This window comes from Anolis sagrei, chromosome 7 (assembly GCF_037176765.1).
Source record: "Anolis sagrei isolate rAnoSag1 chromosome 7, rAnoSag1.mat, whole genome shotgun sequence".
In the NCBI taxonomy this organism is placed as follows: domain Eukaryota; kingdom Metazoa; phylum Chordata; class Lepidosauria; order Squamata; family Dactyloidae; genus Anolis; species Anolis sagrei.
In genome coordinates, this window is record NC_090027.1 from 6,129,194 (window position 1) to 6,273,372 (window position 144,179).

Below are 144,179 nucleotides of genomic sequence, written 5' to 3' on the forward strand. Positions count from 1 at the left end.
AAATGGAGATATTAAACAATTGATTGTCCATTTGCTTTAATTGTTTGCCCCTTTTTGGGTGAGGGAGGGCAGGAGCTTTATTGCATGCTTTATTATTATTATTATTATTATTATTATTATTATTATTATTATTTATACCCCGCCAACATCTCCCCAAGGGGACTCGGGGCGGCTTACATGAGGCCAAACTCAACAATACAACAATGCATATGTACAACATTTATATGCTAAAATATAAAATAAAATACAAGAAACAGTATAAATAAACACATCAGACAATATAAAATTACAATATTTGAACACAGAAAATTGATCATATTGGGCAAGGCCGGTTGCAAGGATTAAAGGTTTAAAAACATCACAGAGAAAAACTGGAATGCCAAGTGGGTGTATGTGTGTGTGTGTGTGTGTGTATCCATGTGTGGATTCATTTTAGTTAATTTCTATATATGTGTGTGTGTGTGTGTGTGTGTATATACATACATACACACATATATATATATATTAGGGCTGGGCAACCACGGAAAAATTTGTTTCTAAACTCGATTCGTTTTTAGGGGTTTTTTTGCGTTTCGTTATTTAAAAGAATTCTGAAATTTTTCTGTACAAAAATTCGATATTTACAAAATTTCGGAAATCGTAAAATAATTACGAAACAATTACGAATCGATTACGAATCGATTCGTTAATGGCGGCCGCGATCGCGCAATACGCTAAAAAAACTTCTGAAGCTTCCCTCTCCCTCTGTTGTTGACTGTTGGTGTGATAATTATTTTTTTTCACTGAGAAAACAAACAGCAACCCTAAAACTTGCACCAGACATGCGGAAATAATAACGAATCAATAACGAAACAATTACGAAACAATTACGAAACAAATTGGAAAAATTCGTTTCGTTTTTTAGATGCTCCAGAATGGTTCGTTATCGATTCGTTATAAAAGAAATAACGAATTTTTAACGAATTACGAAATTAACGAACGAAACCGCACAGCCCTAATATATATATATATATATATATATATATATATATATATATATACACAGAGCATATATATTTGTGTATATATTGTGTATATATTAGTAAAAGATAAAGGTTTTCCCCTGACATTAAGTCCAGTCGTGTCCGAGTCTGGGGGTTGAATTGCCAACCTTCAGATTGGTAAGATCTATTGCTGCTGGTGATTAACCAGCTGTGCAAAAGCCCAGCCCGTTTTGCTTATTTTTTTCCCTAGAGAGAAAATGTGTATGCATTTAAAAGGTTTGCTAAAATGAAATTAATTCAACCATGAAAATTAGACTTCATTAAAAAAGAAAGAAATATGACACATGAGGCTGTTTTCAAAGGAATCAGAAAACTTTTTATTGGCACATGAGGAACCACACAGAGATTAGTCAATATTTTCTTCCAATATCGGAAATACAAACAAGATACTTTCCAAACCTTCGGGAACACAGTTAAGAGCCACACCAAACTTTGTGGCTAAATTTCATATGGATTTATTTGCTAAGGCCCCATTTCTGTCTTCCTTCTTCCTTTTCTGCAGATCTAATACTTGTTTCCCGTTCTCTCCTTCAATCGGGTTTGCCTGTAATGCACAATAAATATTTACAAAGCTTCACATTATAATCATTTGGAGTGCTGAAACTACTGCTTTCTTTGCCATCCATGATAGTCAAGAGGATGTTTAAACATTAAACATCAAGAAAACCAAAGTGCTGTTCCAGCAGTCACTGGCCATCCCCTCCCCAATGCCGGAAATACAGCTTAATGGTGTAACATTAGAAAATGTGGACCATTTCCACTCCCTTGGCAGCCACCTCTCCATCAAAGTCAACATTGACACTGAAATTCAACACCACCTGAGCTCTGCGAGTGCAGCATTTTTCCAAATGAAGCAGAGAGTGTTTGAGGACCGGGACATCCGTAGGCAGACCAAGGGGCTTATTTATAAAGCTATTATCCTCCCAAACCTGCTATACGCCTGCGAAACGTGGTCTACGGGCGTCACATGCAACTCCTGGAATGATTCCATCAGTGCTGCCTCCAAAAAATCCTACAAATGTCTTGGGAAGACAAGCGGACAAACATCAGCATGCTGGAAGACGCAAAGACCACCAGCATTGAAGCGATGGTCCTCCGCCATCAACTCCGTTGTCCGTTGTCCGGATGCCCGACCACCATCTCCCAAAGCAGTTGCTCTACTCCAAACTCAAGAATGGAAAACGGAATGTTGGTGGGCAGGAAAAGAGATTTAAAGATGGGCTCAAAACCAACCTTAAAAACTCTGGCATAGACACTGAGAACTGGGAAGCCCTGCCCCTTGAGCGCTCCAGTTGGAGGTCAGCTGTGACCAGCAGTGCTGTAGAATTTGAAGAGGCACAAATGGAGGGTGAAAGAGAGAAACATGCCAAGAGGAAGGCACATCAAGCCAACCCCGACCAAGACCACCTTCCACCTGGAAACCGATGCCCTCACTGCAGGAGAAGATGCAGATCAAGGATAGGGCTCCACAGTCACCTACGAACCCACCGCCAGGACACTACACTTGGAGGACCATCATCCTCAGACTATGAGGGATCGCCTAAGTAGTCAAGAGGAATCTGGTAAGTGACTCACTGGCAGAAAAAATACATTACAAAAAATACACAAGTCCCCTGGGGAGAGAGGGTGGGTTAAACATAAAGTTGTTTGTTGTTGTTGTTGTTGTTGTTATTATTATTATTATTATTATTATTATTATTATTATTATTATTATTGCAACACTTTCTATTGGGAAAACCAGGAATCTTCTCAGGCTTTTTGGAAGCGTGACCCTTTTGGCGATTAATTGGCATCCACAATATATATATAAATAAAAATGTAATGTTCGTTTGTGGGATTAACAGAACTCAAAAACCACTGGGCAAATTGGCACCAAATTTGGACACAAGACACCTATCACACTAACGAGTGATAATCACTCATAAAAACACTGAAAAACACAGCGGAAGAGACTTAAAAAGCCAAAAAAAAAAACCCCAAAAATGCATTACAATGCATGTGCAAAACCATATATATATATACACTAACACACATATATACACACACATATAGAGAAATATATACACACATATATGCGCACAGAAAACATATGCACAGAAAGGGGGAAAGAAGGAAGAAAAGAAGGAGAGAAGGAGGGAAAGAAAGAGGGAAAGAAGGAGAAAAGGAAGGAAGGAAAGAAAGAAAGAAAGGTAGAGAAGGAAGGAAGGAGAGAAGGAAATAAAAAAGTGAAAGAAGGAAGGAAAGATAGAGGGAAGGAAGAAGAGAAGGAATGAATGAAAGACAGAAAGAGGGAGGGAAGGAAGGAAAGAGACAAGGAAGGATGGAACCAAAGAGCAAAGAAAGTGAGGAAAGAAGGGAAAGAAAAAGAGGGAAGGAAGGAAAGAGAGAGGGAAGGAAGGAGAGAGAAAGGGAGGGAGGGTTGGCCACAGCAGCACGTGGCGGGTACAGCTAGTCTATATAAATAAAATGTAATGTTCATTTGTGGGATTAACAGAACTCAAAAACCACTGGACGGATAGACACCAAATGTGGACACAAGACACCTAACAGGCCAACAAGTGACCATCACTCATAAAAACACTGAAAAACACAGCATATGAGACTTCAAAAGCCAAAAAAGCAAAAAGACACTACAGCGCATGCGCAAAAATGACTCCCCCTGGCAAACAAAACACACAAAAGCATATCCACACTCTCTTCTGGACTACAACTCCCAGCATCCCCTAGACCAGGCCTTTTAGGAGAGGAGGATGATCCAAATGCACTGCAAGCTTTTTTTCTCCTTGGATTTCTTTGAGAGCATCCCAATCCCTGCATATTTCCCATTTCCTATTCCTGGACTGCAACTCCCGGCCATCCTCCAGATAGATAGATTAGATAGCGATAGATAGATAGATAGATAGACAGACAGACAGACAGACAGACAGACAGACAGATCAGGAGGACTGCTGGGAGTTGCAGTCCAAGGACAGGTAGAGAAGGAAGAAAGGGGAGAAAGAGGAAGGGAAAGAAAAGTTTGGGGGGGAAGGAAGGGAAGAGGAAGAGAAGGAAGAAAGGAAGGAGAGAAAGAAAGAAGGAGAGAAAGAGGGAGGGAAGGTTGGCCACAGCAATGCGTGGTGGGTAACGCTAGTTGAGAATTCTCATAACCTTTTGAAAAGGTGTGACCTTGATAGAGATCGTAACCTTTTTTAAAGTACGAATTTCCTGAGAAGAGTTAAAAACTCTCTTGAATCAATCTTCTCCTTAGTGGTAAATAAGGCAATATAGTCTGCTCAGTTGTTAGACTGATATACCTGGTTCTCTCTTTGAACTGTTAGGGACAAAGATGTTCTAATGCATAAAATCTATAGCAGGTCTTCAGAAATGTTGTTTCAGTTACCAAAAACAACAACAACAACAACAACAATAAACTCTCCCATAAAATATATTGCTTTTAAATCATGCTCTCAAGACACCAAAGATAAGTATTCCTCATTAAAAGTTAACATAGTTGATTTACGTCCATACTTCATGTATTTAGCATACAGGTACATTGCTTATTGGTTTCATGTTAACTGGATATATACTTAAAACTGTACTATATTGTACTATACTTCTACTGACTACTATACATCTGCTGCACACAGACTCATATATTAACTAAACATCTCACTGCAGTATACCGACTACACTCCTGCTCTAACTGACATCAACCGACTTCATTGACTTCTAACTTCCAACTGACTCAAACCTCAACTAACTTCTATGTGCCTTAACTGACTTCTGATTCAAATCAATGGAGTCTCACTCTGAACATTCTAAGATCAGGGTCACATGGTCTATAGTCCCTCCCACAACCTCTAACAACCTAGAGTTAAGGGGAAAACTGCATACCAATACATACACACTAGGCATTGCTAGGTCCAGTCGGAATCTTCGTTATTCGGAATAAAGTTGGAAATGTTATCCTTTTGAAGCGACGTTGAACCTTTTTAGGAAACTGGAAGTCCCCTTGCCCTTCCGAAGCTAGTCTCGCCATTTTTTTCCCCGATTCAGGAAGTGAGTCTGATATGGTTCAGCTCCCCCCCCCCCCCCCCGCTTCTGGTTCCTGGCCTCAGCTCAAGCCAAAGAAGCCAGTTATAAACCAGAGAAGGGTGAATTAAATTTCCTCCCGTTTGCTTCCCCCCTGCTTCTGGCTCAAGCCAGAGAAGTAAGTTATAAACCAGAGAAAGGTGAATTTCCTTCCGTTTGCTTTTCCCGCTTCTGACTCAAGCCAGAGAAGCCAGTTATAAACCAGAGAAGGCTGAATTAAATTTCCTCCCATTTACTTCCCCCCTGCTTCTGGCTCAAACCAGAGAAGTGAGTTATAAACCAGAAAAGGATGCATTTCCTCCTGTTTGCTTTTCCCGCTTCTGGATCAAACCAGAGAAGCAGTTATAAACCAGAGAAGGGTGAATTAAATTTCCTCCCATTTGCTTTCCCCCTGCTTCTGGCTTAAGCCAGAGAAGTGAGTTATAAACCAGAGAAGGGTGAATTTCTTCCCGTTTGCTTTTCCTGCTTCTGGCTCAAGCCAGAGAAGTGAGTTATAAACCAGAGAAGAGTGAATTTCCTCCCGTTTGCTTTTCCCTCTTCTGGCTCAAGCCAGAGAAACCAGTAATAAACCAGAGAAGGGTGAATTAAATTTCCTCCCATTTGCTTTCCCCCTGCTTCTGGCTCAAGCCAGAGAAGTGAGTTATAAACCAGAGAAGGGTGAATTTCCTCCTGTTTGCTTTTCCCTCTTCTGGCTCAAGCCAGAGAAGCCAGTTATAAACCAGAGAAGGGTGAATTAATTTTCCTCCCATTTGCTTTCCCCCTGCTTCTGGCTCAAGCCAGAGAACTGAGTTATAAACCAGAAAAGGGTGAATTTCCTCCCGTTTGCTTTTCCCACTTCTGGATCAAGCCAGAGAAGTGAGTTATAAACCAGAGAAGAGTGAATTTCCTCCCGTTTGCTTTTTGCTCTTCCCGCTTCTGGCTCAAGCCAGAGAAGCCAGTTTTAAACCAGAGAAGGGTGAATTTCCTCCGCTTGCTTTTCCCCGCTCCTGGAGTAAAACAACTACTTTTAATGTAGAGACCACCCAATGAAACAGGAAATAACACTTCCAAACCATTAACGAAAGGATTCAGAAGGTTTCGGAAAATTTTGAACATTTTTTCTGTGACTTTAGAATCGAACCACCGGTGCCTCCTATATCCTAAATGAGTTTTGAACCATTTTTGGGAGGGATCAAACAAGCCTAATATACACAATACAACAAGCAATCACAATTATATACATAACAAATAAATAGTATCAGAGGCCTGTAGAAGTTGTTATTTCCAACACCTTCTAAACAGAATTGACTTACAAGGATGCCTTTGGATCCCCTAAGAAGGGCAGGTTGGCATGGTCCATTGCACCTGAAATACTGCAATGGTCCAAGTCTGTCTAACTCCTTGGCAATCTGTGGGGGAGAAAAAGACATTGGAAACATATGTCAGATGTTAGGGCACAGATTTGCCTTAACATTTTGTCCATATAAATGGAGTCTTGTATATGTAGAAGTGTAAGTTGAGAATTTTCAGAGACATGACAAAGTGAGTTGATCTCCACAAAGAACTTCCACCCAAGTCTTCCCCTTTGTGTCATATCTGATGGCGACAGGAAAACTCGGATTTCTTTAACATATGTTTATTGCCTTCACTCATGAACACAATAGAATGGCTTGGCTGGCAAACCCCCAACCCGGATCACGCTAAGCCTCAGGGACAATCTTGTCATAATCCACTCCAGAATGCATTGTCTCCCTTCATCCCGCCTCCCTCCCTTCTGATTCGCTGGAGCGTCAAGGCAGCAGGGGCCTCCTGATAGGCTCTGGCACCCCACAAAAGCCCTGAGATTGGCCCTGATGCATGGGAGATGGCCAAGCTTCCTCCCAACTTTTTGCACGTCAGCCAATCCCCTTCGAGCTGGGCGGGAGGGGGGAGTGGGAATTTTGAAACTCACAACTCTGTATTTTCTATAAAAATGGCCTTTACTTCTGTAACCACATGGTCTGCTTGGCGAATGATTGCCGCTCTGCATCCTTTTCAGCTGAATCACTAATAAACCTCGGTGGCACTTCCTTCAACTTGGTGAGATCTTTTATTGGGAAAAATCAGGGATTGGGTGCTTCTCTGTCTCACCAGAGAAAAAGAACTCTTTAATGAGTCTAATTGGTCTCTGCCTCCTGGCAAAGACCCCTAAATTCCTGCTCTAAAACAATCTAAAGTTGTCCCTCCACTTTCTTCTCTCTCTCTCTCATACACAACATTGCCTAACAGACTGTAGCCTTCATATGGGAACATGTGGTTTGAACACATTCTTACCTCTTCAAAGGATTCTACCGGATTCTCCACTTCCCTCTTTCCTCCGGGTTGGAGGCCATAAGACCAGTGCTGGGCAGAGCAGAAGGACGCAGATACAGCCAACAGCAAGACGCTCACAAATAGCACTTGCATCCTCTTCGTTCCCAAAAGATCTAAGATATCAAATGGATCTCCTTGGGCAAAGTCTCAGGTAAAAGGCGTAAAATAAAACAGAGCAAACATCCTATAATAATTCTGAGATAAGCTTGGGAAAATGGCCATACTCAATAGAAAGGAAGAAAAAAGGAAAAAAGGGGAACTCTTCCAAACCACATATTGTCTTGGTTCTGCATTCTCCTTGCTCCCACCATATCCCACTCTATCCATCCGTATTTGCCTTTGTCGGTTGGAAAGGCTGCCACGGGGATTGGGAGGAGGCATATTTCCACAAGCCTGCTACCAACCTGCTGTATTTATATAATAATAATAATAATAATAATAATAATAATTTATTATATTGGGAAGTGTCCAACGTGTGATCCAATTCAACAGCCAGCAAAGTGTCTGCTGTTGACTCATCTTGTTGTGTTTCAAATAATAATAATAATAATAATAATAATAATAATAATAACAACAACAACATTGCTGTTGGTCAAAAGATATTTAGCCACCTGTGCTCCTTCTATTTTTATCGGTTTTGTGCTAATTTATGCAATGCTTTCGATACGACATAAATAAACAAACAAATAACAACAACACTTTATATTCTGCCCTATCTCCCTAAGGGGACTCACGGCGGATCACACTACACATACACAACAAATATTCAATGCTGTTTTGGACAGACAGGACAGAGACAGACAGAACAGAAAGGAGGGAAGTTGTGTTGACATCCAGCTTTTTGGTGCCCTGGAGGTTGTGCTCGAATCCAGCCGCAAGGGGGTGCTGTTGCTCCATCCTCTATGACGATGGTCGCAAGGCATTTTCAGATCTTTTCTTTATGGTGTTGTAAAATACCTCCCCTGCTTGTTTAGTAGTACCTAATTTCTCTACTTACAGCTCAAGCTGTTTTCGAACTGCTTAGGTAAACTGAGCTGGGCTGACAGTTGGGAGCTCATGCCAACCCAGGGCTTCAAACTGGCAACCTTTTGGTTGGTAGATCTTATCATTGCTGGTGATTTACAAGCTGTGCTAAAGCCCAGCCACCTGTGAGAAGCATGAGGCTCTTCTGCTTCTCACAGGAGATAGTATCGGACCAAAAATCCACACAGCTTTAGCTAGCCTAATGATCGGCATATAGACTGTTGATTTCCATTTTGCTGCTGTAAGTGCATTACCTGAGTGATGACAGAAGATGGGAAGAATGCTTTTTCTTGTCTCCTTAAGCACCTCTCATTGCAATCTTTTGGCTTTTTATACTCCTTCTGCATGACTAAAGACGACTCCCATGCTGGGTATAATTGTAGCCTTATTTGCGTCACAATACCTGTGGAAGGAAGGAGGAATCGGAACTCCTTCCTCTGTAATGGATAAACACAGATGATCACCCCAGTAAGATTTCTTAGTGGAAAAAAGTTGTACAAAGAGAGAGGTGTCATTTCCTTACAATAGTGTGCATTTGACTTTTATTTCCTAAATCTGTGCTAACACGTATCGTTTACCAGAAGCACAATATAAGCTAACCTTTATCCTCTACTGTCAACCTTAAAAACTCTGGCATAGACACTGAAAGCTGGGAAGCCCTGGCCCTTGAGTGCTCCAGCTGGAGGTCAGCTGTGACCAGCAGTGCTGCAGAATTTGAGGAGGCACGAATGGAGGGCGAAAGGGAGAAGTGTGCCAAGAGCAAGGCGCGTCAAGCCAACCCTGACCGAGTCCGCCTTCCACCTGGAAACCAATGCCTTCACTGCGGAAGAAGATGCAGAGCAAGAATAGAGCTCCACAGCCACATACGGACCCACAAGAATATTGGAAGACAATCATCCTTGGAAGGCGAGGGATCGCCTAAGTAAGTAAGTGGTGCACAACTAGGGTTGCCATACTTCTGATTTGCCTAAGTTTCCCTGGATTCTAGGTACAAGGAGCTTTCATTAAAGATTTCCCCTGACCCACTTTCTGTGGACTGGGAGCAATGAAACTTGGCACAGTGATGAGTCCTTCTCTCCATGGGTGCCACCTTGGGACACACACTTCTCCCATCTTTTTAAGCAACTGTAAACACTGTTGCATCGTAGAGCAGGAACAGGACCCTCTAATAATTAATTACACCACATCTTGAATGAAGGAAGAGACCTTTTTATCTGAAGAATAGCTGGAGCCAATAAAAGAGAAGAATATAAAATAAGCAGAAGTCCAAAAGCAAAAAGCCAAATAAATCAGCAACATAAGCAGTGTCCAAACAAAGGAATAATAACAATGTCCCAAAGCTTGCAGAAATAATCCAAATGCAGTATGCCGTCGCACGCTGGGCCTGTGCATATGACTGTAGACAGGACATAACTTCTGTCTCCCCAATAGGACGCCAGGGCTGCCTCAGATTGAAGGCCCTTGGACCTCCCCAAAACAGAGTCTTTAGATTGCTTAAAGGTTCAACAAAGTTCTTTATTGATGAAAACAAACAGGTACTTTAAAGCTTTCTTAACAGTCTATTGGCTCTTGCAATCTTGTTCACTGGGAACAGGCACTATCTTCATAACTGTATATTAACATCAGACTGGCAACAAAGATCCGTTGCCTAGTCAAAGCCATGGTATTCCCTGTAGTAACCTACGGATGTGAGAGCTGGACCTAAGGGAAGGCTGAACGAAGGAAGAGAGGCGCTTTTGAGCTGTGGTGCTGGAGGAAAGTTCTGAGAGTGCCTTGGACTGTGAGAAGATCCAACCAGTCCATCCTCCAGGAAATAAAGCCCGGCTGCTCACTGGAGGGAAGGATACTAGAGACCAAGTTGAAGTCCTTTGGCCACATCATGAGGAGACAGCAAAGCCTAGAGAAGACAATGATGCTGGGGAAAGTGGAAGGCAAAAGGAAGAGGGGCCGACCAAGGGCAAGATGGACGGATGGCATCCTTGAAGTGACTGGACTGACCTTGAAGGAGCTGGGGGTGGTGATGGCCGACAGGGAGCTCTGGCGTGGGCTGGTCCATGAGGTCACGAAGAGTCGGAGATGACTGAACGAATGAACAACAATATTAACTAATGGGGAAATCCTTAACTTCTAATCTGGGCAGTCTCTGCTTGCCTCTGTTGGCGAGGAGCCCCTGCACCCGGTACCAACTGTGTCTGGCTTCTGCGAGCGACCCTTACCAAGCAGAGCTTTGTAGACTTCCAGGGGAAAAGAAGGAGTTCAGGTTTCAGTGAAAGGAGCTGTAAGGCTGCAAAATCCTCAGCCAAGCTGTGGGGCCTTTTCTCCCTGGCCAAGCTGTAGGGCTGTATGATCCTCGGCCAAGCTGTAGGCTGTATATCTCCCCGGCCAAGCCATAGAATACAAAGCTTTCTACAGGAGCTCTTGGTATTATGTCCTGCATGGAAAGCTGCTCTGTGTGGACTGAACCCAAAAAGGCTCCTATTCCCTCCAAAAACCCAAAAAGGGGGCGGGACCAGGGAACCTAACTATAATTGACAGGCGGCTTGCCCTATGACTGCAGCCAAAAGAAGCCACCTATCTGCAGAGTCCCTGAAACTTAGGACTATAACAAACATTCAGTGCAAAGCAAACAAAATTGGAGCTCCTGGTACAGCTGGACCTGCACATGCCGTGAATAACCAAAAGCCTTCAAAAGAAAACCATGAACAGACTAGCCACTGCTAATCCACTTGAAAAGTCATGAATCCTTAGAGACGAGGCCACATGAAACAAGAATATCCAGGAGACTTGAGCTTGATTCCAAATGATGCCTGGTCTAAAGAAAATTCTTTAAGAGCTCAATTTAAGTCCCAAAAACTGGTTTCTACTCCCCCAGGTTTTGGCCTTAACTGCTCAATTTTTTCTGACCTGTGTAAACATTAGGCCTCTCGACGGTTCTGGCTGATTTCCAGACGGTGACTGGTTTTTTCTATCTCCTTATTAACTGCAGCAAGTGTGAAACTATCTTGCAAACTCAAGCTTGGAGAAGGGAGTGAACTTTTTTCCCTGGCTGTGACAGGAACTTTCTCATGAGAACTTAGCCTTTCCCCTGACCCTTCTCGATCAGAGTCTGCAGGAACCTTATTGTCCAAAGTGTCTCCATTTTGCACTTCATCCTCATCGATCACATCAGGTTTGCTATCCAAGTCAGACCCAGAAACATTAGAACACAATCACAGATTCAGGCTCAAACACAGGCTGAGTCCCAACAAACACCTCGCTTGTAAAAGTCAACAGATTGCTCCAAAAGTCATGTCGTGACTTTAGAAATCAGAGTCTTATCATCTGAGAAATGCTTGCCCTTCATTGTAGGAAAGAGGTGGAAGTCCGATGATGCGAAGTCGGGTGGATAAGGGGGTTGCGGTAGGATTACAAAGCCGGAGGAGCATGCTTCTTCCATTTGGTCAACAGGTGAGTTGTGAACTAGTGCACTGTCTTGCAGAAGGAGAACAACTTTGATGAGCATGCCGCATCTCTTGGTTGTGATAATCTTCTGTAATTTCCGGACTATGCCCCAGTGATCATGGGACCCTTTGCTAGGAAATCCATCAATCCTACTCCGTGCTAGTCCCAAAATCCTGTGAGCATGACCTTGCCTGCCGAGAGTTGGGCACGTGCCTTCTTCTGAGGCAGTGAGTCAGGATGCTTCCATTGCATTGACTGGACTTTAGGATCAGAGTGATGGGCCCAGCTTTCATCCTGTGTGATCAGCCTGTTGAAAAGGTCCTCCTGGTTTCCATGGCACATCATTGTCGTTACAGCCTGAGAGCATCCGACTTGTTCCTGCTTCTGGAAAGTTGCGAGCAGCCGGGGGACCCAGCAAGTGGATACTTTATGCATGTGAAGATGGTCTTAGGTGATTTTTTCCATGGACTCTACACTAATTTTGACATTTTGGGCCAGGTGCTGAATGGTTACGTGGCAATTTTACAAAATGGCAAGCTCTGCTTGCTGGATGGTGTGTTCATCAAGAGCAGAGTGAAGTCATCCTGGAATTGGAGCTGTTTCCACTGAAGTCCGACCACATTTGATTTTTTTTTTAAATAGTCTTTATTGGTTTTCAAAATTTAGAAAGAATACAGATATCACGAATATGGACAAATATAGACAAAACACTGAGCTACATCTGGGACTACAAATCCTAGTTAAAATACCCCAATGAGAGGTACCCGCATGGCAGACATCTGAATCGATTTGTCTTAATCTATTGTGTTCTCTTCTCTCTTCTTTGATTTTTTTTATCGTGTCAAGCAACCAGACAATTGTATTACATTTCTAACAGATCAAAACAAACAAACAAACAAACAGACAAAACACAAAATCTGCAAGCTTGGTAGTTGATTAAATGTCAAGATACAGCTTGGTGCATGTGGCAGGGCTTAGGGTGCATTGCAGCAGGTGGTCATGGGTTTGCTCTTCTCCACACTCACATGTCGTGGATTCCACTTTGTGGTCCCATTTCTTGAGATTACCTCTGCGTCCTATGGGACCAGAGTGCAGTCTGTTCAGTGCCTTCCAAGTCATTAAGTTTTATTGAATACAGCGAAAGAGGGGGAATATAATCAAGAAGATAGTAAAGTAGGAAATTGGTAGTGATAGGAGACTAAATACAAGTGAACAATTAGAAAAATATGTGCAAGAGAGAGAAAAAAAGAAAAAATATATCCAAAAATACCGAAAAAAATTCCAAAAAGAGGGGGACTTCCTTCTGATTCTGTCCGTATATGTTCTATTTAGTGTCTAATATTATATATTTCTTCTTTCCAGTTTGTTGTTATCTCAGTTCCATTAAATAATTTTGTACCCAATTTTGTACCCAAGTCGCCCAGTTTTCTGTATGCCCAGGGGGGAGTCTCTCATTTGGTATCAGCCATTGATTGAGGTTCTGGGTTTGAGCCTGCCACTTTTGGACTCTCGCTTGCTGGGGTGTTCCAGCGAGTGTCTCTGTAGATCTAAGAAAACTATTTTTTTATTTAAGTCGTTGACGTGCTGGCTGATACCCAAACAAGGGTTGAGCTGGGGATGTTACTGCCTTGGTCCTTCCACTATTGGCTGCTCCTTCCCGGCGGATGCCAGGTGGTGCAATACCGGCTAAGCAGTGTAATTTCTCCAGTGGTGTAGGGCGCAGACACCCTGTGATAATGCGGCATGTCTCATTAAGAGCCACATCCACTGTTTTAGCGTGTTGAGATGTGTTCCACACTGGGCATGCATACTCAGCAGCAGAGTAGCATAGCGCAAGGGCAGATGTCTTCACTGTGTCTTGTTGTGATCCCCAGGTTATGCTAGTCCACTTTCGTATAGAATCATAGAATCAAAGAGTTGGAAGAGACCTCATGGGCCATCCAGTCCAACCCCCTTCTGCCAAGAAGCAGGAATATTGCATTCAAATCACCCCTGACAAATGGCCATCCAGCCTCTGCTTAAAAGCTTCCAAAGAAGGAGCCTCCACCACACTCCGGGGCAGAGAGTTCCACTGCTGAACGGCTCTCACAGTCAGGAAGTTCTTCCTCATGTTCAGATGGAATCTCCTCTCTTGTAGTTTGAAGCCATTGTTCCGCGTCCTAGTCTCCAAGGAAGCAGAAAACAAGCTTGCTCCCTCCTCCCTGTGGCTTCCTCTCACATATTTATACATGGCTATCATGTCTCCTCTCATCCTTCTCTTCTTCAGGCTAAACATGCCCAGCTCCTTAAGCCGCTCCTCATAGGGCTTGTTCTCCAGACCCTTCATCATTTTAGTCACCCTCCTCTGGACACATTCCAGCTTGTCAATATCTCTCTTGAATTGTGGTGCCCAGAATTGGATACAATATTCCAGATGTGGTCTAACCAAAGCAGAATAGAGGGGTGATATTGTTTCCAGAGCCCACCTTTTGCTTGATATTCAGGCAGTGCTTCTTGTAGGTCAGAACACGGTCCAAAGTGACTCCCAGGTATTTGGGTGCGCTGCAATGCTCCAGTGGGATTCCTTCCCAGGTAATAATCCTCAGAGCTCAGGATGCTTGTCTGTTCTTAAGGTGAAAGGCACATGTCTGTGTTTTAGATGGATTAGGGATCAGCTGGTTTTCCCTGTAGTAGGCGGTTAAGGGCACCTAGAGCTTCGGAGAGCTTCTGTTCTACCATCTCAAAGCTCCCTGCTTGAGCGGTAATGGCACAGTAAAGGTCCATTCTCAAACCTCACTCCACTTCAGCACCTGTACAATCAAGACCACTATCAGTTCTGAGCTGTAAATTGGCAAGTATCCTATAGAGACTGATATCATTACACATGTGCAGTTTCAGCATCCAGTGACAAATAGAAGTGGGTCAGGGGAAATCTTTAATGAATGCCCCTCGTATACCATCCATGTCATTATCTGGCCCAAAGCCCATGCTTTTTAAGGATCTAGTCATTGTAGGAGCCACATTATGGAGCAAAATGTCGAGGTACGCTTCTATGAGATCATTCTATGAAAACAAGTCCATCCTTGCCTTTCAAATGTTGAAAAAGAGAAAGGAAGCTGTGCAAGCAGGAAATATAAGGATCAAATGGTGAGAAACGCAACAGCAGAGGACAAAATGAGGGAAGTAGGTTGAGGAATTTCGGCTTCCAATCATCTTCGCTGCGGTTGTGAATCTGCATTGAGTTGTCAATCATGTCGGCTGACCGCCTTGCATCGTCTTCGTTAAGAACGTTGTGTTCTGTTTTCATTGTATATTTATCATCCATTTAAGCTTTTCTTGAATTATAAAGTTCTTTACTGGGGACCAATCTGTTTTCATTTTCTTCATCTTTTGATTCACGCTCTGGTTACATCCCGTATAGACTACTGCAATGCTCTCTTCGTGGGGTTGCCTTTGAAGACTGCTTGGAAGCTTCAAATGGTCCAACGCTCGGCAGCCAGGATTCTAACAGGAGCGGCACTCAGGGAGCACATGACTCCCTTGTTGCGCCAGCTCCATTGGCTACCAATCTGCTACCGGGCACAATTCAAAGTGCTGGCATTGGCCTATAAAACCCTAAACGGTTCTGGCCCAACTTACCTGTCCAAACGCATCTCCTCCTATGAACCAGTTAGGACATTAAGATCATCTGGCGAGGCCTTGCTCTCACAGGTACGTCTGCTGGGGACGAGAGACAGGACCTTCTCAGTGGTGGCCTCTCGGCTGTGGAACGCTTTTCCTACAGAAATTAGATTGGCCCCCTCCCTGTTGGCATTTCGGAGGAAAGTGAAGACCTGGTTGTTCGAGCAGGCATTTGAATAGGCAGTGTAATGAACACAGAAATACAGAACAACGGATGATGAGATTGGATCATGATTTTACTTGAGATGCTAATGAGATAATATATTGATGTTTAACTGTTTATTATGTTGTTGTTTAATTGTTTTTTTAACTGCTTTTACATGTCAAGCATTGAATTTTTGCTATTGTTAACCGCTTTGAGTCGCCCGAGGGCTGAGAAAAGCGGTATATAAATGAAGCAAATAAATAAATAAATAAATAAATAAATTCATGTTAATCAATTGTGTTAATTTTGGGATCGAGCATTAGAAAATATTAGCCATTTCTGCTTTGGCAGCCACCTCTCCACAGAAGTCAACATTTATTTATTTATTCATTTACCGTATTTATATACTGCCTTTCTGAGCCCGAAGGCGACTGAAGGTGGTTTACATTGACACTGAAATACAACACCGCCTGAGCTCTGCGAGTGCAGCATTTTTCCGAATGAAGCAGAGAGTGTTTGAAGACCAGGACATCCGTAGGGAGACCAAGGCGCTTGTTTATAGAGCTACTGTCCTCCCAACGCTGCTATATGCCTGCGAAACGTGGACTGCCTACAGACATCTGACTCAACCCCTGGAACGATTCCATTTCTGAAAAATCCTGCAAATTTATTGGGAAGACAAGTGGACAAATGTCAGTATGCTGGAAGACGCAAAGACCACCAGCACTGAAGTTATGTAACAACACTCAGGCCCGTAGCGAGGGGGGGGGGGTTAGGGGTTCAACCCCCCCCCCCCAAATGTTTCAGTTTTTTTTTCAAAACCTGGTTTACTCATGAATTTTAACTGGTTAACCAAATCCCCATGTTAAGTCTATGAGATGCAACAAATCAAGAGTCCCTCCAGAACTGCAAGCACTATCTCAAGCAAATATTGGCAATTTATTCACACTGTCCTTACTTGCAGCAATAGCCGATGTAGTTGTTCTGGTACAGCTGTACCAGGAGCTCCAACTTTGTTTGCTTTGTATTAAATGTTTGCTTGCAGTCCTAGGTTTCAGGGACTCTGCAGATAGGTGGCTTCTTTGGTTGCAGTCATAGGGCAAGTCACCTGTCCATCATTGTTAAGTTTTGGTCCCGCCCCTTGCTCAGGGCAATTGGGAAGGGAAGGGAACCATTTTTAGTTAGTCTCAGCAAGGTAAGCTTACGTATAGGATGTGTGCAAGCTTCCCCTGTACAAAAGCTTCAACCCTTAAGACCTTACGGGGGAGAAAGGTCTTAAGAGTCTCCAAAGAATTTCCAGGAAAACAGCCCTAAAGACCAAAGAACTCCAGCTGGAGAACATCTACTGCCTTGCTGGTAGGTCCACTTGGCGTTCAAGACGCAGTTTGACCCGGTAGCGGAGCCCACATCAGTAAGGATTAGATTACAGTCAGCCTGGGAGAAGTTAAAACGGGGATTTTCCTTTAAAGAAGAAGTTATTGAAGACGGTTGCCTGTCCTTCGTGGGTAAGATTAGGAATTCACCAGTTGCCTAAAAGTTTGGAATCATTTGCTTAACTTTACTGAAGACAAGAGAAGTTTCTGTTTGATTGTTCATTAATAAAATACTTTGTTGTACTTCTCAAGCCATCTAAAGACTGTTTGTGGTGGAAACCTCTGAGAACTTCTCTTTAGGCCCCCTGGCTTCCCGTGGGCAAAGGTTGCACATCCTGTTCTAAAGGCAATTATTTACAGGCCCAGCGCACGACAGAACAGTAGTGAAGCAACGAAGTTGGGGGGGGGGGGGGGGTTGGGATGTTGAATGCTCTCATTAAGGAGGCCAGACTTGGTGGAGGTGGTTGACAAGGGCGGAGCTGCAGGCTATTGAAGGCTGCTCTGCCCCCTGCTGTGCTCTTTGCTTCAGCGTGAGCTAGGAGGCAGGTTTCAACTCCCCCGCGAAAATTTCAACCCCCCCCCCCCCCCCGAAATTTCAACCCCTTCTGAAAATTTTTTCTGGCTACGGCCCTGCCAACGCTATCTACTCCGCTGGACTGGTCCTTGAGCGCTCTAACTGGAGGTCAGCTATGACCAGCAGTGCTGCAGAATTTGAAGAGGCAAGAATGGAGAGTGAAAGGGAGAAATGTGCCAAGAGGAAGGCGCGTCCAGGCAATCCTGATTGGGACTGCCTTCCACCTGGAAACCGATGTCCTTACTACAGAAGAACATGCAGATGAAGAATAGGTCTCCACAGCCAGCTACGAATTCACCACCAAGACACTACACATGGAGGCTATCAACCTAGGACTGCAAGGGATCGCCTAAGTAAGCAAGCAAGAGGCAAAGGAGGGACTTGTAAAAGGAGAGGTTGGCCCATGGTCACAAGGTAAACCTTACAACCAAGCAATGCTTGAACTTGAGTCTACTTGTTTCAAGTCTAGCACTTTAAATGTTAATCTGGACCAGGTCTCTCAGACCAGCTACAACCACAACAAAGTCATATGGAAGTGGAAACAAAGTGGAAAAAGTGCAACACTTCTGGCTTTCTACAAATATGCAATTTGAGGATTTGGATTTGAGGAAGTGGAATACGACAACTAAATACAGCAGGCATGATTCATCTTTCCTGTTCTGTTCCTTCTGAGTATTAGTGGATTAAAGTAATTTTCTAAAGTGAAAAACATTTAAGGAGGATTTGAGTATCTATGGAAAGATGTATTCTGTTCACCATTCCAGGAAGGACTGATGTGGGCCTTTTGCAGAGAAACCATGCTGTGAAAACATTCGATGCACAAGTTGAAACAGAAAGGTGGTGCTAATAAAGATACGTGGCTGTTCTAAAATAGCAGATTATAGACATACGTCAGTTAACAAAATAACAGACAAATCCCTTTTTATATATATATTTTTTTTACAAGACTCTGTAATATTCCTGGTGCTGCAGTGGGTTAAACGGCCGAGCTGCTGAACTTGCTGACCGAAAGGTTGGCATTTTTTAATCTGTAGGAGCAGGGTGAGCTCCCGCTGTTAGGCCCAGCTTCTGCCAATGTAGCAGTTTGAAAACATACAAATGTGAGTATTTTTTTTTATTTGTCGTGTCAGAGCAACCAGTCAAATTATTTTACATTTCTAACAGAACAAAGCAAACAAACAGACAAAATACAAAACTTGTGAGTTTGATAGTTGGTTAAATGTCCTTTGACCAGTATCTAGCCACTTGGAGTGCTTCCGGTGTTGCTGCAAGGAGGTCCTCCATTGTGCGTAGCAGGGCTCAGGTTGCATTGCAGCAGGTGGTCAGTGGTTTGCTCCTCTCCACACTCGCATGTCGAGGATTCGTGCCCGATGGGCAGCGTGAGCCTGCCAAGGGAGGAGCAGCACCTCGCGAGGTGCTCTACACACGAGTAGGCCACGCGGAGCAGCTGCCCTCGGCTGGCTCACACTGTCCATTCGGCCCGATGGGCAGCGTGAGCCTCCCAAGGGAGGAGCACCACCGTGCAGCCTACTCGCGCATAAAGCACCTCGCGAGGTGCTCTATGCGCGAGTAGGCTACGCGGAGCAGCTGCCCTTGGCTGGCTCACACTGCCCATTGGGCCTGATGGGCAGCGTGAGCCTGCCAAGGGGGGGCACTGTGGGGGGGGGGCGCTCCTCCTCTGCGGGCCGGATAAGTGCCCTTGGCGGGCTGGAAGTGGCCCGCGGGCCGTAGTTTGAGGACCCCTGGTATAAAGAGACAAAGGTGGCTGAAGAAAAACATGGAGGTGTGATGTCTCAACCTCCATTTCTGGTTGTCACCATCACACTGTAGAAGATTGGAGTATTTTGCAGGCATATTCTCCTCTCCTTTGCCAAACTCTAATTTCTTATACAATTGATCACACTTTGAAGCATGTCATGCTGCTTTTTCTCAATACATAGGCAAGACTTCCTTGTAAATATGCAATATTCTTTATTGGTGCAGTTGTACAGCAGTGAGTGTGCCACCCTCTCTGACAAAGCCCATTAAGTCTGCTTTGTAACATTGAATCCGGTCTCTTATGCACGAGGTGAGCTGGGCTTCACTCAAGACAGCCGACTTCTGTGAAATGCACGAGGTTATACATGGTGAGCTAAGAAAATAGACTTCTTTAACACAGCCCCTTACACCTGTCTGATACAAACAAGGTAAGACAAAGAGATACATTGACTCCTTCAGGCCTGAAAATCCACAATGCGTCCTGAGGAGAGAGGTGTGGGTGTCTTGAAAGAAGGCACACCTTTAAATAAGGGAAACCTCCCCGCTCCAAACTTGGGTGGAATCACCCCTAGAGAGCATCGTTTACTGTTCTAAGCCAAAAGAATGACACTAATGTGACTGAAAGAAGATTGCTCAATACGCTTGGAAAAAGAATGTTAGTTCTGCAAGGGTAAACATATTTGCACTCACAATGGCAGGTGAAAATTCTGCATAAGGTGGGTTGGAGCTAGCAGTTACGCACTATGACACAGTACAGCGGGGTTTCGAAAATGCAAAGTCTGCACACTTATTGAAGCCAACTGTGCAGATCAATCCAAGAGTGCAATTTCATAAAGCAGTTCATATAGTTGCATAGGTTGGGGCCTCCTTAACATTCCTCTAGGATATTACTTAACATTAGGTACCCCAGTTGCTTCTGCAGACCTTGATACACCTATTTGTTGTGCTGACCAAAAAAATCTTCCATAGGAAGGCACCTAACAGGGCAGGTGGGAAGAAGAGTTTGCACATTAGCAGAACAGAATTCAGGAGTGGCTGAAACATCCATGTATCGAAAAATCAAGGGTCTATTGGACTTCGCTACCCGGGAACATTAATTCTGGAGTGTTTGTTTTTTGGAGTGTTCATTCTTCCTTTAATGATGCTAGAACTACATGAAGGACAAAAGTAACTGAGCAAGCTGGAGGAACAACAATTCCAATTCTGACTGCAGACTATTGAGAATTAGCTATTGCTTAGATTTCCGTTATAGTGTTTTCTATGCTTTCCTAAAAGTAATTCTTTCTGCTGCCATGAATAGTTGGAAATGGGTATTTTAGGCTGTGGCGCAGTGGGTTAAACCCTTGTGCCAGTAGGACTGAAGACCGACAGGTCATAGGTTCGAATCCAGGGAGAGCATGGATGAGCTCCCTCTATCAGCCCCAGCTCCTCATGCTGTTTTTTTTAGCACAAGTTTTAGTGGGCTCTAATTAAATCGTATGGAGCTCCCGGTGGCGCAGTGGGTTAAACCCTTATGCTGGCAGGACTGAAGACCAACAGGTTGTAGATTCAAATCCAGGGAGAACCCTGAAAAACCCCCCACAAATATGGCAATGTCCTTGCAGACGGCCAATTCTCTCACACCAGAAGCGACTTGCAGTTTCTCAAGTCACTTCCGACATGAAAAAAAAAAACCCACAAATATGGCTAGTCATCTCTTACTAGATAATTTATTCCCCAGACTAAGCCAGGTTTGAATCCTGGGAGAGCGTGGATGAGCTCCCTCTACAAGCTCCAGCTCCTCATGCGGGGACATGAGAGAAGCCTCCCACAAGGATGGTAAAACATCCGGGCATCCCCTGGGCAACGTCCTTGCAGACGGCCAATTCTCTCACACCAGAAGCGACTTGCAGTTTCTCAAGTCACTTCCGACATGAAAAACCCCCCACAGATATTGCTAGTCATCTCTTACTAGAGAATTTATTCCCCAGACTAAGCCAGGCTTGAATCCGGGGAGAGCACGGATGAGTTCCCTCAATCAGCTCCAGCTCCTCATACGGGGACATGAGAGAAGCCTCCCTCAAAGATGGTAAAAACATCCAGGCGTCCCCTGGGCAACGTCCTTGCAGACGGCCAATTCTCTCACACCAGAAGTGACTTGCAGTTTCTCAAGTCACTTCCGACATTAAAAAACCCCCCACAGATATTGCTAGTCATCTCTTACTAGAGAATTTATTCCCCAGTCTAAGCCAGGCTTGAATCCTGGGAGAGCGTGGATGAGCTCCCTCTATCAGCTCCAGCTCCTCATGCGGGGACATGAGAGAAGCCTCCCACAAGGATGGTAAAAACATCCAGGCATCCCCTGGGCAACGTCCTTGCAGACGGCCAATTCTCTCACACCAGAAGCGACTTGCAGTTTCTCAAGTCACTTCCGACATGAAAAAAAAACCCCACAAATATGGCTAGTCATCTCTTACTAGAGAATTTATTCCCCAGACTAAGCCAGGCTTGAATCCTGGGAGAGCGTGGATGAGCTCCCTCTACAAGCTCCAGCTCCTCATACGGGGACATGAGAGAAGCCTCCCTCAAAGATGGTAAAAACATCCAGGCGTCCCCTGGGCAACGTCCTTGCAGACGGCCAATTCTCTCACACCAGAAGCGACTTGCAGTTTCTCAAGTCACTTCCGACATGAAAAACCCCCCACAGATATTGCTAGTCATCTCTTACTAGAGAATTTATTCCCCAGACTAAGCCAGGTTTGAATCCTGGGAGAGCGTGGATGAGCTCCCTCTACAAGCTCCAGCTCCTCATGTGGGGACATGAGAGAAGCCTCCCACAAGGATGGTAAAAAAATTCAAAACATCTGGGCGTCCCCTGGGCAACGTCCTTGCAGACGGCCAATTCTCTCACACTAGAAGTGACCTGCAGTTTCTCAAGTCACTTCTGACAAAAATAAAAACGAAAACCCCCCCCACAGATATGGCTAGTCATCTCTTACTAGAGAATTTATTCCCCATACTAAGCCAGGTTTGAATCCTGGGAGAGCGTGGATGAGCTCCCTCTATCAGCTCCAGCTCCTCATGCAGGGACATAAGAGAAGCCTCTCACAAGGATGGTAAAAAAAATCAAAACATCTGGGCATCCCCTGGGCAACGTCCTTGCAGACGGCCAATTCTCTCACACTAGAAGCGATTTGCAGTTTCTCAAGTCACTTCCGACAAAAACAAAAACGAAAAAAAACCCCACAGATATGGCTAGTCATCTCTTACTATTATAAATGGCAGTTCCTAATTGTTTCTGTCATAAAAATCATCAATAATGAAAGAATAATGAAATTTTGAAATTTTTGTCAGAGTTCTGAAATTTTCACCACCAGAACTTTAGCAACACTGTACCACACCAGCGCCCCCTAGTTTTCACTGTATGTACTTTAGAACCATTTCGAGCCATGGATTGCACATGCCTAATAGATAGATACATCCCATTTGCCTACTTTCCAAAAGACCTCACAACCTCTGAGGATGCCTGTCATAGATGCAGGCAAAACATCAGGAGAGAATGCTTCTGGAACATGGCCATACGGCCCGGAAAACACACAACTCAGTGATGACTTGTGGTGACTATTTTCCCTCTTTGGAAAGATCTGATAAGTACACTCCAACCTTCCTTTCAATTTAGTATGTCAAAATGAACAAAACAATGCAAACTTTTGCCAATAGGCACAGCAGGAACTTCCCACTTTAAAAAGACCTATGTTGCAACTAGACATTTAATAAATATAAATTGCATATATTGTGCTTTTATAAATAATAATAGTAATAATAATAATAATATCCAAAGCAGAAGATGCATTCTGGAGTGAGGTGGTGCGGAAGAGTTGATGTATCCATCAAGAATAGCGACAGTTCCGAGTCCAAAGCTCCACTAGCCTTCTAAATATGGTTCAGCAGCTATTCCTATTACTATAAGTGGGATTTCCCCAAGCCCGCACCATAGAGGTAGTTCCTTAGAAGCGCAAGTCCTGGCAAAAGAGTTGGGCCTACAATAAAGAGAAAGGAGGGCCGACAGCAGGGTTCCTATTCCTCTCTGCACCTATCTGACACTCTGAGACATGTGGAGTGGTGTCAGCATCTCTTCAAATATGGCCCCTTTCACGTTGGATCCTCTCAAGTTGGCTTCTTGCAGATCACAACCAGACAGGTCACAGTTCTGAAGAGAGGAGAGAAATTGTTAGCTGAAGCTTAACATCTTGGCCAAAATTCAATATGGGACATATCTATTAGGCTTGGGCGATCCAGTTCGTTAATTTCATAATTCGTTATTAATTCGTATTTAAATTAGCTTACGATTCAATATCAAGCCATGCAGGAATAGTGTGAGGAGTAATTAAGAATTGAAACAATTTTTCCAATTTTCGTAATTATATTCGTAATTTCGTAATTATATTTTATAATATACAATTATAATATAATATAATATATAATAATAATATAATATACATTATATATTATATTATATTACATTATATTATTATAATACTATATTATAGTTTTGTATATTATATTATTATATTATATTACTATATTATTATTATATTATATTATAATTCTATATTATAATATAATATATGTAATATATTATAATATAATGTAATATATATAATATATTATAATATAATGTAATATAATATACAATTATAATATAATAGAATATATTATATATATTATATATAATAATATAATATAATAATATTATAATAAAATATACAACAATATAATATAATAATATTATAATAATATTATAATAATATTATAATAATATAATATAATATAATATAATATAATATAATATAATATAGTTGTTTGTTTTATCACACCAACAGTCAACAACAGAGGGCGAGGGAAGCTTCAGAAGTTCCCTCTGCCCCATTCGGAGGTTTTTTTAGCATATTGCGCAATCGCGTCCGCCATTAACGAATCGATTCGTAATTTTACGAAATTTCGTATATTTCGAAATTTTTTAAAGTAAAATTTTGGAATTCTTAAAAAAAACGAAATGCAAGGGCCCCCTAAAAACGAAACGAGTTTAGAACCAAATTTTTCTGTGGTTACCCAAGCCTAATATCTATATATATATAAAAACGCTCTGTGCATAATGAGTATCTTAAAAACAAAAAAAACAATGAACGAAATCACACCAAATTTGGCAACAAAATGTCTCATAACACAAGGAGTGACCATCACTCAAAAATTATGATTTTGTCATTTGGGAGTTGTAGTTGCTGGGATTTATAGTTCACCTACAATCAAAGAGCATTCTGAAATCCATCAACGATGGAATTGAACCAAACTTGGCACAGAGAACTCCCATGACCAACAGAAAATACTGGAAGGGTTTGGTGGGCATTGACCTTGAGTTTGGGAGTTGTAGTTCACCCACATCCAGAGAGCACTGTGGACTCAAACAATGATGGATCTAGACCAAACTTGGCACGAATATTCCATATGCCCAAATAGAAACACAGATGGAGTTTGGGGGAAATAGACCTTGCCATTTGGGAGTTGTAGTTACTGGGACTTATAGTTCACCTACAATCAAAGAGTGTTCTGAACCCCACCAATGACAGAATTGGGCCAAACTTCCCACACAGAACCCACATGACCAACAGAAAATACTCAAGGCCATCCAGTCCAACTCCCTTCACCAGGGCAAGAAAACGTAATCAAAGCCCTCCTGACAAAGAGCCATCCAACCATATATAGAGATAGATATGATTCACACACAGAGAGAGATATAGTATCATAGATTTGAAAGAGACCCCTGAAGAAGGACAATTATATGTTGCATGTTCCAGAGTAGGCAAACCAGACGATCTCCACATCACTGACAAAAAACAACAAGAAATACTGTTTACCCACAAACATAAAGACATTAGATATATTAGAAACCAACACTTTCTCATTACTTTATTTTCCAGATCAACAGACTGGGCCACAGCAACGCGTGGCAGGGGACAGCTAGTATCTATCTATATATAAATGCTCTGTGCATAATGAGTACCTTAAAAACAAAAAATAACAACAAATGAACGAAATCACACCAAATTTGGCAACAAAATGTCTCACAACACAAGGAGTGACCATCCCTCAAAAAATTATGATTTTGTCATTTGGGAGTTGTAGTTGCTGGGATTTATAGTTCACCTACAATCAAAGAGCATTCTGAACTACATCAACGATGGAATTGAACCAAACTTGGCACAGAGAACTCCCATGACCAACAGAAAATACTGGAAGGGTTTGGTGGGCATTGACCTTGAGTTTTGGAGTTGTAGTTCACCTACATCCAGAGAGCACTGTGGACTCAAACAATGACAGATCTGGTGTTGTAGTACAGCGTGATAGTAACGTTACTATTACCGGTAGAAGGGAGAAGAGGGCTGTGCAGGTGTTGGAGGAGGAGCAGCAGCGAAAGTGGATTAGAGACATATTCATGGCTCTAACTGATTCTGAATTCTTTGAGGGTTTCTCAGACTGTGAAATGGGGGAAGGAGAGGAAAGCAGGGGAGTTAAGCAGGCTATTCGCGAACAAGAATCTGATGAGGAGCTCCAAAGGAAGTGTATCCATGATATACTTAGCGCTCCAACAGAAAATGAAGATTTTATGGGTTTTGAAAGGAGTGATGGGACTGGGAGTGACATTGAGGAGGAGGGTGATTTGGGGAGCAGTTCATCCTCTGATGGATATGAGTTGGTTTGGTTTCAATGGGTCTTTGCAGAAGGCAAAGTGTTTTTTCAGGTGTGTATCTTTGTTCCTGCCATTACTCTCAAGCTTGGGTCCTTGGACTACAGATCTTCGTGTTTCCGTGACTTCTGGCTGATACTTCGTAAGTGTTGACTACAACTCTCCCTGTTTGACTATGGACCGTGTTTTGACTACGACTATGCTTTTTGGACTGCTTCTTCTTACTTTGGACATGCCTGGACTATGGACTGCCTTTGGACTCTGATTTTGCTTGCTCCCACATTGTTTTTGGTGCCTTTTGGACATTTTGAATTACAAGCAGTTTGCTGTATATTTTTGTTATCCCATATTATACTCCGGGATAATCCGGATTATATTTGAGTTTTTTACATAGCGGTTGGAAAGACTTTTAGTTTGTGCTAGAGACACTGAAGCAAGTGTCTCTAAAGCCTTTTTGTGTTCAATAAACCTGTGTTTGGACCTTTTATATTGTGTTTGGCGTTCTTGAGGCTTCTGGGTCTTGACATCTGGACCAAACTTGTCACAAATATTCAGTATGGCCAAATGTGAACACTGGTGGAGTTTGGGGAAATAGACCTTGACATTTGGGAGTTGTAGTTGCTGGGTTATAATTCACCTACAATTAAAGAGCATTCTGAACCCCATCAACGATAGAATTGGGCCAAACTTCCCATACAGAACCCCCATGTCTTCAAGGGACTCACTTACATGAGCCTCTCTCCAGCCTCACATGCTCTCCCTTGCCTGCACATGTGCACTATGCTGCCATGCGTCGAACACACTTGCTCTCCCTTCCCTTGCTTGGAGTTTCAGAAACAGTCCTCCCCTTGGCTGAGAGACCGGCCAATCACAGTGAAAGAGGGCTTTTGGTAGGAAGATTTGCCACCTATTTCCAAAAAGGAAGAGAAGGACAGGCAGAGAGATCTTCAGCCTTCTCCTCCCAAGGAGTTCGTAGGACTATCAGAAATATATGTTTTCTGATGGTTTTTGGTGACCCCTCTGAAACCCCCTCACGCCCCACCACCCAGGGTCCCAACCCCCAGGTTGAGAAATGCTCTTTATAGAGGAATCTGCAAAATAACTGGTGAGCAATGGGACACAGGAAAGGAACGATGTGCATTAGGACCCTCTTGCATCTTTGATATTCACAAACATTTTAATTTTCAGGCTGCCGATCAGAACCTGAAAGTAACTCACCTCCAAGTCAGTTCCTGCAAGGGTTGCTCCTCTTAGGTTGCAGTTTTTTAACTTTGCGTTCTTCAGAGTTGCAACTCGCAAATTAATTCCAGTCATCTGACTCCCTTCCATATCAACACCTTTCAGGTTGGCACCTTAAGCAAAAAATGCCATTTTAAATCCCTTTGAAACATGCACCAGTTTGCTGTCTCACTAACAAAAAGAATCAAGCGGAATTCTAAGGCTTTTTTTTCAATATTGCAGCTGCTTTGAATATCATTTGGGGTGCTGAATTCAAAACATCAAACAAAAACATCATACTACACACAATGACATAAATTGTCCCACTAATTCAATAAACTGCTGGTCTTAACTTTAGTAACCCTCCAGGACATTTCAGAATTTGTTTATTATCAAGTATATGCAACATAGAAAGAAATTAGACTGTCAAGTTGGGGTTTCATTTACCTTCTAGGTTAGCCTTAAGGCCAGAAGGATCCTCAAAGTTGCAGCCTTTCAACGATGCTCCCTCTGCATTGGAGCAAAGCATCTTCACCCCTTGGAGGTTGGCAGACTAGCAAAGACAGAGTCGAGTTCAGAATGGGTGCCGTTAGACCAAAATAAATATATCTATATAAATAAAAATGTAATGTTCGTTTGTAGGATTATCATAACTCAAAAACCACTGGGTGAATTGACACCAAATTTGGACACAATACATGTATCAGGCCAACAAGTGACCATTTATATATATAAAAATGCTCTGTGCATAATGAGTACCTTAAAAACAAAAGAACCAATGAATGAAATCACACCAAATTTGGCAACAAAGTGTCTCACAACACAAGGAGTGACCATCACTCACAAAATTAGGATTTTGTCATTTGGGAGTTGTAGTTGCTGGGATTTATAGTTTACCTACAAACAAAGAGCATTCTGAACTCCACCAATGATGGAATTGGACCAAACTTGGCACACAGGACTCCCCTGACCAACAGAAAACACTAGAAGGGTTTGGTGGGCATTGACCTTGAGTTTTGGAGTTGTAGTTCACCTACATCCAGAGAGCACTGTGGACTCAAACAATGATGGATCTGGACCACACTTGGCACAAATACTCAAAATGCCCAAATATAAACACAGATGGAGTTTGGGGAAAATAGATCTTGACATTTGGGAGTTGTAGTTACTGGAATTTATAGTCTCCTACAATCGAGCATTCTGAACCCCACCAACGACAGAATTGGGGCAAACTTCCCACACAGAACCCTTATGACCAACAGAAAATACTGTGGTCTTTTCTGGTGGTCTTTGGCGACTCGTCTGACACCCCCCTGGTGACCTGCCACGGGTCTTGACTTCCCAGGTTGAGAAAATGCTGCCTTAAGGCGATCCAGTCCAACTCCCTTGACCAGGGCAAGAAACCATAATCATCGCCCTTCTGACAAAGGGCCATCCAGCCATTCACACACATATGTATATGACAGATGCAGTATCATAGATTTGAAAGGGACCCCTAAAGAAGGACAATGATATGTTGCATGTTCCAGAGTCGGCAAACCAGACACTCTCCACATCAACTCTGGCAAAGAAACAGCAAGAAATACTGTTTACCCACAAGCAGAAAGACATTACATATATTAGAAATCAACACTTTCTCATTACTTTATTTTCCAGATCAACAGACTGGGCCACAGCAACGCCTGGCAGGGGACGAGTAGTCTATATAAATAAAAATGTAATGTTTGTTTGTGGGATTAAAATAATTCTAAAACCACTGGACGAATTGACACCAATTTTGGACACAAGACACCTATCAGGCCAATGTGTGACTCGTAAAATACTGAAAAACACAACAGAAGTGACTTAAAAAGCCAAAAAACAAAAATTACATTACAATGCATGCGCAAACCCACACTCACGTATATATGCAACCATACATATATACATATACACAAATATATACACACACATATGTACACACAAAATACATATACACCGACTGGGCCACAGCAACGTGTGGCAGGGGACGGCTAGTCACTCATAAAAACACTGAAAAACACAGCAGAAGAGACTTAAAAAGCCAAAAATAAAAAATTCATTACAATGCATGTGCAAAACAACCTATTTATTTACACATGTACACAAATATATATACACACATATATACACACACAAAATACATATACACAGAATGGGCCACAGCAATGCATGGCAGGGAGGTGGCTAGTAGATAAATAAAATAATAAACCGGCTCTAGCAATGAATATATTTTGTCTGAGGTAACCTCAAAAAAAAGTCTCCAAGGATAGAAATTCTACAGTCCTCAAATGGCAGCCTCTGTCCTTGCTGAACTGCTGTTATAAAGTGTTTCCTCCAGGCAGCAATCAGCCAGTCTTTGAAACTGCAAGGCCATTAAACACTAATTAAAGTGACCAATTGCAACATTCACACTTGCTTCAAGCAGAAAAGCGTTCTTTCTCCCACTTCGACATTATTTTACAAACATATAAACTCCACTTCTCTAGTTTCCAACAGACCTCACATCCTCTGAGGATGCTTGCCATAGATGTGGGTGAAACGTCAGGAGAGAATGCTTCTGGAACATGGCCAGACAGCCCAGAAAACTCACAGCAACCCAGAATGAGGGTGCACTTTGTCCAATTGCTCCCGCAAATGACTAAACAATTAGCAGATTTTCCACCTTGAGCTGTGAAATAACTTTCCCAACAAACTACAGCAATAGTCCATGATTCGTAATCGTCATTCTAAAAACAAGCCAATTAGTTGATTCAATCTGCATAGTCTGGCATGTGACAGTAAGGAAAACCATGTGCTCAAAAGAGGGAAAAAACCCTTTGCTCTTTGGTCTCTTCAAAGTACTCACATCAAGGACTGATCCAGAAAGGTCTGCTCGTTCAAGGTTTGCGCAGCAGAGGTTGGCATGGGCCAGGTTGCACCGGCTTAAGTTTGCCATCTTGAAGTTGATGTATCTGAGATCTAGTCGAGAGAGATCTGCCCCACTGAAATTTAAACCCTGAAGAAAGGCATAATAAGATTCTGAAACAGAAATAATCACACCAAGGCCTGCTAACTCTGAGGCCTACCTCACACTGAGGTTTGCCTCACATTGAAGCCTGTCTCAGACTGCCACCTTTCTCCCACTAAGGCAAACTAACACTGAGGCCTTTCATGCTGAGGCCTACCTAACACACTGAGGCCCTTCTCCCACAGAGACCTCTCACAGACTGAGGAACCAGTTTTCTGAAGGAATTCTCCACCTCAAAAAGAGGATTTTATTTATTTATTTATTTATTATTCAAATTTTATTATTTATTATTATTCTTTCTTTATTAATTAATTAATTTATTATTTTGTAACTATAGAAGACAGCTTTCTCTTTTGTAGCATCTTAGCTTTGGAATGTCAATCTGAACAACAACAATGGTTCGAACCGGACCTGAAACAAACTCTGCATTTTTGTTGGAGACAAACTGTGAAATATTTTTGTTTACCATTAAGTATCCCCTGTAACAATTAGACATATCACAGTATTTTGATATTTAGTGTGTTGAGTATTGTAATACACTGAATTGAAGTGTTTGTACCTTATAGTATGAGAATGGAGGCTGCAGTGTTAGGATAGGGTTGGGTTACAGAACAATGTATAGAACATTGAAAAAAAAAACACACACATGCGTGCAATATTCTCTCTGAATACCTGACACCGAAGTTCAGACTTGGTTGAGGTTGCAAGTAGGAACCTGACAAATTCCTTTCGAGAAATAGGAGAATGGTCTTCAGCTGGTTGTGAATTCTAATGAGAAAGCAAAACAGGCAAAAGTGAATCAGTGCGGGTATTTCTATCTTTAGCAACCTGACTCTGGGGAAAAACTGAATTGATGGTTTTCCTGATATCCATAGAAAATTGTTATATTATCCTTGTATTAGTGGCACGGAGACTCAATAGCATGAGCTTCCTTATATAAATTGTATTTAAAGAAAAATTGGCACATTTTATTTTTAGATTACCGTATATACTCGAGTATATACTCGAGTATAAGCTGACCTGAATATAACACGAGGCACCTAATTTTACCACAAAAACTGGGAAAACATATTGACTTGAGTATAAGCCGAGGGTGGGAAATGCAGCAGTTACTGGTAAATTTCAAAATAAAAATAGATCTCAATAAAATTAATAACTGAAGCAGCAGTAGGTTAAATGTTTTTGAATATTTACATAAATCTGTAATTTAAGATAAGACTGTTCAGCTCTGATTAAATCATTATTCTAATCTTCAGTGCAAATGTACTTATGTATCCTTCCAATAATAATAAAGATAGTAAAATAATAATAATAATAATAATAATAATAATAATAATGAAATCCAGCATATGTACCTTGTTTGCTGTGTCATACTGTGTTTTTATGTCAGGATAATAATAATAATAATAATAACAACAACAACAACAATAATAGAGTAAAATAATGGAAATGTAATAACAGTGATAACAGAGTAAAATTATAAATGCAGTAACAATAAAATAAAGTAAAATAATAAATGTAATAATAATAAATAGTAAATAAATAATAATACTAATAGAGTAAAATAATAAATGTAATAAAATAATAAGAGAGTAAAGAAATGTAAACTTAATAATTAATATATTAAAATAATTCATATAATAAAATGATATTAGTAACAAAGTAAAATAATAAATAACCTTGACTCGAGTATAAGCCGAGGGGAACTTTTTCAGCCTAAAAAGGGGGCTGAAAAACTAGGCTTATACTCGAGTATATACAGTAATTTTATTAAGATTTAGCTTTTGAGATTTTAAAGATTTTATTATACAGAGTTGGAAAGTAGTTCACAATAAATGTAAAACTGCCCAGTTTGACTTGTGTTATCTTTATTATCTTGCCAATCACAAGTTATGGCATAGACAGACAAATAGATAGACAAAAATATAAACAGGATGAATTCACAGAAAAGTATAAAATGTTTGGGTTGATATCACTGAAGAAATCAGGTTGACACAAAAATTATAATTACCTTAATGGCTACTTCAACGTGTTCAATTAGAGAGTCAATCCCAAAGAATCTGGCTTCTTCTAGAACCCCTAAAATGCAACCAAAGATATTTGAAATATAGTAATAACACTGTTCAACGGAGAAAAAGTTGCGGGCCTGAAAATAGTTGTTCTTTTATGATTTTGGGGTGCTGAAAATGAAAATGACATTTAAAAATGTATATTGGCTCTAGTTTTTATGATATAAGCAATCACTTGATCACGTATGGTTGAAAAAATGCATGTTGCGACTTACACTATGGAAGATTCTAGAATGTTCTAGAAAGTTTGATGACGCAGTATTAGTGCCGTGTGCAAAAGCCAGAAAGCCCTATATAAGGCCAGACTTTTGAATGGTGAGGGTCAGTCAGCTGAAGACTGAGACAGTATAATTAAACATCGTTTTACATTGTTCTTTTTACTGTAGTTATGCCTCCTCGCACGTGTGTAAATAAAGCATTATGGAAAAAAAGATATCAAGGTAAATGGACTCCGTCAATGCTGTCAGACTCCTGCTGGAGCATTGGAAGAGGGAATCCTTTCCTTGAATACAAAAGAAAAGTCAAGAGAAGCAAACAGGATATAAACTAAAGTCACGATTAAAGCGACATTTAAACTTTCAGACTTTTCAACTGCATTAGGCCTACTCATATATGTTTCTTGCTGCACAAACATAAACAATAGACTAATTCAATAAATATTTCTCATGTATAAACTATTGGCAATATAATTTGACTAAAATTTAGCAAATATTCACGGTTTATATACATGCAGTAAAGTTAGGCGCATTATCATAATATTAACGAATTACCTATTGTGGAGAAAATTGAAATAGCTGTTGCATAAAAACCAGAGCCAATTAACACATTTAATTATTATATTTGAATTCAGCATGTTAAATTTATTAAGAAACGGCACATTTCATTTCCGCAACTGAGAAAAACTGAAAATTTGTAGAACAGTGTAATCTAAAATAATGATTAGAATCACTAGAAGTAGGACAAACCGTTAATCTTCACACATGCTCAGCAACCTGAATCCTTAACCATGGTTTTCAGAGACTATTCCAGAATCATGTTTTCTTTTCAGCACAGCATATTCATCATTGGGAAGTGAAGGAAAGGAAGAAGGAAGGAAGGAAGGAAGGAAGGAAGGAAGGAAGGAGAAAAAGAAAGAAAAAGAGAAGGGGGCGAAAACAAAAGAAGTATAGAAGGAAGAAAGGGGGAAAAGAAATGATGAAAGCAGGGGTGTGTGGAGGGCAGTACACTGACACCAAGGCAATTCTGAGTAGATACACTATTTAGAAATATTTATAGATAGAACAATGCAAAGTAGAAATAAGTTAAAAAATCACACTACTTAAAATCATCAATATATAACTGTGGATGAAATTAACCGGATCAGAGTGCAAGGGCTGGACGAGAGTGGGACCAACACAGAAATCCTTAAGCCTGATTAATTTTCACCAAAATTAAGATTAGAGTCTGCCCTCCACATTTGCTGGTTTGATTTTTGCGGATTTAATTGTTCACGGATTTGATTAACATTTTCTCTGTAGGAATCTCTAGAACTTTCAGTACAGTTCTATAGTTAACTTCTGCTCATCATGCTGAAGGGCCTAGAGGTGTTCTATAGGAATTGGGCAAGTGGTCTTATAAACAAAAGACCCTCCTCATAAATGTACAGCAGAGTAACTTATCAGCAGCAATCTGACTCAGCACTAGTAGCCAAAAATGATAAAAAGAACAAAACCACCAATGTAATATTCGCTTATGAACCATCTAGGACGTTAAGATCGTTTGGGAAGGCCCTGCTCTTGATCCCGCCTGTGTCACAAATACGTTTGACAGGGACGAGAGACAGGGCCTTCTCAGTGGTGGCCCCTCGGAACACCCTTCCTAGAGACATTAGATAGCCCCCCTCCCTTTTAACATTTCCGAAAAAAATCAAAACTTGGCTTTTTGAGCAAGCGTATGAAAATACAGGGTAACAGACACAGGAATATGGAACAACTGGAAAATGAGATTGGACAACGTTTTAACTCGGAGATGCAAATGATTTATGTCTTATTGATCTTGTTATGGTTTTATAATATATGTTAATGTTTTAAAATGTTTTAATGGTGTTGTTGGGCAATGAATTGTTGCCTCTGCAAACCGCCTTGAGTTGCCTGCGGGCTGAGAAATAATATGGTTGCACTATTTACAACAACAAGGTTTCCATAACACAAATAAGCAAATGCATAATAGCTTTACATACAGCAGCACTCACACTGGAGCTTTCTTACAAGAAGCTTCTCTCACACAGAGGTTTACCTCACTCTCCTCAGGACAACACTAGTTTTAGCCCACTGACTCTAACAGGCTTCGGCCTACTAACTCTTTTAGTGCTTGACTCACTGTTGTAGTTCAGCGTGATTGTAACGGTGCTACTACTGGTAGGAGGGAGAAGCAGGCTGCGCAGGTGTTGGAAGAGGAGCAGCAGCGAAAGCGGATTAGGGAGATAATCATGGCCCCGAGTGATTCTGAAACCTTTGAAGGTTTCTCCGATTGTGAGATGGGGGATGGAGAGGAATGCAGGGGAGTCAAGCGGGTTACTCGTGACTCAGAGTCTGATGAGGACGCCCAAAGGAAGAATATCTGTGATATACTTACCGCTCCTAGAGAGGACGAAGATTTCATGGGCTTTGAAAGGAATGATGGGTCTGGGAGTGACATGGGGGAAGAGGATGGGATCGATTGGACCCGTGTACAGGAGATTAGGATATCTGTAACCAACCCACCTCCAGCGATGACTTTGAGGGGTTTACAGAGGAATGGCAACTGGGGAGCACTTGGCAAGATCTAAGTCTTGACAGACACTGGCAGAGGTGGAGGGATGGGCACTCGGGTTCAGCTGCAGGGAATGGGGCAGCTGAGAGCGATGATGAAAGGGTGGGGAGCACCTCATCTTCTGATGAGGAACTTTAGGATAAAAGTGAGTACTGTTTGCATGACTTTTGGGGTGTGAATCTTTGTTACTGCCAATTCTTGAGCTTGGGTCCTTGGACTACAGATTCCTGTGTTCCTGTGCTTACTTCTTGTGACTCTGCAAACTACAACTTCTACTCTCCGGCTTGACTCCGGACCGCTTTGGGACAACGCGCTTTTTGCCTCTTTGTTTACCTGCTTGCATCGTGCTACGACTTCGGACCGTTTTGAGAACTGTGTTTTTGCTTGCTCCTAGTTTGCTTTTGTATTTTCTGTGAACTGTGTGAGTTTAAAGCGGATTGCTGAATGCCTTAGTTAAACCGGATTATACGCCAGGATAATCCGGGTTATATTTCAGTTGCTTTTTTCACTTTGTTTTTGATATCAACTCTTTCTTTGCACTTTTAGCACTGAAGTAAGTGCTCCAAAGACTATTTTGTGAATAATAAAACTGTGTTTGAACTCTGCATTGTGTGTTGGGCTCCTTTAAGGCTTCTGGGTCTTGACATTCACACTTTTGTAATCAAAAACACCCAGTTAATTTTAATATTTCTGACTTCTCCAGTGTAATTCAATGGCTAGCTTCCAGGGGAAATCCACCATAGGATCATGCTGGAGAACCTAGAAATTCTTAAGAGTCCTCTCAGATAAAAATATTAGCCAGTAATTCATGGTTTTTCACTGAATGGGGGACCTGTGCCCCTAACCCCAGCAGATCCGGAGGGCTGGCTTTATATTGTTACCTTTCTTCTAGTGGTAACATAATATTACTACATTTCTTTCAGTGAGTTCATGGTAGTTTAGATGGATACAAATCATCCCACTTCGTTCTCACATCAATTCAATTCTCCCAGCACTTTGACCACTACACCTCTCTAAATCATCCCGTATGTTCCGGCTTCCAAGCCTGGCACAGCAGCCACAGAAATTCAGTGTGTTTCCATTTTGCACCCCTCCATGTCACCTCTTGGGGAGCACAGATGGTTCTAACCATTTCTAAGAACTTTGCACGAACCACACAATCTCGTAAAGCTGTCGGACATTTGTGGTCTATATTGGATGTAATTGGGGACTGAGAAAAGAGATTTAGGTCTTGGCTGAGCAGTCCCACAGCTCTCCAATTTAGGGTTGGTGTATTTCCAGTGCAAGTGCTGTTATTTGTCACTGGGGACATGAAGAGCTGAACGAAATTTAGGAGGACGGGATGTAAAGGTCGCCAATTACAGTTGGCGGACTCTTACGGGCAATCCGTTTTGCCTTTGATAAATGGGACTGCAAAAGTCCTGGGCTCATTTCAGCCCAGGGAAGTAATTCTCTTCCATGTCATAATTTTCCTCCAGCCATATTACATATAATGTGGGATTTTCCTAACCAGGTTTAATGTCTTTTTTCAAATAACAAAAATCCTTAATTGAGCAGTTGAAAGAAAAATATGGAAAGAAGAAAATAAAATTATTTTTATACTGTGCTAGCAAACTGACCCATCATTCAAAATATTTATTTTGAATATATTTGTTGTGGTAAATAGTTGGAAGAGATCTCGAGGGCCTTCCAGTCCAACCCCCCACCAAGAAGCAGGAAAATTTAATTTAAATCGCCCCTGACAGATGGCCATCCAGCCTCTGCTTAAAAGCCTCCAAAGAAGGAGCCTCCACCACACTCCAGAGCAGAGAGTTCCACTGCTGAACAGCTCTCACAGTCAGGAAATTCTTCCTAACATTCAGGTGGAATCTCCTTTCCTGTAGTTTGAAGCTATTGTTCCATTGCGTCCTAGTCTTCAGGGAAGCAGAAAGGAAGCTTGCTCCCTCCTCCCTAGGATTTTATGACTATTCATGTATTTTGGTATGAAGAGTAAACTAATGATTTTTTAAAGTTTGTTTACAATGACTATAAGCATATAAATCTAAAGCAAGTTTTATTATCATTATTACAATCGTACATACCCAGCAAATTGATGCCTTCATTAACAATGAGCTGTCCATGTCGCAAATAGTTCAAAATTGGCTCAAAGTACTCAGGACTACGGTCAACCAGGAAGGCTCCTCTGTGATCCCGTTTGTTTCCCCAGGCATCTGTTTCCAAAAAGAAAGGTCACACAAAAAATAGATGCATAATGAGGTTTATGTACTGTGTAAGCCAACATTAAGCTGTTCTAAATTATTTAACCCATGCTGAGTGCAATAGGGAAATTTTAAGTCAAAGATAAATAAAAATAAAGCATTAAAGCAAACAAAAATAAACAACTGAAAGGGTACAGGTGACAATGCAGACTTTCCATAATGCTGAAAAAGCACTGAGTCTTATCCATTGCTTAAATAATTACACGTATGCCACAGCAAGTCTCAGATTTGCAAATCCGATCAAAGAAAATAAAACTAACCAGTTGCTCAGCAGATTGCTAATATGCGCTAAAGATTCAGAGATAGGAAGCAAATCTTAATAGAGCTGTTTTGAGAATTAAAAAAAATTGCGAAACTGAGAACAACTGCATTCCAATTTTATAATCTGACAATGGGGAGCACAAATATTTGGGCCGCTAAAAGACTTGGTGCCTCTGAAAATACAGACTATTGTGACAATTAAGTTTGGCTGATAAATATATGTTACAATTAGTGTTAATCAGTTTATCAAGTAATGGCAGTAATCAAATAATAATAATAATAATAATAATAATAATAATGCAAAGACTCTAGCACAGTGGTTCTCAACCTGTGGGTCCCCAGATGTTTCGGCCTTCAACTCCCAGAAAGCTTAACAGCTGGTGGACTGGCTGGGATTTCTGGGAGTTGTAGGCCAAAACACCTGGGGATCCACAGGTTGAGAACCACTACTCTAGCACATGCCAGTAAAGGTGGTTCCAGTGGTGGCCAGCACACTGGGTGCAGTGCCTAAACACCTTGGCCTGCATCTAAACACAATCAGTGCTGACAAAATTGCCATCTGTCACCTGCAAAAGGCCATCCTACTGGGATCTGCACACATTATTCGCTGATACATCACACAATCCTAGACACTTGGGAAGTGTCCGACGTGTGATCCAATACAACAGCCAGCGTAGAGATCTTGTTTGCTATGTACTCATCTTATTGTGTTTCAAATAATAATAATAATAATAATAATAATAATAATGATAATAATAATATTTCTAACCCGCACCTCTCTCCCCGAAGAGACTCAGGGCAGCTTCCAAAATAACACAAAAGCATGGCAAACATTCAATGCCATAAAATCAATCACATTCAAAACATTTTAAAAACATTTTCATATAAATTAAAAACAGAGAAACAACTCTGGCAACTGTCAGGCATCACTCGTAATACTAAACAATTAAAATCTATGCAGGATATAAAATTAGACTTAAATAAATTAGAGTTAAATAGAACTAACTAGACTTAAACGGTCATTGTCAAACTTGGTCCACTAGGATAGTACCAATATTATTCATCCTCCTTTCCATAAGAATTGTTCAATACGCCTGCCATTATAGTCTATTAACTCTGAGAGTTGCTTCCCTTTTAAAAAGCACATTGATACAGACACACTTAGAATAATTTCAGTACATACTGACCTTTATCTTTAAACATACGAGACAGCATGCTGTCCGGTTCCTTACTAACTAATGTGCTCCTAGGAAAGAAACACAGAAAGCAAGAGTAAAATGAAGACTTTGATTTTGTTCTAGAACATGTAATGGCAAGATAGGTACATTATCGTGTCTACTTTTGTTTGAAGACCAGATTTCCCTATTTCTCCTTTTTTTTTTTTTTTGCATGGTAAAGGTCTAGTGGCAAAATAATATAGAAGAATAATATTTTTAAAATATTATATCCCGCCTTGAGTCCTCTTTGGGGTAGAGGAAGATGGGATATAAATAGAGTAAATAAATAATGAGAATTTGCTGGAAAGGATGAGAATGAAAAGAGTACAGCCACGGTGGTCCACGCTCTTGTTACATCCCGATTAGATTACTGCAATGCACTCTACGTGGGGTTGCCTTTGAAGACTGTTCGGAAACTCCAACTAGTCCAGTGGGAGACAGCCAGAGTACTTACAGGAGCATCATACAGGGAGCATACCACCCCTCTGTTATGTCAGTTCCACTGGCTGCTGATCCAATTCCGAGCACAATTCAAAGTGCTGGTTTTGACCTACAAAACCCTATACGGTTCTGGCCCAGTGTATCTGTCCGAACGGATCTCCCTCTACGTCCCACCTCGGAGTCTAAGATCTTCTGGGGAGGCCCTGCTCTCGACCCCGCCTCTATCACAAGTGAGGTTGGCGGGGACGAGGAGCAGGGCCTCCTCGGTAGTGGCCCCCCACCTGTGGAATTCACTCCCCGGGGAAATTAGATCAGTGACATCCCTCCTTTCCTTTAGGAAAAAATTGAAAACATGGATTTGGGACCAGGCATTCGGACAATCTGGCAGATAAAGAAAGGACTTTGATGATGGACAGGAATTGACCAAGTGGAATGGAATTATGGAACTCTGAAAGACGAACGCTGAGCATGAGATTAGTTTTATTGATAGCGTTATATACCGACTGTTTTAACTGTGATAATTGTTTTAACTGTGTTTTGTACATTGTGTGTATTTTGTGCAGGCATCAAATTGTGCCTTTTTGTAAGCCGCCCTGAGTCCCCCCTCAGGGGTTGAGAAGGGCAGGGTAGAAGTACTCGAAATAAATAAATAAATAAATAAATAAATAATACAGCTCTGAATGGTCAGTCTGCATTTTATAGGGACAGTCTGGTTTTCTGGAATGTTATCAGAGATTCTGTATGCTATTTCAGTGCAAACAATCTTGAAGTGCTTTGAAAAAAACAAAATAATTCTGTTTCACTCAAGTGTAAACTTAAGAATAATTTGGCATGTTCTTACCGAGTAGTTGTGAAATACCGCCCCCCAACATTGAGTGTGATCCAGTCTGAATGAGAGCCTGTTAATGCTTCTGGGGTGTTTACATCAGTCTGGAGATCTGCAGACATGTATATGCATAAACAGTTTTAAAGCCATTGTAAATGTTTGGTTACGTATTTTACATGACAAAAAAGGAAATGTTACCGTTTAGTTGTATACAAATGTTTCACAGTAGGTAGGTAGTCCCCTGACATTAAGTCCAGTCACGTCTGACTCTGGGGTGTGGTGCTCATCTCCATTTCTAAGCCGAAGAGCCAGAGTTGTCCATAGACACTTCCAAGGTCATGTGGCCGGCATGACTGCATGGAGCGCCGTTACGTTCCCGCCGGAGCGGTACCTATTGATCTACTCACATTTGCATGTTTTCGAACTGCTAGGTTGGCAGAAGCTAGGACTGACAGCGGAAGCTCACGCCGCTCCCCGGAATCGAACCTGCGACCTTTCGATCAACAAGCTCAGCAGCTCAGTGCTTTAAACCACTGCGCCACCGGGGGCTCCAATGTTTCACGACTGAGTACAAAAACTAATACAACAAATAAATTATATTAGGATACTATAACCATTTTTGAAATGCTTGCATGCTGGTCGCATTTCAAACATGGTTATAGTATCCTAATATAATTTATTTGTTGTATTAGTTTTTGTACTCAGTAGTGAAACATTTGTATACAACTAAACGGTAACATCCATATTCAACATCTACACAAAGGACCAGCCACTGCCAGAAGAGACAGAGTTTCATCTATGCTGATTATCATGCCATTACTGCTCAAGCAGGGAGCTTTGAGATGGTAGAACAGAAGCTTTCCGAAGCTCTAGGTGCTCTTACTGCCTATTACAGGGAAAACCAGCTGATCCCCAACTCATCTAAAACACAGACATGCGCCTTTCATCTCAAGAACAGAGAAGCATCCCGAGCTTTGAAGATCACCTGGGAAGGAATCCGACTGGAGCATTGCAGCGCACCCAAATCCCTGGGAGTCACTCTGGACTGTGCTCTTACCTACAGGAAGTGCTGCCTGAACATCAAGCAAAAAGTGGGTGCTAGAAAAAATATCATACAAAAGCTGACTGGCACAACCTGGGGATCACAACCAGACACAGCGAAGACATCTGCCCTTGCGCTGTGCTACTCTGCTGCTGAGTATGCATGCCCAGCGTGGAACACATCTCACCACGCTCAAACAGTGGATGTGGCTCTTAATGAGGCATGCTGCATTATCACGGGGTGTCTGCGCCCTACACCACTGGAGAAATTACATTGCACCACCTGCCATCCGCCGGGAAGTAGCAGCCAATAGGGAAAGGACCAAGGCAGAGACATCTCCAGCTCATCCCCTGTTTGGGTATCAGCCAGCACGTCAACGACTTAAATCTAGAAATAGTTTTCTAAGATCTACAGAGACACTCGCTGGAACACCTCAGCAAGTGAGAGTCCAAAAGTGGCAGGCTCAAACCTCAACCAATGGCTGATACCAAATGAGAGACTCCCCCCCCCCCGGGCACACAGAAGACTGGGCGACTTGGAAGGCGCTGAACAGACTGCGCTCTGGCACCACAAGATGCAGAGCCAACCTTGAGAAATGGGGCCACACAGTGAAGTCCGCGACATGCGAGTGTGGAGAAGAGCAAACCACTGACCACCTGCTGTAATGCAACCTGAGCCCTGCTACATACACAAGGGAGGCCCTTCTTGCAGCAACACCAGAGGCACTCCAAGTGGCCAGATACTGGTCAAAGGACATTTAATCAGCTACCAAACTCACAAATTTTGTATTTTGTCTGTTTGTTTGGTTTGTGCTGATAGAAATGTAATATAATTTGACTGGTTGTCCTGACACGACAAATAAAATACCAAATTTGAAATGATATACTGTATCATTTTCTATGCATTTCAATTGTTTATAATCAATATTATGTACACATTATGATAAAATATTACTATGTTTCTATTGCAAGTTACATTTAATAAAACATGATTGTACTACATGGTGAACTTTATTCCAATGAATAGCCATAATAATAAAGTGGAAGTGTACCTTTTTTTCAACTTATGCATATGAAACAAATGTCTCTGGGGGCTTACCTATAAAGGGTTCCCCTTCACATACAAAAAGGACATCATCATCCCTGCATTGGAAAGAAATACAGAATCTGTTTCCTTGTACTGAGAATGACAGGTTAGATACTTTCTGTGGAAATTTATTCAAGGAGAAATCCTTGAATTGGTTTGTAATCCAGGTTAGGCAAGACTCATTAGTAAACATCAGGTTAGTGTTAGACCCAGGCTTTTCCTTAGTTCTGTCTGTAACTAACCAAAACAAGGGAAGAAAATACTGGAAAGGTTCAAGTTAGATCCAGCTTTTAAGATGCAAATGCAAGTCAGGAGGACCCGTTTGAGATATGTTTCCCTCAGATTCATTCAGCTTCAAAGGTGTGAACAGAATACTTCACAGAACCTCTACAAGAATCCAAATACAGACTAGACAACCAGCTCTCCAATCATTGGGTTGGAAACCAAAAATAGTTGTCATTTCACATGAAAACACATGAAGCCACTGTCCCTGCAAATATCAGTTAAAATATTTATTTATGACATTTGTATGCCACCCTTCTAACCCCAAAGGGGACTCAGAGCGGCTTACAAGGTATATATTACATACAATATATTATGCATCGCTGGACAATCAGTAATGTGCTTGATATGTCAGTGCTTCCTCTGTCAGAAATATTGTGCTTCAGTAGTTATATTTATATTTTTAATGTACCAAACATACCAAGTTTGTATGAAAATGTGACTCTATTTCCTGTGCTGGACAATAACCAAAATAAATGATTTGATTTGAATATTAAAAATTAACTAGGCATTTTTAATTACAAATATGTGAATCAAGCACTGAAAGGGTTAAATTGACATAATGACTCAGCAAAAGCTGCAGTTCAACATAAGCAGGTATGGAGCCCCCGGTGGCGCAGTGGGTTAAACCCCTGTGCCGGCAGGACTGAAGACCGACAGGTTACAGGTTCGAATCTGGGGAGAGGCGGATGAGCTCCCTCTATCAGCTCCAGCTCCTCATGCGGGGACATGAGAGAAGCCTCCCACAAGGATGATAAAACATCAAATCATCCGGGCGTCCCCTGGGCAAAGTCCTTGCAGACGGCCAATTCTCTCACACCAGAAGCGACTTGCAGTTTTTCAAGTCACTCCTGACACGACAAAAAAAAAAAAAAAACCAAACAAAAAAAACCCAAACATAAGCAGGTGTACCTGTAACTTAGTAGCCCTCAATCTGTGGGAGAAAGACCTCAGTGAGAGAGGTCTCAGTGTGTTGGTAGGTCTCAATATGAGAAGGCCTCAGTGGTAGTTCACCTCAGTGGGAGAAGGTCTCAGTCTTAGAGAGGCTTTAAAGAAATAAATGTGAATAGGCCTCAGTGAGAGAAAGACTTATGTGAGGTAGGCCTCAGTATGAGAAGTCCTGGTGTCAGAAGCTTTGTTGAGAGGAAGCCCCAGGTTGAAGACCATTGTGTGTGGAGGTTGCTGTGTGTAAAAAGCTACTGTGTGAAGCTCCTGTGTAACTTCGGTGTGAGAAGAGACTTTCTGAGAGCGAAACTATTTATCTGCATGAGACATAAGGCCAGTGGGGAAGCAACAAGGAAGTATAAAGAATTTTGTTCATGTTATGGAAATCTTGTTTTGGTAAATAGTGCAACCATATTATTTTGCTATAAAGAAAAGCCTCCTATGGAAAAGATAACATTGATCTATGTGTTTTTATTGTTTTTATTACTTTGGGCTACTGGTGCTGGGTCACACTTCTGCTAATAATTTATTCTGCTGTACATTTATGAGGAGGGTCTTTTGTTAATAAGCCCACTCGCCCAACATCCTCTTCATGTCAAGCAACAAGAATTAACATTAAATATGTATATGAGCAAACCATGATTGCTGCAGTTACTGCAGATGGAGAAGAAACTGAGATAAAAGAAGCCCACGCCAAAGCATGGTTTGGTATTTCTATCACTTGAAAGCAGCCTGTGGTCACTCACCACAAAGTAACAGTCTATTCTGGTACAAGTTCTTTATTGCCTAATCAGAATTTTCATAGTCCCTTTCTAAAGGGGTTTGTCGCTGTTCTTGGTCTGTGCACAATAGTTTTGGTTTGCCAACACTCAGTTTGGTTCAAACTTACCTAACAAGAGCAATGTCATCAATGAGTCCCCCTCTCCCATTGTAGACACTTGTTGCTTTTATTCCAAGCTTTGTACTAGCCACAGAAAGCAAGTCTGAAAGAGTCCCATAAACAGCCACAACCTATAAAGAGAAGGTTAGTCTTTTAGCTCATTATACATGATTATCTTTTTTCAGGACTTTATCTCAAGTAACCTCATTTCCATGGTTATGTTCTCTTCTTGCTCCCTGCCCATTCTGTCCTTACCCAAGAACATCATTTTAAGATGTCTATCAAGCTTCTCTCCGAGTTAGCACCATTATTTGGGCAGGTGGAGGGAAGATAACAGTAGTAGGGCTGGGCGGTTTCGTTTCGTTAATTCGTAATTCGTTAATAATTCGTTAATTTTGTTGATTACGAAGCGATAGCGAACCATTCTGGAGCAATTTTTTTAAAAAACGAATTTTTAAAGACGTTTTGTAAATGCTTCGTATTTCGTTATTGTATTCGTTTCGTTATTGTTCCGAGGTCGTTTCGTTATTATTTCCGCATGTCTGGGCCAGTTTTATGGTTTAATTAGTGAAAAAAAATTATAATATCACACCAACAGTCAACAACAGAGGGAGAGGGAAGCTTCAGAAGGTTTTGGAGGTTTTTTAGCGTATTTCGCGGTCGCGTCCGCCATTAACGAATCAATTCGTTATTGTTTCGGAAATCGATTCGTTATTTTTTTACCATTTACGAAATTTCGTAAATATCGAACTTTTTAAAAGGAAAATTTTGTAATTATTTTAAATATCGAAATGCAAAACCCCCCAAAAAACAAATCGATTTTAGAAACAAATTTTTCCGTTGTTACCCAGGCCTAAACAGTAGGGCTATTCCACTGCCTTGCTAAAAAAAACAGACCTTGGACTACAATTTCAACAGTGATTGTGACTCTTGGGAAATTCTCTGCAAAAAAACAGTATAAGGCCCACCACAGTGATCTAACTTCCCCAGTTATTCCTGCTGAACTGAAGTGTAACACTCTCAATCTCTATTTTTCTTTCCCATTCCCTTCTGCATCTCCAAATTATGAAGACTGCAACAGAGTATGATATCCCAATACATTTTAGTCAGCTTAATAGATAGATATTGATGATGCAAATACCACTGCCACACTCAGACACAATAATAGACAAGAAATTCTGAGATTGATTTGTCTTTCTTTATCTTTAGCCTTGGGGGATCCCCGGCATGGTTTAAATCTCTCTACGTGGGGTTGCCTTTGAAGACTGCTCGGAAGCTTCAACTGGTTCAACGTTCGGCAGCCATGATACTAACAGGAGCAGCACTCAGGGAGCATACAACTCCTCTGTTGCGCCAGCTCCACTGGCTGCCAGTTTGCTACCGGGCACAATTCAAAGTGCTGGCGTTGGCCTATAAAGCCCTAAACGGTTCTGGCCCAAGTTACCTATCCGAACGCATCTCCACCTACGAACCCACTAGGACTTTAAGATCTTCTGGGGAGGCCCTGCTCTTGATCCCGCCTGCAACTCAGGCACGGTTGGTGGGGATGAGGGACAGGGCCTTCTCAGTGGTGGCCCCTCAGCTGTGGAACGCCCTTCCCACAGACATTAGATCGGCTCCCTCATTAATGGCATTTCGGAAGAAAGTGAAAACCTGGTTATTTGAACAGGCATTTGAATAGGCAGTGCAATGATTTACAATGAATTATAGGAAATCGGAACAACAGATGACGAGCTTGGATTATGATTTTAGTTATGAGACGCTAGTGAGTTGTTTACTGATGTGTATTGATAGTTATTGGTGTTAATTGCTTAGTGTATTATTGTGCTAATTGTTTTTAAATGATTTGTATGATGTTTGCATTGAATTTTTGCCGCTGTTTGTTGTTAACCGCTCTGAGTCGCCTAAGGGCTGAGAAGAACGGTACACAAATAAAGTAAATAAATAAATAAATAAATAAATCAGTCAACTCTGAGAATAAGGCTATTTGGTGTGATCGACTTGGGAATATGAACCAAACATCTCCCCTGTTGTGTCCACCGCTTTGAACTATTACACCATTCCTGCTCTCAGTTTACTATGCATTCCAATGTGTGTTCTGTGTGTTCTGTTTCCAATCCATTAAAGCACAGACATAAACTGCAGACAGATTCATAAGTCATATAGGAACCTTTATATAAAAAATAGCCTCTAACCTGCAGGTGTATGCTGTTCCAATGCATCAAAATTTAAAAAATGCTACTCATCTCCCCTAACCTTTATTATTTATGACTTCCTAAACTTTATGGACCTGTTCCTAATCAGAGCCCTGACAGCTGTTGTTACTATAAGCAGAAACAGCAAAGAGAAGAGCATCTGTTCACCGAAGCTTCACTCTATAATTTTCTATCCAGTCTCATAGTGAAAATGAATGAAGATCTGCTAGAGTTTTCTGGAAAATGTTGCAATGGAAAGGTTTTTTTATCCCTGCTCTAACTACAAATATAATTGAAAATGGATTTGATTTTGCATTGCTCTCTTGCAACAGTGCCTATTTCCAATTTAGTTTTAGAAGGAACTCAAAATAAAGGCTTCTTGTTAAACCAAGCATGGGCAAACATTAGCCCCCCAGGTGTTTTGATCTTCGGCTGTTAGGAATTGTGGCAGTTGAAGTTCAAAACACCCGAAGGGAAGACTGAAGTTGGCCCATGCCTGCATTAAACCATTAATCACACAAACACAAAAGCTTTGCCTGAACCTGCGAGAGAGGACATATCTCTCCTTAAAATAGTGTCCGCAGAAGACATGTCTGGAGATGAGGATAAAGATCAGGGATCTTGGAAAACATACTTTTATGAATAACAAGAAACCTGGGATCTTTGGGAGCTGTAGTCCACATAAGGTTTCTCTTATACTTGGGTTTTAACCTGCAGCTACATGGAGGATGGAGTATTATTCATCTCCAGATTCCATGGGATGCATTCATAGCTATTAAAGGAAAATATAATACTATAATTACATAGTATGGAAAGGCTCTGGAGTTTCCTAATGTGCCTAACAGAAACTATCACACACTTTATGGCTCCTCCTTTGAGCAATTCCTATTCAAGTCACACCTAAAAGCCTTGTTTGAAATGGCCAGGGTATCCGACTGTATGTGTAGGGACAAAACTCCACACTTTTAGTCATGCTGAACACTTCAATCAATACAGATGATAAATGCAATGAATGTTTCCATTTTTGTGTGCATGTCTAATAGGAAAAGGCTCGTGGGGTTAAAGACTGTAATTTACTGGAGGGAAAACTTAAACCCACTTACTCTAGAAATTTTTCTCAAGTGTCAGCATATGCATGTCTGCTGAAAGCATCAATAGTAATAATAATAATAATAATAATAATACAAATAATAATAATAAACTTTATTTGTTACCCCGCCACCATTTTCCCCAATGGGGACTCGGAGCGGCTTTCATGAGGCCAAGCCCAAATGACAATTACAATAAAGAAAACCAAAAACACAAACCGAAAATGTGAACAATAAACAATAGCATCATAGTTAAACAAAACACATGAATACATAACAATATGAAAAATAAAGAATATGCACAGGCACAATAATAATAGGCAGGCAACATGTAGTAATTAAGAGGACAAACTGATTAAAACTAATTAAAAAGTTGGGCGAGATAAAAGAGGGAAGCAGATAATTTACGGAGAAGGGCTCATTCCAGCAGGAGTTGTAGAAGCAAGCTTTCCCATGAGGGGGGACGTATACTCTAATGACAGAACTTTGAGCAATCATGTGGGATTATACAAACAGAAACAAAATATATCTACATGCCCAATGATCATCTATTACCAAATACTCTGCTACTCTGATTAGGTTGTGATCCTAACAGGTCATGATCCATTATCCCCAATACGTTGGCCCTCCAGGTGTTTTGGACTATCAGCTGTTAGGAATTGTGGGAGTTGAAGTCCAAAATACCTAGAGGCCTGAACTTTGCGGGTGCCTGGTCTACTGTTTATGTTTTAATGTGATTTCCACAGACTTGTTTTAATAACTATATGTTTACTTCTCTTTTAAATGTGATGTTGTGTAGAATTTAAATTGTATTGCTTTTAGAGTGGTGAGCCATTTTGGCTCTTGATCCTTAGAAAAAATGAAATACAAATAAATAAATAGCACCCACAAACTATACGTCTGTGGTCATTGCACTACAACTGTCCAACTTACTTTTTGTCTGCCTTGTTCTTTTCTGCACTATTTTAGGTTATACGTTCCCTGACCGAGGCAGTATAGTTATATTTATTTACTTACAATATTTATATGCTACCCTCACTCAGAAGAGGACTCAAAGCGGCTTACAAGTTGTATGTACATACATTACATTATATTATTAGCATACCACAATATTAGTATTATATATTACTATATTGTACTATACGACTATATTGTAATATTATTAGTAATATTATATGTAATATGAAATATAACATTATCTTGTATTACTATTGGCATTATATTGTATTACACTATAACATTTATATGTGTATACAATATATTATATTATTAGCACAGCACAATATTAATGCTATATATTACTACTAGCTGTACCTGCCACGTGTTGCTGTGGCCAACCTTCCCTCCCACTTTCTCTTCTTTCTTTCTCTCCTTCCTTCCCTCCCTTTTTTGTTTCTGTCTCTTCTTCTTCACTTTCTTCTGCCCCGCCCACCTTTTTTTTCAATTCCTCTTTCTCTCCTTTCTTCCTTCTCAACCTATTCTTGGACTGCAACTCCCAGCACTCCTCCTGATTGATTGATCTATCTACCTACCTATCTAGCTCTATCTAATCTATCTATCTGGAGGATTGCTGGGAGTTGTAGTCCAGGAATAGGAAATTGGAAATATGCAGGGATTGGGATGCTCTCAAAGAAATCCAAGGAGAAGAAAGCTTGCAACCTGGAAGCAGTGCATTTGGATCATCCTCCTCTCCTAAAGGGCCTGGTCTAGGGGATGCTGGGAACTGTAGTCCAGAAGAGAATGTGGCTATTGTGCATTTTGTTTGCCAGGGGAGTCATTTTTGCGCATGTGGTATAGCATTTTTGCTTTTTAAGTCCCTTCTTCTGTGTTTTTCAGTGTTTTTATGATAGTCACTCGTTGGCCTGATAGGCGTATTGTATCCAAATTATGTTAATCCCACAAAGGAACATTACATTTTTATTTATATACTAGCTGTACCCGCCACATGTTTCTGTGGCCGACCTTCTCTCCCTCTTTCTCTCCTTTCTTCCTTCCCTCCCTCCCTCTCTCCTTTTCTTTCCCTTCTTCTTTCTTCCTTCTCTACCTGTTTCTTTTCTCACTTCCTTTGCTCTTTGGTTCCATCCTTGTCTCTTTCCTTCCTTCCTTTCCTTCCTCTTTCTCTCTTTTGTTCCTTCTCGCCTTCCTTCTCTTTTACTTTTTTATTTCCTTCTCTCCTTCCTTCCTTCTCTACCTTTCTTTCCTTCTCTCCTTCTTTCTCTCCCTCCTTCTCTCTCTACCATTCTTTCCTTCCTTCCTTCTCTTCTTCTCTCCCTCTATCCCTCCTTCTCTACCCTTCTTTCTTTCCTTCCTTCTCTCCTTCCTTCCCCCTTTCTGTGTATGTGCTTTGTGTGTATATGCATATATGCGTGTGTATATATATCTGTGTGCATATATAGTGTGTGGATCATAATAAATTGTGGCAAGTTCTTGGTGGGATGGGCATACCAAGCCACCTTGTGTCTCTCCTGAGGAATCTGTACAAGGAACGAGTCGCAACAGTAAGAACTGACCACAGAACGACAGACTGATTCTAGATTGGGAAAGGCATACGGCAAGGCTACATCCTCTCACCCAACCTTTTTAACTTGTATGCAGAACACATCATGCGAGGATGTGCGGGGCTTGAGGAATGCAAAGCTGGGGTGAAAATTGCTGGAAGAAACATTAACAACCTCAGATATGCAGATGACACCACTCTGATGGCCGAAAGCGAGGAGGAGCTGAGGAGCCTTCTAATCAAGGTGAAAGAAGAAAGCACAAAAGCCGAGTTGCAGCTAAACATCAAAAAAACCAAGATTATGGCAACAAGAATGATTGACAACTGGGAAATAGAGGGAGAAAACGTGGAGGCCGTGACAGACTTTGTATTTCTAGGTGCAAAGATGACTGCAGATGCAGACTGTGGCCAGGAAATCAGAAGACGCTTCCTTCTTGGGAGGAGAGCAATGTCCAGTCTCGACAAAATAGTAAAGAGTAGAGACATCACACTGGCAACAAAGATCCGCCTAGTCAAAGCCATGGTCTTCCCTGTAGTCACCTACGGATGTGAGAGCTGGACCGTAGGGAAGGCTGAGCCAAGGAAGAGAGATGCTTTTGAGCTGTGGTGTTGGAGGAAAGTCCTGAGAGTGTCTTGGACTGCGAGAAGATCCAACCAGTCCATCCTCCAGGAAAGAAAGCCCGACTGCTCATTGGAGGGAAGGAGACTAGAGACAAAGCTGAAGTCCTTTGGCTACATCATGAGGAGACAGCAAAGCTTAGAGAAGACAATGATGCTGGGGAAAGTGGAAGGCAAAAGGAAGAGGGGCCGACCAAGGGCAAGATGGATGAATGGCATCCTTGAAGTGACTGGACTGACCTTGAAGGAGCTGGGGGTGGTGACGGCCAACAGGGAGCTCTGGCGTGGACTGGTCCATGAGGTCACGAAGAGTCGGAGACGACTGAACAAATGAACAACAACAACAATGGTTGTTTAGAGGCATTTTCTCCTGACGTTTTGCCTGCATCTATGGCAAGCATCCTCAGAGGTAGTGAGGTGTGGTGTATCTATATCGTACTATACCACTATACTGTAATATTAGTAATATTACATGTAATGTAAATATACATGACTATATTGTATTATTATTATTAGTATTATTATATTGTATACTGGTGATACAGGAATGAAAGTTGAGAGAGGAAAAGGGTTGAGGTCTCCATTGGATGACCTTGCCATTCCTTGAGACCTGGGCCTTCCTCACAGGGCTGTTGTGAAGTGAGGGAGACTCGTGCCTGCCACCTTAGGAGGAGGAAAGTCAGGATTAACCATGCCATTAGCAGATAACATTCCTGAAAGCAGAGCCATCACCCGCAGTTCTTGTTGAGCTCACCTTCCCATTCCTGGGGCTGCCATTCACAAACAGGGTGACTCTCTTCATCTCTTCTCCTTCTTCCCTCAGAGTGACATGCTCTTCCCCGCCTGGGTTGCAAACCCGGAAGCCGAAGTTCTTTCCCTGACTCAGCCTATTCACCAATCCGCAGCAAGCCTCGTTCTCCTTCGCCCAATAGGAACTGCGATGCACATTGTAGGCGGGACTTTCGCCTTAGAACAGCTCCAGCGGGAGCCTATCAGAGCGCAATGTTTTTCCAGCTGAGGGAGGGGCTACTTTGCATAGGGAAGAGGAGCGCCGCTTCTGATTGGTTGTTGATCCTATGACGTTGAATTACCAACGGTCGTTTGTCGGTTAACGATGTCGACGCTTCCGCGTGGCCGGCTCTCCTTGAAAAGTAGTCCCTGGGATGTGGGCGGTGCCTCTTCTCATTGGAGGAAAGACGTGGGAGAGTTTTGGTCACGTGAGACACAAAACTGGCCAGAATTCAAGGGAAGTCGGGAATAAGAATAACAAAGAGTCTTATTGGAGAAAAGGCGGAGGGATACGTAATTGCATCGCGAGGGAAGAGGCTTGTTTGAATGGAAAGCGCGAGGAAAAGGCAGTCGCTCTGAGGCGAGTGAAGGGAGAAGGTGTTTGTGTTGAAGAAGCTTTAATGAGGCCTGTTGTTGTTGTTGGCGGCTAAAGGCCACAATGGCAAGTGTGTCTACACAGCAGACAGGCGCCTCCCCGAAGGGCCCCAACGCCGTGGAAAGGCCCACTTATTGGACCCCTCGCAAGAGTGGATTAGGACCAAAACCAGGCCTTGAAAGCCCCGCGACGCCGCTAGATTTCTCTACCTTGAAAGCAGCTGATTTTGGCATTACCCCGGAGTCGTTTACAAAACAAACGGAAGGTAATGTTCCAAGAAATCTGGGTTGTTGTAGGTTTTTTCCGGGCTATATGGCCATGGTCTAGAGGCATTCTCTCCTGACGTTTCACCTGCATCTATGGCAAGCATCCTCAGAGGTAGTGAGGTCTGTTGGAACTAGGAAAAAGGGTTTATATATCTGTGGAATGACCAGGGTGGGACAAAGGACTCTTGTCTGCTGGAGCTAGGTGTGAATGTACCAGGTTTTTTTTTTTTTGGTCGTGTCAGGAGTGACTCCTGTTGTGAGAAAATTGGCCGTCTGCAAGGATGTTGCCCAGGGGACGCCTGCATGATTTTTGATGTTTTTATCACCCTTTTGGGAGGCTTCTCTCATGTCCCCGCATTAGGAGTTGGAGCTGATAGAGGGAGCTCATCCGCCTCTCCCCGGATTCAAACCTGCGACATGTCGGTCTTCAGCCCTGCCGGCACAGGGGTTTAACCCACTGCGCCACCGGGGGCTCCATAATGTTTCAATTGACCACCTTGATTAGCATATAATGGCCAGACAGTGCCTGGAGCAATCTTTTGTTGAGAGGTGATTAGATGTCCTTGTTTGTTTCCTCTCTGCTGTTGTGCTGTTGTAATTTTTGAGTTTTTTTAATACTGGTAGCCAGATTTTGTTCATTTTGATGGTTTCCTCCTTTCTGTTGAAATTGTTGAAATTGCCCAGACACGAATCAAGGAACATGAAAGGCACTGCAGACTACTTCAACCAGAGAAGTCAGCCATAGCAGAGCACCTGATGAACCAGCCTGGACACAGCAGATTATTTGAGAACACAGAAGTGCTGGACCACTCTCACAACCACCATGTCAAGCTACACAGAGAAGACATTGAAATGCACAAGCATGTGGACAATTTTAACAGAAAGGAGGAAACCATGAAAATGAACAAAATCTGGGTACCAGTACTAAAAAACTAAAATTACAACAGCACAACAACAGAGGAAACAAACAAGGACATCTAATCACCTCTCAACAAAAGTTTGCTCTAGGCACTGTCAGACCATTATGTGCTAATCACGGTGGTCAGTTGAAACATTCACACCTAGCTCCAACAGACAAGAGTTCTTTGTCCCATCCTGGTCATTCCACAGATATATAAACCTGTTTTCCTAGTTCCAACAGACCTCACAACCTCTGAGGATGTTTGCCATAGATGCAGGCGAAGCATCAGGAGGGAATGCCTCTAGAACATGGCCATACAGCCCGAGAAAACCTACAACAACCCAGTGATTCCGGCCATGAAAGCCTTCGACAATACTTTAAAGAAATCATATGGCAGTCTGTGTCGTGTGTGTTTAAGGCAGTGTTTCCCAACCTGGGGGACCTGAAGGAGTTGTCAAAGATGATTAGAAAACATTATTTTCTGTTGGTCGTTCTGTGTGGGAAGTTTGGCCCAATTCTATCGTTGGTGAGGTTCAGAATGCTCTGATTGTAGGTGAACTATAAATCCCAGCAACTACAGCTCTCAAATGTCAAGATCTATTTTACCCAAACTCCACCAGTGTTCACATTTGGGCATATTGATTATTAGTACCAAATTTGGTCCAGATCCATTTTTGAGTCCTCAATGCTCTCTGGATGTAGATGAACTATAACTCCAAAACTCAAGGTCAATGCCCACCAAACCCATCCAGTATTTTCTGTTGGTCATGGGAGTTCTATATGCCAAGTTTGGTTCATTTCCATCATTGGTGGAGTTCAGAATGCTTTTTGATTGTAGGTGAATTATAAATCCCAGCAACTACAACTCCTAAATGTAAAGTCTATTTTCCCCAAACTCCGCCAGTGTTCACATTTGGACATATTGAGTATCCATGAAAGTTTGGTTCAGATCCATCATTGTTTGAGTCCACAGTGCTCTCTGGATGAATTTGCACAACTAAAACTTGTGCGCCAGCTGCGCCCGTATCTTGGGAAGGCTGACTTGGTCACGGTATTCCACGCTTTGGTTACATCCTGTTTAGACTACTGCAACGCTTTCTACGTGGGGTTGCCTCTGAAGACTACCCGGAAGCTGCAGCAAGTACAACGTGCGGCAGCCAGATTACTAACGGGTGCTGGGTATAGGGAGCACACCACTCCGCTGTTACACCAGCTCCACTAGCTGCCAATTAGTTTCTGAGCACAATTCAAAGTGCTGGTGTTAACCTATAAAGCCCTAAACGACTCCGGCCCGGTTTACCTCTCTGAATGTATTCTCCCCTACAAACCATCAAGATTACTAAGATCGTCTGGAGGGGCCCTGCTCTCGGTCCTGCCGACTTCACATGCGTGGCTGGTGGGGACGAGGGACAGGGCCTTCTCGGTAGTGGCCCGGCAACTCTGGAACTCTCTCCCGTCAGAGGTTAGAACTGCCCCAACAATCCTGACATTCAGGAAACAGGTGAAGTCGTGGTTATGGAGGCAGGCTTTCGAAGAATGAAACAATGATCTGCATGGAAGACGGTGTATATTCGATTTTAGTATGACGACTGACCACTGTAGTTTTAAATATATGTGCTTTTTAAATGTTTTATTGCAATGTGTATTTTGATATTTTACCGATTGTATGTGTTTTTATGGTTGGAAACCGGGCTGAGTCCGTCTTATGAGGTGAGAAGCTCGGTATATAAAACTTTTAAATAAATAAACAAATATTTATTTAAAACTCAAGGTCAATGCTCACCAAACCCTTCCAGTATTTTCTGTTGGTCATGGGAGTTCTTTGTGCCAAGAGTGGTTCAATTCCATCATTGGTAGAGCTCAGAATGCTCTTTGATTGTAGATGAATTATAAATCCTATCAACTACCAAATGACAAAAACACACACACACGCAAACACACCTCTAGATTTCTGTCAGCAAATGTGAAAGCAAGACAACAAAAAGAAAGGAAAAAACAGGACAGACAGGTGGTCTGTCAAATTTGGGTGTATCAGGTATTTCTGCAATTACAACTCCCAAATGACAAAATCAATCCCCACCAGTATTCAACTTTGGGCGTATCGGGTATTTATACCAAGTTTGGTCCAGTGAATGAAAATACATCCTGCATATCAGATATTTACATTACAGTTCATAACAGTAGCAAAATGACAGTTATGTCGTAGCAACAAAAATAATGTTATGGTTGGAGGTCAACACAACATAATGAACTGTATTAAAAAAAGGCTGTGGCATTAGGAAGGTTGAGAACCACGGTTTAAGGGGTAGCCATGAATGATTTTGGAGGCATGTGTGAGTAAGCCACATAATGTTGAGTTGTAAGTTTTCTGGGCTGTATGGCCATGTTCCAGAAGCATTCTCTCCTGATGTTTCATCCATATCTAGTGCAGGAATCCTCAGGTTGTGAGGCCTGATGGAAACTAGGCAAGTGAGGTTTATATATCTATGGAACAATTTCAAAGGTTGGAAAAAGAACTGTTATCTGTTGGAGGCAAGTGTGAATGTTGCAATTGATCACCTTGATTAGCATTAAATGGCCTTGCAGTTTCAAAGCCTGGTTCCTTCCTGCCTGGGGGGATCCTTTGTTGGAAGGTAAAGATAAAATTTCATACCACAAAAATTAAAAATGAAGGTTAAAATAGACCAGCTATTACACAATCCCAAGCTACTTCAGATATCTGCGTCACCCCTAGTTTACTCCAATCGCCTCCAGATACTGTTGGAAGGTGATTAGCTTGCCTTGATGGTTTCTTGTCTGGAATTCCCCTGTTTCTGAGTGTTGTTCTTTATTTACTGTCCTGATTTTAGAGATTTTTAATCCAATATAGCCAGTGGTGAAGGAAAATGGGATTTCAAGTATAGTATAACAATCTGGAGGGCCAAACAGTCTTCTTCTTTGGTTTGGGTTGTAAAATACCTTATTATTACATTGGCCACCTTTTATCTTAAGCTTCTGTTACATTAACATTCACTGCATCAACAGTGTTAACTGAAAATTTTGGGTCTAGAAATGCGTGTTCCCTTTAGATAACACTGAATGTTCAATATAGCATGCTTTTTTGTTTTAGGACAATCTAAGAATGTTTTAAACAAATTTAGACGTCGATCAACAATTGGAATTCGGGGTTCACCAGAAAATAATTCTCTAATCCGATATGTTGCTTACCGACGGCGAGCAAGGAAGCAAGATGCCTTGGCGCAGGTAGATATACCATAATGTGCTGGTGATTGTACACCAACCATTAGCAGGAATGATGCAGCACTCCATATGTTGTTGAACTGTAGCCTTAACTTGTGAGGACTGCTGGGAATTGCAGTCCAGCAATATTGGGAGTGCTGTATGATCTTTTACAGAGTATACATACTGAAAATGTGCAGGTAAATAGTGTTACTAAGACCAGAGAAAAAGGCTTTTTGGTCAAACATGAAATTAAGTTCTAATTTAGCAGTAGTCCACAATTTAAGTGTGGCCTTTGTGGTTAGTTAAAAACTTAGGCTCATGATTGTTCTTTCCTTTATTATTGAACATTAGAAATAAATTGTTCAGAAACTTTCTTGTGTTGTCTTTGGACAGGCTAGCCCTTTTACACATCGGAACACTTTTCTAAAAGATAAAATTGCTGCCTTCCAGTTGTCTTTTAACCCACCTGAGGAAACTGTGGAAAGACAAATCCATGTAGCTGAAACCTGTACGTAAACCTGGTGTTTTTCTGTTGAAATTTGTTGTTGAGTTCTAAAAGAGTGCAACTTAATTTTTGAAAATTTTGTTTGCATTAGTTTTGAATATGACATTGTCTAATATTTAAGGCAAGATCTCTAATTGTTTTGCCTTCATTTTGGTGGTAGGGCATAAAAAGTGATTTTACCTGAGAGGACATCTTTTAAATCTTGGTAAATTTATTTGGGAAATTCTGCACTTGAAATGTAAATAATAAATAAACAATAGAAATATTTTATAGTGAAATCCAGGATCCAGTTGAGTGTTTGCTGTATCATATTGTTTCCATTAGAATCAGCATTCATTTGGTTTGCCATGCGCATCCTGCACTGGAGAGCTAAGAATAGAAATGTAAAATTCTCCAGAAAATTTGAAGACTTAGAGGATTTTTTTCTAGATTTTTGAGAAAATAAAGTTGCTGTGTGAATGGGAAAAAATGCAATATTGGGTAGAAGTATGCTTTGGGAATGTGTTATAACTATTAGAATAGATTATATTACAAGGTATTCAGAATATAATTACATATTGAACTTGCTGGTTTAAGATTTGTCTTTCATTATAAGTGCAACTATAGGCAAACCTTAGTGAGCAAATTAGCTCCTTTTTTGCAAAATAATTTCATGACTTACCAAGTTCAGCTTTTACTTCTTTATTCTGTGTCAGAGCTTTCTAGACCTTCCTGTGTGCATCTGAGATCTTTTTGACAGCATGAAACACTATAGTTGTAGTGTTCATAAGAAAAACCTGGATTCTGCTAGTCTTAAATACTGAACTCTTTTATTTGTCAACATAATTGATGTTATAGTAAGGCATGTATTTCTGCGTTTATTGCATATAGCTAAAGAAATCAATGTAGGACCACATGAAGAATCAGAACAGGAGCAGAACTTGCCATCAGTGTTTGGAACACTTGCTTTTGAGGAAAATACAGCTATGAAATCTTTAAATGGAGGGAAATCTTCCCTTGATATACAGGAACACAATATTGTATCTCCATCATCAAAGCCTTTCCACACTGACACAGGTGAAACTGCAGAGGTATGATGTACATTGAGACTTGTAGAATTAAATTGCCTTACATGCTGTGCCATAATGCAAAACAAATGCCACGGGCTAGGGATATTGTGCTTGTAGTATTAACTGAAGCATAACCAATATCATATAAATGTATCAGAATTATTCTTTATGAAGGTTATAAATCTGTTTTAACAATTCTCTGGTTTTCAACGTATGCTTATGAGATTAGTTCTGGCTAAGCTCCTACATTGATCTTTCAGAGCATAAAGCTCTGCCAGGCATAACTGAGTCCTCCTTGCTTTCTGAGCTATTGCATTACCTCTCCTGGCCCTGGAGCACTCTCAGTTCCACGGCCATTTGGTGACAAGGGGATAATAAAAAAGGCCAAGGATGTGGGAGGATACACAGTAGCCGATGGTCAGGGACTGTCTATCCACCTTTGTTATCCTCTTGTCATCAAATAGGTATGGAAAGAGGTGAAGTTCAGAGTGTCATAAACACATGCTTGTATTAGATTGGTGTATACAATTTGTCACAGTCAGGATCTTTACCCCCACCTTTTAAACTATTTTCTAAATAGTTGTTAATGGGATTATTTCTCTGTCGGTGGAAGGGAGCTGTTGTATACAACTGATGCTACTGTTTTGCCATCCCCCCCCCCCCCCAAGAGAAAAGTGCTTTTGTGAAACAGCTGTGGGTATTATTTTCATATTTCTTTCACCTGCCCAAAACAAACAGAAGATGATGGAGATTTGGTTTTCATAGCGGTTCAGAAACAATACACTTCAGAGAGCCTTCTAGGCTTTGGTGCTGTATCATTGCAGGCTTCCATTTCTCTTATGGGAACTTACAAAAAAAGTGAAATCACTTATCTCTTGCATTTGTTTTTCGACTTAGACAACAGCACTCAGTTCAAATTGGCTGCCTCATTATCAGAAGATACTCAAGGAATGTCTTGGTTATTCTCCAGAGGAATGGCAAATGCATCTGAGCTTCCTATTTTCTTCAGTCAGGAGCTCTGCAAGGTGCTATAGCAGATTCTTTCTATGGTCTGATTGCCAAACCTCTTTAATCTCTGTCCTTTCCCAACCTGAACTTTTCTACTTTATGTGTTTCGCATGACTATAGTGCAAGGATTTGAACTGGTCAGTTTTCTGTCATGTAAACTAAACTGATGTGTCTTCTGAAAAATGATTTGAATATGCTTCATATATAATAATGGGTTTCTTTAGGCACTCCCTGGCTTGCTAGCAAGTAGTGCAAAATCTGGATACACGAGTTTGAAAACTACTCCTTGTAAGGGTGTATTGAGGACTCCATGTGGTAAGAAATAATTTCCTATGTATTGTCTTTATGTAAGCTGTATTTTAAGTATGATTTTTGAAAATAAAACAAGTCAAGAAATGCAGTGATTGTTTTTTTATGACCAGCCGATTTCATACTGTACTTGAAGACTTGAATATAAGGCTTAATAAAATGTATAGTTTTAGATAATCTTCAATTCTAAGATGTACCTTTTCCCCATATAAACATTTGTACAAATGGGTGTTTCTTAGAATTGCAGGTGTATCATGTGTTTTTTATCGTGCTGGTACTGAAATTAGGATGCATCTTACAATCGATGGCATCTCATGATTGAAGAAATATGGTAGTAAAACATTTAAGATAAAGTATATAAATCCTATTCAAGGGCAACCCTCTGTGTCTTCATGCCTTCTTAAGAAATGATAGCTATCAATAGGAAAGTTCTGTAAAGAAAACTCTGGGTAATCATTGAAAGCATGTAATAAGAATAAAGCGTATCCCATAGCTATTTCCTGGATCTTTCTCCAGGCCATAGCTATGAAGTGCTTTGTTCTACTTAAACAGTCCAGTGTCCCTTTCAAACATAAACTGTGATTATTTGTAACTATAACAAACATAGCTGCCAGCTTTAGTCATTCAGTCAGCATGACAAACAAAATTAAGGAAAATGGAAGGTTCTGAAGACCTTATAAAACTATTAAGGGAAGGTGGAGATGATGAGGAAGCCTATGATTTTGAAGCTTATTTACCTCATGTGAAACACTGGTTTAGTACATTAAATAGATTATTTGCAGGTTATAAATTGTAAACTATATAAAAAGTGGTAATTCAGCAATGACAGAGAACAAAATGCTTGCAGTAGTGAAGCAACACTTCTATCTTTAAAAAATCACAAAAGAAGTTCCTTTCTTTGTCCCCCATTTTGTTAACTTGCCATCTCCTTGTATCTCTGATATATGTACACATTGAAAAATTAGAATTGCCTTTTTGTTTTTGCTTTTTATTTTGAAGATAAGCAGTTCTCACATGCCAGTGAAGAAGTAAACTGGAGTGCTACAATTCAGAAGAGCTGTAAGAAAGTTAGATTTGCAGAACAACAAAGTTTGCAACTATTTGATGAAACCAAGCCTCCTGTCACACCTGTTCAAAGAGATTGTTTGTCTTCCTCTTCTGCTCGTCCTGTTTTGAAGAAAAGACAAGTAGAAACTGGAGATAAGAAAGTTGGCATTGAACACCATCTTGTAAGTTTGGGATTAATAGGAAAACATTTTTAAAAGTGGGGAAAGTTCATTTGAGAAGTTTCTGTGGTGGCACTGAGATTGTTGGAATATGGACAAAATCTCCTGTTTATATTAAGAGGGTAGATTCTGCATCAGATGTGTTCTGTAGTTTTCTTGTTACTGAGGAGCAGACTTGATTAGCAGAGACTAAATACTGTTATCCCAGTATACACAGAAAGGTCATTCTGTGATTTTTCGTAATGATGTTGCATATCATTTCTGATAGCCACTAATGGATACATTTGATGCCATTTGATGTGCATATTAAGCTTTACTGTACAAGTAATTGTTTTCCCGATGAAAGATTCAATATTCCGTAAGAAACGTAGTGAAAATTGTCAATCAAAAAACTCAGTGCATTCTTGTATTCCAGCCTGAAGTAAGCAAGTTGTTATAATCAAACCATGTAATCCATTAAGAACTAATTAAGACATTTGTTTTCATAGGAGCCCATTGATGATACAAAGGAGGAATTTTCAGCAGACTCTGGCAATACAACTAATGGTGAGGAATTATGGGAGTCATGATCCAAGAGAATCTGAAGGGCCAAGCCTTCTGTCATCATGGTTAAAGAGGTTGCCAAAGCCTTATTAATTGAGAAAATGGGGTGATAATTATTGAGAGGGGTGGGAAGAACATAATTTTCCTTGGAGTACCTAGTGAATCTTTTAGTTAATTTTATTTTGGTTATGGACTTGCCTTCCCATTACCAGTATGTTGGTCTTTGGGGTATCATAACTCATTTTCCTTTGGCTCTTTAATATTTTATATATTTGGGACTGCTGTCAGTTTTGCTTTTTATTGTCATTTGATTTAACTTTTTTTACATACATTGTTTTTTGTTTACCACTCATAAAATCTTATGGAATGCAGAAAGAACTACCAGATCAGTAGAAGAAGTAATTATAAAAAATGAAGATCTCGTCTCTGTTGATATTCCATTACATCTAAAAAGAGTTCTGCTCAGTTCATCAGTTTCAAGAGAAAGTTCTCCAAACATGATTCCTGACAAGAAATCATTTTCCCAATCAGACCTTGATCGCAATGATGTAAGTCAGATTCACATTTTGTGGGTTTCATATACTTGGGATTAATGTTCTGTTCAGATCCTGAACAAAATTCAGAAACTCCCCTTCCCAATATAGAAATTTTAGTTTACCAAAGGAACTCATTCATATTCTGGTCTTTATAAGTATGTATAGCTTAGTTGAAACTTGTACTCCTTAATATATCTTGATATCTCAAATTTGATGACTACATAACCTATTTCATAATGTCTTGTACAGTATATCAGTTTGCAATTCAATATCTATAGTCATGGTCGCATTCTGAACCTAATTTTTGTTAAATCTTTGGTTTCACTGTACTGTTGCAATAGTTTGTTCTTGAAACAACATGCTTGCATTGTTACTTTCTTGCTACAGGAACAAGAATCATCAAAAGGTGCTGAATGTGCTGCAAACTATAATCTGGAAGGTAAAGCTAGGTTTCTGTGTTTTTACAGTTTGCATTCCTTTTTGCATCAAGGTGCAAATACTTAGGTAATATATGCAATTTATTCAATCTTGTTCCCCTTTTAGAAACAAGCAAAAATTCTCTTCATGTCCAAGCTCCTGCACGTAGAATAACAAGATTGTCTATAATAAATCAGGTAAAAGTATGAATTTTTTGAGCACTGAATTTCAGTAAATGGATAAGTGCATTTCCAAATTGGATCTTCACAATCAATTAACATTATATAGTTTACTGGAGACAACACTCAACTATTTATCGTGTGATAGTGTTATAACTATTGATAAATGGAAAAGAATTGCAAAGAAAGCATTTTAAACCTGTGTGATGCAGTGTTCTTAGTCTATATTTTATGTGAGATAAATTTAGACTTCTGGCAAATAGTGTCTGTTTTTATACACTGACTTCATAATATGAATAATTCTTAACAGCATTGCAGCAAAGTAGAAGAAACAGATTCTACCCTTGCAAGCAAAGTGCCAATCAAGAATTCCAAAGACAAAGCGAATAAAATTCAAAAAACTAAACCTGAAGCAAAATCTGTTCAGAAAAAGAAACCAGTGAGTAATATTTTACATTGCAGATGATGTTTTGGTGGGTTGTCATTGTGTAGTTCTGCTTTTAATTGTAGATTACACAGTGCATCGTTGAGATGTCAATTGGTGAAAGAGGTTAATAGTTAATAGTTATCTTGGCTTAGCCATAAATCGACTTGCTTACAGAGCAACTAAGAGGTCTGTTATTCATAGGATTGTCATAAGTCAGGATTGATTTGCTGGCAGTTAACAGCAATAACAAAATTGAAAAATGAAAGTTTTAGGTACTGTTATTGGAGAGACTGTTGGAAATAGCAACCTTCCCAAGCCTCCGCTAGTTATTTGTTATGTATATAATTGCTTACTGTATTGTATATGTGTATATTGGTTTGCCGTTTTCTTTAACTTCTTTGTTGTAGGAGGGGCTGCAGCCCATGTGATCAGGTCTGGGCTTATTCAATTTTCGTTGTGGTGACTTGATACATCATATGACTGAATTGATTTGCCTACATTTAAAACATAGTTCTCTTTACTAAATACAATGTCTTTGAATGTAATGTATTATAAGAACTGTATTAAGGTATTCTATGAGGGAGTCGCTAACTCACAAGGCTTCTTGTATGGACTGGTACATGCTTGAACTTGCTTCCCAATCCAATAGACTAAATCTCAATCAGCAAGGAACAAATATTTAGCTTATATATACCAACTGCAAGTTATAAATGTAATTTTAACAGAGTACATAATGATATCCTCTATATATTTTATAGGCTGCTAAATGCAAAGTTTTTGGAAAGAGGAGAAAGAAAAAAAAGAATCAAAAAGCGTTGTATGGACAGCGAGAAATCGCATCAAAGACACCTCTCTTGAGTCCAATTCTTGAGGTGACAGAAGAAATCTCATTTGGGTCTTCTTATCAGCACACCCCAGAGTCACACGTTTCAAGCTTTGGTATGTAAACCTATGGTCTGCTTTTCTGATCCTCATAATACAGTGGCAAATTCCTTGTGTTGTTAATGGGGGTATCATTAACACAAACAGTATAACCTTTTTCTATTACGAAACTTTCAAACTATTATATCTATTTTCATCAGCAGTTTTGCTTGAGACTTGAGCTGGATCTGCACTACCATATCATTCCATTTTATAATGCAGTTTAACTACATTTAATTGGATTACATGAGTCTAATCTGCATTCTGAAATTGCATTTTATGGTAGTGTAGATCCAGTCCCAGACAGAGTTAATACACTGCGATGGCACTGCGGGTTAAACCGCTGAGCTGCTGAACTTGCTAACCGAAAGGTCACAGGTTCGAATCTGGGAGGTGGGGTGAGCTCCCGCTGTTCACCTCAGCTTCTGCCAACCTAGCACTGCGAAAACATGCAAATTTGAGTAGATTTGGTACTGCTCTGGTGTTAAGGTAACAGTGCTTCATGCAGTCATGCAGGCCACATTACCTTAGAGTGTCTACGGACAACGCTGGCTCTTCAGTTTAGAAATGGAGATGAGCACCAGCCCCCAGAGTCGGACATGACAGTTGAAAATCTTTACCTTTACCTATAACAAATTATTTATGGATTGAGAATTTAATCCTAAGGGCTCCCAACCCGTCTTCCTTTGGTGCTTAGTAGTCTTACTCAGGGTCTCTGCAGGAACTAGGAGTAAGTGTGGGGTAAGTAGAGGAGAGGTCTAAGGAGAGGGGGGCAGAAAACAAGGGGAGTGTTGTGGAATGCCAAAAATACAGTTTGTTAAAATGATCTGAAATGTTATTTTATTATAATGGGCATCTGTTTAGAGTTTGCTACGGGCTTCTTTTTAGAATTTGAATCTTTCACCTAACTAGCAAAATCTAGTTAGATATTCGATTCAAACACTGAACAGAAGTGTGGTGTGTCGCCTGGGCCTTTTCTAATTAAGATTCTTTCTTAGATTATTCCATTTTGAGTGACCTTTGTGGGGAATCTGAGAATGGAAGAAATGAAAACAGTTGCAGCCTGTGGGATAATAAGGAAGATGGTGACTGCCTGCATTCTAGTCTGGGTCTTTTCAAGAAATTGGACATGCCAGCCTCATTCTCACCGCTTGCAGATGATTCTGCAGATGTTTTGAAGGATATGCTTCCCTTAGAGTCTCCTAAACAAAATTCTCCCAAGAAATTGAATACTATCTTAAAGGAAAAGGTACAGGTATTGAATAGTGACTGTACCTCAGGAAAAGCCAAGAAACAGGAGAAACTTGAGATCCCACACTCACCAAGAGCTGAACGGACTGCACTTGTTAGTGTAGAATCTGCAGCCCAATTAGGGGGTGAAAGTGACAGCATGAACCTCAACAAGTTTCCAAGGAGAAAATCCAGAAGACAAACCTTTCATCTTCCAAATTGTTCTGAAACACCTGAAAACATTCACAGTATCCCTGAAGGCAATGTGGAAGAGCTTTCCCTTGCACCCGTGGATTCTGAACACTTACATAGCCTACAATGCAGTATAGAGGCCTCCTTCAGTAGTACTTCCAGAAGGGTGAGGCGCAGCATGAGAGGGCATAAAGATGCAGAAAAGGAGGGCCTGGCCTGGATTGAGATACCCGATTCTGCCTGCAGCATCAAGAGAAGACTGTCCTCCCGCATTCCTCAAGAATCGGAGCTGCTTCATCAAAAGGAAGCCAATGGCATCCAGTTGCCCTTCCTAATGAGCGAAGAGCAGGAGAATGCTCATGTTCCAACTGGCCCTTACAAGGTAAAGAAAAGGAAGAGCATTGCCGTGCTAAGTGCCAAAGAAAACAACAGCTTTCAGGCCCAGAGAATCAGAAGAGCGAGTCTTGGATACAAAAGTGATTACTGCTATAGAAAGGAAATGAGCACATTCATTAAAAATCATCCTACAATTTAATTTAAGACTATTCCTATTTGAAAGGGAAGGTTAGCCAGTTTGCTTGAGATATAATACCAGAATAATTTGGATTTTTGAAAAAGGTTAAGAAATTATTATCAATGCTACACAGAGGAAATGTTGACAAAAAGTACATGCACTAAGAATGAAAATACAGAAGAGAAATAAAAGAAATAATGGAAGTATAAAATATATTGTTTATTGCATATCTATCTATGTATATAATAAAAGTCAGTGTTTGTATGCGGAGGGAGGGAGGGGAGTGTATGTGGCAGCTTTCTGATTGGCTGCCACTTTCACAGGCCACTGTGACCTGCATGGGTGATGGACCTGGATCAAACTTGGCACACATAACCCCCATGACCCCCATGAAGTGGACCACGGATTATGGGATTGGTAGTACTTTCAAACACTTTGGTTCCCACTGACCATTGTGGCCCCCAACAAACTCCGATAAAGACCAAACTTGGCACACAGAGCTCCCATAACCCACTCTACATCCTACTGCAGATTAGAGGGAGACCGACCACACATAATGGGATTTGTAGTACTTCCCCTCCCTTCGGTTCCCATAGACCATGGTGGCCCCCAACAAAGACCAATAAGGACCAAACTTGGCAGACAGAGCCCCCATGACCCACTCTACATCCTACTGCAGTTTGGAGGAGGGTGGAACATGGATGATGGGACTTGAAGTAACTCCACTCACTTCCCGAGACCGCTGCGACCCTCATCTAATGAGCGATCAAGACCAAACTTGGCACACATAACCCCCATGACCCATTCTGCATCCTGGTGCAGTTTGGAGGAGGATGAACCACAGATGATGGGACTTTAAGTACCTTCACTCACTTCCCAAGACCGCTACAACCCTCATCCATTGAGTGATCAAGACCAAACTTGGCACACAGAGCCCCCATGACCCACTCTACATCCTGGTGCTGTTTGGAGGAGGATGGACCACAGATGATGGGACTCGCAGTACCTTCACTAACTTCCAGAGACCCCTGTGAGCCACAGAAATAACTGATAAAGACCAACCTTGGCACACAATGCCTTTCTCAAATAACCCGGGCACAACTGGGTCCCCAAGCTAGTAGCTAATAAAATTCAGGCTTAAGTTTTTGAACTGGTTTCTAATGTGTCCTTATTCAGGCGGTCAGAAGAATAGTGTCAGAGAACTGATATTGTCAGCTGGTAATAGCAAAGAAATGACAATGGGAAAGTTTAAGCTAACATAGGTTTCATATGACATGCACAAAATTCTGTGCACATTTAATTTTGGGGTAAATTGCTCTCTTTTAAAAGAGCTTGTTCAACCTAAGAAGCAAGCATTTAAATTAGGTTGGTGAATTTATCTCTCAAATATACACACCTCTGGAGAGTTGTTGGTTTTTTAAAAAATGTTCCAAATTAGTCTTTACTATTGGGAGAGTTAAAATATGTAGGTTTTGAAATTATTGTAAAAGTGGTTAAAACGCTTAATGAGATGACATTCTTCATACACCAACCCAACCTGCTACATTTTTTACAGTTTAAAGTTGCATGTTAACCTACTGATTAGGCCTGGGTAACAACGGAAAAATTTGTTTCTAAAATCGATTTGTATTTGGGGGTTTTTTTTGTTTCGATATTTAAAATAATTACAAAATTTTCCTTTTAAAAAGTTCGATATTTACGAAATTTCGTAAATGTGAAAAAAATTACAAAACATTAACGAATCGATTTCTGAAACAATAACGAATCAATTCGTTAATGGCGGACGCGACCGCGAAATACGCTAAAAAACCTCCAAAAACTTCTGAAGCTTCCCTCTCCCTCTGTTGTTGACTGTTGGTGTGATACTATAATTTTTTTTCACTAATTAAACAAAAAACTTGCCCCAGACATGCGGAAATAATAACGAAACGACCTCAGAACAATAACAAAACGAATACAATAACGAAATACGAAGCATTTACAAAACGTGTTTAAAAATTCGTTTTTTAAAAAAATTGCTCCAGAATGGTTCGTTATCGTTTTGTAATTGGAAAAATTAACGAATTACTAATTAACGAAACGAAACCGCCCAGCCCTACTACTGATGTGTATACCACAGTTGCCAGAAAATTGGTTTCCTGTTCCTATTATGGATCACTACAAAAGCTTACAAGGAAATTTTATTGTATACATAGTAGAGTTAAAATTTCATTTTCATTTCAAAAGTCTTGGCTTTTTTTAATGGCCCATTGAATACTGTATATACTCAAGTATAAGCCGACCCGAATATAGTTCGAGGCACCTAATTTTACCACAAAAAACTGAGAAATGGATTGACTCGAATATAAGCCAAAGGTGGGAAATGCAGCAGCTAGTGGTCAATTTCAACATAAAAATAGGATACAAATAAAATTGCATTAATTGAATCATAAGTTGGTTAAATATTTTTGAATATTTACATAAAACTAATTCAACATAAGACTGTCCAACTCTGATTCAACCATTATTCTAACCTTCTTCAATGTAAATATGCTTACGTATCCTTCCAATAATAATAAATAGAGTAAAATAATAAATGTAACAATAACAATAATATTATTATTTATTATTTCGAACATTTCTACCCCGCCCTTCTCAACCCCCGAAGGGGGACTCAGGGCGGCTTACAAAAGGCACAATTAAATGCCAACAATACACATAGTAAGATAAAATACATAGCAGCGACAGTTATAAATAGTTAAAACAGTCCAATTATACAATAACAACTAATAAAAGCCAATCCAGTGATCAACGTTCGCCAAGTTCAAAATCTGTAAGTTCATTCCGCATTGTCATAATCCTATCCAACTCTTGTCGTCATTGTTCTTTGTCTGTCTGCCAGATTACCCAAAGGCCTGGTCCTATATCCATGTTTTTAGTTGCCTTCTGAAACAGGAGGGATGTCGATGACCTAATTTCCCCGGGGAGAGAATTCCACAGGCGAGGGGCCACCACCGAGAAGGCCCTGCTCCTCGTCCCCACCAACCTCACTTGTGATAAAGGCGGGGCCGAGAGCAGGGCCTCCCCAGAGGATCTTAAACTCCGAGGTGGGACGTAGAGGAAGATGGGTTCGGACAGGTACACTGGGCCGGAGCCGTATAGGGTTTTGTAGGTCAAAACCAGCACTTTGAATTGTGCTCGGAACTGGATCGGCAGCCAGTGGAGCTGACATAGCAGAGGGGTGATATGTTCCCGGTATGATGCTCCGGTGAGTAATCTGGCTGCCATCCGTTGGGCTAACTGAAGTTTCCGAACAGTCTTCAAAGGCAACCCCACATAGAGTGAATTGCAGTGATCTATTCAGGATGTAACAAGAGCGTGGACCACTGGCCAGACGACACTTCCCAAGGTACGGGCGCAACTGGCGTACAAGTTAATAGAGTAAAATAATAAATGTAACACTAACAATAATAAATAAAATAAAATAATAAATGTAATAACAATAATAATAAAGTAAAACAACAATAACAACAACAGAGTAAAATAATAAATAACCTTGACTCGAGTATAAGCCGGGGGAAACTTTCAGCCTAAAAAAAGGACTGAAAAACTAGGTTTATACTTGAGTATATACAGTATATTTTCTTTGTTGTATTTGTTCAGTCTTACTATTTTATGGTCTATTTTTAACACAGGCAATCTATATCTTTCTAAACTTGGTTTAAAAGTCAGACAGTTTAGTTTCAAGTTACAGTTTTCTTTCTTTTCAAGGCTTGTATCCTCAGTGTATCAGAAGAGGGCAGTATGGCATGACTTTTTAAAAGGTGTGTGGGATTTTAAAAAATGTCTTCTGGTTTTTTTTAAGCACTACATATCTAAATCCTTTTAGTTGGAGTTAAAATAAAGTAACAACTGGATGTAAAAGCATTAGTTTGGAAATCAATCCATCAAATGTTAGTTTTTATTTTAACTCTATTGAAATAAATGAGACTTACCGTATATACTTGAGTATAAGCCGACCTGAATATAAGCCGAGGCACCTAATTTTACCACGAAAATCGGAAAAATGTATTGACTCGAGTATAAACCGAGAGTGGGAAATGCAGCAGCTACTAGTAAATTTCAAAATAAAAATAGATACCAATAAAATTATATTAATTTAGGCATTAGTAGGTTGAATGTTTTTGAATATTTACATAAAACGGTAATTCAAGATAAGACTGTCCAACTCTGATTAAACCATTAGTCTAACCTCCTTCAATGTAAATATGCTTACTGACAATTCTGTCATATTTTTATCTCAATGCTTAATCCTTCGTGGTAAACAGGACCAATTGGATTTGATGCGGATGGCTAGGACGGTTTTAAATTGTGTTATTTTAATATTTAGATAAATGTTTTTTAATATTTATATATTGTACCCAGGCATTGAATGTTGGCCATGTATATGTTGTGCTCCGCTCTGAGTCCCCTTCGGGGTGAGAAGGGCAGAATATAAGTGTTTTAAATAATAATAATAATAATAATAATAATAATAATAATAAACTCACTGTTATTACTGTGTTCTGTCGTGTATTTTGATATGTTTTAATATGTTTTGTACTCACTTAGGCATTGAATGTCTGCCTTCTTATGTGTAAATCGCCCTGAGTCCTCTCAGGGAGAGTGCGGTATAGAAATACATAATTACTATTATTATTTTACTGACACAAAAGCACAGTATGTCACAGCAAACGAGATATATATGCTGGATTTCGTATCACAAAACCACAAGTCGAACACTTCCCAAACATTTAGGACTGTGTGATGTATTTTCGAATGATGCGTGCAGATCCAAGTAAGGTGGCCTTTTGCAGTTGACAGATCGTGATTTTGTTGATGTTTATTGTTTTCAAATGCCGGCTGAGATCTTTCGACACGGCACCCAGTGTGCCGATGACCACTGGGACCACCCGTACTGGTTTATGCCAGAGCCTTTGCAGTTCGATTTTGAGGTCCTGATAGCGGCTGAGTTTTTCCTGTTGTTTTTCCACAATGCGACTGTTACCTGGTATGGCAACATCAATAATCTGAACTTTTTTCTATTATTATTATTATTATTATTATTATTATTATTAAAAAGTACCACCTGCCTTTCTTTGTGTGAATACTGCTGTTATTTCTAATTTATAATGTCTCTTTCAGAGGGTTTTCATGGCCAAGGAGGAATTTGAACCCTGCTCTCTAGTGTCATAGCCCAAAAATCATTAAGTCACTATACTGGCTAGGGAAATGACTCCAGATATTACATATTCACAAATCTTATTTGCAGTAACATACATATTTTTCCAATTATGTATTACATATAGAGTTAACTGCAATTTATGTGTGAATACAGACATATGAGGGACTAAAACGCCTAAAACATAAATGAAGTGTGTTCAGAATGTTGGAGAGATTAGGCCTGCAAGCAGCTTAAAAGTGCAATTGTTGAGCCAATCCCTGCCTTTCAAAATAAAAACCCAGTCTTTTAAAATCCACAATGTTCTTCTGGATAAAACGAGAGCCCCCTCGAGAGCAATGTGCTGGAAAATCAAATCAAAGGACAAGGCCAGTAACATCATTCCATGGTGATCCCATCAAGCATGCTGACACTGGAGACATCTCACCCATGACTAGCAAAAATGCTCCGTTGAAAAACCCTTCATGTTTCCATCACTTCTATTTCAGTCATGGATAGGCAACTTCAGCTTTGTTTTGCGTCGTCTGGAGTACAATTAAGTCAAATTAAGCCCTTTTAAATGACCAATAAGAATATACTTATACATTTTTATTTCCAACTAGTGGTCCCCTGCCACGTGTTGCTGTAGCCCAGTCTGCTGATCTAGAAGATAAAGTAACGAGAAAGTGTTGGTTTCTAATATATGTAATGTCTTGATGCTTATGGGTAAACAGTATTTCTTGCTGTTTCTGTCAGTGTTGATGTGGAGGTTATCTGGTTTTCCTACTCTGGAACATATAACATATCATTGTTCTTCTTTAGATGTCCCTTTCAAATCTTCGATACTGCATCTGTCATATACATATATGTGTGTGTGTGAATGGCTGGATGGCTCGCTGTCAGGAGGACTTTGATTACGTTTTCTTGCCCTGATGAAGGGAGTTGGACTGGATGGCCTTAAGTATTTTCTGTTGGTCATGGGGGTTCTGTGTGGGAAGTTTGCCCCAATTCTGTCGTTGGTGGGGTTCAAAATGCTCCTTGATTGTAGGTGAACTATAAATTCCAGCAACTACAACTCCCAAATGTCAAGGTCTATTTTCTCCAAACTCCACCAGTGTTCACATTTGGGCATATGGAGTATTCCTGCCAGGTTTGGTCCAGATCCATCATTGTTTGAGTCCACAGTGCTCTCTGGATGTAAGTGAACTGCAACCCCAAAATTCAGGGTCAATTCCCACCAAACCCTTCCAATATTATCTGTTGGCCATGGGAGTTCTGTGTGCCAAGTTTGGTTCAATTCCATCGTTGGTGGAGTTCAGAATGCTCTTTGATTGTAGGTGAACTATAAATCCCAGCAACTACAACTCCCAACTGACAAAATCATAATGTTTTGAGTGATGGTCACTCCTTGTGTTGTGAGACGTTTTGTTGCCAAATTTGGTGTGATTTCGTTCACTGGTTCTTTTGTATTTAAGGTACTCATTATGCACAGAGCATTTATATATATATATATATATATATATATATATATATATATATATATATCACTCAAGTTAATTAACAAACACCTAATTGAAACTGTTTAAGTAATAAAGCAAAAAAATTATCACAATCAAAAAATTTAAAGCCATCACAATAATCAATTTTTTTAAAAATAGCATGACCACAAGGAATCACATTTTTCAAAAATACAAGAAAAACACACAGATTAAATACAGGGGTCATTCCATGCCAAGTGGTCCAAAATTTTAAAAAGTTTCCACCATCATGTTTTCCAATTTTGCTCAAATGTTAGCTGTAGCACCAGTCAGGTGTTAAACTAAGTTTCCCAAAATTTGAGGTCTTGAACTGCAATAGTTGCTGATCAAGACACCCTTATCTGAAGGGTAGTCAGTCCGCGTGCACACCACATTTAACAAAATGCAGGTGGCGGTTGAGGAGTGTCCTGAGGGCACTCTTCCTACCTGCGTGACCGCATCTCCGTTTATGAACCCGCACGCTCCCTTCGTTCATCCGGAGAGGCCCTGCTCATGATCCCACCTGCGTCGCAAGCGCGGTTGGTGGGGACAAGGGACAGGGCCTTCTCTGTGGTAGCCCCCCAACTCTGGAACACCCTCCCCAAGGACAGCAGACAAGCCCCTATGTTGGCAGTCTTTAGGAAGAGCTTGAAGACCTGGCTATTCCGGTGTGCCTTTCCAGAATAGGAAACTCCAGCAACACATCCCAGTAGCACTTTATTAGAGATTAAGATTGTCCGCACATTGCACTTATCCAAAAATCCTTATATCTCACTCAGCATACTCAGCACTTTTTAATCTGTACCCATCACATTTGGCCCGGCCTAGCTTTTATTGTGTTATGGTGTACTGTTTTTATTGCTTACTGTTATTGCTTAATGTTTTGGAGTAGACCACGCTCGATCACCGTTATTGCTTAATGTTTTGATTTGCTTTTTGTTTATGTGTATTTGTTATATTGTTGTTTTATCGAGGCCTTGGCCTTTGTAAGCCGCATCGAGTCCTTCGGGAGATGTTAGCGGGGTACAAATAAAGATAATAATAATAATAATAATAATAATAATAATAATAATAATAACTAGCTGTGCCCTGCCACGTGTTGCTGTGGCCTATAGTAAAACTTATCAAAGTTGAGGTAGATATCTGGACTATTATGAAAGAGAGGTCCCTACCTATTCCTTCCCCTCTTTCCTCCCCCTTTCTCTCCTTCTTCCTTCCCTACCTCTTTATTTCTTTCACTACTTGGTTTCATCCTTCTCTCTTTCCTTCATTCCCTCCTCCTTTCTTCCTTTGCCTTTCTTCCCTCCCTGTTTGCTTCCTTCTTTCACTTTTTATTTCCTTTTATTTTACCACCATCATAACAATAACAATAATGCAATGCATTGCCTCCGGGACCTGACACCTCTCCCATTCCCCCTAAAAGGGTCTCAGAGGAACAATAGCATAATAATAATAATAATAATAGAAATAACAACCTTTACCCGCCACGTGTTGCTGTGGCCAATCTTCCCTCTTTCTCTCCTTCTTTCCCTCCTTCCTTCCTTCCTTCCTTCCCTCCCATCTTTCCTTCTCCTCTTCTTTCTCTATCTCTTTCGTTCCTTCCCCCTTTTTCTTTCTTTTCTGCTGTCTCTCTTTTCTTTCCTTCCATCTTTCCTTTTCTTCTTCCTTCTTTTTCTAACTTTCCTTCCTTCCCCCTTTTTCTTTACCTCCCTTTCTCTTTCTTCCTTCTTTCCTTCCTTCCTGTCTTTCCTAGATTTTGACAGGGCGGGAAGGGGCGGGGTGGGGTTTGGAGGTGGCGTGAAGTAAAAGGAGGTAAGATTGGGGCGGGGGAGTGATGGAGCGTGGGGTTGCGTGTGTGTGTGCGGCGGCGGGGGGAGTGATGGAGCCTGGTGTTGCGTGTGTGTGTGCGGCAGCGGGGGGAGTGGGGTTGCGTGTGTGTGCGGCGGTGGGGGGAGTGATGGAGCGTGGGGTTGCGTGTGTGTGTGCGGCGGCAGGAGGAGTGATGGAGCGTGGGGTTACGTGTGTGTGTGCGGCAGGGGGTGTGTGTGTGCGGGAAGCGGTGCGGCGGGGCTTGGAGTGGGCATGGTTTCCGCAGAGGGAACGTTGGCTGGAAGGCCATGTGCACGCGCGATGGAACTTGCGGCTGGGCGCCAATGCGCATGCTCAGTTGTTTTGCCGTTTTGTGAGTGTGTTGTGTTGTTTTTCATTTTGAGTAGATATGTTTGTACCTTGTGGGTTGTGTTATGGGCACAGGGATTTTGGTTAATTTTCGTTGGGGGATTTTTGAGTTTTGTTGTTTTGCCGTTTTGTGAGTGTGTTGTTGTGTTGTTTTTCATTTTGAGTAGATATGTTTGTACCTTGTGGGTTGTGTTATGGGCACAGGGATTTTGGTTAATTTTCGTTGGGGGATTTTTGAGTTTTGTTGTTTTGCCGTTTTGTGAGTGTGTTGTTGTGTTGTTTTTCATTTTGAGTAGATATGTTTGTACCTTGTGGGTTGTGTTATGGGCATGGGAATTTTGGTTAAGTTTCGTTGGGGGATTTTTGAGTTTTGTTGTTTTGCCGTTTTGTGAGTGTGTTGTGTTGTTTTTCATTTTGAGTAGATATGTTTGTACCTTGTGGGTTGTGTTATAGGCATGGGAATTTTGGTTAAGTTTCGTTGGGGGGTTTTTGAGTTTTGTTTCTCCGTTGGATGCCCCTAACAAATTTATATGTATATATTTGTACAGCAAAAATGAAAGACAAAGAAAATGCTCCTGGATCAACATGCATTCTGGGAGAAAATATAGTTAAAGACTGTTCCAGTGCTAATAATTATGTTCATGCAACAAAAAAACTTCCTGTACCTAAAATTGAAATTTAGCAGGGCCCGCTTCTCAGGCTTATAGGGACGGTGTCAACTTCAAAATCATTTAACAAAAGGGAAACACTTCCGGCAACATCTTCACAAATGAAAAGGACTCAGCTGGCTGAGTGGCATATGTTGAAAGGTATCAAGAAACCATCTGCTCCAATATCTGCAGATACTCAGCCTAAAACAGAAACAGCTGAGCAAATTGTAAAAGAACCAACTAAGTCCTTTTGGGCTGCCATAGCCGAAGAAGAGGAGCACAGACTCGTCACTGACAAAGCCAACAAGACACTTACAGAATGTTTGTTCTTAATGGAGATGGGTTCTCCTGAAACAGAGGATCGCACTCTGGAAATGCTCAAAATTGTCGCGATGAGTTGCAACACATTTTGATGCACACTTTGAGTCAACTTGTTTGACTGGATTTTGCATCCATAATGTTAAAATTAATTTCACTGGGTTCAGCAGAAAAAAAGGGTACAAGATTTCAATTTGCTAGACGTTCTTATACATTTAGTTTCAGTTGTATTGTTGTTGTTGTTCATTCGTTCAGTCGTCTCCGACTCTTCGTGACCTCATGGACCAGCCCACGCCAGAGCTCCCTGTCGGCCGTTACCACCCCCAGCTCCCTCAAGGTCAGTCCAGTCACTTCAAGGATGCCATCCATCCATCTTGCCCTTGGTCGGCCCCTCTTCCTTTTGCCTTCCACTTTCCCCAGCATCATTGTCTTCTCTAGGCTTTCCTGTCTCCTCATGATGTGGCCAAAGGACTTCAACTTTGTCTCTAGTATCTTTCCCTCCAGTGAGCAGTCGGGCTTTATTTCCTGGAGGATGGACTGGTTGGATCTTCTCACAGTCCAAGGCACTCTCAGAACTTTCCTCCAACACCACAGCTCAAAAGCATCTCTCTTCCTTCGCTCAGCCTTCCCTAAGGTCCAGCTCTCACATCCGTAGGTTACTACAGGGAAGACCATGGCTTTGACTAGGCGGATCTTTGTTGCCAGTCTGATGTCTCTACTCTTCACTATTTTATCGAGACTGGACATTGCTCTCAGTTGTATTACACCCGCCAAAATAGCATATTATGTGGAAGGGCCCTTATTTATTATTATTATTATTATTTTATTTACTACTTTTATATTCCACCCTTCTCACCCCGCAGGGGACTCAGGGCGGATTACAGTGTACACATATATGGCAAACATTCAATGCCAATTTTAACATACAACATATACAGACATACACAGAATCTATTTAAATTTTTCTGGCCGCCAGGGAAGCTGTCGCTTTAATCGTCCATCTGCGACGCTGATGAAGCACTTCCGCATTCCCACATGCTTCCCCACTGGAATGCTTTGTTGGAGTCTTTTTTATGGCCTCATAAATCAGTTAATTTAGCCTACTTGACAGATGCAACTATCTTTTCCAACTTATTTTCCTACTTGACAGATGCAACTATCTTTCGGGTTGCAAAGGTCGACAACAGGCTACACACAATTGGTTGGAAACCCACTCCAACACGGGCTGGCTTCGAACTCATGACCTTTTGGTTAGAGTGATCTTAATGCAGCTGACACTCAGCCAGCTTCGCCACAATCCCGGTGCACAACCCCTTACTTTAACACCTGACTGGCACTACAGCTAAAATTTGAACAAAATTGGAGACATGATGGTGAGAAAGTTTAGATCACTAGGCATGGAATGACCCACAGGTTTTCTTTCATCAAGGATAGAATATTGCTAAACAAATCTCCTGCCACAAAATAAGATGTGGATAGTTTGAAAACAAGTAAGACACACAAAAAAGTGTATTTTGTCATGATCAGAGTACTGATAATAGTTTGTACCATCATAGTTCTCAATGAGAGGTAAGATCGATAAAGTTTCTGCCTCTGGAACTAAAAGAGATGGGTGGAGTTTAGCATTTGCTGAAAATTCAGTTGAAATTATTATTACTGTATATACTCGAGTATAAGCCTAGTTTTTCAGTCCTTTTTTTAGGCTGAAAGTCTCCCCCGGCTTCTACTCGAGTCAATGTTATTTATTATTTTACTTTGTTGTTATTATTATTATTACATTTATTATTTTATTATTGTTGTTATTACATTTATTATTTTACTCTATTATTGTTATTGTTACATTTATTACTTTATTATTGTTGTTCATTCGTTCAGTCGTCTCCGACTCTTCGTGACCTAATGGACCAGCCCACGCCAGAGCTCCCTGTCGGCCGTCACCATCCCCAGCTCCTTCAAGGTCAGTCCAGTCACTTCAAGGATGCCATCCATCCATCTTGCCCTTGGTCGGCCCCTCTTCCTTTTGCCTTCCACTTTATTCTATTATTATTATTATCATTATTTATTCTATTATTATTATTATTATTATTATTTATTCTATTGGTTATTATTATTATTATTATTATTAATTCTATTATTATTATTTATTCTATTATTATTATTATTTCACTCTATTATTATTGGAGGACATGTAAGACATAATTAACTAAAACATAAATAAACATTACAACAAATAACCTCAAAACAGTTTAAAATACAGTTAAATTAGAAATGGCTGATGACGATGTTCCTTTAAGATGTATTGTGGCAGCCATATAGGGCAAGTGGAGCATTCCAAATTGGTAACATGTTTTTAGTCCTCCTCTCTGTATGCTAATGTGCATAAGTGCGTTTTTAGAAGTGTCTTAAAGGAGTGGAGGGTAGGGGTCGTTTTTGCTTCTTTAGAAAGAGAGTTCCAGAGATGGGGAGCAATCATGGAGAAGGCCCCCTCTCTTGTTCCAACCCACAGAGCTTGTGACGGGGGTTGGACCGAGAGGTGGGCCTCCTCCCTTGACCACAGTGCCCAGGATGGTCTGTATGGGGAGATGTGATTAGATAGATAGTAGGCTTGGGCGATCCATGGTTCTAAATGGTTCTAAAGTACTTACAAAACTAAAGTTCTGATGGTGAAAATTTCAGAACTCTAACAAAACTCTCAAAATTTCATAATAAATGGCAGTTCCTAATTGGTTCTGTCGTTAAAATCATCACCAATAATGAAATAATAATTAAATTTTGAAAGTTTTGTTAGAGTTCTGAAATTTTCACCACCAGAACTTTAGTTTTGTAAGTACTTTAGAACCATGGATTGCCCAAGCCTAATAAATAGTTTGCATCATCAGGTTTGCAGACGACACCAAATTGGGAGGGATAGCCAATAGTCCAGAGGACAGGAGCAGAATTCAAAACGATCTTGACAGATTAGAGAGATGGGCCAAAACTAACAAAATGAAGTTCAACAGTGACAAATGCAAGATATTCCACTTTGGCAGAAAACATGAAATGCAAAGATACAGAATGGGGGACAATGCCTGGCTCGAGAGCAGGACGTGTGAAAAAGATCTTGGAGTCCTCGTGGACAACAAGTTAAACATGAGCCAGGAATGTGATGTGGCGGCAAAAAAAGCCAATGGGATTTTGGCCTGCATCAATAGGAGCATAGTGTCTAGTAGGGCTGGGCGGTTTCATTTCGATAATTCGTAATTCATTAATAATTCGTTAATTTTTTCAATTACAAAACGATAACAAACCATTCTGGAGCAATTTTTTTAAAAAACGAATTTTTAAACACGTTTTGTAAATGCTTCGTATTTCGTTATTGTATTTGTTTCGTTATTGTTCTGAGGTCGTTTCGTTATTATTTCCGCATGTCTGGGGCAAGTTTTTTGTTTAATTAGTGAAAAAAAATTATAATATCACACCAACAGTCAAGAACAGAGGGAGAGGGAAGCTTCAGAAGTTTTTGGAGGTTTTTTAGCGTATTTCGCGGTCGCGTCCGCCATTAACGAATCGATTCGTTATTGTTTCGAAAATCGATTCGTTAATGTTTTGTAATTTTTTTCACATTTACGAAATTTCGTAAATATCGAACTTTTTAAAAGGAAAATTTTGTAATTATTTTAAATATCGAAACACAAAACCCCCCCAAATACAAATCGATTTTAGAAACAAATTTTTGCGTTGTTACCCAGGCCTAGTGTCTAGATCTAAGGAAGTAATGCTACCCCTCTATTCTGCTTTGGTTAGACCACATCTGGAATAGTGTGTCCAATTCTGGGCACCACAATTCAAGAGAGATATTGACAAGCTGGAATGTGTCCAGAGGAGAGCGACTAAAATGATCAAGGGTCTAGAGAACAAGCCCTATGAGGAGTGGCTTAGGGAACTGGGCATGTTTAGCCTGAAGAAGAGAAGGCTGAGAGGAGACATGATAGCCATGTATAAATATGTGAGAGGAAGCCACAGGGAGGAGGGAGCAAGCTTGTTTTCTGCTTCCTTGGAGACTAGGACGCGGAACAATGGCTTCAAACTACAAGAGAGGAGATTCCATCTGAACATGAGGAAGAACTTCCTGACTGTGAGAGCTGTTCAGCAGTGGAACTCTCTGCCCCGGAGTGTGGTGGAGGCTCCTTCTTTGGAAGCTTTTAAGCAGAGGCTGGATGGCCATCTGTCAGGGGTGATTTGAATGCAATATTCCTGCTTCTTGGCAGAATGGGGTTGGACTGGATGGCCCATGAGGTCTCTTCCAACTCTTTGATTCTATGATTCTATGAAATAGCCTGGAAACCAAACTGTTTAGGGTTTCATAGGTCTCAACCTTTTTCATGAATTAAACTCACCCCCGTGGGTCCTGTTTGTCTCTCCAACCATTGAGAAGTACAACATAAATGTCACAGTTCTATAGGGTTTAGCATATACTTGATTCTGGAAAAAATAATATGGAGAATTAGTATAATATCCTACATATTTTAAAATACCATACAAAATACTCCCCCCCCCCCCCAAGCCAGAGATTTTTTTCTGTGGTCTTTTTTTCCTCCAGTAGAGAATAATTTGGAGCAAATCTCTTTTGGGGTGAAGAGGTCACTATAATTTCTATGTGTTTTAGTTGTATGAAAAGGTGCCTTTGTTTTATAGTCTTGATGTGTTTGTATGCTATCTACAGCATTTTATTGGTACTTTGGGTTAGATGTAAATACCTTACATTTTTCGTAATGGGTTTGCATTCCTGTCTTTACGATCTGAAGCTCATAATACTTTCCGCTCTGTGTATCTGTGTTTTTTGGACCTGCCTTTTTAGACTGCTTTCCTATTTGAAAGCAATGAAATGGAAACCGGGGATAAGAAGGCAAATGTTCTCTGTATGATGGATTGGGGTTCAAATGTTGATCAGAATCGAGTCGCTTGGTACAAAAAGGTTTCATTTGCTGTCACATGTTCATTTGTTACGATTTGGTATCTTACATACTTACTTACTTACTTAGGCGATCCCTCGTTGGACGAGTAAGATGGTCTTCCATTATGCGTTTCCTTGTGAGTTCGTAGGTGGCTGTGGAGCCCTATTCTTGACCCGCATCTTCTCCAACAGTGAAGGCATTGGTTTCCAGGTGGAAGGCGGTCCCGGTCGGGGTTGGCTTGACATGCCTTCCTCCTGGCACGTTTCTCTCTTTCACCCTCCACTCGTGCCTCCTCTAATTCTGCAGCACTGCTGGTCACAGCTGACCTCCAGCTGGAGCGCTCAAGGGCCAGGGCTTCCCAGTTCTCAGTGTCTATTCCAGAGTTTTTAAGGTTGGCTTTGAGCCCATCTTTCAATCTCTTTTCCTGTCCACCAACATTCCGTTTTCCGTTCTTAAGTTCAGAGTAGAGCAACTGCTTTGGGAGACTGTGGTCAGGCATCCGGACAACGTGGCCGGCCCAGCGGAGTTGATGTTGGAGGACCATCGCTTCAATGCTGGTGGTCTTTGCTTCTTCCAGCACACTGACGTTTGTCCGCTTGTCTTCCCAGGAGATTTGCAGGATTTTCCGGAGGCAGCGCTGATGGAATCGTTCCAGGAGTTGCATGTGACGTCTGTAGACAGTCCACGTCTCACAGGCATATAGCAGGGTTGGGAGGACAATAGCTTTATAAACAAGCACCTTGGTATCCCTATGGATGTCCCAGTCCTCAAACACTCTCTGCTTCATTCGGGAAAATGCTGCACTCGCAGAGCTCAGGCGGTGTTGTATTTCGGCGTCAATGTTGACTTTGGTGAAGAGTGGCTGCCAAGGTAGCCACTTGTATCTCTGGCATTGGGGAGGGGATTGCTGGTGACTGCTGGAACAGCACTTTGGTTTTCTCGATGTTCAGTGACCGGCCAAGCTTCGTGTATGCTTCTGCGAAGGTGTTTAGAGTGGCTTGTAGATCTTCTTCTGTATGCGCACAGACGACATTGTCATCAGCATACTGGAGTTCTATAAGATTTGGTATCTAGTCTCCATCCAGCTCTGGTCATAATCCCAAAGTAGAAGCTGCAACTTGAACAAGTTTCAATCTGGACTGAAGGCTTGAAGAGTAAATAGTGAGTGAATTGAGACTCCTGGAGCACTTATGGCGAAATGTGGAATTTGGGACTATTGTACATGAGAGGGAAGAGGAATTGGCAAGGGGCTCCTCACTTTGAAACTGTGTAAAGTCAAATACTTCATCCAGTGACAATACATCTCTGTGAAACTTCTCCTTTGAGGAATGAAGAAATGCTTGCTTTGTGCCTTCTGCATAGGTCTGAACTCTAAAGGTTATTGTATAGCTGGTTTGGGTTAAGAACCAGGACTCTGGAAACATCTGGACAGTTGCCAATGCAGAACAATGGAGTTTATAGGTTGGCTTTTCTATAGACTGCTTCACTTGTGACACATCCCTAGATGAGAGCAATGTAGCATGATGGGAGAGGTGTGCGCCATTGTTTATAAAGCACAGCATGTTTTCTCTTTGCCACAAATTTATGTATTTATTTTTTTTGTGTATTTCTACCCCGCCCTTCTCAACCCCCGAGGGGGACTCAGGGTGGCTTACAAAGGCACAATTCGATGCCAGGCGCGTTTGGTGGGGACGCGAGACAGGGCCTTTTCTGTGGTGGCCCCCGACTTTGGAACATCCTCCCCAAAGATCTTAGGCCCCTACGTTGGCAGTCTTTAGAAAGAACTTGAAGACCTGGCTGTTCCAATGTGCCTTTCCAGAATTCAGTTTTATTGTGTCCTGGTGTATTATTTTATTGCGAGTTGTTTAATATTGCTTTAACTGTTTTTAATTTGCTTTAGGTTGTGTATTGTTATGTTGTGTGTTGAGGCCTTGGCCTTTGTAAGCCGCATCGAGTCCTTCGGGAGATGCTAGCGGGGTACAAATAAAGATAATAATAATAATAATAATAATAATAATAATAATAATAATAATAACAACAACAACAACAATGGATAAAACATGTAAACAGCAATTATAACAATTAAGACAGTTAGTATATACATCAAAATCAATAAAAACAATCTAATGCTCAGCATTCGCCATCTCGGAGTCCGTAAATTCATTCCACATTGTCAAGTACTATCGATTCTGGTCGTCATTGTCCTTATCTAACCGCCGGATTGCCTGAAAGCCTGGTCCCACATCAATGCTTTTAATTTCCTTCTGAAAGAGAGGAGGGATGTCGATGACCTAATTTCCCCGGGGAGTGAATTCCACAGGTGAGGGGCCACCACCGAGATGGCCCTGCTCCTCGTCCCCACCAATCTCACTTTTGATAGAGGTGGGATCGAGAGCAGGGCCTCCCCAGAAGATCTCAAATCCCGAGGTGGGACGTAGAGGGAGATGCGTTCGAACAGGTACGCTGGGCCGGAACCGTATAGGGTTTGGTGTTCCAGTCTGTCTCTTTTTTTCTAACATACATTTCGTTCCTTATAGAATGCGTGAAGTAATATGTGAACTAGTTCTACTGAAGCGATTCTGAAAAGAGGTATAATCTTGCAGTTACTTAACTGTAATCTAGAGAGGCTCAATGTATATGGCTATTGCATACATAGAAGATTCTATTGACTTAGTTGATCTTTTAAATTTGGAGATGACAAAGGTAGTATCTTAGACAGTCTCCTTATAAAGCATGATGATGTTTTAACTGTTGGCTCCTTCCATTTGTAACAGTTTTTTTTTCAAATGTCCTGCCTAGCCAGTAGGACATGTTCTCCCATGGATCAAACATCTATCAAATAGGGAAAAGGGGGGTGGGGAGCAAATGAAGAATGGAAAAGCAAGAACATGAACATGCAGATTTCAAAAGACAACATGCCTGTTAAATGTTCAGGGGTAGTAGCTGTGTTGGCCGAGACAGCCTTGGTCGCCTTGGTAGATGATCTACGCAGGGAGCTAGACAGGGGGAGTGTGTCCCTGTTAGTTCTGCTGGACCTCTCAGCGGCCTTCGATACCGTCGATCACGGTATCCTTCTGGGCCGCCTCATGGATATGGGGCTCGGAGGCACTGCTCTGCGGTGGCTTCGATCCTTCCTTGAGGGACGGACCCAGAAGGTGTTACTGGGTGACACCTGTTCGGCCCCACAACCGTTGTTGTGTGGAGTCCCACAGGGTTCTATCTTGTCCCCGATGTTATTTAACATCTACATGAAGCCGCTGGGAGAGATCATTCGGAGTTTCGGACTAAGATGCTCTCTCTACGCAGATGACGTCCAAATCTGTCACTCCTTCTCACCTGTCACCAAGGAGGCTGTCCAGACCTTGAACCGGTGTTTAGCCGCTGTATCGGACTGGATGAGAGCTAACAAATTGAAATTGAATCCAGACAAGACAGAGGTCCTACTGGTCAGTCGGAAGGCCGAACAGGGTATAGGGTTACAGCCTGTGTTAGACGGGCTTACACTCCCCCTGAAGACGCAGGTTCGCAGCTTGGGAGTGATCCTGGACTCATCACTGAGCCTGGAACCCCAGGTCTCAGCGGTGGCCCGGAGAGCTTTCGCACAGTTAAAACTTGTGCGCCAGCTGCGCTCGTACCTTGGGAAGTCTGATCTGGCCACGGTGGTCCACGCTCTTGTCACATCCCGGTTGGATTACTGCAACGCACTCTACGTGGGGTTGCCTTTGAAGACTGCTCGGAAACTTCAACTAGTCCAGCGAGAAGCAGCCAGATTGCTCACCGGAGTGGCGTACAGGGAGCACACCACCCCCCTGTTGCGTCAGCTCCACTGGCTGCCGATCCAATTCCGAGCACAATTCAAAGTGCTGGTTTTGACCTACAAAACCCTATACGGTTCCGGCCCAGTGTATCTGTCCGAACGGATCTCCCTCTACATCCCACCTCGAAGTTTAAGATCTTCGGGGGAGGCCCTGCTCTCGACCCCGCCAGTGGCACAAGTGAGACTGGCGGGGACGAGGAGCAGGGCCTTCTCAGTCGTGACCCCCCACCTGTGGAACTCACTCCCCGGGGAGATCAGATCGACGACTTCCCTTCTAGCGTTTAGGAAAAAACTAAAGACCTGGATGTGGGACCAAGCTTTTGGCCATGCTGACAACTGATTAAAGGACCTATCGATAGACAAGGACAATGGAATGGAATGGATATATGGTCTCTGATATATGGACTCTGACATGAGATAGTTTTTATGATTTTAATAGGTATTGATGTTTCATTTTAATTGTTGAACTGTTATATTTTGTATTGTTTGTTGTGTGATTTGGGCATCTAATTGTGCCTCCTTTGTAAGCCGCCCTGAATCCCCCCCGGGGAGAGAAGGGCGGGGTATAAGTAGATGAAATAAATAAATAAATAAAATACAGCAAAATACAACAATACCTCCCCTCCCCTCAAGTGATACCTTTCTTGGGCCAGCTAAAATTGCACAAAATACACCCCTTAGGTAGAGAATGTGGAGTTTCTCAGCATGCCTCTGTATTGTTACATCTGGAAAAACCTTTAAATTCTGTATAGATAAAACCTGCCAAATCCAGTCCCAATGAATAAAAATTACCTTTGTTGGAGGTAGAAACCGCCAACATTTTTTGTTGGCCCAATAAATGCTGAATTAGTGATCATAAAGAAAGGATTACTTGAACAGATACAAAATTCAGCAAGGAAAGGGGTCTCTGTTAAAAGGTGTTTCAGCAGTTAGACACCTACTTCGGTCCATTCCAAGAAAATTTGGGCATGAATTAGAAGCTAAACAGATACTTTTCACTTGATGGAAACAGAGAAACTTGATAATTTAGCTGTATCCTGCCCATACCGTCCCAATTTATTATTATTTATTTATTTGGGGTGCTTCTACCCCGCCCTTCTCAACCCCCTAGGGGGGACTCAGGGCGGCTTACAAAAGGCACAATTCAATGCCTAACAAACTTGTGCGCCAGTTGCGCCCGTACCTTGGGAAGTCTGACTTGGCCACGGTACTCCATGCTCTGGTTACATCCCGGATTGATTACTGCAACGCGCTCTACGTGGGGTTGCCCTTGAAGACTGCCTGGAAGCTTCAGATGGTCCAGCGCTCAGTGGCCAGGTTGCTAACGGGAGCGGCACTCAGGGAGCATACCACTCCTCTGCTGAACCAGCTCCACTGGCTGCCAATCCGCTACCGGGCACAATTCAAGGTGCTGGCCTTAGCCTATAAAGCCCTAAACGGTTCTGGCCCTGCTTACCTCTCCGAACGCATCTCCACCTATGAACCGACCAGAACATTAAGATCGTCTGGGGAGGCCCTGTTCTCGATCCCGCCTGCGTCACAGGCGCGCTTGGCGGGGACGAGAGACAGGGCCTTCTCAGTGGTGGCCCCTCGGCTATGGAATGCTTTGCCGGCAGACATCAGACAGGCACCTTCGTTGCTGACGTTTCGGAGAATGGTTAAGACCTGGCTTTATGAACAAGCGTTTGGTTAAGCAGTGCAACCAATCATAGGAAGACGGTAAATGGAACATAGGAATGGCACAAGGATTATGAGAACGGATCTGATTTCAACTGAGGCGTTATGTTATGTCTGTTTTGTTGATCTGTCTTGTTGATTGTTAACTGTTGTGGATTGATGCTGTTGATCCTGTTTGTTGCATTGTTATGTTTTAATTGCACTGACACTGATAATTGTACCATGTAAACCGCATTGAGTCGCCTGTTAAGGGCTGAAAAATGCGGTATAGAAATAAAGCAAATAAAATAAAATAATAATAAATAAACAATTACAACACACAATGCAATATATAATACACAAAATTTACCACATAATATCACAGTTATAACTAATTAAAACAATCAGGCAGTATGCTAGCAGCAATAAAAACATCTTGTGGTCAGTGTTCACCAAATCCAAGTCTGTAAACCATTTAGCATTGTCATTGTCCTTTCCTACTCTGGTCATTATTGGTTGTTTTTGTCCATCTGCCAGCTTAGCCGAATGCCTGGTCCCACATCCAGGTTTTTAGCTTCTTCCTGAAGGAGAGGAGGGATGTTGATGTCCTAATTTCCCCGGGAAGTGCATTCCACAGGCGAGGGGCCAACACCGAGAAGGCCCTGTCCCTCGTCTCCACCAGTCTCGCTTGTGATAAAGGTGGAGCGGAGAGCAGGGCCCCCTCAGCAGATCTTAAACTCCGAGGTGGGACGTAGAAGGAGATACGTTCGGACAGGTACGCTGGGCCGGAACCGTATAGGGTTTTGTAGGTCAAAACCAGCACTTTGAATTGTGCTCGGAACTGGATCGGCAGCCAGTGGAGCTGACATAGCAGGGGGGTGGTATGCTCCCTGTATGACGCTCCGGTGATTAATCTAGCCGCCGCCCGTTGGACTAATTGAAGTTTCTGAACAGTCTTCAAAGGCAACCCCACGTAGAGCGCGTTGCAGTAATCTATTCGGGATGTAACAAGAGCGTGGACCACTGTGGCCAGATCAGACTTCCCAAGGTACGGGCGCAGGATATTGATAATGCAAAAGATACTAATGATTCATTTGGAGAAAGCAATGGTAGTGCTAATTAGGATATTGGTCATTTCTTAGTGCAAATGTCAATCAAAAGACACGTGTCTGCTAAATAGACCATGTCTGGGCCATCAAGACCAGTTCTTCGCCACAATCTGAGTTGCTTAAGACTAACTGCATGAAAAGCAATACCTGACTTAAAGGTATTCTGACTTGATGAACACCATGCTAGCATCAACAAAAACCTGTGCAAAAAGGATTTACTGCATGTTATAGCAAGTTTTAGCTGTTGCCAGTCTCATGAAGTATATGAAACTTTAATCCTGTGCTGAACAGATTGACAAGTCCACCATTTGAGTATCTAATTAAAGCTTTATTGAGACTGCTAACTTTCAAAATGTTTTTTCTTGCATCAATGACATCTGCTAGAAAAGTGTTGGAATTAGTAGCAATTTATACCCAAGTTTACATATGTACATGGGATCAGAAGCTAACTTTGACTCTTGATCCATCTGTGCATTTCTTAAACTTTAGCCCTAATTCATCTCATCCACTTGAAAGGCCGTGACATGTTGAATGAGACATCAGCACTGAGGAAAGCCATTAGAAGAACCAGACAAGGCACACAGAAGTGTTGCTTGTCTCATTCAACTCAAAAGACTTTGGGAAGCAAGGCATCATAAATCTTGATTGCCTGTTGGTTAAAAGTGCATATATCGATGTTACAACTTGGCAAAGGTACCAAAATGACTAAATGTATGGCCACCTTCTGTACGTACTGCCTATGTTGTTTCAACGTCCAGAGGATGTTTGTAATGTGACGATAGAAGTAACCAAACACATTTATATATTATAAAACAGATAAAAAAATAAACCAGAATAGGCACACTTCAGGTTTACAGTTCTGCAGTCATGAGTATAGTGATAGGCAACCACAACATCCCTCATACAGCAAGATTGGGAATGTCCCAATACATGGTTTCCCCCAAGAATGAGGAGTTGGTGCTTATTGCAAAGGTTCACTCTTAAATGGCCTAGGGGACCATTCTTATCACCTCAGACTCTGGCTGCGTAATAGAATGAGATAAAGTAATATATAAATTACAACAAAAATGGCATATCTACCTGTTGTTTAAAGCGTGGTTTATATTGTTACTGTCAATAACTTTGGACCCCTGCATCATGAGAAACACATTGGATTACCCAACAGAGAGCCAGCATGATGTAGTGCAGTGGTTTTCAACCTGTGGCTCCCCAGATGTTTTGGCCTTCCACTCCCAGATATCCTAACAGCTGGAAAACCAGGTGGGATTTCTGGAAGTTGTAGGCCAAATCACCTGGGGACCCACAGGTTCAGAACCACTGATGTAGTGGATGAAGTCTTGGACTACGGGTCTGGAAACCCACTGGATGACCTTATGTTAGTCTCCCGGCCTCAATGGAAGGCAAAGGTAAACTTCCTTCTTAATTTATTTTATTTATTTCGTATACTTCTACCCCGCCCTTCTCAACCCCCAAGGGGGGACTCAGGGCGGCTTACAAAAAGGCACATCTTGGTGCCTACACAAATACAATAACATATAAAACCAGCAATTAAATGGTCAACAATTAAAACAAAACAACAATATATCACACAAATCAATAGCCAATCTCAGACACAGCGTTCGCCAACTCAGAGTCCATATTTCGTTCCACCTTGTCCAATTCCTATCCATCATCACAGTCCTTTTTTCATCTGCCAGATTGCCCAAATGCCTGGTCCCACATCCATGTTTTTCGTTTCTTTCTGAAGGAAAGGAGGGATGTTGCTGATCTAATTTCCCCGGGGAGTGAATTCCATAGGTGAGGGGCCACCACTGAGAAGGCCCTGCTCCTCGTCCCCGCCAATCTCACTTGTGACAGAGGGCCGAGAGCAGGGCCTCCCCAGAGGATCTCAGACTCCGAGATGGGACGTAAAGGGAGATGCGTTCGGACAGATATGCTGGGCCGGAACCATATAGGATTTTGTAGGTCAAAACCAGCACTTTGAATTGTGCTCGGAACTGGATTGGCAGCCAGTGGAGCTGGCATAACAGGGGGGGTGGTATGCTGTAGGACGCTCCAGTGAGCAATCTGGCTGCTCCCGCTGGACTAATTGAAGTTTCCGAACAGTCTTCAAAGGCAACCCCATGTAGAGTGCATTGCAGTAATCTATCCGGGATGTAACAAGAGCATGTTAATGCATCTTGCAAGAAAAAAAAATATTTATTTATTTATTGCAGTTACTTATACCCCGCCCTTCTCACCCCCGAGGGGGGACTCAGGGCGGCTTACAAACAAAGGCACAAATTCGATGCCTGTCATATATAAAACAGTATATATAAAACAGTATAAACATTTAGCAGCATTAAAACATATCACTACATAATATAATAAAACAATTTCATGCACAGTGAAATTCAGAGTTCCGAAATGTCCATTCATTCCAACAATTCCTGCTCATCAATGGGTCCTTATTTTAGCTGCCAGAATGTCCAAAAGCTTGGTCCCAGATCCAGGTCTTCAGTTTTTTTCTGAACGACAGAAGGGAGGTCGCTGATCTGATCTCCCCGGGGAGTGAGTTCCATAGGTGAGGGGCCACCACCGAGAAGGCCCTGCTCCTCGTCCCCGCCAGCCTCGCTTGAGATAGAGGCGGGGTCGAGAGCAGGGCCTCCCCAGATGATCTTAAACTCCGAGGTGGGACATAGAGGGAGATCCGTTCGGACAAATACACTGGGCCGGAACCGTATAGGGTTTGTAGGTTAAAACCAGCACTTTGAATTGTGCTCGGAATTGGATCGGCAGCCAGTGGAGCTGGAATAACAGGGGGGTGGTATGCTCCCTGTATGACGCCCCAGTGAGCAATCTGGCTGCTTCTCGCTGGACTAATTGTAGTTTCCGAGCAGTCTTCAAAGGCAACCCCACGTAGAGTGCGTTGCAGTAATCCAACCGGGATGTGACAAGAGCGTGGACCACCGTGGCCAGATCTGACTTCCCAAGGTACGGCGCAGCTGGCGCACAAGTTTTAATTGTGCGAAAGCTCTCCCGGCCACCGCTGAGACCTGGGGTTCCAGGCTCAGCGATGAGTCCAGGATCACTCCCAAGCTGCGAACCTGCGTCTTCAGGGGGAGTGTCACCCCGTCTAACACAGGCTGTAACCCTATGCCCTGTTCGGCCTTACGACTGACCAGTAGGACCTCTGTCTTGTCTGGATTCAATTTCAATTTGTTAGCTCTCATCCAGTCCGATACAGCGGCCAAACACCGGTTCAAGGTCTGGACAGCCTCCTTGGTGACAGGTGAGAAGGAGTGACAGATTTGGACATCATCTGCGTAGAGATAACATCTCATTCCGAAACTCTGAATGATCTCTCCCAACGGCTTCATGTAGATGTTAAATAACATCGGGGACAGAATTGAACCCTGTGGGACTCCACACAACAATGGTTGTGGGGTCGAACAGGTGTCACCCAGTAACACCTTCTGGGTCCGTCCCTCAAGGAAGGATCGGAGCCACTGCAAAGCAGTGCCCCCGAGCCCCATGTCCATGAGGCGACCCAGAAGGATACCGTGATCGACGGTATCGAAAGCCGCTGAGAGGTCCAGCAGAACTAACAGGGACACACTCCCCCTGTCCAGTTCCCTGCGAAGATCATCTGCCAAGGCGACCAAGGCCTTGGTAGATGATCTTCCCATGGTAGCTCCTCCTTAGGATTTCAATAGGTTTGAAATGACTTCAAGATACATGTAACAATGTCAATGGTTCCTCTTGGCCATCCAAGAATGAATCTATATGGTATGTACCAACCTTTCATTCTTTTACATAGCTGTAGCCCCATTAAAAACTGCACAAGAGTCTTCTGAGAGTTGAATAACTGATCTCTCTTGTAAATGGGAACTTCCAAGCAGCTGCAGAATTCTATGTGATCAGATAATTAGGAGACAGAATCCCAGTTTGTCAAGGAAGGGTTTGGCAAAGGTCAGTTTGGCCATAAGTTCCTTCTCTTCACAGGAACTAAGACGAATCCAAAGAACTGGACTCCATCCTGATGTTTTTATAGCTGTCCTTCAACAAGTCTTATTCTGCCAAAATTCTTTGAGGGATATTAAAATTAGATCAGAAGTTTTGCTTTGCTTTTTTAAAAACTGAAAAGTGATGTTTGTACAACTGTTTCATTGTCCTGATAAAGTCAATGTCATAGCAACACAGTCCTTAGCTGTGTTGTATATGTTTGGAGGGCAAAAAGTGCTTTCTTTCTAACCTGCAACTGGGTGGGACTTCCCTTTCTCAGAAGATAGCATCTAAATCAGCATTTCTCAACCTGGGGGTCGGGACCCCTAGGGGGGTCGTGAGGGGGTGTCAGAGGGGTCACCACAGACCATCAGAAAACACAGTATTTTGTAAGTGAACTATAAATCCCAGCAACTACAACTCCCAAATATCAAAGTCTGTTTTCTCCAAAATCCACCAGTGTTCACATTTGGGCGTATTGGGTATTCAATGCAAGTTTGATCCAGATCTATCATTGTTGGAATCCACAGTGCTCTCTGGATATAGGTGAACTACAACTCCAAAACTCAAGGTCAGTGCCCACCAAGCCAAACATGGGAGTTCTGTGTGCCAAGTTTGGTTCAATTCCATTGTTGGTGTAGTTCAGAATGCTCTTTGATTGTAGCTGAACTATTAATCCCAGCAACTACAACTCCCAAATGACAAAATCAATCCAACCCTACCAGTAATCAAATTTGGGCTTATTGGGTATTTCTGCCAAATTTGGTCCAGTGAATGAAGGAAGATACATCCCGCTTATCAGATATTTACTTTATTTATTTATTTATTTGCGACATTTGTATGCCACCCTTCTCACCCCGAAGGGGACTCAGAATGGCTTACAAGATATATATACATACAATATGTTATATTATTAACATAGTACAATATCAGTATTAAATATTACTATACTGTAATATTATTAGTAATATTACATGTAATATAAAATATATAATTATAATATCAGTAGCAAAATCACAGTTCTGAAGTAGCAACAAAAATAAGTTTATGGTTGGAGGGTCAACACAACATGAGGAACTGTATTAAGGGGTTGCAGTATCAGGAAGGTTGAGAATCTGTGCTGTCACACGCTGGGCCTGTGCATAAGACTGTAGACAGGACATAAATTCTGTGTGCCCAACAGGATGCCAGGGCTGCTTCAGATTAAAGGCCCTTGGATTTCCTTAAAACAGAGTCTTTAGATTGCTTAAAGGTTCAACAAAGTTCTTTATTATGGAAACAAACAGGTACTTTAAGGCTTTCTTAACAGTCTATTGGCTCTCTCTCAATCTTGTCCACAGGGAACAGGCACTATCTTCATAACTGTATACTAACTAATGGGGAAATCCTTAACTTCTAATCTGGGCAGTCTGTCTTTGCCTCTGTTGGCGTGGAGCCCCTGCACCCAGTACCAACTGCTTCAGGCTTCCGCAAGTGACCCTTACCAAGCAGAGCTTTGTAGACTTCCAGGGGAAAAGGAGTTCAGGTTTCAGTGATGGCTGACTGAAGTCCTTCAGCAAAGGAGCTGTAGGGCTGTATAACCCCCCGGCCAAGCCGTAGAAGATGAAGCTTTCTACAGGAGCTCTTGGTATTATGTCCTGCATGGAAAGCTTCTCTGTGTGGACTGAACCCAAACTGGCTCCTATTCCCTCCAAAACCCAAAAAGGGGGCGGGACCAGGGAACCTAACTATAATTGACAGGTGGCTTGCCCTATGATCAGAGGTGGCCCTACGTAATTTTCAACAGTAAGCAAACAGTATTTTGGCACCCCCCCCCCCAACCAATCATTGATATTTTCTGTTTGTCGTGGGAGTTCTGTGTGCCATATTTGGTTCAATTCCATCATTGGTGGAGTTCAGAATGCTCTTTGATTGTAGGTGAACTATACATCCCAGTAACTACACTTCCCGCATTTGCTCCCTTGCCTGGCCCGCTTTGAGTCCGGAGGCGTGCCTGAAGACCCCGGCATGTGCACCAAAAGTCACCTCTTCTCCTGACTTTCTCCTCAGCCATGGGGACCAAGAGAGAGAGAGAGAGAGAGAGAGAGAGAGAGAGAGAGAGGTGGAGATGCCTACCTTTCCTGAAGGTAGACGCAAAAACAAAGGAGGGAGCGGAGATGGGAGATACCTCTAGCCGGAGGGGCTCTCTCTGTCTCTCTCTTGGTCCCAATGGCTGAAGAGAAAGTCAGGAGAAGAGGAGACTTTTTGTGCGCACGCTGGGTTCTTCAGACACGCCTCCAGACCCGAAGCGGGCCAGGCGCGGCGGCTCCGCCCCCTTGGCCCACCCGCAGATTGGGGAGAGGAGAAGAGGCGGGTAGAACGCCGGTGGATTGGGAAAGGGAGCCGGTTATGGGGAAGGGATCGAACGCGGAGAACGATTGAGCACCGGCTCTGCTCACGCACCCGGTGGCCGGGTGGAGCAGGAACGAGAGGGGCTGGGCGAGGCTGGGCGAGTCCCCTTTGGGAAGAGGATCGCCCGGCAGCGAGGCAAGAAAGCCGAGGCTCCCCCCGGACCGCTAGGGCTGTTGTGAACTGAAGGGGCGCTCCTCAAGTGGCGGTCGAGGGGCATTTACAGAGGCGCTTCTGCGCCCCTGGCAAAAAAAAGGGGTTCTGCGACCGCTTACTTCGCGTAATGGACGAGCCACCCCTGCCTATGATTGCAGCCAAATAAGCCACCTATCTGCAGAGTCCCTGAAACTTAGGACTACAACAAACATTCAATGCAAAGCAAACAAAATTGGAGCTCCTGGTACAGCTGTACCTGCACAGAATCACTGATGTAAATCACACTGCAACGTGTGTCTCTGCCCTCTGAAGAAGTTGTTGAGATAGTGTTAAGTTATCTCTACCTGCTACAGAAAAAATGGAACGTTGGGGTAAGTCGAATTCCAATGTTGCTTGAAAGCACAAAGAAAGACGTAATTGTGCCCGAGATCTGATGTGTGGTGGAGGGGCATAACTTTGACGTTGACACTTAGACAAGAAGTCTAATGTATTAGTTTTGTAATTAAGCCTTGTAAATCGTGCATAACAGAGCAATTAACTACTTGAACCGGTCTTTGGAGAATGAAGAGCTGTAACCCAGTGTGCAATGGAAATGAAGGCATGGAACATATTCCCTAACTGTAAGCTGAAAAACTTGGTGTTAGTCTTGGGTTATTTCCAGTGACCTCTTGACTCTCCACTTCCTGCCCCCTGCGCAGAGTTGGAATTGGTCAGTCCTAGTTTTGTTTTGTTTCTGGAAGGCCAAGGAGACAGTTATAATGAATGGCTTTTATTGTGCAATATTTCAAAACCATTTGACTGTGTTCGGATGGAATGGAAACTGTTCTGCCCGGTATCCGTTGCCAAAACAAACACAACATATTCCCAGAACCTGGATGTGTGCTTCACTCAAACTGGCAGGAGTTACAACTATGCGTTCAAACTAGAGTTTAGGCTGACAATTTTCAGCCCCAAGTAGTTGGTATATTATAGCCATGGAAAACAAGGAGAAAATATTAATATTTATATTATTCAGGTGAAAACTTTTTTTAAAGAAAAACTAGCGGTCCCCTGCCACGCGTTGCTGTGGCCCAGTCTAGTGATTTGGAAAATAAAATAATGCGAAAGTGTTGGTTTCTAATATATATAATTTCTTTATGCTTGTGAGTAAACAATTTTCTTGTTGTTTCTTTGTCATTGTTGATGTGGAGATTGTCTGGTTTGCCTACTCTGGGATATGCAACATATCATTGTCCTTCTTTAGGGGTCCCTTTTAAATCTATGATACTATATCTGTGTGTGTGTAAATCATATCTCTTATCTATCTATATCTATGGCTGGATGGCTCTTTGTCAGGAGGGCTTTGATGATGTTTTCTTGCCCTGGTGAAGGGAGTTGGACTGGGTGGCCTTAAGTATTTTCTGTTGGTCATGGGGGTTCTGTGTGGGAAGTTTGCCCCAATTCTGTCGTTGGTGGGGTTTAGAATGCTCCTTGATTGTAGGTGAACTATAAATCCCAGTAACTACAGCTCCCAAATATCAAAGTCTATTTCCCCAAAATTCCACCAGTTTTCACATTTGGGCATATGTAGTATTCCTGCCAGGTTTGGTCCAGAAGAAAAATGGGTTCCCCTTAGGATCCACCCCACCAGAAGACTCAGCCCAAAAGTTTAGCCCAATTCTATCACTGGTGAGATTCAAAATACTCTTTGATTGAGGGTGAACTGTAAATCCCAGTAGCTACAACTCCCAAATGTCAAGGTCTATTTTCCTCAAACTCCATCTGTGTTCATATTTGGGTGTATTGAGTATTTGTGCCACGTTTGGTCCAGTTCCATCACTGTTTGAGTCCATGGTGCTCTCTGGATGTAGGTGAACTACAACTCCCAAACTCAAGGTCAATGCCCACCAAACCCTTCCAGTATTTTCTCTTGGTCATGGGAGTTCTGTGTGCCAAGTTTGGTTCAATTCCATCGTTGATGGAGTTCAGAATACCGATAGGTCGCACGTTCGAATCCGGGTGGGAGGCTTCTCTCATGTCCCCACATGAGAGGCGGATGAGCTCCTTCTATCAGCTCCAGCTCCTCATGTGGGGACATGAGAGAAGCCTCCCACAAGGATGATAAAAACATCAAAATCATCCAGGCGTCCTCTGGGCAACATCTTTGCAGACGGCCAATTCTCTCACACCAGAAACGACTTGCAGTTTCTCAAGTCGCTCCTGACACGACCAAAAAAAAAAAAAAAGAATACTCTTTGGTTGTAGGTGAACTATAAATCCCAGCAACCACAACTCCCAAATGACAAAAACACAGTCAAATGGTCACTCCTTGTGTTGTGAGACGTTTTGTTGCCAAATTTGGTGTGATTTCGTTCATTGGTTCTTTTGTTTTTAAGGAACTCATTATGCACAGAGCATTTTTTATATAAATAGATAATGAGGCCTTACCCCACATTTTAGAATATTTCCAAATTAATAATAATTTTCTTTCGCCTTCTCTAAATAGCTACCTCTTCTCTAATGCATTTTCTACATAAATGCTTGTTTAGGGCTATTCCCCCATGGGTAATAAAACACCGAGCAGAGAAGAGAGGATTTAAAGTTGAGAGGCTACCATGCTGGTTAAAATCCTACAAGGGTTCAACTTGGGCGGACTTTGTAGCCAGCATCTCCTAGACAGGACATTTCCCTTGACCATTTTCCAATCCCACTAAGGCTTGTTTTTAAATACCCTCTTTGTGATCATCTTAACTGCTGTTTTCTGCCACTATAAATCAATTCAATGAAGGGCCGGTAGTGTTCAGTTTAAAAAGCATAACAATTCTATTCATAATTGCTTATAATCCATTGACCCAAAGCCTCAGAGGGAAGATGTGAGCCCATGAATAGTTGAGAGTGGGGGGATCCTGTGCCTGACCTCCCATGTTCCCATTAAGATTCTGAACAAATAAAATGTGAAACATCAAAATTGGGTGGTCAAAAACACTGTTCTACAAATTTTCAGTTTTTCTCAGTTACAGAAACGAAATGTGCCGTTTCTTAATAAATTTAACATGCTGAATTCAAATATAATAATTAAATGTGTTAATTGGCTCTGGTTTTTATGCAACAGCTATTTCAATTTTCTCCACAATAGGTCATTCGTTAATATTACGATAATGCGCCTAACCTTACTGCATGTATATAAACCGTGAATATTTACTAAATTTTAGTCAAATTATATTGCCAATAGTTTATACATGAGAAATATTTATTTAATTAGCCTATTGTTTATGTTTGTGAGGCAAGAAACTATATTAGTAGGCCTAATGCAGTTGAAAAGTCTGAAAGTTTAAATGTCGCTTTAATCGTGACTTTAGTTTCTATCCTGTTTGCTTCTCTTGACTTTTCTTTTGTATTCAAGGAAAGGATTCCCTCTTGCAATGCTCCAGCAGGAGTCTGACAGCATTGACGGAGTCCATTTACCTTGATATCTTTTTTCCAGAGTGCTTTATTTACACACGTGCGAGGCATAACGACAGTAAAAAGAACAATGTAAAACGATGTTTAACGATACTGTCTCAGTCTTCAACTGACTGACCCTCACCGTTCAAAAGTCTGGCCTTATATAGGGCTTTCTGGCTTTTGCACACAGCACTAATACTGCGTCATCAAACTTTCTAGAGTATTCTAGAATCTTCCATAATGTAAGTCGCAACATGCATTTTCACGGGCGGCTCATCCATTACGCAAAGTAAGCGGTCGCAGAACACTTTTTTTTTGCCAGGGGCGTAGAGGCACCTCTGTAAATGCCTCTCGACTGCCACTTGAGGAGCGCCCCCTCAAAAAAAAGAAATCCGAGGCTCCCCCTGGACTGCTAGGTGACTTTTGGTGCACACGCCGGCCTCCGGACCCAAAGCGGGCCAGGCAAGGGAGCAAATGCGGCAAGTGTAGTTACTGGGATGTATAGTTCACCTACAATCAAAGAGCATTCTGAACTCCACCAATGATGAAATTGAACCAAATATGGCACACAGAACTCCCACGACAAACAGAAAATATATATCAATGATTGGTGGGGGGGGGGGATACTGTTTGCTTACTGTTGAAAATTACCTAGGGCCGCCTCTGTGCATTTTTTCAACCATACGTGATCACCTGATTGCTTATATCATAAAAACTAGAGCCAATATACATTTTTAAATGTCATTTTCGTTTTCAGCACCCCAAAATCATAGAAGAACAACTATTTTCAGGCCCGAAACTTTTTCTCCATTGAACAGTGTAATTATTATGTGCAACTGCTAATGTAGGTCAACTAGTAAGTTTGGACCACACCCGGTGGGGTATAACTGTATGGTTTTTAAAATACAGTTCAGCTTTTGCTGTGAGGAGCCTTTGCTCAGGCATTTTGGTCAGCCATTTCTACTGCTCTCTCATTTGGATGAAGAAGACTTATTCTGTATTGCTTACAAAGACTATGTAAGTTTGTTGCACTGTTTAACTCTGCTGATAAGAGTAAAGTTTTTCGGTTCTTTTCCCTCTTGCCTGGGTGCAATGTTATTGTGTTTTTTGCATTGGACTTAACTGAGATATGCTTAGTGCAACACATGTGGGTTAGAATTCAGTAGTTCTACATGTTACAGTAAGTCATAAAAGGATCAAGTATGTGTGTGTGTTAAAGAAAACCTTATGCTGTTAATTATTATGTGCAGCTGCTAATGTAGGTCAACTAGTAAGTTTGGACCACACCCGGTGGGGTATAACTATGGTTTTTAAAATACAGTTCAGCTTTTGCTCTGAGGAGCCTTTGCTCAGGCACTTTCCTCAACCATTTCTACTGCTCTCTCATTTGGATGAAGAAGACTTATTCTGTATTGCTTACAATGACCATGTAAGTTTGTTGCACTCAGGCCTGTAGCGAGGGGGGGGGGGCGTTTAGGGGTTCAACCCCCCCCCCCCGAAATGTTTCAGATTTTTTTTTTAAACCCAGTTTACTCATGAATTTTAACTGGTTAACCAAATCCCCATGCTAAGTCTATGAGATGCAAAAAATTAAGAGTCCCTCCAGAGCTACAAGCACTATCTCAAACAAATATTTATTTATTTATTTATTATTTGAACTTATATGCTGCCACTCCCTTGGGGCTTGGAGCGGCTTACAAGAACAGGCTAAAATCGAACACAATTTAAAAACAATTTAAAACAATTTAAAAACAGCAATATCAGAGATCCAAGGCCCGTCGAAACAGATATGTCTTACATGCCCTGCGGAAAGCTGATAAGTCCCGCAAGGCATGGACTTCAGGTGGCAGAGTATTCCAGAGTGATGGTGCCACTGCTGTGAAGGCTCTGCGTCTGGTTGCTGTTAGACGCAAGGTCTTGACACTGGGAATTTCCAACAAATCTTGGTCGTCAGAATGGAGGGATCTCTGGGGTTGGGAGGGGGTGAGGCGGTCCCTCAGGTACATCGGCCCCAGACCATGCAAGGCCTTAAATATTGACAATTTATTCACACTGTCATTACTTGCAGCAATAGCCAATGTAGTGAAGCAACCAAGTTGGGTTTGTGTGTGTTGAATGCTCTCATAAAGGAGGCCAGACTTGGTGGAGGTGGTTGACAGGGGCGGAGCTACAGGCTATTGAAGGATGCTCTTCTCCCTGCTGTGCTCTTTGCTTCAGCGTGAGCTAGAAGGCAGTTTTCAACCTCCCCCCCCCCAAAATGTTCAACCCCCCCCCCCCCGAAAATTTCAACCCCTCCCGAAATTTTTTTCTGGCTACGGCCCTGGTTGCACTGTTTAACTCTGCTGATAAGAGTAAAGTTTTTCTGTTCTTTTCCCTCTTGCCTGGGTGCAATGTTATTGTGTCTTTTGCATTGGACTTGACTGAAATACGCTTAGCGCAACACATGTGGGTTGGAATTCAGTAGCAATTCACCCTGACTTAATGGCAGGAGTTCTCCTCTCTCCTTACCACCCTTTAATAAGTCTGACAGAGACATATGCCTTGATATTTCCTGCATTTTTACTCCCTTTCTTCTTTGAGTATCTAAATTAGCGAGCCAGCGAACACCCAGGTCCCTTTAAACAATATTAAGATGTTTCCCCCAGCCGTCTCCCGAGGAAGACACACTTTGGAGAGGGCTGTTTCCCCCCGAGCATTACATCATGAACTGGTTCAGTTCTCAGAGTACGAAATTGGACCAAATGGTGGGGAAGATCTCCTGGGGAAACATACTTCGGCTGTTAAGTATTCCCACCAGAAAACTTAGGAACCGCTTACAGATTACTATTCTGTCCACATTTAGCCTTCCACATTACCGCAGCTGAAGATGTAATTCCTTTTTCTCTTTGAAGGAAATTTGAGATCTTCTCGTTGTCATCGCTGCTTTCTCCCCTTCTCGCATCTTGGTGAAGGAAACCTAAATGAAAATAAAACTTTCACACTTACCACAAAGTGTGTGCATTCGGAGAGTCGGATGGCTAATGAAATCACAACTGTGAAACGTTCATGCCTTATGAATACGGAATTGACTCAAACATGTATGTGTGTGTGTTCATTCGTTCGTTCTCCAAAAGCCTTAAATTAGAGTGAACTGGACCTCAGAGGAGCTATGGTTGGGGTGAAATATGGTCAGCCAACATATACAAAATGTACTGAAAGTTACTCAATCTCCATTTTCTAAACAGTTCCACAGGATTTCCCCCCCCCCCCCCCCAAAAAAAAATATCTCATCAGATGAAAGACTGCACTCACATAAAATACAGTATTGGGAGCATGATGGAAATACTCTCACTATAGGCATGATCAAGAGTAAGTTGGATATAGCTTGAGAGCTACCCACAGAATTGTCGAACAATTTCTCAGGCATGTACTCAGTTCGCAGATCTTGCAGGTATTGATCTATAATGCTGGATCTCAATACCTGCTAGATCTCGCAGATGTTCAGATCTAGCAGTATAGCAGAGCCTAAGAGTTCCCAAGGAGCCCCCAGTGGCGCAGTGGGTTAAAGCACTGAGCTGCTGAGCTTGTTGATCAAAAGGTTCGATTCCGGGGAGCGGCGCGAGCTTCCGCTGTCAGCCCTAGCTTCTGCCAACCTAGCAGTTCGAAAACATGCAAATGTGAGTAGATCAATAGGCGGGAAGGTAACGGCGCTCCATGCAGTTATGCCGGCCACATGACCTTGGAGGTGTCTATGGACAACGCTGGCTCTTTGGCTTAGAAATGGAGATGAGCACCACACCCCAGAGTCAGACATGACTGGACTTAATGTCAGGGGACTATCTTTATCTAAGAGATCTCAGGGACAATGCTATGACACCTTAGCTCAGCATTTCTCAACCTGCAGGTCGGGACCCCCGCGGGGGTTGTGAGGAGGGTCTCAAAGGGGTCTCTAAAGACCATCAGAAAACACATATTTCTGACGGTCTTAGGAACCCCTTTGGCAGAGAAGGCTGAATATCTCTCTGCTTGTCCTTCTCTTCCTTTTTGGAAACAGAAGGTGAATGCTCCCACCAAAAGCCTTTCTCCTACTGTTATTGGCTGACCTCTCAGCCAAGGGGAGGGTTGTTTCTGAGAGTCCAAGTAGGGAAGGGAGCGCAGGTGTGCTCTCCCCAAAATTCCTCCCAAGTTCCTCCAGTATTTCTGTTGGTCATGGGGGTTCTGTGTGGGAAGTTTGGCTCCATTCTATATCATTGGAGATGTTCAGAATGCTCTTTGACTGTAGGTGAACTATAAATCCCAACAACTACAACTCCCAACTATCAAGGTCTATTTTCCCCAGACTCCACCAGTGTTCATATTCGGGCATATTGAGTATTCGTGCCAAGTTTGGTCCAGATCCATCATTGTTTGAGTCCACAGTGCTCTCTGGATGCAGGTGAACTACAACTCCAAAACTCAAATGCCCACCAAACCCTTCCAGTATTTTCTGTTGTTCGTGGGAGTTCTGTGTACCTAGACTGGTTCAATTCCATCATTGGTGGAGTTTAGAATGCTCTTTGATTGCAGGTGAACTATAAATCCCAGCAAATACAACCCCCAAATGCCACCAGTGTTCACATTTGGGCATATTGAGTATCAGTGCCAATTTTGGTCCAGATCCACCATTGTTTGAGTCCACAGTGCTCTCTGGATGCAGGTGAACTACAACTCCAAAACTCAAATGCCCACCAAACCCTTCCAGTATTTTCTGTTGGCCATAGGAATTCTGTGTCTGAAGATCAAGTTGGTCTTTTGTCCTTGGGAAACTACAGCTCTCGAGAGAGGCAGAGACCCCAAGGTCTAGCCGTTCCCGAAGTCTCGTGGGGTCCTCTTTGTTAGTGTCTTGGCAAATAGACCAAGACTTAATCCCTATTGTGCAGTCTGGTACCCTTGTCCTTTGCAGAACTCTAAGTTACCATCCCTTGTTGGGGGTGGGTGGGGGCGAAACATGCTCGACTTCAACCCAATGGATGGGATGCTAGGCCACCCAAAAAGGAGGGCATTGTTTTCTTCTCCTGCCCCTTATATGCCCACAGATGTTTAGGATGCACGTGACATGTTCAAGCCCTGCAGGTCCTTCAGGTGAAGCCTATTGTGGCTTTGATGGATTTTTTCCCCCGACCGGTGTCCAATTGGCAGCAGGATCTGAAATATAACATAAGCACTTCCTGAGATGTCAGGGCTCCGCCACGAGTGGCCCGAAGAATGACGTAATTCATATCTGCAGGTGCTTGTTCTGGTATCAAACGCTGCAATCACATCATGCTTGTGGAATTTGGAGCTCCCTTGTGTCCCATTTGTATCCTGATATGCCCACATCTTTCCTATGTGTGTTTTTCTTTCTTAAGGAGCTCTCATTTCCTTCAATAGGATATGTTTTATTTCATCCTTTTTCCTGCATTTACTCATATTAATGTCACCACGTTCATTGGTAATGGCTAGGCTCGGAAATCGCCCGTATATCCACAAAAACACTAGAGCTGAAACTTAATCCTGGGGGGTGGTTTAGGAAAAGAGAGTGGGGTTGCTGAAGGGAGAGAGGCAGTCACTTCTTCTTGGGCCTCTGAGAAGACACAGCCATAAAAACCAGATTGCGTAGGTCTTTCTTTACAGCTCCACATACAGTCCCCTCGAGCAGCGGTTTCCAAACTGTGTTCCATGGAACCCTAGGAAACCCTTGAGGAACCCTTATAATGCAAAAAGGTTTAAAGTCTGTGCCAGAATAGAAATTTAGTGGGCTTATGCTTCATAAAGAAAATTTGAATTTGTGCCACTGAATGAATATTGGGTGGGACTGATACCCATTCTTGCAACTGATAACTTTATTTATTTATTTATGTATTTATTTACAAGCTGTACCTGCCACACATTGCTATGGCCAACCTTCCCTTCCTCTTTCTCTCCTTCCTTCCTTTCTTTTTTTCTTTCATTCTCTCCTTCCTTCCTTCCTTCTCTTCCTCTTCCCTTCCCCCCCCCCCTTTTATTTCCCTCTTTCGCACCACAAACGAACATTCTTCCTTCTCTACCTATTCTTGGATTGCAACTCCCAACAGTCCTCCTGAGCTATCTATCTGTCTGTCCGTCTGTCTATCTATCTATCTATCTATCTATCTATCTATCTACCTACCTATCTCTATCCATCTATCTATCTGGAGGATTGCTGGGAGTTGCAGTCCAGGAATAGGAAATTGGAAATATGCAGGGATTGGCATGCTCTCAAAGAAATCCAAGGAGAAAAAAGCTTGCATCTTGGAAGCAGTGCATTTGGATCGTCCTCCTCTCCTAAAGGGCCTGGTGTAAGGGATGCTGGGAGCTGTAGTCTGGATATGAGTGTGGATATCCTATTGTGTGTTTTGTTTGCCAGGGGAGTCATTTTTGTGCATGTGCTGTAGCGTCTTTTTGCTTTTTGGGGGGATTTTTAAGTCCCTTCCACTGTGTTTGCAATGTTTTTTTATGAGTGACTCATCGCCCACTGCCACGTGTTGCTGTGGCCCAGTCTATGTGATTTGTGTGTGTATATATTTGTGTATATGTGTATATATGTGTGTTTGTGTATATGTGATTTTGCACATGCATTGTAATGTATTTTTTTGTTTTTTGGCTTTGTAAGTCTCTTCCGCTGTGTTTTTCAGTGTTTTTATGAGTGATGGTCACTCGTTGGCCTGATAGGTGTCTTGTGTCCAAATTTGGTGTCAACCGTCCAGTGGTTTTTGAGTAATGTCAATCCCACAAACGAACATTGCATTTTTATTTATAGAGATGGTCACTTGTTGGCCTGATACGTGTCTTGTGTCCAAATTTGGTGTCAATTTGTCCAGTGGTTTTGGAGTTATGTTAATCCCACAAACGAACATTGCATTTTTATTTATATAGATGGTCGCTCATTGCCCTGATAGGTGTATTGTGACCAAATTTGGTGTCAATTCGTCCAGTGGTTTTTGAGTTATGTTAATCCCACAAACGAACATTGCATTTTTATTTATATAGATAGTCACTCGTTGGCCTGATAGGTGTATTGTGACCAAATTTGGTGTCAATTCGTCCAGTGGTTTTTGAGTTATGTCAATCCCACAAACAAACATTACCTTTTTATTTATAGAGATTGTCACTCATTGCCCTGATAGGTGTATTGTGTCCAAATTTGGTGTCAATTCAGCAGTGGTTTTTGAGTTATGTCAATCCCACAAACGAACATTACATTTTTATTTATATAGATGGTCACTCGTTCGCCTGATAGGTGTCTTGTGTCCAAATTTGGTGTCAATTCGTCCAGTGGTTTTTGAGTTATGTCAATCCCACAAACGAATATTGCATTTTTATTTATATAGATTGTCACTCATTGCTGTATTTTTCAGTGTTTTTATGAGTGAAGGTCACTTGTTGGACTGTTAGGTATATTGTGTCCCATTTTGGTGTCAATTCATCCAGTAGTTTTGGAGTTATGTCAATCCCACAAACGAACATTACATTTTTATTTATAGAGATGATCACTCATTGGTCTGATAGGTCTATTGTGTCCAAATTTGGTGTCAAGTAGTCCAGTGGTTTTTGAGTTACGTCAATCCCACAAATGAACATTACATTTTTATTTCTAGAGATGTTTTCCCTTTATTTCCAAGCCTACTACATTATTGAAAACACGCAGGGAATGGGAGTAGATGAAAGAGGGAAGAACTTTGTGGATTCATGATGCTTTGGGTTCCATGGCTGAAAGGTTTGGAAACCACTGCTGTAGATATACCACAATTTTTGATTTTTTACCCCTTCATTTTTTTCTCAGATTTCAGCACAATCGTAGACTTTTCTCTCCTCTCTCCCTTCCATGTGTTTTAAAATAACCCAGACTCTGTGTGTATGTATGACAGCAGAATGAACCGAACTGCTTGCTACTGTAAAGCAGACAGAAGAAATGCATGACCTCACCAGCCCTTCTGTAATAAGGACCTCTTTCCAAGAGAAGAATCTAATTCATTTCCTCCCTTTAGCAGGTGATCTTTAATCAGATCCAGCATCCATCTCCCCACTTCTTCTCTGTTCCTTCTTTGGCCGTCTTCTGTTTGTATTCTTCCTTTTGGACCTTGCCAGGAACGTTGTCATTTTAGCCAGTGAAATATATGGGCGTATGCAAACACTTTCAAGATCCTGATGCAATCCTCAAATCACATCATGAGAAACCCCATCTGTTCCAGGGAGAGAAGGATGACACAGAGTTATTATTATTATTATTATTATTATTATTATTATTACTTTATTTGTACCCCGCTAGCATCTCCCGAAGGACTCAATGCAGCTTACAAAGGCCAAGGCCTCAACACACAACATAACAATACAACACCTAAAGCAAATTAAAAACAGTTAAAGCAATATTAAACAACAAACAATAAACAATACATCAAGACACTATAAAAACTGGGCTGGGCCAGGGTAATGGGTACAAGATTAAAAGTGCTGATGTGACAGGTGATACGTAAGGATTATGGGGTAAGTGCAGTGTGCAGTGTGCAGCAATCTTAATTTCTAATAAAGTGCTTCTGGGACTTGTTATTGGAGATTCCTATTCTGGAAAGGCACATCGGAACAGCCAGGTCTTCAAGTTCTTTCTGAAGACTGCCAATGTAGGGTCCTGTCTAAGATCTTTGGGGAGGGTGTTCCAGAGTCGGGGGACCACCACAGAAAAGGACCTGTCTCGCGTCCCCACCAAGTGCGTCTGCGACACAGGCGGAATCACGAGCAGGGCCTCTCCAGATGAACGAAGTGAACGTGTGGGTTCATAAACGGAGATGCGGTCACGCAGATAGGATGGTCCCAAACCGTTCAGGGCTTTGTAGGTAAGCACCTGCACCTTAAATTGGGCTCGGAAGATAAACAGCAGCCAGTGGAGCTCCTTGAACAGGAGGGTTGACCTCTCTCTGTAAGGAGCCCCAGTTAACATCCTGGCTGCTGCCCGTTGGACCAGTTGGAATTTCCGAGCCGTTTTCAAGGGCAGCCCCACGTAGAGCGCATTACAGTAGTCCAATCTAGAGGTGACCAAGGCATGGACCACCCTGGCCAGGTCAGCCTTTGCGAGGTACGGTCACAGTTGGCGCACGAGTCTCAATTGTGCAAAAGCCCTCCCGGACACCGCAGACGCCTGAGCCTCAAGCGTAAGTGATGAATCCAAGAGGACACCCAAACTGCGGACCTGTGGCTTCAGGGGGAGTGTAACCCCGTCCAACACAGGTTGCCACCCTATACCCCGATCCGGTTTGCGATCGACCAGGATTTTACAGCCTTACAGCTCCTTTGCTGAGGGAATCTGGTCCCACAGCACTTCAGCCAGCCATCACGGAAACCTGAACACCTTCTTTTCCCCTGGAAGTCTACAAAGTAAGACAACATCTCCAACACTGATTTGAGTATTTTTTATCAATCTGATTTAATCTAGTGGGAGTTAGATACCACCTCCATATCGTTTTATAGTAATTTTTCTTGATTCTTATAGACATATTTTTAGTAATCTCATACTCCATATCTTTACCCATTCCTGATTATTCACTTTTCCCCCCAAGTCTGTTTCCCATACTTCCTTCAAATAATCTTGTTCCTGTTCGTTCTTTAATAATAGTTGATATTACTTACAGTACCGTTTAATGTTATATTATCTTCTTTAGTCTCCCTTTGAGTTATCATCTTTTCTATTTTTGTATATTCCCTACTCCCATTATACTTTTTCCTTATATCACTTGACCATTTACCCAATTGTAGATACTTGTACCAATCTAAGTCTCTTAATTCCTCTTTTATCCTTTCCATATTTACCATCTTCAAGTCCCAGTCTTTTACTTTCATTAGACCTCTTCCATTAAATTCTGCTTCAAGGTAAAAGGAAATGGTATAAAAATTTAAACAACCCCTTTTAAAAAAATATTTTGGAGATTTGGGGAAAGTATAAAAAAATCCTAATGTCAGGTATTTCTCCAATCATGCCAGTTCTAATGACAGAAAACTTTCCAGCAAATTTGGCGTGTTGCGTTCCAAAACTTTGTCAGTCTGGATTTGAAAGTCCCACAGTATATTTGCATGTTCATTTTCCATGACCTTTGCGGGTTTATGATCCCACCAATTCTTTACTGCTGGCAGGTGGTCCTTGTGACATAAGTTCCAGTGAATCATCTGGGCTACAGAGTTGTGACTTTGTTTGTAGTCCATCTGTGCGATTTTCTTGCAACAGCTGAGGATATGGTCCATGGTTTCATCAGCTTCCTTGCACAGTCTGCATTTTGGGTCATCCACTGATTTTTCAATCCTGGCCTTTAATGGCATTGGTTCTGATGGCTTGCTCCTCGGCTGCAAGAACCAAGCCGTCTGTCTACTTCTTCAAGGCTCCATTCGTGAGCCATCACCATTTCTTCTCCTTGTTAACTTTTCCTTCAGTCTTCTCAAGGAACTGCCCATGTAAGGCTTTTTTGGGCCAGCTGTCACCCCCCGATGCCACCTTGTCATGGTGAGGGGCTTAACTGCTCCAAGGATGCTTGGAGTTGTGCTGGCAGTAGTGTAACTACCAGCAGGTCCAACCAAGCCAGAGAGGTCTCAGCTGAGGAGTGGAACCAAGAGCACCTAACCCATTAGTCAATGTGTGGAGTACATGGATCAAGTCTCAGATAGATCCCCTCTCCTATGTGGGGTCCCCCAAGGTGCAATTCTCTCTCCTCTCCTCTTCAATATCTACGTTAGACCCCTTGCTAGTTTGGCTCAGAGTTTCAGCCTGGACTGCTACCAATATGCAGACGATACCCAACTCCTTCTGCGCCTGGAGCCTGGAGCAACGTCAATTCCAGACAATTTCACCCTATGTCTGGAAGCTCTGTCGAACTGGCTACGTGCTAGCAGACTGAAGGTGAACCCGGCGAAGACTGAGATTCTCTGGCATGGCCGCCCGGCAGGTCTGACTCATCAGTTACCCACCTTAGATGGTGCCGCCCTATCTCCATCGACCACTTTTAAGAGCTTAGGTGTCGTCCTGGATTCGCAGCTCACAATGGAGGCTCAGGTCGCTGCTGTCAGCAAACAGGCCTTTTCCCACCTACGACAAGCGAGGCAACTGGCACGCTACCTATCTGATGAGGCTCTGGCAACTGTCATCCATGCCACGGTCACGTCTAGGCTGGACTCTTGCAACGCCCTGGATGTTGGCCTTCCGATGTCTACGACCCAAAAGCCCTGTATTGTTCAGAATGCGGCAGCCAGGTTACTCACAAGAACGCCCATGAAATGCCATAGAACACCAATGCTGCAACATTTACATTGGCTTCCAACTGAATACCGTGGCCTGTATAAGATGCTAGTTCTGACCTTTAAAGTTCTTTACGGCCAGGGTCCATCGTACCTTAGGGACTGCCTCTCCTTCTCCCATCATCGGAGGTCACAACGACCATCCCAACATGACTTACTCTCTATACCAGGTCCTAGAGAAGTGCACTTGGAAAGCACCAGGCGCAGGTGGGCTTTTTCTATTTCTGCCCCTGCCTTGTGGGATTCCTTGCCGCCCTACATGAGAGCCATGAGTGACTTGGGGCCTTTTACTCTAGCACTTAAGACCTGGCTTTTTACTAGAGCAGTGGTTCTCAACCTTCCTAATGCCACGACCCCTTAATACAGTTCCTCATGTTGTGGTGACCCACAACCATAACCCTAACATTATGAATCGCCATGTAAATAATGATCTGCAGGATATATTTTCATTCACGGGAACAAATTTGGCACAAATATCCGGTATGCCCAAATTTGAATACTGGTGCGGTTGGCAGGGGGATTGATTTTGTCATTTGGGAGTTGTAGTTGCTGGGATTTATAGTTAACATGTAAACAAAGAGGATTCTGAACCCCACCAACAATGGAATTGAACCAAAGTTGGCACAGAAAACTCCCATGATCAACAGAAAATACTGGAAGGGCTTGGTGGGCATTGACCTTGAGTATGGGAGTTGTAGTTCACCTACATCCAGAGAGCACTATGGGCTCAAACAATGATGGATCTGGACCAAACTTGGCACGGATACTCAATATGCCCAAATGTGAACACTGATGGGGTTTGGGGAAAATAGACTTTAACATTTGGGAGTTGTAGATACTGGAATTTATAGTTCACCTACAATCAAGGAGCCTTCTGAATCCCACCAATGATAGAATTGGGCCAGACTTCCCACACAGAACCCCCATGACCAACAGAAAATACTATGTTTTCTGATGGTCTTTGGCAACCCTTCTGACACCCCTTCGTGACCCCCTCAGGGGTCCCAACCCCCAGGTTGAGAAACACTGTACTAGAGCATGCGATCTCTGTTAATTTTTAATTTCTGTATGTATGTAATTTATCTTTTACAATTTAGCTGTAAATCAAAAAGAGCATTCTTGGATGGAGGGCGATTAATAAGTAATTAAATATGATGATGATGATGATGATTACTGATTAGCACTATGGAGAAGCAAACCAAAACGAAGTCTATACTGGCTCGGTTGACACCCAGGATAAAAAGGACGCGGTGGATGATGCTGATTCTGGACATCCATCGACCAGTGGGATACAGAATCAAAATACAAATGAACCATCACAGAAGCGGCAGAAATATACAATGCCAGAAAACCGCACAATAGTAATAATAATAATAATAATAATAATAATAATAATAAGATGGCAAACCCCATCTTGTTAATTTTGCTACTGCCTACAACTGGGCTCTGAACCCTGCCATGATCTCTGTGTTGGACCACTAATTGTAGATGAAAGCCATTAACTGTTCAAGATCAGTCCGAATCATGTTCTATCCCCAGACCAGTAAGTCTGCAATCCCAAATTAGGGAATTTACTAGGGAAGTACATTCCAGGGAACACGGTGGGACTTGCTTCATAGTAAACCAGCAATGCACCGGGGAGTCCGGAAAAGGTGGCACAAATCCAAGCGCCACTCTCTCTCTCTCTCTCTTCGAAAGCCCCTCGTTCCTTGTGCTAGATTTATTTGGCCTGCAATTGGGAGCAAATATTAATGAAAGAGGGAGGGAGGGAGCATGCCGTTTACTTTATAGCTCTTTCAGTTCCTTAATATCTCGCTAGAGGTCTCTGGAGTAAAAACTAATTATGAAAGTTCTTGAATTAATTTGGGTTGGAAAATTGGATGAAGGCTTTTTTCCCCTTCTCTCCCGTTACCTCTTTTCCCTCGCTTCCTCCATTATATGCATTATGTTTTGTGATGTCTCCGATTGACGTTTCCTTGCCTTTCGATACAAAGAGAGCCTACATCAGATCCAGGCAAAGAAAGAAGCTGGTATGTTGGCATATGCCAAAGCAAAGATCCATTCCGGCAAGCTAGAACCCATTTTTTCAGGCAGGCATTAAAAGAAAAATGTTTTAAAGACTGATGGCCATCTGTCAGGGGTGATTTGAATGCGGTGTTCCTGCTTCTTGGCAGGGGGTTGGACTGGATGGCCCATGAGGTCTCTTCCAACTCTTTGATTCTATGATTCTATGATTCTATGAGCCGGGAGTGCCATATGTTAGTTTAATTGGATTTTTTGTGGTAATAATAATAATAATAATAATAATAATAAGGTACCCCCGGTGGCTCAGTGGGTTAAAGCGCTGAGCTGCTGAGCTTGTTGGCCAAAAGGTCACAGGTTCGATTCTGGGGAGCAGCATGAGCTTCCGCTGTCAGCCCTAGCTTCTGCCAGCAGTTCGAAAACATGCAAATGTGAGTAGATCAATAGGTACCGCTCCGGTGGGAAGGTAATGGCGCTCCATGCAGTCATGCCGGCCACATGACCTTGGAGGTGTCTAAAGACAACTCCGGCTCTTCGGCTTAGAAATGGAGATGAGCACCACACCCCAGAGTCGGACACAATTGGACTTAATGTCAGGGGACAACCTTAACCTTTACCTAATAATAATAACACTTTATTTATATTCTGTCCTTCTCTCCAAGGGGACTCAGAGCAGATTACAGTGTATAAGAGACATAGGCAAACACTAAATGCCTTATTACAATGACATACAATGAGACACAAACACACAGGCAAAGGCAAAGGCTTCTCCTTTCATTTCTGGCTCTGGAGGCGGTGCTCTTTCTCCTTTTCCAAGCTGAGGAGCCTTTGTCCGTAGACACCTTCTAGTTGTGTGGCAGGCATGACTACTTGCAGTGGTTCTCAACCTGGGGTCCCCAGATGTTTTTGGCCTACAACTCCCAGAAATCCCAGCTGTTAGGATTTCTGGGAGTTGAAGGCCAAAAAATCTGGGGAACCTAGGTTGAGAACCACTAGCTTAGACCATCCTTTTGCCTTTTTCTGCTGAAATGGTACCTATTGATCTACTCATATTTGCATATATTTGAACTGCTGGGTTGGCAGGAGCTAGGGCTAATAGCAGGAGCTCACCCCATCCCACGGTTTTGAACTGCCAAGACTTAGGTCAGCAGTTCAGCAGCACAAGGTTTTAACCTAGCGTTTCTCAACCTGGGGGTAGGGGCCCCTGGGGGGGGGGGGGGTTGCCAAAGATCATTAGAAAACACAGTATTTTCTGTTAGTCGTGGGGGTTCTGTGTGGGAAGTTTGGCCCAATTCTATCATTGCTGGGGTTCAGAATGCTCTTTGATTGTAGGTGAACTATAAATCCCAGCGGCTACAACTCTCAAATGCCAAGGTCTATTTTCCCCAAACTCCACCAGTGTTCCCATTTGGGCATATTGAGTATTCATGCCAAGTTTGGTCCAGATCTGTCATTGTTTGACTCCACAGTGCTCTCTGGATGTAGGCGAACTACAACACCAAAATTTAGGGTCAATGCCCACCAAACCCTTCCAGTATTTTCTGTTGGTCATGGAAGTTCTGTTTGCCAAATTTGGTTCAGTTCCATCCTTGGTGGAGTTCAGAATGCCCTTTGATTGTAGATGAACTATAAATCCCAGCAACTACAGCTTCCAAATGTCAAAGTCTATTTCCCCCAAACTCCACCAGTGTTCACATTTGGGCATATTGAGTATTCATGCCACGTTTGATCCAGATCCAAATGCTAACCAAGGTGGCTAATAGCAACATTCTCACTTGCCTCCAACAGACAAGAGTTATTTCTCCCACCTTGCACATCATTCCACAGATATATAAACCCCATTTTCTAGTTTCCAACAGACCTCACAACCTCTGAGGATGCCTGCCATTAATGTGGGTGAAATGTCAGGAGAGAATGCTTCTGGAACATGGCCAGACAGCCCGGAAAACTCACAGCAAGAATTGAGTTGGCCTCCTGCTTCCGCTACTTCTGAAAGCGGGATGAGTTATAGCCACAACTTCCCAAGAATCGTAAAACTTTTAGAACTAAGTCGGAGCTGTAAATCATCTGCACCCTTGACATTGGGAGGGATTTGGATACCTGGTTTTTGTTCTGGAGCTTTCAATCTGTCCCAGGTTAGAGCAGAAAACTGAATTCCAAACTTTGCAAAAGTCACAATTTAATCTTGGATTTTGTTTAAGACCCATCTCTGATTGCTAAAAAGTCCTGGAGTTGTAATTGGTTTGACCAGAGCTTGGGGAAGGGAGGGTGGGGGAGACGACCCTATATATATATACTAGCCGTCCCCTGCCACGCGTTGCTGTGGCCCAGTCTAGTGATCTTTCTGCTTGTGGGTAAACAGTATGTCTTGTTGTTTCTTTGTCAGTGTTGATGTGGAGAGTGTCTGGTTTGCCCACCCTGGAAAATTGCTACATATCATTGTCCTTATTTACAGGTCCCTTTCAAATCTATGATACTATACCTGTGTGTGTGTAAATCATATCTATCTACCTATATCTATGGCTGGATGGCTCTTTGTCAGGAGGGCTTTGATTAGATTTTCTTGCCTTGTTGAAGAGAGTTAGACTGGATGGGCTTAAGTATTTTCTGTTGGTCATGGGGGTTCTGTATGGAAAATTTGCCGCAATTCTGTTGTTTGTGGGGTTCAGAATGCTCTTTGATTGTAGGTGAACTATAAATACAGGTAACTACAACTCCCAAATGTCAAGGTCTATTTCCCCCAAAGTCCATCTGTGTTCATATTTGGGCATATGGAATATTTGTGCCAAGTTTGGTCCAGATCCATCATTGTTTGAGTCCACAGTGGTCTCTGGATGTAGGTGAACTACAACTCCCAAACTCAAGGTCAACGCCCACCAAACCCTTCTAATGTTTTCTGTTGGTCATGGGAGTTTGTGTGCCACATTTAGTTCAATTCCATCAATGGTGTTCAGAATACTCTTTAATTGTAGGTGAACTATAAGTCCCAGCAACGACAACTCCCAAATGTCAAGATTCTATTCTCCCCAAACTCCACCAGTGTACACATTTGGGCATATTGAGTATTTGTGCCAAGTTTGATCTAGATCTATCATTGTTTGAGTCCACAGTGCTCTCTGGATGTAGGTGAACTACAACTCCTAAAGGTCAATGCCCACCAAACCCAGCATTTTTTGTTGGTCATGGGTGTTCTGTGTGCCAAGTTTGCTTCAATTCCATCATTGGTGGAGTTCAGAATGCTCTTTGATTGTAGGTGAACTATAAATCCCAGCAACTAAAACTCCCAATTGTCAAGGTCTGTTTTCCCCAAACTCCACCAGCGTTCACATTTGGGCATATTGAGTATTCATGCCAAGATTCCCCTCAAACTCTACCAGTGCTTAGGCATATTGAGTATTTGTGCCAAGTTTGGTCCAGATCCATCATTGTTTGAGTCCACAGTGGTCTCTGGATGTAGGTGAACTACAACTGCAAAACTCAAAGTCAATGCCCAACAAAGCCTTCCAGTATTTTCTGTTGATCATGGGTGTTCTGTGTGCCAAGTTTGGCTCAATTCTATCATTGGTGGAGTTCAGAATGCTATTTGATTATAGGTGAACTATAAATCCAAGCAACTACAACTCCCAAATGACAAAATCATAGTTTTTTGAGTGATGGTCACTCCTTGTGTTGTGAGATGTTTTGTTGCCAAATTTGGTGTGATTTCATTCATGGGTTCTTTGGTTTTTAAGGAACTCATTATGCACAGAGCATTTATATATAGAGAGATATATGGGTTCATTGGTGGAGTTCATTGGTATATATGGGTTCATTGGTATTGGTGGGTTCATTGGTATATATGGGTTCATTGGTGGAGTTCAGAGTGCTATTTGATAATAGGTGAACTATAAATCCCAGCAACTACAACTCCCAAATGACAAAATCATAGTTTTTTGAGTGATGGTCACTCCTTGTGTTGTGAGATGTTTTGTTGCCAAATTTGGTGCGATTTCGTTCATGGGTTCTTTGATTTTTAAGGAACTCATTATGTACAGATGTATATATATAGAGATATATGGGTTCATTGGTAGAGTTCATTGGTATATATGGGTTTATTGGTATATATGGGTTCATTGGTATTGGTGGGTTCATTGGTATATATGGGTTCATTGGTGGAGTTCAGAGTGCTATTTGATAATAGGTGAACTATAAATCCCAGCAACTACAACTCCCAAATGACAAAATCATAGTTTTTTGAGTGATGGTCACTCCTTGTGTTGTGAGATGTTTTGTTGCCAAATTTGGTGCGATTTCGTTCATGGGTTCTTTGGTTTTTAAGGAACTCATTATGTACAGATGTATATATATAGAGATATATGGGTTCATTGGTGGAGTTCAGAGTGCTATTTCATAATAGGCGAACTATAAATCCAAGCAACTACAACTCCCAAATGACAAAATCATAGTTTTTTGAGTGATGGTCACTCCTTGTGTTGTGAGATGTTTTGTTGTCAAATGTGGTGTGATTTCGTTCATGTGTTCTTTGGTTTTTAAGGAACTCATTATGCACAGAGCATTTATATATAGAGAGATATTTGGGTTCATTGGTGGAGTTCATTGGTATATATGGGTTCATTGGTGGAGTTCAGAATGCTATTTCATAATAGGCGAACTATAAATCCAAGCAACTACAACTCCCAAATGACAAAATCATAGTTTTTTGAGTGATGGTCACCCCTTGTGTTGTGAGAAGTTTTGTTGTCAAATTTGGTGTGATTTTGTTCATGGGTTCTTTGGTTTTTAAGGAACTCATTATGTACAGATGTATATATATCGAGATATATGGGTTCATTGGTAGAGTTCATTGGTATATATGGGTTCATTGGTATTGGTGGGTTCATTGGTATATATGGGTTCATTGGTGGAGTTCAGAGTGCTATTTGATAATAGGCGAACTATAAATCCAAGCAACTACAACTCCCAAATGACAAAATCATAGTTTTTTGAGTGATGGTCACTCCTTGTGTTGTGAGATGTTTTGTTGCCAAATTTGGTGTGATTTCGTTCATGGGTTCTTTGGTTTTTAAGGAACTTATTATGCACAGAGCATTTATATATATATATATAGAGAGAGAGAGAGAGAGCTTTCAGTTCCACCGAAGATGTCAGCATTATTAAAGGAGACACTCTTGACCTCAGCGAAAAAGTCTCTTCTTAATTTCCATCTTTACTGCGAGTCAGAAAGATATATATTCTCCAAATAATAGCGGTTTCCTTATGGCGAAGTTCAGAGTGGCTTTGCGATACAATAAACAGCCCCGTGTCATAAGTCTTGTGTAAAAAATGGCCTGACATTTCTTTAAAAGTAAAGAGAAACATGATTACGGGGCTGACCTCTGCGCGAGGTCACAGATGTTTTGCATGGCTGCGGGAAAGTGCGTTACATATTCCTGGGCTGCGAGATATATATATATATATATATATATATATATATATATATATATATATATATATGGGTCCCTTTTCACAGAGTGTTTCCCTGAGAAATTACAGTACAGGCTTTGGGAGGAAAATAAATAAATAAAAGGATCTTGGGGACTGCTGTCCCATTTTTTATTGTTAGTTTTTTCTCTCTCTCTCTCTTTTCAAAAAAAAATGATATAAACCAGAAAAAGATGGCTATGCGGAGTACATGTTTGCGCATAAGTAATATATTTGGGCTTTCCACTTCTTTTTAAATCTATTTTTTTCCCCAAACACATAGACATTTCAAAGTGTGTCCAGACTAGGTTGTTGTGAGTTTTTTTTTTTGGTATGGCCATTAGGGCTGGGCAACCACGGAAAAATTTCTTTCGAAACTCGATTCGTTTTTAGGGGGTTTTTGCGTTTCGATTTTTAAAAGAATTCCGAAATTTTTCTTTAAAAAAGTTCGAAATTTACGAAATTTCGGAAATTACGAAACAATTACAAAACATATGTATTGTCGAAGGCTTTCATGGCCGGAATCACTCAGTTCTTGTGGGTTTTTTCGGGCTATATGGCCATGTTCCAGAGACATTTCTCCTGACGTTTCTCCTGCATCTATGGCAAGCTTCCTCAGAGGTGAGACCTCACCTCTGAGGAAGCTTGCCATAGATGCAGGCGAAACGTCAGGAGAAATGCCTCTGGAACATGGCCATATAGCCCGAAAAAACCCACAAGAACTGAATTACAAAACAATTACAAATCGATTCGTTAATGGCGGACGCGACCGCACAATACGCTAAAAAACCCTCCAAATGGGAGAGGGGGAACTTCTGAAGCTTCCCTCTCCCTCTGTTGTTGACTGTTGGTGTGATAATTATATATTTTTTTCACTGATAAAACAAACAACAACTATAAAACTTGCACCAGACATGCGGAAATAATAACGAAACGATTTCGAAACAATTTCGAAACGATTTCGAATCGATTTCGAAACAATTACGAAACAATTACGAAATGCATTGAAAAATTCGTTTCGATTTTTAGTTGCTCCTGAATGGTTCAATATCGCTTCGTTATCAAAAAAAAAAAAAAACGAATTAATAACGAGTTACGAAATTAACGAACGAAACCTCCCAGCCCTAATGGCCATGTTCCAGAAACATTCTCTTCTGATGGGTTGTTGTAGGTTTTCCAGTCTATATGGCCATGGTCTAGAGGCATTCTCTCCTGACGTTTCGCCTGCATCTATGGCAAGCATCCTCAGAGGTAGTGAGGTCTCTTAGAAGTAGGAAAATTGGTTTATATATCTGTGGAATGACCAGGGTGAGACAAAGGACTCTTGTCTGCTGGAGCTAGGTGTGAATGTTTCAACTGACCACCTTGATTAGCATATAATGGCCTGACAGTGCCTGGAACAAACTTTTGTTGGGAGGTGATTAGATGTCCTTGTTTGTTTCCTCTCTGTTGTTGTCCTGTTGCAATTTTAGAGTTTTTTTAATACTGATCCTCATCATCATTATTTATTAAATAACATCATTATTTATTATTATTTAATAATAATAGCTTTGGCATAGTTTTAACTTTGTGCAATCCATACTTTGTTTGAAATTCCAGAAGTTTTGCTCCATATATCTGTGGAATGACCAAGGTGGGACAAAGGACTCTTCTCTGCTGGAGCTAGGTGTGAATGTTTCAACTGACCACCTTGATTAGCATTTGATTGCCTGGAAGTGCCTGGAGCAATCTTTAGTTGAGAGGTGATTAGATGCCCCTGATTGTTTCCTCTCTGTTTGTTTTGCTGTTGTAATTTTAGAGTTTTTAAATACTGGTAGCCAGATTTTGTTCATTTTCAAGGTTTCTTCCTTTCTGTTGAAATTGTCCACATGCTTGTGGATTTCAGTGGCTTCTCTGTGTAGTCTGACATGGTGATCGTTAGAATGGTCCAGCATTTCTGTGTTCTCAAATAATATGTTGGTTCCAGAAATGCTGTACCACTCTCACAACCACCACTCTCCCAAAGTACTGAATTCAGCACTCGGATCTAGTATGCATGTGTATGTGTATCAATCTGTATATCATCTATCTTTCTCTATTTATTTATTTATTTATTTATCGTGTCAGGAGCAACCAGACAGTTGTATTACATTTTACAAAACAAACAAACAGACAAAACACAACTTTGCAAGCTTGGTATTCTATTAAATGTCCTTTGACCAGTATCTGGCCACTTGGGGTGCCTCTGGTGTTGCCGCAAGGAGGTCCTCCCTGGTGCATGTGGCAGGGCTCAGGTTGCATTGTAGCAGGTGGTCAGTGGTTTGCTCTTCTTCACACTCGCATGTCGTGGATTCCACTTTGTAGCCCCATTTCTGAAGGTTGGCTCTGCATCTCGTGGTGCCAGATCGCAGTCTGTTCAGCGCCTTCCAAGTCGCCCAGTCTTCTGTGTGCCCAGGGGGGAGTCTCTCATTTGGTATCAGCCATTGATTGAGGTTGTGGGTTTGAGCCTGCCACTTTTGGACTCTTGCTTGCTGAGGTGTTCCAGTGAGTGTCTCTGTAGATCTTAGAAAACTATTTCTAAATTTAAGTCATTGGCATGCTGGCTGATACCCAAACAGGGGATGAACTGGAGATGTCTCTGCCTTGGTCCTTTCACTATTGGCTGCTACTTCCCGGCGGATGTGAGGTGGTGCAATACCGGCTAAGCAGTGTAATTTCTCCAGTGGTGTGGGGCGCAGACACCCCGTGAGAATGCGGCATGTCTCATTAAGAGCCATATCCACTGTTTTAGTGTGGTGAGATGTGTTCCACACTGGGCATGCATACTCAGCAGCAGAGTAGCATAGTGCAAGGGCAGATGTCTTCACTGTATCTGGTTCTAAGAGAAAGAGAATGCAATGTACAAGTTGTCTGTTAAGAAAAGTTACTGAAACTTGCAAAAAAGCCCAAACAACTTGTCATATAACCCTGCAAGCAAAAAACATGTGAAATTATTTTTTTCTTGCATGTGAACATAGAATGAGGGAATGTTTGCATCTCTAGTTTTGCTACAGACAAGCACTGCTGGATCATGTATCCCAAAATATCCATCGACTTTTGCCAGTGGGACCAGAAAAGTCCTTTTATGTGAAACAGGACTCCAATAAGCAGAATAGACATGCTGTGGCGGTTCGCTGGTTGGCCTCATTTTGTGAAAGATTGGGATTCTCAGTAGGTTTGGGAAAGACATTAAACCCTTTCCTTAACTCTAAACTAACCACAACGTTAACCCTATTTGGGCTGAGAAAATACTTAATAAGAATCCGTCCTCTATTTCATGAGAGTTCAACCACGTCTTTCTGCATGTCTATTGCTAAATAATGACTTTAGGATCCTTAGAGCTGCTGTTCCAAAAAATATGTTTCTGGGAGCACTATTTGGGAACACAATTTTTCCATTCCAAGTAACATTGCATCTGTAATGGCCTTCCATCAGATCTGTGACATAAAAAAACTTCTAAAGAGCTGGAGTAACGAATAGGTCACTGGTGTAGGTGCTTGTTACCTGGTGAACACTAGGCTTGTGCAATTCAGGTAAACCTTAATCCGTTTTGGTGTCCTGGCTTTTGGTGGGGTCCCTGATCCATTTTTTGGGAGCCTCTCAAATTCAGGAGGGTAATAATAATAATAATAATAATAATAATAATAATAATAATAATAATTCAGCTGCTGCAAGAAGATCGTGCAGACGGACTACAAGCAGAGGTACAACACCATTGCTCAGATGATTCATTGGAACCTGTGCCACAAATCCCATCTGCCTGCGACAAAGAATGGGTGGGATCATAAGCCTGAAAAAGTTACAGAAAATGAACACGTCAAACCACTCTGGAACTTCCAGATTCAGACAGAGTTTTGGAGCACAATACCCCTGACCTCACGATTGTGTTAAAAAACAAAGTATGGATCATCTATGTTGCAATCAGCAGGACTGAAGAGAAACAACTGGAAAAGCTGACACAATATGAGGATTTAAAGATCGAACTGCAAAGACTCTGGCACAAGCCAGTCAAGGTGGTTCCAGTGGTGATCGGCACACTGGGTGCAGTGCCTAAAGACCTTGGCCTGCACTTAAACACAATTGGCACTGAAAAAATTACCATCTGCCAGCTGCAAAAGGCTACCCCACTGGGATTTGCACGCATTATTCGCCAATACATCACACAGTCCTAGACACTTGGGAAGTGTCCGACGTGTGACCCAATACAACAGCCAGCAAAGTGATCTTGTCTGCTGTGGACTCAATTTGTTGTGTTTCAAATAATAATAATAATAATAATAATAATAATAATAATAATAATAATAACAACAACATCACACAGTCCTAGACACTTGGGAAGTGTCCGACGTGTGACCCAATACAACAGCCAGCAAAGTGATCTTGTCTGCTGTGGACTCAATTTGTTGTGTTTCAAATAATAATAATAATAATAATAATAATAATAATAATAATAATAACTTTATTATTATACCCTGCCTTCATCTCCCTGAAGGATTACAAATAAAACAAACTCAGTAAAAACAATCAATAACAACAAATAATAAAAAACATTAAAATCAATTAACATAATAAAACCAATAACCTGGCTGGCCAATTTGAACTGGGTTTGGGCTCAGAGTAAATGCAATGATTTCTTAGGGGGGCAAAGGGAAAGTGCAATAGTCAGAGAGCTAGGTTGCCAGCAGGCGCAGCTCGTCCATTATGTGAAGTAAGCAGTCGCAGAACACTTTTTTTTGCCAGGGGCGCAGAGGCGCCTCTGTAAATATCCCTCGACTTTCACTTGAGGAGCGCCCCCTCAGCTCACAACAGCCCTAGCAGTCCGGGGGGAGCCTCGGCTTTCTTGCCTCACTGCCGGGCGATCCTCTTCCCAAAGGGGCCGGGCCCTTGAGCCTTGCCTAGCCCCTCTCATTCCTGCTCCACCCGGCCACCGGGTGCACGAGCAGAGCCGGCGCTCAATCGTTCTCCACGTTCGATCCCTTCCCCATGACTGGCTCCCTCTCCTCTCCCCAATCCGCGGGTGGGCCAAGGGGCGGAGCCATTGCGTCTGGCCCGCTTCGGGTCTGGAGGTGTGTCTGAAGACCCCAGCGTGCGCACCAAAAGCCGCCTCTTCTCCTGACTTTCTCTTCAGCCATTGGGACCAAGCGAGAGAGAGAGAGCCCCTCCGGCTGGAGGCATCTCCCACCTCTGCTCCCTCTGTTTTTGCGCCTACCTTCAGGAAAGCTGGGCATCTCCACCTCTCTCTCTCTCTCTCTCTCTCTTTCTTGGTCCCAATAGCTGAGGAGAAAGTCAGGAGTGCACACACCGCGGTCTTCAGGCACGCCTCCGGACCCAAAGCGGGCCAGGCAAGGGAGCAAGTGCGGCAAGTGTAGTTACTGGGATGTATAGTTCACCTAAAATCAAAGAGCATTCTGAACTCCACCAATGATGGAATTGAACCAAATATGGCACACAGAACTCCCACGACGAATAGAAAATATATATCAATGATTGGTTGGGGGGGGGGGTGGAGGCGCGCCAAAATACTGTTTGCTTACCTTTGAAAATTACCTAGGGGCGCCTCTGGTTGCCATGGTAGTGCCCTTGGCCTTTCAAGTGTCATAAGTACAGAGAAGGGGCCAAATAAAGTGCTGGAGCTCAGATAAGGTTAGGATACTTCTCAAGTGAACCACTTAGTCAAAAGTACAATGGAACAACCAAGTTTTTCATTCCTTGCAGAAAATTGAGAGAGTAGGGACCTGTCTGATCTCCCTAGGAAGGGAGTTCCAGTGCTGAGGGTCCACCACAGAGAAGGCTCTCTCCCTCGTCCCCACCACACTACATTTGCGCCTCGAATCCAGTTTGGAGCAATTGAAGTTGATGAAAAATGATGGGAGGAGGACTGAAAAATTGGGACGTTTCAAATGCAAAACAAGTGGGACAACAGAAGATTAATCTGGATTGCCTCTGCCTAGTTGGGGAATATAACTACATATTTTTAAGAGACAAAATCACATAGGTATATGCTTTTTTTCTATTATGTCGGTTTCATTACTGGAATGAATAGTGGACATTACAAGGTTTCTGATGCTTGTGACATCTCTCCACAAGGAGGCAACAGAGAGCCACACACTGAGCTTTCCATTCTCCGAAAGGATGCTTTAGCCAAAATCTGAATGTGAACCTTTGTGGTCTGCCATCAGCTTTCTCGCTGCAAATTGGGCAAAGTGAAGTTTGCCTTGTAGAATGTGATCTGTCGTGTAAGAGATCGTTAATTTCAGTTCCTTCTTAAATTCCAAGATTACCGGATTACATCAGAGGCAAGGAAAAATATCCACAAATGTGTGGGGAAATCCCAAACAGAAGACACTGCAAATCAACACATTTTTCTTGTTTTGGAGCTCCAACCAGCTTTGGAAATGGGTCCCCTCACCACCCTTTTCTTGCAAAATAGCTGTTCCTGGAAAGGTCTTGTAATGGGGACTGGGCATAAGAGGGAATGAGAGAGAGCCTTGAATGTTTAGACTGAGATCTATACATCCACCATCTACCCGTCCACCTAGAACAAAACCTGCTGTTTCTTGTCTGTGCCTATGTTGCCTGTATTCACTCATAACTCTGTTGTGTCCAGTTTCAACACTGGTATGTGAATAATCATAGTTCACATTTATTTGGTCGAAACAACTTCCCCTGACACGAAATTTGCATGAAGTTTGGATTTGCATACATTCAAATTCCCCTGCTGTTTGTGCTTTTAAATACAATTTTGACAATATAATGAACCATGATTTGGGAAGCATGTTATTAAAATGCTATTTTTAAAAATGAGAACGGCATCACCCAACTTGGAAAAGTTCAAAGAATCAGTATTAGTATAAACATGCAAATCAGACCTGTTTATTTTCAATTATAAACCAAACCAAATGGCATTCTCCTCCTGCCCCAAAATGATTATTGAAATTCACCACACTGTAGGATGTTAGGAATTGTGGGAGTTGAAGTCCAAAACACCTGGAGGGCCAAAGTTTGCCCTGGCCTGCTTTAGGGTATTCAATCCAATTTCCTAAAGTGGACCTCAACTCCCATTAACAAATGGGAACAAGCCCTATGAGGAGCAGCTTAAAGAGTTGGGCATGTTTAGCCTGAAGAAGAGAAGGCTGAGGAGATATGATAGCCATGTATAAATATGTGAGAGGAAGGCACAGGGAGGAGGAGGGAGCAAGCTTCCTTTCTGCTTCCCTGGAGACTAGGACACGGAACAATGGCTTCAAACTACAAGAAAGGGGATTCCATCTGAACATGAGGAAGAACTTCCTGACTGTGAGAGCCGTTCAGCAGTGGAACTCTATGCCCTGGAGTGTGGTGGAGGCAGGGCCGTAGCCAGAAAAAAATTTCGGGAGGGGTTGAAATTTGGGGGGGGGGGGGGTTGAAACCTGCCTCCTTTTTTAGGAGTTCAACCCCCCCCCCCCACGAAATGTTTCAGATTTTTTTTAAAACACCCAGTTTACTCATGAATTTTAACTGGTTAACCAAATCCCCTTGCTAAGTCTATGAGATGCAAAAAATTAAGAGTCCCTCCAGAACTGCAAGCACTAATTCAGGCAAATATTTATTTATTTACTATTTGAACTTATATGCCGCCACTCCCCTGAGGCTCGGAGCGGCTTGCAAGAACAGGCTAAAATCGAACACAATTTAATAACAATTTAAAACAATTTAAAAACAGCAATATCAGAGATCAAAGTCCCATTGAAACAGATATGTCTTGCATGCCCTGTGGAAAGCTGATAAGTCCCGCAAGGCACGGACTTCAGGTGGCAGAGTATTCCAGAGAATAAATTGTCAATATTTCAGGCCTTGCATGGTCTGGGGCCGATGTACCTGAGGGACCGCCTCTCCCCTTACCAACCCGAGATCCCTCCATTCTGAGGACCAAGATCTATTGGAAATTCCCAGTGTCAAGACCTTGCGTCTAACAGCAACCAAACGCAGAGCCTTAACAGCAGTGGCACCATCACTCTGGAATACTCTGCCACCTGAAGACAAAAAACAATGGCTTCAAACTAGAAGAAAGGAGATTCCATCTGAACATGAGGAAGAACTTCCTGACTGTGAGAGCCGTTCAGCAGTGGAACTCTCTGCCCCGGCGTGTGGTGGAGGCTCCTTTTTTGGAAGCTTTTAAACAGAGGCTGGATGCCCATCTGTCAGGGGTGCTTTGAATGCAATTTTCCTGCTCCTTGGCAGAATGGGGTTGGACTGGATGGCCCAGGAGGTCTCTTCCAACTCTTTGATTCTATGATTCTATGAGCTGTATTGATATCGAGCTCTTTGGAGGGTCTCTCCCAGCGGGAGAGATCCCTGAAGACCGCTAAAGGGGTCTTTAAACCTCGGTGAGCAGCCAGCGAAAGCCAATCCAAAGAACAAAAAAATATTAAGAATTAATCCCACCGGAGGCTGAAGAGGTTCAGTGACCAAGGCGTTTATTGTGATTCAGCTGAGATCAGATGCATTGCAGGAATCATTCCACTGCAAGCATATTTTTACAGAATTTCCAAGCATTTTTATAGTACACAGACAAAGGAAAACAGTTTCAAAAATCCCGCCCGCCCTCTGCCAGCCGGCTTCGTGCTGATTGGCTGGCCGCAGAACAGCTGGGAGGAGGCTTGGCAGCATGCCTCGCCTCTGGACCAATCAGCGGGCTCCGCTGCCTCTGGGAGGCCAATCAGTGCCTTTCTAGCGCCTCTGAAGATGGACCAATCGGCAGCTAGGAGGCGGGATGAAGCCTGACAAAGACTGAGGAAATGACAGCCTTTGGGGCATCTGTGTGGCTTTGTTTTCTACACGGCGGGGTGCTAGGTAGGAGAACAATGAGTTTCCTGGTCTGTGATGGGATTTGGGAGGAAGTATGAAAAGGGGCTGTTGATGGTATTTGGACCTCAGAACCTTGTAAAAAGGGGGATCAACAAATACCAAAAAAATGGTTCAATCAGCCTTTTATCCCTGAGTTTCTGTTGAGCCTTCTCTCATCTTACTGTCTGCTCTGAAAGTAAGTTTGAAGGAAGGATCAACTACATAGCCCATGCAAATGTAAATATGAACCGTTTCGGGAGGACAAAGGATTTCCTCCCTGTCACAGTAATCCTTAGGTCACATTCCTTTTGGGGCAAGGGTCAAAGAGGAGAGGCGGGGAGGGGGACCAGAGTACATTTCATAGAATATTTTCATTACATACATTTCATATATTTTCACATTTCATGAGGCAATCCCACCCGCATCCCAAGCAAAGTTTATTACAATATTGGATCTTTATTATAACGCAAACTGAAGATCTCATAGTCCTTTGGCAAAGGTGCGTGGAAACGGAGGCTGCTTGCATTTCAAGGCAAGCACCAGAAGGAAGTTCGTGGCCAGGGATGTGCCAAACAGTTCAGTTCATGAAGCAGAGAGTCAATAAGAAAAAGGCAGAAGCCCAGTGATGGGCGCTGGGTTGGGTAGTAGCAGAGTCTATAGTCCAGTGCATAAGTCAGAGAGTTCACAAAGAGGAAACAGGAACCCAGTTATGTGCGCTGGGTCAGGAAGCAGCAGAATCCATTGTCCGGCCCTTGGCGAACTACAAATACTTGGGGGGGGGGGGGGGGAGATGCTCGGCATCAGTATCACACCTTTGATGACCGCCATCTTGTAATCCCTATAAAGCCCAACCCAAAGCAACAACACTTCTATTTATTTTTCCCATTGGATTCACTGCCAGCAAAGCCACATCCCCATCTTCCTGCTTCTGGTCTCTTTCTCTCCCTTCTTTCCTGGCCGGTGGTGCCACTGTCGTGGTTGCACGGGAGGCCGCGCACCGCTCACTAGGCTTTGTCACTTCTTTGGCACAGAGTTTTGCCTCTCACATGCCGTTTGCATTATTGCAACCGACAAACCGAAGACACTGTCTGATGTTAATTCTGCGCCTTGCTGCCAATTACAATCAGAGCCAGTCAAAATAAACAAATTAAACAAATATACATGTCAAAACAGCTCAGATGTAGCAAAGCAAGAAGCTGAGACAGAACGCAATGGGTGTAGCGGGAGGGCCGAGGGGGGTGCGCAGTGTAAAACGATCCGCCGCATTCTTCACCTTTGCTGGGAAGTGGGAAGAAAGGTGATTTGGGGGTAGAGCTACAGTCCAGGTCAACCTGGGTCTGCGAAGGAGGCCAAATGAAACCCAAATGTTGTCTACCTTCCTTCTTTTCTCTATTACTTACACTTTCCTGAAGTGCAAAGGCAATTTGGTTTTCTAAAACTGTGGGAGCAGAAAGGATCAAAGCTGTTCTGAAGCAGAGGCTGGATGGCCATCTATCGGGAGTGCTTTGATTGTGCTTTTCCTGCATAGCAGGGGTTAGACTGGATGCCCCTTGTGGTCAGGTCTCTTCCAACTCTATGATTCTGTTATTCCAGTGGTTATCAACCTTCCTAATGCCGCGACCCCTTAATACAGTTCCTCATGCTGTGGTGACCCCCAACCATAACATTATTTTCATTGCTACTTCATAAATGTGATTTTACTACTGTTATGAATCGTAGTGTAAATATCTGATTTTTTATTTATCATATCAGGAGCAAATTAAACAGTTGTATTGCATTTAAAAACACACACACACAAAGGGTTGTTGTAGGTTTTTCCGGGCTATATGGTCATGTTCTGGAGGCAATTTTTCTCCTGACGTTTCGCCTGCATCTATGGCAAGCATCCTCAGAGGTAGTGAGGTCTGTTGGAAGTAGGAAAACACGCACACACAAAGTTTGCAAACTTGGTATTCTATTAAATGCCCTTAGACCAGTGACTGGCCACTTGGAGTGCCTCTGGTGTTGCCGCAAGAAGGTCCTCCATTGTGCATATGGTTGAATTGTAGTAAGTGGTCAGTGGTTTGCTCTTCTCCACACTCGCATGTCGTGGACTCCACTTTGTGGCCCCATTTCACAAGGTTGGCTCTGCATCTCGTGGTGCCAGAGCGCAGCCTGTTAAGTGCCTTTCAAGTCGCCCAGTTTTTTGTGTGCCCAGGAGGGAGTCTCTCATTTGGTATCATTTGGTTCTGGGTTTTAGCCTGCCACTTTTGGGCTCTCGTTTGCTGAGATGTTCCGGCTAGTGTCTCTGTAGATCTTAGGAAACTATTTCTTGATTTAAGTCGCTGGCGTGCTGGCTGATATCCAAACAGGGGATGAGCTGGAGATGTCACTGCCTTCGTCCTTTCACTATTAGTTGCTGCTTCCTGGAGGATGTCAAGTAGTGCAATACTGACTAAACAGTGTAACTTCTCCAGTGGTGTAGGGCACAGACACTCCGTGATAATCCGGCATCCTCTGTTTTGACATAGTGAGATGTGTTTCACATGGCATACGTACTCAGCAACAGATGTCTTCACTGTGTCTGGTTGTGATCCCCAGGTTGTGCCAGTCAGCTTTCGTATGATATTATTTCTACCACTTACTTTTTGCTTGATATTAAAGCAGTGCTTCTTGTAGGTCAGAGTACGGTCCAGAGTGACTCCCAGGTATTTGGATGCGCTGCAATGCTCCAGTGGTATTCCTTCCCAGGTGATCCTCAGGGCTCGGGATGCTTGTCTGTTCTTAAGATGAAAAGCACATGTCTGTGTTTTAGATGGATTAGGGATCAGCTGGTTTTCCCTGTAATAGGCAGTTAGAGCACCTAGAGCTTCAGAGTGCTTCTGTTCAACCATCTCAAAGCTCCCTGCTTGAGCAGCTTTTTTTTGAGCAAGAGCATGTAGAGCTTCGGAAAGTTTCTGTTCAATATCTGGTAAGCAGGATGCATTTCATTCACTGGACCAAATTTGGTACAAATACCCGATACACCCAAATGTGAACTTTGGTGGAGTTTGGGGAAACTAGATCTTGACATTTGGGAGTTGCAGTTGCTGGGATTTTATAGTTAACCTACAATCAAATCGCATTCTGAACTCCACCAGTGATTAAATTGAACCAAACTTGGCTCACAGAACTCCCATGACCAACAAAAAATACCGGAAGAGTTTGGTGGGTATTGACCTTGAGTTTTGGAGTTGTAGTTCACCTACTTCCAGAGAGCACTGTGGACTCAAGCTGTGATGAATCTGATGGACCAAACTAGTGAGAACATTGCAAAACCAAAACCGAACAACAAAGAGTACAAGAGAACAACAAAATATATTGTTGGATAACATCTCCAGATGTGAAGTGTCTAGCTTATTAAAGCTGAACAGTCCTCTTTCCAAATCTTTTTGGAACCATATTAATGTGTCTCAAGAACTCTCTCACCAAAGAGCAGTAAGTTCATTGGATAGCAATGCTCTTTCTATACTTTCATTTACAATATATATGGAAGATGTTCCAAAAAAGAAGCGATGGCACTCTTCAAACCCCTTCCAAGTCTTGAACAAGCAATAGTCTGCCTGCAACCTGTGATACAAGCAGGGATCAATCCTCCGAGCTATGTTTAGATATCAACCAGAAGGTTGGTGTCTATTTCAGTGCAGACATCTTCCCCGCTCTTCAGTTCAGTCTGTTCATCCAACATATGGCAAGTTCTCTGCCAGAGACGAGCAGGAAATGAATAGGAAAGGAATCAGAAATAATGTCTGGATAGGAATTTGTGCCGTAGCGATACACTTGGAATATAATTGCATATACTTCTCGACAGGCAGAGGCGGCCCTAGGTAATTTTCAACGATAAGCAAACAGTATTTTGGTGGCCCCCCCCCAACCAATCCTTGATATATATTTTCTGTTCGTCGTGGAAGTTCTGTGTGCCATATTTGGTTCAATTCCATCATTGGTGGAGTTCAGAATGCGCTTTGATTGTAGGTGAACTATACATCCCAGTAACTACGCTTGCCGCACTTGCTCCATTGCCTGGCTTGCTTTGTGTCCGGAGGCGTGCCTGAAGACCCCGGCGTGTGCACCAAAAGTCACCTCTTCTCCTGACTTTCTCCTCAGCCATTGGGACCGAGAGAGAGAGAGAGAAAGAGAGGTGGAGATGCCCACCTTTCCTGAAGGTAGGCGCAAAAACAAAGGAGGGAGCAGAGGTGGGAGATACCTCCAGCCGGAGGGGCGCTCTCTCTCTCTCTCTCTCTTGGTCCCAATGGCTGAAGAGAAAGTCAGGAGAAGAGGTGACTTTTGGTGCTCCCGCTGGGGTCTTCAGACACACCTCCGGACCCGAAGCGGGCCAGGTGCGGCGGCTCCGCCCTTTGGCCCACCCGCAGATTGGGGAGAGGAGAGGAGGCGGGTGGAGCGCTGGGGGATCGGGAAAGGGAGCTGGTCATGGGGAAGGGATAGAACGTGGAGAACGATTGAGCGCTGGCTCTGCTTGCGCACCCGGTGGCCGGGTGGAGCAGGAACGAGAGGGGCTCGGCTCGGCTCAAGGGCCCGGCCCCTTTGGGAAGAGGATCGCCCGGCAGCGAGGCAAGAAAGCCGAGGCTTCCCCCGGACTGCTAGGGCTGTTGTGAGCTGAGGGGGCACTCCTCAAGTGGCGGACGAGGGGCATTTACAGAGGCGCCTCTGCGCCCCTGGCAAAAAAAAGTGTTCTGCGACCGCTTACTTCGCGTAATGGACAAGCCGCCTCTGTCGACAGGGTACTTTAGATGTGATATTGTAGAAGTCAGGTGGAAATGTGGGAGTCCAAGATGTGCAGGCGGGCAATATTTTCCTTGGGATCAATAATGCACTTACAAAATACACAAGCCTTTGGGTTCACCATAAATCCTCATCTAGCTAGATGGGATACATCAAGAAAAAGGATGCTGGGTTGTTGTGTCTTGGAACAGTTTCTCCCTGTAAAGCCTTCGGCAATACATCAAAAAGGATGCTTAAACATATGTAGATGTTTCAAACCATCCTGGATCTTGCTATGGTGTCGTACCTCTTTCTGATTTTACACCAATTGTAAAATACATGCTTTTCCACAAATGCTTTTGATCACTTAGAGTACATATTCCAGCATATAAGACGACTGCGCATATAAGACGACCCCAACTTTTCCAGTTAAAATATAGAGTTTGGGAAATACTCGGCGTATAAGACTACCCCTCTTCCAACACACACCAAATAAATTTTTTTAAAGCATCCGATTTGATTTCAACCTAGCAGTTCGAAAACATGCAAATGTGAGTAGATCAAAAGGTACTGCTACTGCGGGAAGATAATGACGTTCCATGTAGTCATGCTAGCCACATGACCTTGGAGGTGTCAATGGACAATACTGGTTCTTCAGCTTAGATATGGAGATGAGCACCAACCCCCAGAGTCAAACACGACTGGATTTAATGTCAAGGGAAAACCTTTACTTTTACCTTTGTGTAGCCTCAGTTTCGTTATCTTTGGTTCCAGGGAGAATTCAGCTGTCTTTTTAGCAGTTCATGGTATCCATGGAATTCTTCTCCAGCACCACATTTCAAATGACTTGGTTTTCTTCCTTCCAGCTTTCTTCACTGTCCATTTTTGAGCTCCCCCCACCATATGCAGCAACCACAGAGTCTCCAATCCGGATTGGAAGTTTCAGTACCCACTCTATTAGACAACTCCCGGCGTATAAGACTACTCCCGCACATAACTGCAGACCTCATATTCGTCCAGATTTGGTGGGGAATTGATGTTCCAGTTTGTCTCTGGATATCAGAGGGCAAACATATTGAGTTGCTACTAGTTTTCCAGCCTGAATCACTATGGCAAGTATTGTCAAAGGCTTTCATGGCCAGAATCACTGGGTTATTGTGTGTTTTCTGGGCGGTATGGCCATGTTCCAGAAGCATTCTCTCCTGACATTTCATCTGCATCAATGGCAGGCATCCTCAGAGGTTGTGAGGTCTGTTGGAAACTCGGAAAGTGGGATTTATATATTTGTGGAATGTCCAGGGTGGGAGAAAGAACTCTTGTCTGTTGGAGGCAAGTATGAATATTGCAATCAGCCACTTTGATTAGCATTTAATGGCCTTGCAGTCTCAAAGCCTGGCTGCTTCCTGTCTGGGGGAATCCTTTGTTGGGAGGTATTAGCTGGCCCTGATTGACTCTTGTCTGAAATTCCCCGTTTTTTAGTTCTCAACCCATGAAAAACCATGAAAATGAACAAAATCTGGCTACCAGTATTTTAAAAACTCTAAAATTAGGATAGTGAGTAAAGAGCAACACTCGACAAACAGGGGAATTCCAGACAAGAATCAATCAGGGCCAGTTAACACCTCCCAACAAAGGATCTCCTTAGGCAGCAACCAGCCAGGCTTTGAAGTTGCAAGGTCATTAAATGCTAATCAAGGTGGCCAATTGAAATAGTAATAATATTATATTATTATTATAAATAGTAATAATATAAAATAATAATATCATAGTATTATTAAAATTATAATAAATAATCCAACACTTGCAACACTCTCGCTTGCGTCAAGCAGACAAGAGGTTTTTCTCCCACCCTGGACATTCCACAGATATACAATCCTCACTTGTTTAGTTTCCAACAAACCTCACATCCTCTGAGGATGCCTGCCATAGATGTGGGTGAAACGTCAGGAGAGAATGCTTCTGGGACATGGCCAGATAGTCTGGAAAACTCACAACAACCCAGTGATTCCGACCATGAAAGCCTTCGACAACATGGAAAATATATTTCCCACATAACTCAGTAGGAGAAAGAGGAGAGGATGGAGCTTGGTTTTGCCCTTCCCAGTAGACTCAGGCAAAAGCAAACTGCTCCACCATTTCCTGGTTTGTGTGTCATTCCAAGCTTGTCCTCTTGACTGCACTCTCACGCTGCTTGGTCACGTTTGTCCCAATTCTTGCAGTGTCTCTCCAGGACAGAAACCCCACTAATTCCCTGCTCCCTTAAAATCTTGGATCCGACCCTTGGAAAGGCCCTGAAAAAGAGCAGGAGAAACGGCACAATCACCTGCCTTGTAGCTTTATCTCCGCAGAGACGGGCGGCTTTGACATTGCAAGACTTGGCTGTAAAAGATCGACTCTTTACGAGAACCACCTGTCTAAAATGACAGCTTGTTCCTTTAACTTCAGAACATATTTTTAAGGTTAACATACCACTAGGAAAGCAGAAGGTGGGAGGGAGAAGGGGGAAACCTCCATCCCTTTCCTTTTCCCAGTTCCGAACAATGAAAGCTGCGATGCTCTCTCTATGCAACGGAACGGCTCTAAATCGACTCATACTCCCTTTGCTTTATTCCTTCGGCTGATTCTGCGCTTTCACTTAATTATGTAATATTTTAAGACTTCAGATTGATTCGTTTACAACACTGGTGTGGTTTATATCACGACTTCCCGATGTTGGCTATTTGATCCATGAGCAGAGGTTGGATCCAGGGCAGATATGTTAGAGGCTTACATTTGTGCCACTCGACTTCTGTTTTTTGCATTGGGCAAACAAGGAATGTATGAAATCAAAGATAGATAGATCTCTGTGTTTCAGCCAGTGGCCATCCAACACATATTGCAAAGTATAGTGAAGTATCATATTATGATGCACAAGGCAGAGAATTATTTTTTCTTTCTAATACAACGAAGATCCACATTGTTAAAGAGATGGTATTCCTCATAGTAGGCTAGCTTACTTGTCCGAACGTATCTCCCTCTACATTCTGCCTCGTAGTTTAAGATCCATTGGGGAGGCCCTGCTCTCAGTCCCACTGGCCTCGCAAACATGTCTGGTGGGGAAGAGGGACAGGGCCTTCTTGGTGGTGACCCCTCGCTTGTGGAATTTGCTCCCCAGTGAGATTAGATCAGCATCCTCCCTCTTTTCCTTTAGGAAAAAACTGAAATCGTGGTTTTGGAACCAGGCTTTTTGGCTAGTAGGCACAATGGCACTTTGGACATTGAACGAGACCGTATGATTGTTATGATAATGGAAACGGCCTTGACAGTATAAGTAATGTTATTGTTTTTAATCTACTGTGTATTTATGGTTTTATATTGTTATTATACTGTGATAGCCATTTCATTATCATAACAATCAAAAGGAAAGGAGAGAGGACACCGATCTAATTTGACTGGGGAGCGAATTCCACAAGCGGGGGGGGGGGGGGGGTGTCACCACTAAGAAGGCCCTGTCTAATGGGATCAAGAGCAGGGTCTCCCCGGTGGATCTTAAATGACGAGGTGGAATGTAGAGGGAGATACATTTGGACAAGTAAGCTGGGCCGGAGCCATATAGGGATTTATAGTCCAAGACCAACACTTTGAATTGTGCTCGGAAATGGACTAGTGGGAATGCCCTGAAGGCACACAGCAACAAAACGAGATATCTTTGCATCCAAAGCAGCCTTGTTGCCCCATTTTATTCCTTTTTCTGAAGGTAGATAGTCTCAGCCACTTCCCCCTTGAGGATTCTTATAGTTCAGCTTGGCTTTTCTTTCTCTTTCCCTATTGTTTTGAATTTACACGGGACGCAAGAAACAGTGTGCTTTTGAAACGTTGTTTGCCGAAGACAGTATATAGAGTCTCGGTTATTAACAGGGTTTCACAAGACAGTTATTTTTGGAGCGGCCTCCAAGGAGGCAACCTCTTGGAATCGAACTCATTTATTCTGCATTTCACTGTCCTGCCATTTCCTGCAGAGAGAGGGGGAAAGTGAAACCACATGTTTGGAGGAGCGAGGGTAGGAAACCCTACCGAAGACAAATCACTGCTCCTCTCCCCTGGCAATTAGTCAAAGCCGGGCCGCTTGCCAGCCCAGGTGTTCCTGACTGTGTATAAATTTGCCAAAGAACAATGAAAATAGCAGTTGATTGTGCTGACAGACTCTTTGGGTAATTTCCTGTTGTTTGGCATCCTTGGGTTACTTTCCCACCATGGCCGCGCTCTGACAATGTCCGGGGTCCTTGGAATCGAGCCACTTGGACACAGCGGCGGCCTTGTATGCACATGCATGTAAGTATGTGCACTTCTCTTTGCGCACACATCTCTGCGTCTATTTTGCTACCTACCCCCAAACCCAGATTCCCAGATGTTTGAACCGAATCCCCCCTTTCCAAAATTCATATTTTAATGAGCCAGAGTCGGAAAACTATTTGCACCTGCGGCAGCTAAAGTTTCTTGGCAACAAGGGGAAACAAGCTCTGCTGCCAGGATCCATGCTCATGCATACTTTGCTTCCTCCGTCTTGGACACATCAAGGTTTTCTTCACATATCTTCCACTGTCTCCTCAGTTGAATGTATAGCCAACTGGCAGCTTGTGAGCTGCATCTGGAAGCTGACATGTTTTGGGTGTGTGGTTTCCAACCTCTCTCTACAAAAAAAGTCCAGAGTTTCAGTTATGAAATACTTAATTTCATACATACTGGCCCGTGGAAGAGGATAGGAGTCAGGTCAAAACTGGGTGGGCAGTAATGTGGAACGCACAAAGGCACATTTATTTGTTTGTTGGAGGAGCCCTTCTTCTCCTCTTCCGCCTCCATGTCCTTTGTGTTGCCACAGCTGCCTGTTTACTAAGGACTTTATTGCACTACTCTGCAGTCTTGTGGCAGTCGAATTGCTTAAGTCAAAGTTTCTTAAACTCTGGGTTGCCATCCCATTTGGGGTCCCCTATCTGAATTTGGGGGCCACGAAAAAATAGTGTAGTGTAAAGGAATAATTTATTTATTATTTATTTCAAAGTTTTATATACCGACCTTCTCACCTCTTTTGAGGGACTCAGACCGGTTTCCAACCATAAAAACACATACAATCGGTAAAACATCATAGTTCATATTACAATAACACATTAAAACAACAAATATATTCAAAACTACAGTGGTCAGTCGTCATACTAAAATCAATTATACATCATCTTCCATCCATATCTTAGGGTGTTGTCTCACTCATCGAAAGCCCGTCTCCATAACCACGTCTTCATCTGTTTCCTAAATGTCAGGATAGAAGGTGCGGTTCTGATCTCCGGTGGGAGAGAGTTCCAGAGTCGTGAGGCCACCACCAAGAAGGCTCTGTCCCTCGTCCCCACCAGACGCGCTTGTGAGGCCGGTAGGACCGAGAGCAGGGCCTCTCCAGACGATCTTAATAATCTTGATGGTTCATAGGGGAAAATACGTTCAGAGAGGTTTCAAAAAAAGGCAGGGAGTTTCAAGAAAACATCTATTTCTGTTTCATTGAATATTCTAAAGCCTTTGACTGTGTGGATCATAATAAATTGTGGCAAGTTCTTGGTGGGATGGGCATACCAAATCACCTTGTCTCTCTCCTGAGGAATCTGTATAAGGACCAAGTAGCAACAGGAAGAACTGACCACAGAACAACAGACTGGTTCAAGATTGGGAAAGGCGTCCGGCAGGGTTGCATCCTCTCACCCAACCTATTGAACTTGTGCGCAGAACACATCATGCGATGTGCGCAGCTTGAGGAATGCAAGGCTGGGGGGTAAATTGCTGGAAGAAACATTAACAACCTTAGATATGCAGATGACACCACTTTGGTGGCCGAAAGTGAGAAGGAACTGAGGAGCCTTCTAATCAAGGTGAAAGAAGAAAGCACAAAAGCTGAATTGCAGCTAAACATTAAAAAAAAAAACAAGATTATGGCAACAAGAATGATTGACAACTGGGAAATGTTGTTGCTGTTCATTCGTTCAGTCATCTCCGACTCTTTGTGACCTCATGGACCAGCCCATGCCAGAGCTCCCTGTCAGCCATCACCACCCCCAGCTCCTTCAAGGTCAGTCCAGTCGCTTCAAGGATGCCATCCATCCATCTTGCCCTTGGTCGGCCCCTCTTCCTTTTGCCTTCCACTTTCCCCAGCATAATTGTCTTCTCTAGGCTTTGCTGTCTCCTCATGATGTGGCCAAAGTACTTCAACTTTGTCTCTAGTCTCCTTCCCTCCAGTGAGAAGTCGGGCTTTATTTCCTGGAGGATGGGCTGGTTGGATCTTCTCACAGTCCAAGGCACTCTCAGGACTTTCCTCCAACACCACAGCTCAAAAGCATCTCTCTTCCTTCGCTCAGCCTTCCCTAAGGTCCAGCTCTCACATCCGTAGGTGACTACAGGGAAGACCATGGCTTTGACTAGGCAATGGATCTTGGTTGCCAGTCTGATGTCTCTACTCTTTACTATTTTATCGAGATTGGACATTGCTCTCCTCCCAAGAAGGAAGCATCTTTTGATTTCCTGGCCACAGTCTGCATCTGCAGTAATCTTTCACCTAGAAATACAAAGAATAGAGACATCACACTGGCAATGAAGATCTTCATAGTTAAAGCAATGGTATTCCCCATAGTCATCTACTGATGTGAGAACTGGACCATAAGGAAGGCTGAGCGAAGGAAGAGAGATGCTTTTGAACTGTTGTGTTGGAGGAAAGTTCTGAGAGTGCCTTCAACCTCCAGAAGGTCCAACCAGTCCATACTTCAGGAAATAAAGCCCGACTGCTAATTGGAGGGAAGGATAATAGGGGCTAAGATGAAGTCCTTTGGCCACATCATGAGAAGAAAGGAAAACTTAGAGAAGACAATTATGGAAGGAAAAAGGAAGAGGGGCCGACCAAGGGCAAGATGGATGGATGGCATCCTTGAAGTGTCTGGATTGACCTTGAAGGAGCTGGGGATGGTGACGGCCGAAAGGGATCTCTGGCGCGAACATTACATTTTTATTTATATAGATACTATGTACAGCAAAGGCAATTTGAAAGTTTCTGTAATTTTTATATACTGACTCCTTTTTCCAGTGTGTTTTGCTCTCAAGAAGTATAGACACACCTGTACAGATGCCTTCAGATGCCTGCCAGCCATTCTGGCTCTGTGGGCTCCTGAGGATTGTGAAGTTCGGTTCTCTCTGGAGAGAAAGGATCTAGAGAAGAGAACTGGCTGTTACGTTCATATGATCATAAAGCAGCCAAGGAAACATTTGCAGAAGAACTTTCATTCTAGCAGGAGAGTTACACGGAGTGCATTATTCATGTGCAGTTCTGGTTTAAACATTTTGACACTATAGAAAAAAATAATTTAAGAAGATACACCACCTTCCTTTAAAAGAATCCAGCTACTGGAACAGACCAAAGTGAGAGGAAGAATTTCAATTTTTTTAATCTGAAGTATTATCTGGGATCTGCACATTTCTTCAGAAATCCTTAAAAAACTCATTTATTTTAACTGAATGAAAGACAGAATGACACAGACAGTTTTTCCCACTGTCCAAATGATTGACACCTGTCAAAAATAATTGATGTCCCACCCTTTCCTGGAAGTACCAAGGTGGGACATTCAGAAAGCATCGTATGATTTGCCCATCATCAAAAATTACCAAAAATAATCCATGTTCCTTCCTCTCCTGGATGTAGCAGCACGGGGCATCTGGAATTGTTATTATGACTGGGCCATTGTCAAAATGATTGACACCTGTCAAAAGAAATGTTGACCATTTCCACCACCTTGGCAGTCACCTCTCCACAAAAGTCAACATTGACACTGAAATACAACACCGCCAGAGCTCTGCGAGTGCAGCATTTTTCCAAATGAAGCAGAGAGTGTTTGAGGACATCCGTAGGGAGACCAAGGTGCTTGTTTATAAAGCCATTCCCCTCCCAACCCTGCTCTACGCCTGCGAAACGTGGACTGTCTACAGACATCACATTCAACTGCTGGAATGATTCTATCAGTGTTGCTTCCGAAAAATCCTGCAAATCCATTGGGAAGACAGGAGGACAAATGTCAGCATGCTGGAAGAAGCAAAGATCACCAGCATTGAAGCAATGCTCCTACGCCATCAGCTCCACTGGACTGGCCATGTTGTCTGAATGCCCGATCATCATCTCCCAAATACTATACTATACTCCCAACTCAAGAATGGACAATGTAATGTTGGTGGACAAGAAATGTGATTGAAAGATGGGCTTAAAGCCAACCTTAAAAACTGTGGCATAGACACTGAGAACTGGGAATCCCTGGCCCTTGAGCACTCCAGTTGGAGGTCAGCTGTGACCAGCAGTGCTGAGGAATTCAAAGATGCATAAACAGAGGTTGAAAGGGAGAAATGTGCCAAGAGGAAGGCACATCAAGATAACCCTGACCGGGACCATCTTCCAATGGGAAATGGATGTCCTCACTGTGGAAGAACATGCAGATCAGGAATAGATCTCCACAGCCACCTATGGACACTACATACTCAGGCTACGAAGGATCGCCTAAGTTCAAAAGTAGTAGCATGGGGCATCTAGAGTGATTGTTATGATTGGGCCATTGTCAAAGTGATTGACATTTGTCAAAAGAAACTGAGTTCCCATCCCTTCTGGAACTACTAGGATGGGACATCTGTAACGATTGGCCCATCATCAAAGTGATTGACACTTGTCAAAATGATAAATGTCACAGATAAATATCGCAGCTGGCTGGGAGTCAGCTGCATTAAGATCACTACTGACTGAAAGGTCATGAGTTTGAAGCTAGCCCGGGTCGGAGCGAGCTTCTGACCCATTTGTGTTGCTTGCTGTCAACCTTTGCACCCTGAAAGACAAGTAGGAAATTTAGGTACTGCTTATGCAGGGAGGCTAATTTATGATGCCATAAAAATCTCCAGCAAGCATGCAAAGAATGAGGAAGTACTTCATCAGTGTCACAAATGGACAGTGAAGCAACAGCTCCCCTGGTGGCCAGAATACCCTCATGAAAAAGCTGGAATGTTAAATAGCCTCTGTGTCTGTCTATATATGTTGTGTATCTATGGCATTGAATGTTTGCCATGTATATGTACATTGTAATCCGCCCTCAGTCCCCTGCGGGGTGAGAAGGGATTGTGGCGCAGCTGGCTGAGTGTCAGCTGCATTAAGATCACTCTGACCAAAAGGTCATGAGTTCGAAGCCAGCCCAGGTCGGAGTGGATTACCAACCAATTGTGTAGCCTGTTGTCGACCTTTGCAACCTGAAAGACAGTTGCATCTGTCAAGTAGGAAAATTAGGTATCACCTTAAAAAAAGTGTGGAGAGGCTAAATTAACTGATTTCTGAGGCCATAAAGAAGACTCCAGCAAAGCATTCCAGCGGGGAAGCATGTGGGGAATGCGGAAGTGCTTCATCAGCGTCGCAGATGGACGATGAAAGCGACAGCTCCCCTGACGGCCAGAAAAAAGTTAAATAGCCTCTGTGTATTGTCTGTATATGTTTGTATGTCAAAAATTGGCATTGAATGTTTGCCATATATGTGTACACTGTAATCCACCCTGAATCCCCTGCGGGGTGAGAAGGGCGGAATAGAAAAGCTGTAAATAAATAAATAAATAAATAAACGTGATTGACACTTGTCAAAAGAAACTGAGGTCCCATCTCCTCTGGAGCTACTAGGGTGGGACATCTGGAACAGGGTCGTATGATTGGCCCATCATCAAAGTGATTGACACTTGTCAAAAATGATAAATGTCACAGATATGCAAACTACCAACTACCACTGGTTGAGTTTAGGGAGGAGTTGGAGGATTCAGAAGGCCAAAGTGCCTTTGGATACCTTTTACCTCTCTGCCCAAATCCCGTTTCGCTCTGCAAAGAATACTAGGCGATTTACAAGTCTTGGGGGAAATCTGAGATCATTACAACCTGATAATGAAGTTATTTGAAGGCGTCCCCCCATTTTATTCAGTCCTGCTATTTTGCCGTTTTAATCTTCCATAGTATAGCGCGTCTCTCATTCTCTCTCTCTCCTTCCCTGATTTAAATAGCTCTTAAACTTCATTATTTTTGCTAGCGACTCTCTTTCCTTGGCGGATGGCGTGACAATGCTGCAGTGAGAAATGGTGAGAACAATCTGTTTTCCCTGGTGGAATCAACAGTCTTGTGTTAACATGAGTATTTTTTTTTTAAAAAAGCCACCAGTTTTCCTGATAGATTTGATTGAGAAAGTTAGTAACACTTTTAACAGATGCTTCTGCATGGGGACATTCTCTTTGTTGTTGTTGCTCGCACGGCCTCACAAACCACACAATACCTATGTACCGTTTTCCCTGGTCTCTCTCCATTCAGCAGGACAGACAAAGGGAATTTCAAGTTGGGAAGTCAATGAAGGTCTTCCAAACCAGGATCAGAGGTGAAATTTGGGGGCTCTTACAAGGGTTGAATGAAAAGTAATGCCTCCACCTTCATTACTTGGGTTTGGATGGGAATATTTTAATAAATCAAACGCAGAAATAATCCTTACAATGTGCTCTATAACTAAGGCTGGGCAACCACGGAAAAATTTCTTTCTAAACTCAATTCGTTTTTAGGGGGTTTTTGCGTTTCGATTTTTAAAAGAATTCCGAAATTTTTCTTTAAAAAAGTTCAAAATTTACAAAATTTCGGAAATCATGAAACAATTACAAAACAATTACGAATCGATTCGTTAATGGTGGACGCGATTGCGCAATACGCTAAAAAAACCTCCAAATGGGACAGGGGGAACTTCTGAAGCTTCCCTCTCCCTCTGTTGTTGACTGTTGGTGTGATAATTATATATTTTTTTCACTGATAAAACAAACAACAACTATAAAACTTGCACCAGACATGCGGAAATAATAACGAAACGATTTCGAAACGATTACGAAACAATTACGAAACGAATTGAAAAATTCGTTTTGAGTTTTAGTTGCTCCTGAATGGTTCAATATCGCTTCGTTATAAAAAAAAATAATGAATTAATAACGAATTACGAAATTAACGAACGAAACTGCCCAGCCCTATCTATAACTACTGCTATTCGCTTTCCACATAATCACCAGACAATTGGATACATTTCTGCCAACGATGAACAAGTTTTCTGAAGCCATCACGGAAGAAGTCGACACTCTGTTTCCACAACCCATCATGCACAGATCTTCCGATAGCCAAGCAAAGCAATAATGTGACCCACACGTTCTTGTGAAATGCTGATTACACTGTTCAACAGAGAAAAAGTTGCGGGCTTGAAAATAGTTGTTCTTTTATGATTTTAGGGTGCCGAAAATGAAAATGACATTTCAAAATGTATATTGGCTCTAGTTTTTATGATATAAGCAATCACGTGATCACGTATGGTTGAAAAAATGCATGTTGCGACTTACACTATGGAAGATTCTAGAATACTCTAGAAAGTTTGATGATGCTATATTAGTGCCATGTGCAAAAGCCAGAAAGCCCTCTATAAGGCCAGACTTTTGAACGGTGAGGGTCAGTCAGTTGAAGACTGAGACAGTATCGTTAAACATCGTTTTACATTGTTCTTTTTACTGTAGTTCTGCCTCCTCGCACATGTGTAAATAAAGCATTATGGAAAAAAGATATCAAGGCCAATGGACTCCGTCAATGCTGTCAGACTCCTGCTGAAGCATTGCAAGAGGGAATCCTTTCCTTGAATACCAAAGAAAAGTCAAGAGAAGCAAACAGGATATAAACTAAAGTCATGATTAAAGCAACATTTAAACTTTCAGACTTTTCAACTGCATTAGGCCTACTAATAGAGTTTCTTGCCACACAAACATAAACAATAGACTAATTAAATAAATATTTCTCATGTATAAACTATTGGCAATAGAATTTGACTAAAATTTAGTAAATATTCATGGTTTATATACATGCAGTTAGGCGCATTATCATAATATTAACGAATTACCTATTGTGGAGAAAATTGAAATAGCTGTTGCATAAAAACCAAAGCCAATTAACACATTTAATTATTATATTTGAATTCAGCATGTTAAATTTATTAAGAAACGGCACATTTTGTTTCCACAACTGAGAAAAACTGAAAATTTGTAGAACAGTGTTATGCTTGAAATTTGAGTGATACAACGATCGTCCTGAATTAATCTGTCAACATTTTGCCTGTGAAACTCGGTGGTTGCTGTCACAGGACGTCCAATTCTTTGTCGTGCAAGTCAGATGTTCCCACCTCAACATCTTTAACTTACTTGCCCAACGATGCACAGTATTCACATTAACACAATCACCATAAATAAACAGCTTTCATTCTCTGATGAATCTCTTTTGGGGTGACTTCTGCTGTCAAGAATTCAATGACTGCATGTTGTTTAAGTCGCATTGACCAACCATCTGTTCAGGGTTCTATACTTTGCACTTTAACAACACAACCATTCAACGCTAAGGCTGCCCGCCAAAATGGAACTGTAGAGGAGTGACTACTGAACAAGCCAGTACCTGCCGCATATCAGTACTGCCATCTCTTGAGGAGTTACGAGGTGGAGGCATTACTTTTCATTCAATCCTCGTAGAAGCCCATTTTGAAACAAGAGTCAAACTGGGTTGCTAGTTAAGCTAGTTAGCTCCAAGACCTTTTCTATCTAGAATGGATAAATATTATGAACCTAAAGATTTGTCTCTGCAATTCTGTATTATCCTGTTCGATGGAAGCTAATCCTGACTCACCACATGTAAGTTTCTGCTGGTTATGAAGTCTGCTTTGAGCCCTCTGCTATATTTTGGTGGAATCACCCCCAAGTGATTTTGAGCCTAACAGCTCCGATTCCCAACAAAACCTGCCATAAATGTTGGTGAAACTTCAGGAGGAAATGCTTCTAGAACATGGCCATACAGTCTGGAAAACTCACAGCAACCCTGGGATTCCGGACATGAAAACCTTCAACAGCACATAGAAAACTATTTGCACATCATCCAAGCTTCAAGTTATATACAAGGAGCTGTATTTATCTATTTTATGTCGTTGCTGCAGTTAATAAACTCAAGTCCTCTATGCAGGCATGCATTCTCATATATGTAGAGGAAGCTCTGAAGGAATATGTGCTTGTAACTGTTTTTGTTTTCTTCTTTTTTGAGGGTCTCTTAGAAACAAACAAGAGTTGTTTGAAATGGTTAAAAATCCTCTTTCAAAAGAAATTATTGTATTTTCATTACAGCTTTGGTCACTATAATACTGCACCTTGTTGATGGGAATCTTCCCAGCTGAGTGGAAATCATCTATCGGACAGATGGCAAGCTATTCAACCTCAGCAGGCTGAAAGCCAAAACCAAGGTTACAACAACATTTGTTATAGAACTCCAGTATGCTGATGACAACGTCATCTGTGCGCTTTCAGAAGAAGATCTACAAGCCACTCTAAACACCTTCGCAGAAGCATACACGAAGCTTGGCCTGTCATTGAACATCGAGAAAACCAAAGTGCTGTTCCAGCGGTCACCAGCCAATCCCTCTCCAAATGCCAGAAATATAGCTTAATGGTGTGACATTAGAAAATGTTGACCATTTCCACTCCCTTGGCAGCCACCTCCCCACCAAAGTCAACATTGACACTGAAATACAACACTGCCTGAGCTCTGCGAGTGCAGCATTTTTTTCCGAATGAAGCAGAAAGTGTTTGAGGACCGGGACATCCGTAGGGAGACCAAGGGGCTTGTTTATAAAGCTATTGTCCTCCCAGCCCTGCTATACGCCTGCAAGATGTGGACTATCTACAGACATCAACATTGAGACTGAAATACAACACCGCCTGAGCTCTGCGAGTGCAGCTTTTTTCCGAATGAAGCAGAGAATGTTTGAGGACCACGACATCCGGAGGGAGACCAAGGTGCTTGTTTATAGAGCTATTGTCCTCCCAACTCTGCTATACGCCTGCGAAACATGGACATTACATCATATGCAACTCCTGGAATGATTCCATCGGCGCTGCCTTCGGAAAATCCAGTTCCGAGCTGCCGATCCAGTTCCGAGCACAATTCAAAGTGCTGGTTTTGACCTACAAAACCCTATACGGCTCCGGCCCAGCATACCTGTCCGAACGCATCTCCTTCTACATCCCGCCTTGGAGTTTAAGATCTTCCGGGGAGGCCCTGCTCTTGGCCCTGCCTCTATCACAAGTGAGGTTGGTGGGAATGAGGAGCAGAGCCTTCTTGGTGGTGGCCCCTCACCTGTGGAATTCACTTCCCAGGGAAATTAGGTCATTGACATCCCTCCTCTCTTTCAGAAGGAAACTAAAAACATGGATATGGGACCAGGCCTTTGGGTAATCTGGCAGATAGACAAAGGACAATGACGACTAGAATTGATAGGATTTCACAATGTGGAATGAACTTACGGATTCTGAGCTGTCGAACGTTGAGCATTACACTGGTTTTATTGATTGTGATATATAACTTGCTTGTTTTAATTGTTTATAATTGCTATTGATACATGTTTTATCTTATTGTTTGTTCCTGACATCAAATTGTGCCTTTTGTAAGCCGCCCTGAGTCCCCCCTTGGGGGTTGAGAAGGACGGGGTAGAAATGCGTGAGATAAATAAATAAATAAATAAATAAATAAATAAAAATACTGCATATATCTTGGGAAGACAGGCAGACAAATGTCAGCATGCTGGAAGAAGCATTGAAGCGATGGTCCTCTACCATCAGCTCCGCTGGACTGGTCATGTTGTCCGGATGCCTGACCACCGTCTCTCAAAGCAGTTGCTCTACTCCAAACTCAAG

The 144,179-nt window shown here is 42.2% G+C and overlaps 2 protein-coding genes across 3 annotated transcripts; one reads left to right on the forward strand and one right to left on the reverse strand.

Moving 5' to 3' along the window:
• Positions 1–19,612: 19,612 nt before the first annotated feature.
• Positions 19,613–51,763, reverse strand: KCTD9 (potassium channel tetramerization domain containing 9). Of its 2 annotated transcripts, XM_060787642.2 has the most exons (12): positions 51,639–51,762; positions 44,496–44,617; positions 42,392–42,435; positions 40,267–40,363; positions 38,955–39,013; positions 37,330–37,458; positions 32,401–32,468; positions 31,062–31,157; positions 30,228–30,377; positions 27,809–27,914; positions 27,362–27,495; positions 19,613–23,608 (listed from the first exon to the last, which is right to left on the reverse strand). In XM_060787642.2, the coding sequence occupies exons 1-12, from the start codon at positions 51,684–51,686 to the stop codon at positions 23,492–23,494; spliced, it is 1,170 nt and encodes a 389-aa protein (XP_060643625.2). In that variant the 5' UTR covers positions 51,687–51,762; the 3' UTR covers positions 19,613–23,491. The 2 variants fall into 2 exon arrangements, with proteins under 2 accessions (XP_060643625.2, XP_067326772.1); XM_067470671.1 differs by lacking the exons at positions 40,267–40,363; positions 42,392–42,435 and having other exon boundaries at positions 51,639–51,763.
• Positions 51,764–52,086: 323 nt separating this feature from the next.
• CDCA2 (cell division cycle associated 2) lies at positions 52,087–66,863 on the forward strand. The gene is made up of 13 exons (XM_060787508.2): positions 52,087–52,533; positions 56,545–56,678; positions 57,051–57,165; positions 58,033–58,232; positions 59,444–59,534; positions 60,528–60,757; positions 61,243–61,300; positions 61,670–61,845; positions 62,221–62,272; positions 62,377–62,447; positions 62,740–62,868; positions 63,615–63,795; positions 64,776–66,863. Exons 1-13 carry the CDS (start codon positions 52,332–52,334, stop codon positions 65,732–65,734), a joined length of 2,598 nt encoding a protein of 865 aa, XP_060643491.2. The 5' UTR covers positions 52,087–52,331; the 3' UTR covers positions 65,735–66,863.
• Positions 66,864–144,179: the final 77,316 nt, after the last annotated feature.

What these genes read in the sequence shown, in the direction of transcription:
- KCTD9 (XM_060787642.2), bottom strand. Translation starts at nt 51,686, where the DNA reads ATGAAGAGAGTCACCCTGTTTGTGAATGGCAGCCCCAGGAATGGGAAG. An exon ending in AGTCTGAACTTCGGTGTCAG is followed by an intron (nt 30,378 to 31,061) that starts GTATTCAGAGAG and finishes GCCTTTCTTCAG; the next exon opens with GGTTTAAATTTCAGTGGGGC. An exon ending in TTTCTGGATCAGTCCTTGAT is followed by an intron (nt 27,915 to 30,227) that starts GTGAGTACTTTG and finishes TGTCTTTGCTAG; the next exon opens with TCTGCCAACCTCCAAGGGGT.
- CDCA2 (XM_060787508.2), top strand. Translation starts at nt 52,332, where the DNA reads ATGGCAAGTGTGTCTACACAGCAGACAGGCGCCTCCCCGAAGGGCCCC. An exon ending in GTTTACAAAACAAACGGAAG is followed by an intron (nt 52,534 to 56,544) that starts GTAATGTTCCAA and finishes TTTTTGTTTTAG; the next exon opens with GACAATCTAAGAATGTTTTA. An exon ending in TTGGCATTGAACACCATCTT is followed by an intron (nt 60,758 to 61,242) that starts GTAAGTTTGGGA and finishes TTGTTTTCATAG; the next exon opens with GAGCCCATTGATGATACAAA.